General features: G+C 45.4%; 1 protein-coding gene across 1 annotated transcript; it reads right to left on the bottom strand.

The window, feature by feature from the left end:
• Nucleotides 1-25,761: 25,761 nt before the first annotated feature.
• KLHL42 (kelch like family member 42) lies at nt 25,762-74,893 on the bottom strand. Its single transcript, XM_086952804.1, has 3 exons — nt 73,711-74,893; nt 64,787-64,980; nt 25,762-26,284 (listed from the first exon to the last, which is right to left on the bottom strand). The coding sequence occupies exons 1-3, from the start codon at nt 74,577-74,579 to the stop codon at nt 25,839-25,841; spliced, it is 1,509 nt and encodes a 502-aa protein (XP_086808930.1). The 5' UTR covers nt 74,580-74,893; the 3' UTR covers nt 25,762-25,838.
• Nucleotides 74,894-144,179: the final 69,286 nt, after the last annotated feature.

Consider the following 144,179-nt stretch of genomic DNA (forward strand, 5'->3'; position numbering starts at 1 on the left):
TGGACGGCTGGCGTCCTGCCTCCCAATCTCGCCGCCCTGGACGGACTAAAAAGGGCCAACATTCGAACGACCGGGACGACGCTGGAGACGCTGATATGAACAGTGGCAGAAGCTCGCCAGTCAGAGACAATGTCGATGCACAACAGGAGGTAGACATATGAACACTCGACAGGTATGAGGCATTCTTGTTTGGGACTGTGGCCGGAACCGCCATGGACACTGGGCCGAGGGCCTCTGCAGAGGGTATGAGGGGTCGCTAATTTCGGAGTACTCCTCACCCCCAACGAGCAAGTAACTGTGTTTTTCTTGGGGTGGGTCTAAGCACTCTGCTAAATTGGGGTGGCGGGCAGTTTTGAGTCCGTGTAGCAGGGAAGCAGGGCGGTTGGGAGTTCGGGGAACGGGGGGGTTTCAATGGTTTGTTAGTTTGTGTTGTTTGGCTCTATTGATCATCTGGATGTTTCTCATAGTCACACATGGCCGCATTTCATACACCGGGTGTACCACTACTGATCTTCTAGCACTACAAAGACTCTAACGTGCGATTAGATACACATGGAGGGGGAGACCTCCATCGACCACAGTTCTGTCCTATCCCACGGAATCCCAACTTACATACACGTCCACACGATGGCGGATCAACCACGACCAAATAACATAATAACCGATACTGAGATAGGGCCTGTGCCGCCACTACAAATAATGTCATGGAATGTCCGGGGGTTGGGGGACAAAGTGAAGAGGGGACTGGTTCTTCAGTGTATCAGGAGATTAAACTGCGACATCGCCCTGCTTCAGGAAACACACTTAGTGGGTGCAACTACCAGAGCTTTAGACAGACGAGGTTACCACATGGTTGCACACTCGGATTTCACTTCAGGGTCCCGAGGGACGGGTATTTGGGTGAGAAAGACATCTCGCTTCATACAACAGTCTACCAAAACGGACAAACATGGCCGCTTTGCGGCAGTATGTGGGCAATGGGAAGGTGTGCCCATTAATGTGGTGTCTGTCTACATCCCACCAGCGCTACATTCATCGGCACTTCCGGACCTGGGCAAATTTCTTCTAGAACTCCCGGATGGGGACCTGTTGGTGGGCAGAGACTTTAATGCACTATCCAATACTGAACAGGATAGATTCCCGGTTCGCACACTCACCACAGGCCCAACAAAACTCTGGGACTTTTTGGAGGCACAGGGACTGGTCGATATATGGAGGCAGCTCCACCCCACAGATCGGCAGTATTCTTACTACTCAGCCACTCACGACTGCCTATCCCGTATTGACTACTTCCTTACACTGGGGGGTGGCAGACTCACGATTAACGACGTGCAGATTAGGCCCCGGGGTATATCGGATCATTCCCCCCTGACCGTCACATTGTCCTGCACAGCAACGGCGCGCAAGCGAATCTATCCCATCTACCCTGGCTATCTTAAACTCCCTCCGGTTCGAAAAACCCTGAAAGCGACTACTAAGCATTATTTCCAAGAAAACACCGGCACGGTATCTTCCCCGACGACACTGTGGGAAGCGTACAAGACGGTGTTGCGAGGCCAGGCGATCGCGGCCATTACCGACCATAAACGCAAGCAGAAACAGGAACTACTAGAGTTAGAACTGAAGTTGGAACAGGCGAATGCGGCCCATATGGCAGTACCGTCGGAGGACACTCGACACACACACTACACCTCTGCCAACAGCGGCATGACGACCTTCTTAAACGACGGACGTTGGAGAATATAGAGGCAACAGCGCATAGGGTTTACGATATAGGCGATAAGGCCAACAAACTGTTGGCCTGGCTGGACAGGAAAAAAGACGGCAGTAGGCACATTTTACAATTGCAGGACCCGGAAGGGACGTGCCACACACGCCCCTCCAAAATTGTTGACCTCTTAGCGGACCACTTTCAGGCAGTCTATACCCCGAGGGTGGTAGTCACGGCAGAGGCGGCAGAGCTAGCACTCCAAGATGTAGAAGTAGAGACGTTGTCGCCAGAGGCAGTGTCTGAACTGGAAGCGGACCTCACGGTGGAGGAGCTCCATGTGGCGATAAGCGCACTACATACAGGTAAGGCGCTGGGCCCTAACGGGATACCGATCGAGTGGTTCCAAGCAATGACAGATACCTTAGGCCTACCGTTGTTGGCTATGCTCGAGGACTGCCGAGAAACCGGGACACTGCCTTTGGACCAGCGTTTAGCGACTATAGTGGCCATCCCGAAACCGGGCAAGCCTCCCGCGGATTGCACGTCGTATCGCCCTATCTCGCTCCTCAATGCAGAGGCGAAGATTTTGGCGAAACTGATAGCGAATAGACTGACCCCGCACCTATCACAACTGATCCACCCGGACCAGTCGGGCTTCATGCCACATAGGAGCACTGCACTAAATCTCCGCAGAGTGCATGGAGCATTGGCTCGAGCACATTTGCTGAAGGGGCCGGAGGCCATTTTGTCGTTGGACCCCAGAATGGCTTTCGATATGGTGGAGTGGCAATACCTGTTTGCAGTTCTGACCCGGATGGGCTTTGGACCTAAATTTTTATCCTGAATTAGACTCCTCTACACGGACCCGGTTGCCCATGTGGCGGCCAATGGCCACATCTCTCGAGCGATTCCTCTGGCGCGTGGGACACGTCAGGGTTGCCCCTTGTCCCCGCTATTATTCGCGCTAGTCCTCGAACCGCTCGCTATTGTTATTAGAAGCACACCGCTGCTGAAAGGTATTAAGTGGGGTGATGCCTGGGAAGACAGAGTATCCCTGTATGCTGACGATATGTTGGTCTACTTATCTGACCCTGAGTCGAGTGTCCCGATATTATTGGCACTTTATGATAAACATGGCTCGACCTCCGGATATACCATTAACTGGTCAAAATCGGTCCTTTACGTCCTGTAAGGCCCTATACCAATCCTCCCTGAACAGTGTCCTCTAGTGTTGACTGATGTCTCTTTTAAATACTTGGGCATACATGTCACCGGTGACACGAACGTGTTCTATGATCGGAACCTGGCGCCCCCACTCCTTCGCCTGAAAGCGGATGTCCGACACTGGGCGGCCCTGCCTCTCACGCTGCTGGGGCGCGCTGCCTTATTTAAAATGATGGCACTACCGCGCCTCCTATATGCTCTGGAAAACACCCCAGATGTGATTCCGCCCTCCTACTTTCGTAAAGTCACCGCAGTGGTGACCACCCTGTTGTGGGGTGAACGTCCACCGAGAATTGCCCACGTTAAACTTAACCGCGGGTGGTATGATGGAGGAATAGCACTACCGAATATACAACTTTATTATTGGGCATCCCAACTTAAAGTAATTAATCAATGGATCCACGCACCACACGCTGACCCAGCATATTTGGCTGATAGGGCCCAACTGGGAACGCATAGTTTGTTGGCCCCGTTGTACAACCAGAGTCTCCTTAAGGGGCTGATTGGCCCAACCAAGCACACAGTTACTTTATGGTACAGGGCGCTCACACGGTTAAAGTGGAAGGGGGTCATTACAAAGCTGACTTCACTTTGGGACACTAAAAAGTTGGGCTGCCTTAGGTCCAGCAAGGGGTTTACCCAATGGGATAATATAGGCATTTCAACGGTGGGAGATCTTTGGACGTCCACAGGGGTACTTCCTTTTTCACAACTGCAACAACAATACGCATTGGGCCCCACTGAAACCTATAGGTACATCCAGATAAGGCACGCTTTGCTGGCAGTACTAGAACCGGGGTCCACCGTCCCAGAATCATCACCCCTAGAAGACCGGCTTCTTACAGACTTTATGCAAACACGTGCCACTTCAATTACATACAGCAAACTGTTGAACAACCTCCCGGACCCCTTACAGCGTTTACGAGAGACATGGGAAACTGAGTTAGGAGCTATGGACGAGACGGACTGGAATGCTGCTATGGCGTCACCAAGGGAGGCGGGGGTATCGGCCCGGTTTAGGCTCATACAACTAAAAATACTACATAGTGTATTACACAAGAACTACTCTCCATAAAATGCATAGGGCTGAAACCCCATACTGTCTCCGGGGATGTGGGGAGGAAGGAACATTATTGCATACACTATGGGATTGCCCGTCCATAAGGATGTATTGGCAACAGATCATGAGAACAATCTCCCAGGCTCTTGACACTTCCCTAACACCGGAGCCACGCCTATGCCTACTGAATATTTGGGAGGGAACTGACCTTAATCTTAGACAACAGCAGTGGGTTACTATCGGAACAATGGTGGCCAAGCGCGACGCAGCGCAGAGGTGGGGGGTAACGGAGGTGCCCACATTAGCGTTATGGTGCAGGACTATGGACAAATTGATGTTAACTGAACGAACTGTGTATAAAATGAGAGCTAACCCAAAGAAATGGAACAAGGTGTGGGAGGCATGGAATAGGTACAGGGGAGACATATGTGAACCGCTGCCGGAGGACGAAGACGACGACTCGGAGGATGAGGAGGAACTGGTCGATTGAATCGGGGGGGGGGAATTCTGGGGATGGACGGGGAATGTTCATTTTCCAACCGGGATTTAGGCTTTGTTCGGTGCTTGAGGGGGGAAGGGTATCTACCTGGGAAATTGGGATCGGCACACTTCACTGACATTGTTTCCTATTTTGTGACTATATATCACGGATGAGCCATCGAGTTTTGTTCTGTTCATTTTTTACATAACAACAAAAAAATTGGAAAAGAAAAAGTAAGATTTCATAAACTCATTTACTATATCCTGATTGCATTTCACATCATTTCGAACAATCGCTGCCGGACCGGAGGGTTGTCGGCTGAATAGCTGTGTGACAGTACGAACCATTGCATTATCATGTGAAGTATACGAATGACCTGATGTACTGATGTTATTTTGATGGCAACTGTCAATAAAAATCTTACAACAAAAAAAAAAAAAATGAACTAGGTGTGTTATTTCTACCTATTGTCTGCCAAGTTAAATGTCATTGAAAACCAGGTGGATAAACCATTGTGGAGAAATGTAATGAGCTATGTGGCTAATGCATATAAATCCCAAAAGGGAATGTTCAAAGAATTAATTATTTAAGCAAGATGTTTTCTCTCATTTTTCCTTTATTCTTTTACCATATATAGAGATAAAGCTCATCTATTCTCTATTTAACAGCTTGTGTGGTGTCATTTTTGGTGGGTTTGCGCTGGGGTGTTGTAGTGTGTGTGATGCAAGCACGTCACGAATGCCTTCTAGATTTAGACTTCCAGCTAGGGCCATGCTACCCTAAGTGGGCTGGCAGCCCCGGTTCCAACAATGCCGACTTAGGATGGGAGGAGGACACCAAGTGCGATATCCCCCAGCTCTCAATCCCGCCAATAAAGAAATAGACGGATGCTGCTTGCACCTCAAGGGTCTTTGTTTAGCTAAAAGCCTCAGGGCTGTAAATGGGAGGGCAACATCAGATGGAATGGCCAGAAATACATTTAGTTCAGGCTTTAGAAGTAGTCGCATTGATTACATCATCCTAAGTATGCCCCTTTGGCCTACACTGATAGACATGGAGGTCCTTACAAGGTGCGAAAGCGATCATGACCCCTTAGTCTTGAATCTTAAACTCCAGCCCATGACCACAACCTCTCACTGCCCCATCAAAACTAGTACAGGGGAACTTGTTCTCTCTAACAACATGAGAAGAGTTCGATGGCAGCATATTAATAATAATGAAGAGACCAGTAACTTAATGAAACTTCTGGTCGGTGACGCTCTTTCCTCTCTCCATGCCTGCAATTTCAGGAGCATATTAACAGTGCGATCACTGGGATACACAAAACTTTATTTGGGGATCTAAAGTTATATTTTACCAAACCCCAGACGCAGAGCAAGGGACCCCAACCCTGAAGAACTTCCTGGTACAATGGCATCTGCAGGAAGGCGTATAAGACCCTGGCCAGAGCAATTACAGACTATCAGACTGGCTTGGGAGGACAAATACTGGCTGGACTTGCTGGAGGCAAGTATAGACAGGGACATGATGAGATTTTTGCACACTCTAAAATGGAGTAAGGGCAATACTTCTACTGCTCCTGAAAACAGTGTTCCCCCAGAGGTATGGTTCTCTTACTTCAAAACTCAATTTAGAGGCCCCTCCCAGTGATTCCACTGTTCTAATGGAATCAACTCCAGAACCTAATGTCTCATTTACAAAAACTGAAGTCCCAAAAGTCCTGAAACGCATCCCTGTGGGAAAGCTCCAGGTCCAGACTGCGTCCCGGCAGACCTTTTAACATCGGATCCAGATACTTGGGCTTCTTACATACTGTTTTTGGCCAATGCTGTAGCTAGTGGAGCACCCCCGCCAAAAACATGGGCCGTAGCAAGATTAATCCCAATATTTAAAAAAGGGGATCACTCTCTTCCCAACAATTATAAGCCCATTAGCCTGATCAACAGTATCCAGAAAGTGGTGGCAAGACTGGTCTTGGGCAGACTCCAATATTGGATTGAGGACAACACTATTCTGACACCCTTGCAGGACGGTTTTTGCTCCCACACTGGTACAGTTGATCAGGCCATCAGGTTTGCGGCTATTCATTGAATGGCTGTAACCCTGGGAGGAGGGTCGCTCTATGCCGCCTTCATGGACTTAAAAACAGCCGTTGACCTGGTCCTCCTGGCCAAAATATGGCAGGCCCTCCGCTTGCTGGGACTTTCACCAGCATTATTGAACATCATTGTTAGGCTCCACCATGCTAACTATGCTCAGGTACGATGGGGGAAGCAGGGCAATGTGACAAGCAAGTTTAAGGTCGGAACAGGAGTCCGGCAGGGGTGGTTCCTGGCCCCTAATCTATTCTCTTTGTGTATCAACATAGTAACTCAATATTTTGATAAACAACCAACAGATGCACCAAGAATTGTGGGGTTGCATATTCCCCTTCTGATGTTCACAGACAACACTTTGTTGTTGTCGAGAACTCAAAGGGGATTGATTGCAAGACGCTCTAAATTGTTTTGAGGCTTTTTGTCGTGATCAGGACTTAGTAATCAATGTATTCAAAACTAAATTCATGGTCTTCCATAAGAACAAACCGTGAAGGGGAGAGTTAGTTTGGACCAAGCCCCCCTAGAGCAAATAGATACATTTTCGTACTTAGGCCTAACAATAGGGAAGAACTTTTCCTGGAAACCCCACATAGATACGATGAATTCGAAGCACTCGCAATTGGCTGGCGTTCTGCTCAGAGAGCACAAACAATCTAAATCCAAGCCTATTGCCCCCGTATTACACATTTATAATAATAGGGTGGGGGTTTCAATTCTATATGGAGCAGAATTATGGGGCTTCAGTGATTTATCACCTCTAGCTGTGGCACACAACAACTTCCTCCGAGCGCTCCTGGGGCTTCCCAAATCCAAACCCTTGCCCCCCTCTTATCTCGATACAGGCAGCAGGAATATTAGGGATCAGGCTCGATTTTGCCCTATAGCCTACTGGCGCCGTCTTTGGACGACTCCGGAGCTGTCACTGTATGCACAGGCTTTGAGTGAAGTCAAGTCTATGACTACCTCGGACCAGATTCCGTGGTTTAAAGAGCTCAAACTATCCTTAGTAGCTATGGGCATGAGGTCCTTATCGGACTCCCCATCCTCTGTGGTCTTCCCCTCAAAGAAGTCATTAAAAGAAGCCTACTGGAACCACATAGAGCAGCGGAGATTGTCCCTGAGAAACAACACCTTAACATTAGGATTCTTAGAGCTCATAACAACCCGACCTTCGAGCTATATTGGGATTTAATCACAAGCACCCTGGAAAGAAAATTATACCATCAGTTCAGGGTGGGTTCCCTACCCCTGGGATTTTATATGGCTACTTGGAAACGCGGATGTGGAGGCCATTGCCCGTTCTGCCCTGAAGTGATGGAGACAACTGCGCACTTCCTTTTTGTATGCCCGTCCTATAGAAATCCAAGACTAAAGTGGTTGAGCCCCATCTGTAAAAACTTGGGGTTCATGGTAGCTATGGCAGCCTTGAGGGGTCTTAGGACGGACATGGAACAAGCTATAGGGGTAGCCGTGGCAAAGTATTTGGGATGGACTTGGGTGATTAGAGCCAACACGATGAAACTCTCTTAATAGCTCTCCCCCGTGAATGCTCGCCTTATCCCTTCTATAGGAAAGCTGCTGTCTTGTATGTATATTTTTTTAAACCTTGTCTCCTGTTTCAATGGTCTTAACTGTTTTTTATCTTGTTTTAAATACTGCTGCTCACTTTTAAATATCGCTTTTTAACTTTGTTATAAATCTTTTATGGTGATGTCTTTTATGATTTTTCTAAAAATCGAAATAACGACTTTGAAATTGAACCGAGGCTTAGAGTGTCCAAGTGGGTCATCGCTAGCAAGTGAGGGGGCTCCAGCTTACCCATCATCACATAATGGGAACGCAATATGGAATGCTGCATGGCTGTTGAGAAGGTGGTTTGCCAAGGACAAGGTTGCCTCAAACAATTCAGTGATATGGTCATAAGAAATTGGAATTGGCTAGAGGGTACAATGTGGACGTGGCTTTATGCGTATAAACAGTCTCTTGGATGCAATAACACAGATGTAAGTGATATACGAGACTATGAGTGAAGTCAAGTCTTGTTACTGATATGTTGATGATGATGGAAGGAAGGCGATAAGACTGATACTACTTGCTCGAAGTATTTTAGCTGGTATTACATAGAGGAGGCTAATATCACGGACTTGCTGTCATGTTAACCCCTTCCGTGCTCATGAAATGGTGGGACGGAATCTGCATGTGCTAATAGCTTTTCACACTACATGTGGCCAGGGAAGGCTACATTCCACAGAACAAAGGGCAGTAGCCAGACCTCTGGAGCAAGTCACAGGAGGAGATGCCCTTTGACGATTTGTAGGGAAGGAACAAGGCAACTGTGGAATTGAGCTTCTGGGCTTAGGCTCTCAAAGAAGGTCTTTCAACAGACCACTTGATGGTACTGATAGAGCGCAGAGGGACCAACTATCTCAGTTTTACCATACTCACCTGGGCCCATAAAACATTCACACTTTGAACTAGTAGTCCTGCCTAGTTGATTACTAATTTTAATCACCCTATCAGTACTTAGAGTCCTTTTAGGACTTATACCTGTAAACCATGACTTACCAATCCTTCTCACCTTTGCTATAAGTCCTATGGATTGAAAAGGGAGTGGAGTTTAAATAGGCAGTATTTTAAACACATTTACCTTTCCTGTAATAACCACAGACTCAGAGAACGTTTTAAAACCTTTATGAAAGATTTTCTGAGTCAAGTTAATAAACCACAATCTCCTGACTATGAATTTACAAGCAAGAATATAACCAGTAGGACATAAAGTTTGTAAGAAATCACAGTAACACCTTTACACATTGGTACCTGGGAAGGGTGAGAAAGGGAAATAGCACAAGGACATACCACATAGATTATATTTACCTAGAATGTTGCAATGACCAATCCTGGTCACGGGTGGGGCAAAAAGACGAGGGCCAGGCTCCCGACTAATCCGGTGCCCACGGGACAAGACAGGTGCAGATCAGGACAGATGACCTCCTCTAAGTGCAACACCAGCGTCACACCCATCTCTCTAGAAAAAGCCAATTAGTACCCCGATTGGGTAATCGATTCTTCTGATAGAGTGCTCCGCCAGCACCTCTGCTCTCGATCACCTATTGAGTGCGTTGGGTCAGTGACAGGTCAGCTATTCGTACAAGTCGGACATTTTCTCTATCTAAACCTACCTTAGTTATACCATTTCGAGGGCAATGTACCACCCCTAAATGTTGCAAATCTGTGTTCCCCTTCAGTGATTGGTTGGTAAGACGAGGAAAGGTTATCACACCATACTAAGATGAGGTAATTTAAATATTGGTTTCAATTGATTCCGGTTACCTCCCATAATTTATTTTCCCTTCGCACTTTTATTCCACCCAGCAATATTGGTATACATTTAGAATACAATGTAGTCTGTGGCTTCCTCTCTAGAGGTCAGATGAGCAGGTTCCCAGGAACATCGTGGGTAAGAAGAATGCTGGCTCCAGTTCAATGCCAATGCTTCAGCAAATTCGGAGCCAGAGTGCACATGTGGGGCATATCCCATAAGATGGAGGATGTGACAGTATTCAGGCCCAAAGTACGAGCTATCAGCAAAAGCAAAGAGAACCATATTAGAATACAATAGCAAAGATACGTCACACCATGTAGATGTGGCAGACGCATGTGTAGTACAGTTCTTGGGTTTTTGTCGGCCATTTTAAGACGTTTGAGTTAATGTTAGTAAAAGTACATATAAAAGCTTCCCCTAGATACTAGAAATCTCGTGAAATGCTAATTTTTAATAAACGTAACATGTTGGTTTATTTGTTATAACTTATTTCGAGAGGGTTGAGTACAAGCAAGTTTCTGTGCGTATGAAACCTTGCTCCATCAGTACCTTCTTGGAAATTCCAAAAATACTGTGCAGGGTGTTGGGGCAGAGCTGAAGTGATGATGTGCCTCCATAGGATTGGGCAAAGGTGCCTACTTTCTGGAGCATTCCACTCCCACTTACAAACAGCTGCACAAGGAAGAGACATTTTAGAACAGTCTAGGCCTGAAGGAAGTGAGGCCGTGGGAAGAGATGCAGAGATGGACTCCAAGACTTTTGGACTTCAGCTGGCACCAAGCGACTAGGATCTTTTCTCCAGGGTCAGTGCCTCAGACCCTGCCCCTCTACATCCTCTTGGGGTCAGTAGAGTGACAGACTTGCTGAGGGGGACCCCTGTTGGGTTCCCGTGGATTTTCTATGGACTGGTCCTCCATGGGTGTGACCTCCAAAAGGAGGGGGTCCCTGACCAGTTAATATAGATGCACTTGGAGTGGACAAAGGAGGCTGTGGGGCGTGGATGGTGTGGGAAGAATGAGCTTTCTGCTTTGGGGTCAAGGGAGTGCTGCTAGGAATGTTCCTGGCCCAGGGGAAGTGGCAGGCACTCACAGAGGAGATGGGGGTGTTTGAAAAGGGAGAACAGCAAAAATCAGATTCCTCAACAATAACACAATTTAGAGACTAGGACGACTGAATAAACCAATCCTGAGGGCTGCAGCTCGCCAAGGGGAGCAAAATGTATTTGTCTCCATGCAGTGAATCATTACATGTTTTAATGAAGGTTCAAGTTCAAGTTCAGAAATTTGTATAGCTCACTACTCACCCAGAGGGTCTCAAGGCGCTGGAGGGAGGGGGCGGCCTTACTTATCGAATATCCAAGTTTTTAGTTGCTTTCTGAAGGAGAGGTGGTTCTGTGTAAGGCGGAGGTGGGTGGGGAGAGAGTTCCAGGTTTTGGCAGCTAAGTAGGAGAAGGATCTTCCCCCCATGGTGGATCTATGGAAGCGCGGAATTGCGGCGAGGGCTTGATTGGACGATCGTAGTTGGCGGGTGGGGGTGTAAAAGGACAGGCGTGAGTTGAGGCATTCGGGTCCTAGATCGTAGAGGGCTTTGTGTGCGTGGGTGAGGAGATGGAACGTTATTCTCTTGTTGACAGGGAGCCAGTGGAGATCTTTCAGGCGATTAGAAATGTGAACTTGGCGGGGGATGTCTAGTATGAGTCTGGCTGAGGCGTTTTGGATGCGTTGGAGTTTTTTCTGTAGTTTGGCTGTGGTTCCGGCGTACAGGGTGTTTCCGTAATCCAGTCGGCTTGTGACCAGTGCGTAGGTGATAGTCTTTCTTGTTTCGGTGGGAATCCAACGGAAGATTTTCTTGAGCATGCGTAGGATGTTGAAGCATGAAGATGAGACGGCGTTGACTTGTCTGGTCATCGAGAGGGAGGAGTCCAGGATGAAGCCCAGGTTATGTGCATGGTCCGTAGGTATGGGTGCGGTTCCCAGGGCCGGTGGCCACCATGAGTCATCCCAGGCAGAGGGGGAAGATCCTAAGAGGAGGACTTCCGTTTTATCAGAGTTCAGTTTTAAACGGCTGTTCTTCATCCACTCGGCTACTTCTTTCATCCCTTCGTGTAGGTTGGTTTTGTCGGTGTTTGGGTCTTTGGTGAGGGAGAGGATCAGCTGGGTGTCATCTGCGTAGGAGATGATGTTGAGATTGTGTTGGCGAGCGATGGATGCGAAGGGACTCATGTATACGTTGAAGAGGGTGGGACTGAGTGAAGATCCTTGTGGTACGCCGCAGATTACTTCGCTGGCCTCTGATCTAAAAGGGGGGAGGCGGACTCTCTGGGTTCTTCCGGCGAGGAACGAGATGATCCAGTCCAATGCTTTTCCTTGTATTCCGACGTTGCTGAGGCGTTGTATGAGGGTGCTATGACAGACTGTGTCGAAGGCTGCGGAGAGGTCAAGTAGGATGAGGGCAACTGTTTCTCCGTTGTCCAGTAGTGTTCGAATGTAGTCTGTTGCTGCGATGAGGGCGGTTTCGGTGCTGTGTTTGGCTCGGAAGCCGGACTCTGGGGGGGGGGGGGGGGGGGTCGAGGGATTTGTTGGATTCGAGGAAGGCGGCGAGCTGACTGTTGACGGCTTTCTCAATGACTTTGGCAGGGAATGGGAGGAGCGAGATGGGGAGGTAGTTCTTAAGTTCAGTGGGGTCTGCTGTAGGTTTCTTCAGGAGGGCGCCGAGTTCGGCATGTTTCCAGCTTTCTGGGAAGGTGGCGGAGTTGGGGGAGCAGTTGATGACGTCTCGGAGATGGGGTGCGATAATGGAGTCTGCTTTGTTGAAAATGTGGTGGGGACATGGGTCGGTTGGCGATCCTGAGTGGATGGAGTTCATCAGGTGGATGGTGTCTTCGGTGGTGATCGGGTTCCAGGCGCAAAGGTTGTTAGAGGGGGGTTTTGGTTTGGAGGTGGGTGAGGTGGACTGGTCTCCGGGCTGGTTTTCAAAGCTGTTATGTATGTCGGCGATTTTGTTGTGGAAGAATGAGGCTAGGGATTCGCAGAGGTCTTGAGAGGGGGTGATGTCGTTGGTGCTGGCGGTTGGGTTGGTAAATTCTTTGACGATGTTGAATAATTCCTTGCTGTTGTGGGCGTTGTTGTCAAGTCGATCCTTGAATGCTGATTTCTTGGTGGATCGGATCAGTTGGTGGTGTTTGCGGGAGGCGTTCTTGAAGGTGGCCAGGTATTCAGTGGTTGGGTTTTTTCCCCCGGGCTTTCTCGAGGGTGCGACAGAGCTTCTTGGATTTCTTAAAAAAGCCCCCTGGTTCAACGATGACCTTGATACCTTGCTTGATATGATGGTTTTTCAAGGGTGCTAGTTCGTCGGCGATGTGGGTGATCCATTGTGTGAGGTTGGTGGTTGCTTGGTTTGGGTCCGAAGATTTGGCGGGAGGGTTATGGTGAAGCGATGTGAAGAGCTGGTCGGTGGTGATTTTGTTCCAGTTTCTTCGAGGGATTGGTTGTGGGAGGTTGTGGGTCGTGGTCTTTTTGTAGTTGAAGTGAACGCAGCTGTGGTCCGTCCAATGGAGAGTTGTGGTGTGATTGAAGGAGATGTGCTTGCTGGAGGTGAAGATTGGGTCGAGCGTGTGCCAGGCATAGTGAGTGGAGGTATCAACAAGTTGTTAGAGTCCGAGGTTGGCCAGGTTGTCCAGAAGGGTGGTGGTGTTGCTGTCATTTTTCATTTCCAGGTGGAAGTTGAAGTCTCCCAATAGAATGTAGTCCTCAGAGGGGAGGGCATGTGGGCTGATGAAGTCAGTGATGTCTTCGCTGAATTGTGTGCGGGGTCCTGGTGGCCTGTAGATGAGGGTGCCTCTGAGTGTGGTCTTGGGGTCGGTGTGGATCTGGAAGTGAAGGTGTTCGGCGGATGTGAGGTTGTCATCGGAACTGGTCGTGATGCGGATGGTGTTCTTGTGGACGATGGCGATGCCTCCTCCAGTTTGGTTGATGCGGTCCTTTCGGATGATCCTGTAGCTTTCCGGCATGGCTATGGCGATGTCGGGCGATGATGAGGCGTTCATCCAGGTTTCAGTGAGGAAGGTGACGTCCGGCAATGTGGTGTCGAGTAGGTTCCAAAGTTCAATGGCGTGTTTGTGGACCGAGCGGGTGTTGAGCAGGATGCACTTCAGGTGGTTTCTATTGGAGTTGTGTGGAGTCTGTGGAATTGGTGTGGATCCTGATGCAGTTGAACTTGCAGGAGTGGCAGGTGAAGGGTCCATGGGTTTTACCTGGGGCAGCTTGGTTGCAGTTTGGGAGTCGGCCGGGATTAAGCACTGAGAGGGTTGCGGAGTCGTACGTTATGCGTGCGGAGTGGATTAAGCGGGGGCCAGGGGGTCTGGCGCTGGGCGCGGTCCGGGCGCGGTCCAGGCGCGGACGGGCGTAGACGGGCTTACCTTCGGCACGCATGGGGCGCGTCCGCTGCTCGTGGACACTGTGCGCAAAATCATCTGTCATAAGTGGATAGTGGAGGGGGGAGCGGCGAGGGAGTAGCAGCTGGAAGGCGGGAGGGGGTGGAGAGGACGGGCTTCGAGGCACAACAACAACAAAATGGCAGTAGAAGCGAAACCGGAACCGGTTGGGGCAACAAAAGTAATAACGCTGTGGGCAGAGGCACTAGCACAATTAGGCAGTATTTAATTTTAGTCTATCAGGCAATGCGAGCACTACGTAAGGCAAAGCGGGCAATATACGAAATGGCAGGGTTATTCAATGAGGCAATGCGAGCAATGCAGGTGCCAGTACAAATCAAGGCAGCAAAGCAATGCGAGCAGCACAACGATACCCAATGGAGGCACCAGTACAATTCAAGTCAGCAGAACAATGCGAGCAGCACAACGATACCCAGGAGAGACCAGGGGCCGTGGGGAGCGCTTTATGGGCAATCACAAAGTAGACAGTAAATAATTTCATGTCGTAATTAGTGTCACTGTAAGATGGTTCCATCCGTTGCAGTTTGTTTATTATAACCTAGTTCTACCTTTACTAAAGTGGTGACACTCCAACAAACCAGTAGGCCTGATTTGGATAACTTCACTCCATTGTATTGTATCTAGTATACGTGGGGTATCACGGATATAGGGTTTAGGGCTCACTAGCCATGTGAACTATCACTATAGGTATTTCCTCGTCCATCATGTATGCTTATTTAAATTTAAGTAACGAGGAGTTTGGGTGTTTTGTTTTTCACCTTCCTGCGAAGTAAGATGCTAGCCCACACAACCTCTTCTGAGTAGGTCCTGGGCTGTTCTGCCTTGCTATCTCGATATAGTCAAGTGCTACAAGAGGGCGCTTGGTTCGCAGTAGGTATTTGGTTTTGCAGCTATTACTTATGAAGGACTTACATCCTTTGCAACTAACATCCCAAAAACACAGAGAAAGGTCAAGGCACCCAAATCATGCACCTGTCAAAGCAGTAAAATGTAAATCGAAAAAATTGCAAACGTGGTGCAGCAAACAAAAGACGCGATCCTTCTACGTCTCCAAATACTAGGGAAAGGAAATCCCCTGGACAAAATTGGACACAAAGGGTTCTGCACTCAACTACAAAAGTGAGTGTATAGATGATGGATATTATTGTCCATAGTACATCAAAAGTGACTCATTTGGGAGATACTGTTTCACTCTATTTTGATGTACTATGGACAATAATATCCATCATCTATATACTCACTTTTGCAGTTGAGTGCAGTACCTTTGTGTACAACTAACAACCCACTTACTTACGGTTTAAAGTTGAATAGATTTTTCCTAAACTCGAGCAATACACAGAAGAGGCTGTCCATGGTTTACAGTAGTCGCTGCATTGGTCTTGGCTGAGTATTGTGTGTGCGTGTTAATATATGCTGCTGCTGCACCTGTCCTGCAACAGTTTTGTGTTAGGAAAGCTTGCAGTGCCCTTGCTGTAAGTGCGTAGATAATACGAAAGCTTGGAAAATCCATTTTCACTACACAAAATTAGGGGTGCAAAGTAAAAAAAGTGCGAGGATCACAGGTGCGAATGGGAATACAGGGTTGAAAAGGAGGAATCCAAGAGGGTGTAAGCTTCTTTGGCGCACAGTAGAGGTACATCAAAGTGCGCGGATTTAGTGCAGGCAGCAGCAGTGCACACTACACACATATACTTAGAAAAGCAGTACCAAATGGGCATCAACAATGCAAGTTTCACACACCAAGACAGTTGAGTTCCAGCGTTTTAGTTCATGTGTTTTCTGACTGCAGGGATGCCTGTGTTTATGTGAGTGTGCATATGGAAGCCTGAAACTGACTTACTCTTTCTGCAAGCATGCTTATATCTGTGCCCAGTCCCTGTGTGTAAATGTGGTATAAAAATCAGAATATACTGGATTGGCCAATGCATGTTTTGGCATGGCAGTAAAGAAAGTTCCTCTGGCACATTAGGTGATTTCCTGACAACCATTCTCGTTTGTAACAGTGAGTGTAAGTGGAGTGTGAAGTGTACCGTGTACTCAAAATGCCACTCACTATATCAGAGCTCTAGCAGCCATACGGCTTGTCAGAGGTGGGAAACATCCTAAACCACGATGATTTAACCACGACTCACATGAACAACGAGGGGAGAATAACGAAGAATAATGAACAACGTCGGACGGAACAACGAAAGGCTGAACAACGAGGTATAACGTGTCCTGTATAACGTCACTCCTCATAATTAAGGGAAGATTGGGGGGGCTGGGGGGTCTCCCCCCAAAAAAAGGATAAATTAAAAATAAATAAATAATGGTATGCGTTGTTAACATTTTAAAAAAATATAACATTTAGAACAGGTTTTTTTAAAAATTGGTTTATGCAAGAAGTAATACAAATACAATAGTGCCATCTAATGGCCAAACACGAGATGTTTAATTTCGTGGTTTAGGAAGTCGTGTTTAAAAAGGTAGTGGTTAAAAATAGATCGTGGTTAGGCTTACGTGGTTAAGGCAATCGTGGTTTAGGCAGTAGTTGTTTAGACATACAACCGTCAGAGGTGCATCTGGCATGTGACTGATTCTGCTTCAACCCTCTGCTTCTCAGAAACGTGCACTACATGGACTGTTATATTCCAGCCCTGCCAGCTTGTGATAGGTGCGCGTGGCATGACTCTGGTATTATCTCTGCCCCAGCCCTACTGAACTTCAACAGGTGTTCCTGATATATGGCTCATTCTGCCCCCATGCTGACCAGTAAGAGGTGCACCTGACGTGAATGACTCTGCCCCTTCCCTACAGACCTATCATAGATTCAACTAAATTAGGATTGTCACTTTCTCATGAGAGTGTAAGCTTCTTTGGCGCGCACAAAATGGACACGCTTCAGTCACTGGTGTGCCAGTCAAAGTCTACATCCGTTGACGGTACCCCCAGAAGGTATTCTGCCTTACCTGTTGTCGTAATCAAAAGCAGGTCTGTCACATGCCTCGTTGAAAGTGCATTTGGCGGCAATATCAAGATTCAGGAGAGTACCAGATGAGCAGTCTCTCTGGTCTCACAGACTGATAAAGGAGTTTGTCAAAGGGCTCTTTAGAGCTTTTCCACCCATTCAGCGGCCGCCAGTACCCTGGCACCGCAATACAGTTTTGGCGCAACTTATGAGGCCACCATTCGAGCCTATACACAAGACAGACTTACAATTCCTCTCATGGAAGACAGCCCTGCTGCTAGCCTATACATCGGCGAGGAGGGTTAGCAACATTCAAGCCTTTTCAGTGCAAGAGCCTTTTCTTCAATTTCGCCAGGACAGGGTTATATTACGGAAAAATCCTACATTTATACCCAAAGTCCCTACTTCTTTTCACCTTAACCAGTCAATTAGTTTGCCTACTTTCTTCAGAAATCCCTCATTTGAAGCAGAAAGAGCTTTGCATTCTTTGGACATAGCTAGATGTTTGAAATTCTACATTGAACGAACAAGAATATCCCGCAAATCCAAACAGTTATTTATTGCATTTGAAGGACAGAGGAAAGGGCTCCCTCTGCCAAGACTGAGTATCACCAGATGGATATCATCGGCTATCATGAAATGTCATGAAAAAGCTGGAAAGCCGCTTCATTCCAGAGTGAATGCTCATTCCACAAGAAAGATGGCGACATCGATGGCCTTGTTCGCAGGAGTGTCTCTGCCCGACATCTGCAGAGCGGCGAAGTGGAAGAGTGTGCATTCATTTACCAAGCACTACTGCCTGGAGACTGCGTAGAAAGAGGACATGGCAGTGGGACAAGCTGTTCATTAACGTCTATTTCAATAAGGTATTCTTTGGTTCTCTGTTAATATTCTATACAGTATATATATATATATATATATATATATATATATATATAAGCTCCAAAGTCCCTCACAGGCGAGGGAGCACACGAGCTGCAGCGAATCTCCAGTAGATCAGGCGCAAGGCAGGAGCAGCCTATAAATATATAAAATCTACTATCGTTATAGATGGTTTTAATAGGTTTTCTTTAGAGAACTTGCACAATATGTTATAAGGGGGAATTAGGTTTTTATTCCTATCTGCCCTGTGTATTTTTTTTTTCACAACCAATTTTATTGAGCATAAGAGTATCGAGAATGTGGTATCTTCACACACCAAGATCACCACAACAGTATCAATGTAATGATGACATATACAATAATGAGTGAAACAAGTGCCAATGAAGCTCAGCTTTAAAGATGCCCTAGCAGCCTACCCTAAACCCCAACTACCCCCCCGTACCCAACACCCCCCCCACCACACGTGTACAGAAAGCAACACAAAGAAGATGCACAAAGAAAAAGCAGGTATAGCGCAGCCAGGGCTTTGCCACTCGAGGCCGGAAGTGTCACTGCGATCAAATGTCCTCCTCCTGCTCCGCCGGGGGTTCCAAGGACAGGCCCCGGTAGTCGGCCCACCGCTTCCAGATCTTGAAGTGTTTGCGTGGGCAGCCCCGCGCCTCAAAGACCGGTTGTTCAAGGCACATGAAATAGTCCAGCCCAGCCTTCCATGCAGACAGGGGGGGGCCCTCACAGACTTCCATGCCCGAGCTAGGTCACGCTTGGCCACCACCAGACCCAGGAGCAACAGATGGCGCTTATACATGTTGCCCCCAACCCCCTCCATGATATGCAGCAGGCCCAGCCGGTGGGTACGAGGAAGATCCCAACCCAGGACCTCAGCCAGGTAACTCCACACACCCCTCCAGAATCCAGCCAGGCGACCACACGACCACACCGTATGCATCAGGGAGCCAGGCACTTCCCCACAGCGCAGGCACTCCGGTGACGCAATCAAGCCAGCCTTCCACAGACGCTCACGTGTATAATAGGCACGGTGCAAATATTTGAATTGTATCAGGCGGAGCCGAACCGCAACAGCGGTGCCGCGCGGGGACTCCAGCGCCTCCCTCCAATCGTCCTCATTGAGGGCGCCCACGTCCACCTCCCACGCCTCCCGAAGGGAGCGGAGAGTGGAGGAGCAGTGAATAACAAGTGACTGATAGATCCTAGAGACCTTCTTGTCTCCCAAGTCTCCCATAAACACTTTCGCCTCGAGTGGGCTGAACTCCGGCAGGGAGTCGAGGCCGGCAATGCTCGGGGCAAGGGCATGCCGCAGCTGGAGGTAGCGGAAGAACTGGGACTGAGGCATCTGGAACTCCGCGTGGAGTTCCTCAAAGGACTTGAGGGTGGTACCCGACATGACCTGGCCCAGTTGCGCGATTCCAATAGCCTCCCAACCCTCAAACCCGGCCAGGGCCGCAAGGTCCGGAAGCATGCCATTATGCCACAGCGGCGGTTCAGCTGTTAATTTGCCCCACCAACCCATGCGGCGCAGAGACTGCCGCCACACTGCAAATACCACTTTAGTGACCGACGGCAACCCACGGCGTATACGAGCCGAGTAGAGAATAGTGTGGAGCGTGCGATCTCCCATGAGAAGTCTCTCTAGGGCATAGGCCGGGTCACTCCTATCTCCATACCACCATTCATTGAGGACAAGTAGGTGCGACGCCTGGTAGTAGGAGAGGAGGTCGGATGTGGCCAAACCACCACAGTATGTGGACAGAAAGCACGTCCTCAAGGCCACCCTGGCTGCACCGCCATCCCACAGGAAGCGGCTCAGCACAGAGTTCACCTGGCGGAACCACTCCATGCCAATAGGGTGTGGGAAGTTTTGGAGTTGGTACAGCAGCCTCGGCAGTGCCACCATCTTAAAGATGGCCGACCTCCCAAAGATCGTGAGGGGCATCCTGGACCAAGTTTTAACATCTGTCTGGACCCGTTCCCACACCGGCAAGACACTGCGTGTCCAGGCCACGGCCCGCGAGGTCGAGAGGAAGACACCCAGATACTTCAGGCCATCCGTCGCCACACGCAATTCGGCGGCCCATGGGTCGGCAACCACTCCGCCACCCAAAAGCCACAGGGTCGATTTAGTCAAATTAAGGTGGAGCCCAGAGACCTCGCCAAACCCCCGCATAATCTCTAAAACCCGGGGACCCGAGCGCCGCAGATCAGTGAGGAACAGGAGGACGTCGTCCGCATACAGTGCAATCCTATCCGCCAAGTCATCGTTCCAGACAAAGCCACGTAATTGGGCATCTGTTCGTATCCGCGACGCCAGGGTCTTCATGGCCAGGGCGAACAGGTAGGGGGACAGCGGGCAACCCTGTCGAGTACCACGTCCGATTTGAAAGCGCCCAGAGACCGCGCCGGCCACGCGGACCGACGCCGTAACATTAGTGTAGAGGAGACGAATATACGACAGGAAGACAGGCCCTAGATTGAGGCGGGCCAGCAAAGCAAACAAATATGCCCAACTCACCGAATCAAAGGCTCGGTCCATGTCCGCAAGAAGGAGTGCGGCTTGTTCATCTCTAGCACCCATGGCGTCGACCGCCGCCTGTGCCCGCCGGATATTATGCCGGGTGGCCCTGCGCGGCATGAACCCGGCCTGGTCAGGGTGGACCAGGTCGGCAATGTGAGGCAAGAGGCGGTTCGCCAGGGCCTTCGCCAAGATCTTGGCCTCGATGTTAAGAAGGGAGATCGGCCTGTAAGAGTCGTGCCGGTCCGGCGCCCTGCCCGGCTTCAAAAATACCACTATGTCGGCATGGCGCCAGTCTGGTGGCAGCTCGCCCCTAGTCCGCGCCGCCTCCAGGGCACTGCGAAAGTGGGGTCCCAACTGGACGTGGAACTTTTTATAAAATTCGCTAGGATAGCCGCTCGGGCCGGGCGCCTTTCCAGTGTTCAATTGGCCAAGTGCCTCCCCAAGTTCCTCAGATGTAAGCGGGGCCTCCAAGGCGGTTCTAGTCTCATCAGGGACTGCCTGCGGGAGCAGGTCGTCTAGGTATGAGGCAATCTCGCCCTCCATCAAGGGGTCACGAGGAGCGTATTGTGCCTCGTAGTAGCGGGCAAAGCTAGCCGCCAGCAGACCCGGGTCGGTCATGACCGAGCCGTCATCCGCCGTGAGACCGGGCAGCTCCAGGGGCTGGAAAGTCGCTTGGCAAAGCCTATGCAACATGGTGCAGGACTTATCGCCCCACTGGTACACCCTGCTGCGCGTGGCGAGCCACGCCTGTCGGGCCTCCTCGTATAGGACCGAAGCATACGTCTGTTGGGCCTGCAGGAGCTGTCGCACGACGCCCTCGTCACCCCCGAGCCGACCACGTTGCTCCAGCTCCTCCACGCGGGCTGCGGCAGTCACAATGGCCTCCCGACGTTTCGGCCGAGCAGCCGCACACCAAGTTATATCAATGCCCCGGAGCGTAGGCTTCAGCGCCTCCCACACAACTATTGCATCGACACCCCCCACCAAGTTCTCGCGCCAAAAGTGATCAATCGCTTCGCGTAAGTGCGTCACGTACTCCGGCCTCTGCAGCTGCCAGGCGGACATACGCCAGCGAAAGGGTTGTCGCTTAGAGGGGAGGGTCACGGTGGCCAGGACAGGGGAATGATCTGAGAGGCCTCTGGGGAGTATTGCGGCGTCCCTGACACGACTCAGCCAGGCACCCAGTACAAACAAATAATCGAGCCTCGAGAAGGACCCATGCACCGCCGATACATACGTGAATGCCCGCTCTGCGGGATGAAAATGCCGCCACACATCAATCCAGCCCAGACCACGCACAGTCGCACACAATCTGGTGGGAGCAGCCGCGGGGGGTGGGGGGGGTCAGACACCACAGGAGTACGTCTCAGGCGGTCTAGGCCCACATCCATGACCTCGTTCCAGTCGCCCCCCACCATGGTCAGGACCTCTGGGATCTCGTCCCACAGCGCAAACAACCGCTCAGACAATGCCCACTGCAGGGGGGGAGGGGCGTACACACTTCCAAAGACCACCGGCTCAGATCCCAGCAGGCCCTTGATAAAGACAAACCTGCCCTGAGGATCAATCCATTGCTTCTCATGAACATACGTCACCCTACGGTGCACCAATATGGCCACCCCCGCGACCCCCTCGTAAAGCCAGCATGATAAACCTGTTGATAACCAAACCTCTGAAGGCTAAGGGCTTTGGAGCCCAACATGTGAGTCTCCTGGAGCAGAAGCACGTCCACCATTTCCCTCTTCCCCCACCGCAGCACAGCCCCACGCTTGATCTTGTCCAGAATACCCCGCACATTCCATGTCACCACCCGCAGCGTCTTTGGAGGAGACATAGCCTCAGTAACAGCCATTATCGACACACAGTCCAGAATCCGGCCCCCCTTCCCGCCCTGGCGCAACCCGCAAATCAACAAAAATCAAAACCTCAGACACGTGTGGTCCCACCCCCCCAACCCGCGAACTCAGCAACCCCCCCAACCCAAAACCCCCCCAACATTTGCAACACCAGAACTCTCCCCCACACCCACCACCCCAATACCTCAGAGAACGTTGAAGTATCTGTCGCGGCATGGAGAGACCCGGGCCCAAAACAGAGGACCCAGGGCCCGCCATACCAATGGATCCCAACAACCCCACCCTGACACACACACCACCCCCCCAACAACACTCACAACCGTGAGGGTCTGAGGCCCACAAACAGTACCCCCCGAGCACCACTGCGTCCCCATGGCAATAACTGGAGTCTTCACATGGGAACCGACTGGCACATCAAGGACAGAATGAAACAGTTTCACCAGCCAGAGCAGAGCAGTCCAATATTCAGCATACAGAGTGTGTTCAGTCCCGGCAATGTTCAGCTGCCCGCATCGGAGTGCTCCGAGTCCCTGGCACCACCCGACTGCGATGCACTGGCGGAAGCCGATCTCTTCTTGGAGCGAGACCTCCGATGGCGGCCCCTCCTGGTCTGGCGATCCGTCCGCTCCGGCGACGATCCCTGGGACCTGCCCGGGTCCAGCCCCGGCTGGGCGTGGGGCCTAAGTCGCACCGCTTCATCGGTCCAGCGGAACACCTCTTCCGGTGAATCGAAGAAATGGGTCCGGGACTGATATATCACCCGCAGGCGGGCCGGATACAGGAGAGAGTATTGGAGCCTGAGGCCCCGTAGCTTAGCCTTAGCGTCCATGAAGGATTGCCTCTGTTGCTGTACCATCTTCGTGTAGTCCGAGAAGATCATGATAGTATGATTCTCGAAGGCGAGTGAGCCCTTGTTCCTCGCCTCCCGCAGGATAACATCCCGGTCATGATAATTCAGCAGCCTGGCGATGACAGGTCGTGGGCGCTCGCCCTCCGGCGGCCGCTGGGTCAGAGCCCTGTGGGCCCTCTCAATCACGAAGCATGTAGACAATGCCCCTTCGGGGAGCCAGCTTTCCAGCCACTCGGTTAAGAACCGCTCCATACTGTCCTTCTCGCACCGCTCCGGAAAGCCAATGAAGCGGAGGTTGTTGCGCCGCGCGCGCCCTTCTGCATCCTCCACGCGGGCCGCCAGTGTCTTTTGGATGCTCTCCACCTCCGCCAATCGTTTCTTTAGGCCACCAATGTCCGCCTCGGTCGCTGTGATGCGGGTCTCAGCCCCAGTGATCCGTTCCACCGCGTTGCGGAGGTCCTGGCGCAGGAGCGTGACATCCGCCCCAACCGCCCCAATTTTGGCATCAAGCATGTCCCGGGATTGGGTGATGGCCGCCAGTATAGCTGCATTGTCCGGCCCAGAGCCACCGCTGCCACCGGCCGCCCCCGCGCCGCCACTCGGCCCAGTGAATTTATCGATGGGGCCATGTTTAGGCGGGCCACCTCCTCTGTCCCTGGTCATGGCACACGCCGGGCAGGGCAAACACCACCCCTGAACCGTCGGGCACCGTCACAAGTCCCGGATGAGACGGCCTAGACGAGTCCTCAGAGGAGAAAAGTGGGCCGGCCGCCCAAATCCGGTGTCGCGAAAATCGAGGTCCCGGCGCCACCCAGGTGGGACAGGCCTCACCCGCACTCGTCACCGCGAGCGGCCGTTCAAAGTACAGGAAGAAGCTACGGCTCCGTGGTCTGTGGGCAGCCGTATCCAGCGGGCTGGGCCAGGAGAGGCAGATCGGATGCCACCACCGTCCGCTAGTCCGTCACCGGTCGCCTCGGGGCGCAAGGATCCCAGTCTCCAGGCTGTCGCGGGGCTACGCCTTGCCGTCACTGCTCGCTGGTCACACAGGGGAAGAGCCGATGAGTAGGAGCCAGTGGCACCGTCCCAATCTCCAGGCGATCGCAGTCAGAAAGATGAGCCAAGGGCGGCGTAGCGGATGCCAGCCGCACCCGCCAGATCACAACCGCCACCAGGCGTCGCGAAACTCGAGGACCCCGGTCTCCGGCCGGTCACCAGGCCGCACTTCGCCGCCGCCTCCCTCCGATCTCAGGAAGGGAAGAAATGCAGGATCGACGCACCAAAGTGGACAGGAGACTTCGCCAGATCGAAATCAAACACTGGGCATCAACAGCGGGCTCGGGGGTCAGGATAAATGATCGGATGAAGTCCGGGCCGGCGGGAGCTCTACAAGGCTGCGACCGCCATCTTCGCCCGCCAAGCCACGCCCCCTGCCCTGTGTATTTTAAGATCATGTTCTAACGATGTTTCAGCTGCAGAACTTCCTTCTGGGTTCCATCCTGGAAACGCTGCAGGCTTTGTGGGCACTACTTACTACTCTGATACAAGCATGTGAATCTATGAAAGATGTAATACTGGAGAAGGAATTAGTTACTTACCTGTACACTATAGTTCTCCAGTATTATCTTTCATAGATTCAAATGCGCCCGCCCACCTCCCCGTTTCTCCGGCAGAACCGGTTATCTCGGTATTTATCCATGTCTCTCACTTGGGGCCGGAAATCTGAGGCAGGAAGGTTCTGCTGGGGAGTGTGAGGGCAGGGCAGCAATGCTGATTGGCTGACTTTTGGACCAAACAATGAGGAGGTCTGTTTACCAAATAGTACAGTCCCTAGGAGCTTTTCTAGGCAGTTTTCTTCTCTATGATACTGCTTTAGTCATTCTGTTACCGTGAGACTCCCACCATGACGACGGGGAAGATACAAGCAAGTGAATCTATGAAGGATAAATACTGGATAACTATAGTGTATAGGTAAGTAACTAATTCCATATATATATCTCCACATAAAACCATAGTTCTGGCTTAATTCAATGCGGTGGCTTACACAGTGACAAATTTGATGGTTTGAAATCACAGTACTTCTAAAACTGACCATTTCTGATACAGAAAACTAGGCATTCAAGAACCCCTTTTCAGTAAAACTTGAGCTCTAACAACTTACTTCACCAGCCCGGTTGGAGATTGGATAGGATTGCAAGAAGTAGGCAACGCATCGATGCTGTAGTTGCAATGGAACTGTCAAAATCACAAGCTCAGCTCTCATCAACTTCAGATAGATAAGCTGTTCTGTATATACGGAGTACATGAGCTAACGTAAATATATCTTACATTTTAAAAAAAGATACCTGCTCTTTATAAAGAATGGGATTTATTTTCAGAGTCAACAGCGCATTGCAGTCAGCACGTGGAAGAAATAAGTCATTCATTCACACACTTTTAGGTATATACAAAGAACAGAGCAGCATGTTCTGGCCAGTGGCTGGAAACCTCCTAAAGGGTTCCCAACTGTCATCAAAGAGATTATATTTTAGAAAAACCCGGTGCTCCTGGCTGGTGGCGAGTGTGACATCTCTGCTCATGATGTAAATCCCGTCATTGTGAAGGGAACAAGTCAAATTGAGGCCAGATTTGGAGGTGTTTCCCTTGAGGTAGAGCCATTCGCGTGTGGAGATGTTGTACGATTGAACGGTTAGCATGTCCTCGCTTTGGCAGGTCTTCTTGTTGGAATCAAGCTCGTGGATGCATCCACCAACAAGGTAGATCGTGTCCTCCACCGACAACATCTGCTGCTTGCGAACGTGGAGCGTGCAGTGTTCGAACACAGTCCAAGAGTCCGAGGTGGGACAATACTGCAAAATATTCAGATTCCTGTCTGTGGAAGAGAGAAAGATATATTCAGTTTTACTTGTTCTAATAAGACCTGCTGATACTGTATATCAGGCCAGTAACTTTCGTTTTGTTACACTCTATTAGGCCTATCTACTTTAATGTTAGATCTGGGATGGACTGTGGTTTTGGTGTTGGTTTGAAGGAGTGCTGTATCAAAAATGCAAGTCCAAGCTTGGCCCAAAAGTTACAAAAATTATCCAACTGGCCTTAGTGTGTATGCGGTTATATCTTGCATTATGAAGAAAAGCTCAGTTACCAAAGTTCAGAAGAGTATTTTAGAAGGCGGACTATGTGACGCACTCCATTTATACTGGACTAGCAGCCCGTCCAGACGTTGTCCGGGTATGAATTGCTGCCGGCCAGTAGTATATTTTTTTTTAGGATTTCGTATTGATAGCATTTCTTATCTGTGACAGGCCTGTGAAACGCTCCGATTCACAGTGCACTGCTGATGCACTTAAGAGTGCGCGTTCAGTAGTGTGTGAACTCGAGTTTGCCTACTTTATTTTTCCTTGCAATATTATATAGCGCGAACTCGACAACGTGGCATGAGCACAATTTACATTATAGAAGAACACATTCATTTGTGGTAGGCACGGGGAGACAAAGCGATTTGCCTGGAATCACAGGATGTTGAGCTGATGCCGAAATTCGAACGTAGTTCCCCAGCTCTAAAGTTCGCAATTCTAGAACTTGTGGTTGGAGGTGTGTGTAAAAGTGTATGTCTGTGCTGGCCATCAATGAGAGAGACCTGTGCTTTTTTCAAATGGGTGGTGAAAAAATATGGAGTATGTTGCTGGAGATGTGGGCCGCCGTGCCAACAATGTACTTACCGGGGGAGGGTAAACACCCATTATTCTGCAACTTTCTTTCCGCATACCATCACTCCGCATACTTTCATTACGTAAGTCCCATGACTCCGCAATGCCATTATAACGCATGGCATTACATTTTATATGCTTTTACCACGCATACATTTACAACGAAATTCGTTGTAAATGCATGAATGGTAAAAGCATGTTTTTTAAAAAATGTTTGGATAAGGTAAGTATGGGTATAGGGGTATATATTTTGGGGTACTGAGGTATATGTTTTGGGGTGTTTGTGTATTTTAAGGGTTCAGATATAGTTTTGGGTTATGGGGTAGTTTTATGGTTTATTAATAGGGATGGGTTTTTGGGGTACAGGGGTATTTTTAGGGTTCAGGGCTAGGTTTGGGTTTTGGGGTATAGGAGTATTTTTAGGGTTCAAGAGTAGGTTTGGGTTTTGGGGTACAGGGGTATTTTAGGATTCAGGGTAGGTTTGGGGTACAGGGGTATTTAGGGTTCAGGGGTATGTTTGTTTTTGGGGGTACAGGGGTATTTTAAGGGTTCAGGGCTAGGTTTGGGGTATTTTAGGGTTGAGGGGTAGGTTTGGGTTTTGGGGTATAGTGGTATTTTTAGGGTTCAGGGCTAGGTTTGGGTTTTGGGGTACGGGGTATTTAAAGGGTTCAGGGGTAGGTTTGGGTTTTGAGGTACAGGGGTATTTATAGGGTTCAGGGCTAGGTTTGGGTTTTGGGGTACAGGGGTATTTATAGGGTTCAGGGGTAAGTTTGGGTTTTGAGGTATAGGGGTATTTATAGGGTTCAGGGCTAGGTTTGGATTTTGGGGTACTTTTAGGGTTAAGGGATAGGTTTGGGTTTTGGGGTACAGGGTATATTTATAGGGTTAAGATGGGTTAGTGTTTAAGGGTGTTGGGGTATTTTAAGGAGTAAGGGTGGGTTATGATTATGGGGTGCAGGGGTATTTAAAGGGAGCAGGGTGGGATTAGCACACGATATGAGGCATGGCATGAAAGGCGGAACGTACCACATGCCCCCAGCGTTTGTCACGCTCCCAGCACACGCCCACAGCACAACGCAGACACGCCCACAAGGGACTACTTTGCTGGCACGGATCTTTTACCTTTTAAATGTATATGGTGGGCGTCTGCATAGCCTATGTCCTTCTGCTGCAACTGCCCTTTCCGCTGTATTGGGTGTTGTGATTGGTGCTGTGGTTCCTGAGATTACCCGCCTCAAAGGTTTGGGCTCTCTCTTTATTATATTAGTATGGATTTCTCTTCACCTTGAGCAGGACTACCCATACAATAAGGTTGTTAGGTTTTAGTTCGGGAGGCCGTCGTTTACTAGCACTAAGATGCGACAGGCTACCAATTATAGGATTAGACCTCCTGTGACCAGAAAGTGTGTACTTGTTGTTAGGAAGCTTAACCCGACTCCAAATGACTTAGGCGGTACCATGGAGTAACTAGACGTTGGCAAACTCGTGCCTAACTAGAATGTTCTCAGCACAATTTAACATATCCTCATTTTCCAAGCTACAAAAGCTACGAAACTTACAAAAACTGTATCTCACATAGGGGTTATCATGCATTCAGAAGCACTGTATATCCCTGCTCGGAGACAATCAGAGTAGAAATGTATTGCGTAGCTTTAAAAAGGGCTGTATGCAATAAGAAGTGTACATAACATTAACCACCAAATCATTCTGACTGTGACTGATGCTAAAGTTCAAAAATTAAAAACCTAAGTAGGAGAAGCTTCACTTAAACACATAATAAAACAGTTCAATCACATTGTGTTCCATTATGCACTATTAGGAAAAACCCTTGTTAAAATGCAATTACGGTGAAATGTATATATTAATTTATATATTTAAATACAGGAGGTTTCATAGAGGATCTGTTGAACCTGAAACTTACTGATCACTTGCAAGGTCTTCCAGACGGCATAGATTTAGCCACCCTAACACACACAATGTTAGTTTCCTACGGAAGGCAGAACGCCCGTGCAGGTTTGCCCAAAAAAATATTGGTCCTATTAAAGAAAAGGGTACAACATTTTCCTTCTTGGGTCAGGCTGGATTTAGGCAGATTGATGACTAAAGCAAAACGGCTCCCATGGCCAGTGACATAGATGGCTGAGCTGCTTGACATGACTTTCCAGCTAGTCTGGCGTGCACGATACAAATGTACAATTCATAAACTGGAGTCAGAGAAAGGTGGGGACCAGTGAGCTAACCAGGTACCTTAGGAGTGGCAAGTATTGGATGGAATCGAGACAGTTAACCTGTTTTGCTCTTAAAGGCCAAAACCATGTTGGCATGAAGTAACTGTTCAAAGGCTTGTGTCCTGATATTCCACTTTGGCAGTCTAAATATTTAGATCACCTGATTTCAGGGGTGTCCCTGATCACATGCAAGGAATCATTCGAGAGAATGCTACTTTGGCTGGGTAAGTCTAAACACATCATATGCACTTAAAAAACAGAAAGTGAAGGTTACCGCAATATTCCACTTATCTAGGCGGGATTGCCAGGTGAACACATACTTTAACGAAAATGGCACCAAAACAGAATATTCTTTCTAAAGCGGATGCAAAGGCGAGCCAAGAAAAAGTGTGGCTGGTTCCCCTAATACTGCAGTTTTTAGGCCTCACAACTGCAGCTGCAATGACACAAGCAAAATAAGGTGCAATTGAGCCATACAATAAAAGAAAAGAATTGTCAAAATGGCACAAACCGTAACAATACCTGAATAGGTAATTAGTTGCCAACTATTTTTATTTTAGGCTACCAGGGCTACAGGGTACTTATTATAGGTACAACACTGCAATTTAATATTACCCCCAAAAAACAAATATACTGGCCTTTACTTGTTTAGCAGAGAGTCCCTGTCAATACCGAATTACCCGTCCAACATTTTAAAAAAATGGTTGCTTGCTTAGCATGAAAACAGGAATAGAAGCCAACAGTATATGAAAATGCAATTAGTTTAAGTAGGAATCAAACACGCACGGCATTTCAGCACTTTACGACTTAGCAGCCAGTACATTTTGAAAATTATACATCAAATACACATATATTGCTATCACTAGCTGGGTCAACGCAGGCCCACAAAACCCCTACTTAATTTGTATACTCCAAGTTAAAATTAGAGCCTTGCGAGACGGAAAGGTCAGATGTCAGTAGGTCATGCAGATAAAATTCTGCTCACTCTGCAGGGATTTCAGAAAGCGGGCCTCACTCGCCAGTGACCCTCCTCCCAGGGAGTCTTGAGAGAAAATGAGACTGCTCTCGCCTCAGCCTTTTGTGGGTCTCGCCTAGCAACGCAACGCAGCGCATGCGCTGCACGCTTGCAAGATCTATGGTCGTCGCTTTTGCCTCGGAAGCGAGGTGAAGATCCACCCATGCTTTTCATTGGTCTGCGTCTAAAATTGTGTGCTATTGACTGGAAGGGAGGCCTGTTTGTTCCCTCCCTGTCTCCTGTTTGCCATGCCATCCCAGACAGGAGATTAGCACGCATACGGCTCACAGCTTTTCAGCACAACACGGGCATGGCGTGCTTTCACTTTCCCTCCCTCCCCATGTCAGGCCCCTCCTTCTTCCATGGTGTGCCAGTGCTGGTCAGAGCCCGAGGCGCCGTACCTCTCCGGACAGGAGATTGTGCATGCGCCCGTAGTCTTGCGTCCTTCTCACTTCCACATCACCTCAAAAGCTCCTGGGGACCCTGCATGGCGTCTCACGTAGAGGATTACTAGCACGCTTGACGCGAGCTGCTGACTTCAGAGCTGGGGGGAAGCAGGCAGCAGTCTCGGAGTGGGCCCACCGTTCTGTGATTCTGGGCAAGTCACTAATCCATCTCTCTTTGGCCTTTTTTATCCCACTTAAGGCCCTGGCTGAAATGATTACCAGCCACATGGGCAGCCCAACATACCTGAACCAGGGGCACTCAGTGCATAATCCCAACAACGGTTCAAGAAGCAGTTTGCTTAAATATACAATATCTACTCACTGGTAGTCCTACCAGGTTTGCGGTTCATCCATGCGGATACACAAACCCCATTTATTGAGCCGTGCACAAGCATGCCGAGACTTCCAGAATTTTGTTGCTGCAATTAGGACAGGCTCGGAAAGCGGACGCTTCGATATCCGTTGATGCTTGTTTTTTGTTCTATAAGCTGACGCAATTATATTTACTGAGTTCCGTCTGTTTTCTGTCTTATCTGCAAGGGAAATTGATGCAGGCACTATCGCAAGTTTTACAAGTTAAAGCTATTAAGGTGTGGGGTTCCCAACGGAAATCTTAACTGAGTTAATCCCTTCCGATTTAGATTTAGCTTTATACATAAACAATGGTTGGCCCCATCACTTTTCACTGCTAAGTGTTTATTATTGCAAACTCCATGTTACTTGAATTCTGAGTTTTGCTTGTGTTGGTTAGATAGTTGAGCTTCTTAATTTAGCACTGCTAAGGCTATTTTCTCATTTTTTAGCCTATTGTTTTGTGGAAGTATCTTGGCGATTCGCTCACCTGCCATTGGATTTTATCTTCCAATTCATAAGGATAGATGCAGCCAATTTAAAACCGAGGGGACTCTACTCGCCCTTTTTATAAGTAAGTGGTTGATCTTTTGGTCTACAGTTCCTAAAGGATATGTGGAATTGTTTCTTATTGTAGTTTTTCTTCTAGTAATCTTTGAATTTTCTTCTTTGACCAACTCAAGTAAAGAAGGTTGGAGTGCTCTTTTTACAGGTGAGGTTTCATGTCTTGGGTTTTTGACACTCTGGTGATGGCACCTTTTTATTACCTTGTGGTCCACTGGGTATGTAGAAGGGAGTTTTTAGTAAGCTTTCAATTGGGTATCTTTGGATGCTTTACTGCACATGTTTTCTTCTTTCTTTCTATTATGTATTCTGAGTAGGCCTTTTCTTTCATAGGAGTCCACATCTAATAATTGTGTCCCACATGCATTTTCCATATACAGAATTGTGTGTGACGCTCAATGGAAATCTTAGTACAGATGATGAATAATTCCACAGTGGTCAAAACCCCATTGACGCTTATGTGGCCAAAAATTAACGGAGGACACATTCATTTTGTACATGTTGTTCCTTTATTGTAACGTGTATTTTTTTTGTTTGCCACTTGTATGGTTTGTGATATGTATTGTTTGTATACCTGCATACCAGCATTTAGTCTTGAGCGTTATTGTCTTAATTGTTTTTATAATATGTACTAAATTTGCAATATTTTTTCAGAAATTGTTCTTTTGCATATGGGCTTCCTCTTGCTTGTGATCTGGATTTATGTGTAGATATTGTATATTTAAGCAAACTGCTTCTGGCTGAAATGATGTCACTAGGTGCACTGCCTCTCAGCAGCAGTCTACTTGTAAAGCTCGCGCACCATGGCCAGTCGCCTCCGATAGGTGCCTCCCCAGTCGCCGTTCCACTTTCATCGGTAATCTGCGCCCACTTCCCCGAGAGACGTGCAAGCAGCACTAATGGCACGTCAAGGTGGGGAGCGCACCCAATGTCATCAGCCCTACCTGTTTTTTGAGCGCCATTTAGTGGCATTCCAGTCTCCAGGCTGTGCGTCGCAATGAAAAACCTGTTCCCCACTGTGCACAATTTCATCTTCCACACAGCGAATAAACCACAGCACTCAATCTCCACCCGAATTCCTTTTTCAGTACAGTGAACAGTCCCTTTGCCCATGACACCTCACCCAGTGTTCAAAGGCCGATCACCCCTTCTCCACTGTGCACAATCTTCACACACACAGCACAACAGTTCTAAATAAACACCCCCACTAGCGCAGTACACAATATCTGCACGCACACCCCTCATTCCAGTGCTCAACCAATGCACAATATCCACCACAGCGCATGGTTTCCACTTCCACACTGGGTTCAAGTCAGCACCCACTCCTTCCACCATTTACTCCTCTCTAGATGTCTCTTCAATCTTTCAGTGCTATGAGCTCATCCCATCTTTTAATCCAGGAGCTCGCTGTGCATCACAGCCTGATGGGTGGGAACCTTCATAATATTATGGGGACCTTAAATGCCCTCCCACTGCGCTACACTGTCAGTGAACACTCAACAAAGCTACAATACGTACAGAGAGCCTGAGCCGACCACTTTGACGACCTACATACGAATGAAAGTGAGGCCCAAGCGTTTAGAGTACATTGTAGTGGCCATTTGGGCGATCCCTGCACCAACCTTTATTAGCCTTCTCGAATGCGCCGATTTTGTATTCAAGAGAGAACTGCTAAATATAATCCTTCATTAACACCAATACGGCTAATCTTCCATTCCGTCACATGAGTGGTCCTACCAGAAATCTTAATAGGCAGGTGATGATTTCTGTCTGCAGTGGATTAGGTTTCTAGATCTAATCTTGGGCTTACAGACATGAACAACTGAATAAATAAGGCTCATGGGCAAGCACAGTGGATGGAAAAACAAAGGGCAAACATTTTTTATATACCTTTAAATAAATTCAAATACGAGTTAGCACTAAAGGGTTTGGGGATGTGGCTGTTTGTCTTATAGTCAACAATAAAATAGAAGCATATTTTCTTGTAAGTGAGTTGGGTTGCTATGTGGCATTTTCCAGTTTCGAGATGCAGTGCTAAAAGAGAAAGAAAAATCTACAAGTGAGTTTTCTTCCACCTTAGAGAGAATGAAGGAGTAAATGCGGGCAGTGGAAGTTACTTTAGATTTAACATTTCCTTCAGAGATTGGAGGAGAATGTGTTACCACAATACCTTTTATTTATATTTTGGATTTTTCAAAACATAAATAGAAGGCATTGTTCTATACCATGCCAATAGCTCAACCTTGCATAAATGCGAGACCTATTGCATTGCAAATGCTTGTTAAAAGGATGGGACAGACGTCACGAGGAACATGCAGTCCTCTCCCAGTTCAGCACAATCATCCAAGTGAAGCACCCGCAGTACCGCTGCTTAGCAACAGGTTTCCATTATGTGCCCTTGTAAACCTCTAGGTTTGTACAGAGTCCTTAGAGGATGGAGCGGGCACTAGAACAGACAAATACATTTAAAAAAATCTCCGTCTATTCCAAAGTTGGGACTGTGTACTCATTTAGAACATGTGCATGGATTACAACGCATCAAATGCCAAGGGCCGCAGAAGTGTTTGGGCTCAAAGACATCAGAGGGGTTGACATCTTGCCATGCCCTTAATCAGAGCCCTTTTATGCTCAGGAAACAGAGAGCTTTAGCACAATGCAAGTTTCTATACTCAACACCAGAAGCTAGAAATGCCTTTCTCCATCGTCTACCAGACACCACATTGTTCCTCTGAGAGGCACTTCACAGGTAGTCCAGAACACGGCAGCGAGGATGCTGCTTTAGATACCCAAGTATCAATCTATATCTGTTTCACTGGCCGCTCTGCATTGGCCCCAGTCAAACAAATAAATCAACTGAAGTTCCTTATTGCTCATAGAGCATATCGTAAAAAAGGCCTTCAAATACTTAATTCCACGATTTGACCCCATACGCCTAGGAGATCGCTGGGATCAACCTCCATAAACTTAGCCAACATACCAAGAGTGCGAAAATTAAGATGTGAAGATAGATTTCTATGGCCATTTTACAATAAGTGCCCCGGGGGTGCAAGGGCATTTGCGCCCGCTTTGCGCACTCCGGGGCACTTTGGTATTATAGTAGGGTCGCAGACGCTTGTGCGTCCCCTTCACTAATACCTATAACGCTGGTGCACTTAAAGTGACAGCGCTACCTTCAGAGATAGCGCTGACCGATGCAAATGAGGGAATTCCTTTGAGTCTGTGGCCGCTCCATATTACAGACACGGGCGCAGAGACAAAGAAGCCCTCAGGAGGTGCACTGACGTGCGCCATTTAAAAGGTGGCACACTGTCAGTGCACCTCCTGACAGCAGCCCTCTACAGGGGGAAGTGGGGGTCCAATGCCCCCCCCAGACATCTCCTTGCAGACGTGTGCAGTCACTGACTGCACCAGCCTGTAAGGGGATCTCTATTCTCCTGAAATAGTGCAGGCGGGTACCCCCTGCACTGTGAAAACGCGGAGCAATGGCTCTGTGTTTTCACATGAATGCGCTGTCCTGGGGGCAGCGCGAGTTAGCCGCTGCCCTCGGGGCAGCGCATACATCCTAATAGGGCGCATTGTCATAGTTTTCGCCCGGTGCACCTTTTAAAAGGTGCGCCTGTTGCAAATAATGACAATACATAATATGGCCCCTAGTGACAAAACTGTGGAATGACAAGGCTATTAGGTTAAGGGAGATGGAGAATGAAATTTGTTTTAGGAAATTATTAAAAACATTGCCGTTTTGTTAATTCAGACTTAATAAGCATAGAGTTGGGCTTCAGCCGCTTGCGATTGGAGGGTAGCCAAGTGCTTGGACTCAAAGACATCAGAGGGGTTGACATCTTGCCATGCCTTAATCAGAGCCCTTTTACGCTCAGGAAATAGAGAGCTTTAGCACAATACAAGTTTCTATACTCAACACCAGAAGCTAGAAATGCATTTCTCCATGGCCTACCAGACACCACATTGTTCCTCTGAGAGGCACTTCACAGGTATAGGGCGCCTAGTCATAGTTTGCGCCCGGTGCATCTTTTAAAAGGTGCACCGGTTGCAAATAATGACAATACATAATATGGCCCCTAGTGACAAAACTGTGGAATGACATGGCCATTAGGTTAAGGGAGATGGAGAATGAAATTTGTTTTAGGAAATTATTAAAAAAACTTTGCCGTTTTGTTAATTCAGACTTAATAAGCATCGAGTTGGGCTTCAGCCGCTTGCGATTGGAGGGTAGCCAAGTGCTATATAAGCATGAATGAACTGAATATGCCATCCTACGCCTTAACAAGGAACTGAAGTTATTTCACAAACCACCACTAACTACCCTGATGGAACTCCATTTGCTTGCCCCTTCCATGAGCAAATCACCTTGCAGTCCAGCTGCATCATCCCAAAGACAAGCCCTATCTGGCTGACAAGCTACCTGTTAACTCTTTATCCAACTCTTTCAAAATCTCATACAGAAGTCCTCAAGACTTCCTGTTTATTTGTAATCTCCATTCTTGAACTAGCTGATGACATACATCTATATGTAACTATATAGAAATACAGTTATAGATATATAAGGAGATAGTCATAGATCTGAATTCTTACTTAACCTCAAGGTCGTAACCTCCTCCCCAGGAAGTTAAAGTGGATGATAAATACCCAAAAAATAGCTGAATACACAGAAACGTCTCCTGCTAACAAATACCAGGAATCACTCACAGACTGGAAAAAACAGATTACTCTCATTGGTTTCACCCCAGATAAACCCCTCAAGAATTCACATGGCAGGCTCGTATTTGTCTCAGAGCACGTTTGGATTTCTTGTTCATAAAATGCTTAGTTTTCCTTGGCAGATTACTGTAATTTGAAATTATTCTGTGCAAAACATTCTGTGCATCCCTAAACCCCATCTATGCACCAGTCCATCAACCCACAGTCCTCTGTCCATTCAGATTCTACTCGCTCATCTATTTATCCTCCCATCCACAGACACACATCACATCTCCATAACATTTACCCCCACCTATACATCCATCAGCCCATTACAATGCACCCATCATCCACCATCCCCCAAACACATATCCATGCCTATGAGTTTATCTGTCCGCCAACAAACAAATATTAATCAATCAATCCAGACTTGCACCCATCCATCTGCCCTCCCATCTCTAATGCAGTCACATCCAACCAATCACCTCTAGCCAACATCTATTCATTTGTGTCTGCATGTGCCTGTATATGTGTTTTTTGACCAATTAAGCGTTTCTAAATATAATGTCTGTGTATATTTGCATCAGGTGTGTTTTGTGTGCACAGGGGTCGCTGCAAGTGGGTTTTCGATCCGTGGATCCCAACACATGGCCGTAACAACAAAGAACATGTAGCCATAAATCAGGTCGAACCTACAGGCTTTGCCAAAATGTGTTACTTTTATTCCTGTAGCAGACTTTATGACTCCCGAGAACAGAGGTAGCAAAGGTCAGGAGGATGAAATAGCGAACGTAAGACAGCAGTTGCAATCTATAAAGAACGTTCATAAGAACAAGTTACTGACACCTCTTTAAAAAGGATTATCTACCTAACCACCGATTACCCACCTTTCAATTACCCGTCACTAGATTCGATCCTGAGACTCGTTTAGGTCTCGACTATTATATCCCGCAGGGATTAATAGGCGAGTGTATAGTAGTTGAAACTCTTTGATCAAGCGGACTACGTGCAGTTCATGTGACCCAGTCGTGTGAGACACGCGTCCACGTCAAACCCATAAGCCTCGCAGCACCAGACTTCAATGGAATGCCTCCCAAGCTGCTCCCCCGCCAGTGACGCTTCGCCAGCGCGCGCTTGGCCTCACTCACACCCCATTTGCTCGTTCCCTCCCACTCGCTCGCTCCCCTGCTCCAACCTCGCACACCACCATGCTCCTTCCCTCCAACTCGCTCGCTCCCCCGCGCCCCCCCCGCCTCCATCTAAGCACCCGCCCCCATCCGACTTGCATTACAATGAGTTTTGCTCTGGGCAAGCTGCTGCAATCAGCGGATTCTGACAGGAGCCCCTCTCTCTTGTTCCCCAGTACATACATGCATTATTTCTGCTGCTCCCAGGCGGGATTTATAGAATAGCCCGTGGCTAGGTGCTACCAGAATACCTTAGGAAGGGACAAAACCTGCTCCACCGCCCCCCCCAGCCCCATCCGCCTCGCACACCACCATGCTCCTTCCCTCCCACTTGCTCGCTCCCCCGCCTCCCTAGTCTGTGCCTCGCATCATCGCATCAGGCCCCATTCATTGTAGTCAAGATGTGATAACATAACAGACATCTATGACTCATGGGATGTACTTCTCCGTTAACTTAGCTGTGATTTCCAATACTTGACAGGGGGCAGCGATGAAAGGGTAGTGATAAATTTCAGGGCGTAGAGTTCTTTGTAAACAGGTGAAAGTGGTACCAGTGGATCACTGGGACCATCCCTGGGGGAACTCCATTTTTTCTCTTAGTGAAATAAGAGAATTCCACACAAATTTTTTTCCGTAGTGTAAGAAACAAATGATTTATTCTTTTTGTTTTTGTTCAACACAGTTCATAGTGAAGTAATCAATACTGTTCATTTAATAAGGCATCATAGTTTTGTCATAGTATCCAATGCATTTCGGGCCGTTATCTAGCCCTTCATCAGGGAAAAACACGTGTTGATCACTTCAGCGGCTCCTGCTGCGTTATTCTCCACTGCGGCTCCTGCCGCGATACACCCTGCTGCTGAGCCGCAATGCAGAGGGTTACTACGGAAAAAAAATGTGTGGAATTCTCTTATTTCACTAAGAGAAAAAACTGAGTTCCCCCAGGGATGGTCCCAGTGATCCACTGGTACCACTTTCACCTGTTTTCATAGGGCGTTTCTAGGGGCTACATCGCCACCTGCGGAGAACCCAAAAAATAACGAACATTGAATAAAAACAGCTGTGCATCCACCCACATAACTTTTTGTAGAGTTCTTTGTCACATATGAAATGGTGCATCTTATTTGCTAATTTAGCCTGGTAAGTTAATGTGAGGATTCTTTAGTTCATAGCCACAGATAACTGAACTATTTTTACATTCCAACTGGGTCAGATGTCATTGGCCCTGAGCATCACTGTCAGTATCAGACATAGTTGCACGTAACTCTCCCCGATACGCGTTCCATTTCCCCTATATTTTAGTGCATTTGTTCAGACAACTCTTACTCTTATAGATTACCACGCCACAGCATCACTCGGCACCACTGAAGGTCACAGCAACACACAGCAACACTCAGCGCCACAGCAACACTCAGCGCCACAGCAACACTCAGCGCCACAGCAACACTCAGCGCCACTCAACGCCACAGCACCACTGAACACAGCATCACTCAGCACCACACCATCACTCAGCACCACACCATCACTCAGCACCACACCATCACTCAGCACCACACCATCACTCAGCACCACTCAGCACCACTCAACGCCACAGCACCACTGAAGGCCACAGCATCACTCAGCACCACTGAAGGCCACAGCATCACTCAGCACCGCTGAAGGACCCACAGCATCACTAAGCAACGCTGAAGGACCCACAGCATCACTCACAGCATCACTCAGCACCGCTGAAGGACCCACAGCATCACTAAGCAACGCTGAAGGACCCACAGCATCACTCAGCACCGCTGAAGGACCCACAGCATCACTCAGCACCGCTGAAGGACCCACAGCATCAGCACCGCTGAAGGACCCACAGCATCACTCAGCACCGCTGAAGGACCCACAGCATCACTCCGCACCGCTGAAGGACCCACAGCATCACTCAGCACCGCTGAAGGACCCACAGCATCACTCAGCACCGCTGAAGGCCACAGCATCAGCACCGCTGAAGGCCACAGCATCAGCACCGCTGAAGGCCACAGCATCACTCAGCACCGCTGAAGGCCACAGCATCACTCAGCACCACTGAAGGCCACAGCATCACTTAGCACCACTGAAGGCCACAGCATCACTTAGCACCACTGAAGGCCACAGCATCACTCTGTGCAACCATTCAACAACAACTGGTTCTAATAAGTTCTCTCAATGTTTCAAGCTTTATTACAAATGTCACAAAAAAATGGTAATATTTCATTCGGTTCTTGGATTTATCACAATAAAATACACTGAACATAATCTTCCCAAAAGTTATTTACAAAAGTTTAAGCTATTGCCATTATAAATTACAATAACTTATTTAAGTATTAATTATTAAAAAAAATAAAAGCAATTGTTATTTGTAATATTATTACATCTAAGTCATGTGAATACAACACATATTGTATTACAACTGCTATAGGTGTCACGTTTGCGAAAGTTAAAACTATTGGCATTGTAAATGACAAAGCTATTAATTTCGCTATTTTCAAAACCAACACATAAATAAAACATTTGTCATTTACAATACTAATAGCTCAAACTTTCCTAATGCGAGACCGATTGCATTGCGAATGCTTGTTTAAGTAATTGCTTCCGCATGCCGATTGGTGGCCCCATTGGACTTCATGTTACCTTTATCTCACCTCTAGAAATGATGAGACAGACATATAAAAGGCATCAGCCGTGAGCACCGACATCCGTTTACAGAAAGCATGCCACACTCATAAACACAGAGCATCAGAACACTGTGCAGAGTTTTCAATGGAACCTTACTAACACATAGAAGTTCACTCGACAGAAAGGAGAGGTAGGGGGCACCTAGGAATCTGTGAGTTTGTTTATCATTCAAAACATACTCGTTTTAGTGGGGAAACATTTTCAAGAAGGCATTCAAGTTAACCCAATTAGCCTCATATCCCCTGTTTAAAGCAGGTTATAATTGTATTTTTCAGATAATAAAGACAGTTTAGAGTCAAAAAGGCCCGAGGATGCACACCTTTATTAACTGGAGCAAGCAAGACCCCCATGGAGCATAGCTAGCTGATAGGATAAATGATGGTACCGCACAACAGCAGCATATTCTCACTCGTGTTAAGGACAGAGATTGTTCTGGTGCATCCAGTCCTGCAAATGGGTCAAGCAGACAAAAACTTGTTAATGCCAGATCTTTCTTGGATACTGAGGAGGATCTGGGTTTTGATAGCTCAGGTGTAAAGATAGAAGTGGCCAGTACAAGGGGAGTATAAACAACAATGGAAAGTTGAACATATAAAGAATGAAGAAAATTGGCATGCGAGTGTAGGTGCGACTCCAGAGGTGGAATCGGTGTTCATGAAAAGGCAGAACAATCATTTTATAGGGTGGGCTTACCAATTCCAATTCAAAAATAGAATGCTTCCCTTAATAGTGCACTTTGTAGGTTTTCCCTTTCCCTGTGACATCAGCAGTGGTTTCCAGTCCAATTCCAGAATCAAATTTGAAATGTTATGTTATTTACATTTGTTAAGCACACATATCACCCAGAAGGGTCTCATGGCGTTGTAGCGGGTTCGATGGAGGGGGATCATTCACGGCTTAAGAGAAAAGAAACAATGTCTAAAAAAAGTCAGGCTTTAAGCTTCATTCTGAACAGTCTGTGATCTGTAATAGTTCGAAGTTGCATTGGTAGCACATTCCAGCAAAGAGGAGCTACGTAGGAAAAGGATCTGTCGTCATTTCTGGTGGTACGGATCCTGAGAGGAGTAAGTAAAAATGTTGTCCCCGACCGGAGATTCTTTTTTGGTACATACCAGTTGCGTTTTTTGGCCAGATACCTCGGGCATGTGTGTCATGAGATCTTAAAACGAACACGCTTCCTGATAGGGAGCCAATGCAGGGATTTCAAGCTGTGAGCTGATGGGGACCAGGATGGAAGATTTAACACCAGACTGGCAGCGGTATCCTGCAACACTTGGAGTCTGGTATACAATTCCTTATTAATAGAGGCCATCAACGCGTATCCATAGTCTAGACAACTAATTATTAAACCCTGGACGAGTGATTTCCTTGGTTCCAAGGGAATCAATTGGAAGATTTGACGCAGGGTTCGCATAATGCCATAGCAGGTGGACAGGCCATGATTTACTTTGTCCTTCATATACAATTTGTCGTCTATTTTTACACCAAGTTTTCGTACCATGGGCTTAAGAGATGGACAGAGGCCTAGACTCGCTGGCCACCAGTCATTTGATCAAAGTTAGTGTGCCTTTCCAAATATCTCGGCCTTACTTGTGTTTAGCTGAAGATGGTTAGTTTGCATCCAGGTGTTTATATGAATCAAATAGCTTTTAAAATCTGTTCTGGTGTCTACTGGATTAGGTCCAAGGGTGAATAACAGTTGCTTGTCATCTGCATACAAAACTACATCAAATCCATAAAATCGGATTATCCTTGCCAGAGGTGCAACATAAATATTAAAAAGAATGGGGCTGAGAATCGATTCCGGAGGGACTCCCTGATCTAGCATCAAACTGCAGCAAACTAGTGTGCCTAATTGAACACTAGTAGATCAGCCTTTTAAGTAGTTTTTCTGCCAGTTAAGGGTTTGGCCAGTCTTATGTTATCGACGACCTCTACCAGGGATGTTTTGGTGCTATGACCAGCCCTAAAACCTGACTGAGAAGGGTCTAGAAGTGATGGCTTTCTAGAAAGGTTGTAACTGTTTATTAACCAGGGACTCCAGTACTTTTCCAAAATAAGGAAGTAGAGATATTGGCCGATAGTTACTGGGCTCTTTTGGATCTGCGGTTTGTTTTTTTAAGGATGGGTTTGACCCTAATGATTTCCAATTAATTGGAACAGTCTCCTGATTTAAGGACATGTTAAGACGGTCGATGAGACCTTTGAGAAGAACAGGGCAGAGAACTGGATGGAACAAGGTCAACTTGAAAGCCTGATTTGATCCTGAAAAGAGCAGCTCCGACTTCCTCCTGAGAGAATTCAGTGAACTTTTCTAGGAGTACTGCACTAGGAGTCTGTAAGCCATCTGTCTCGATGTTTTGATTTTCAGTCCCAGATTTGGGAAAGTATTGTAAATATCATACATTTTTTCCTCAAAAAAGGTACACAGTGCATCGACCCAGTTTTGCGAAGATGGGCTGTCTATCCGCCTAGATAAGAGATTGGTAAATTCGTTCAGGATTCTGTACAATTCCCTGTGAGAATTTTTTGCCTTATGATTCTATTTATGATGTACGAATGATTTGAGTAATCGAAAATGACTGCTGGAGCTAAAAGATCCTTCAATAGTTTACCAAGAAGCTAGGTTCATGGAATAGGCGTAACACCATAAATCTTTGTATTTGGCACAAAGCATCTACCATTTAGCCCTGTATTCTGCTGGAAGCTCAGGATAAGGTATCCTTTTCATAGGCCAACACATTGAACCTATATAGAGCTACCTCAGTGGTCTACATAGGACAGACTGTGGTGAAATCTTGTTCCTTGGACAAAGGTGGTCCCTGAGATCCGGGCAAGAGGGCCGGACGGACATAGAACGTCTTGGCTCCCGGTTCGCCCGCTGTTCCTGCATTGATTACTGCTGCTAATTAACACCCAGCCAGCTGAAAAACACATTGCTGAGGAGCGGAAGATGCAGGGCACAAACCGGGTGCTCCAAATTGCCTCCCTTGCACTCTTGTGGCCGGCAAAGAAACATTGTAGCGGAGCTCCGGCATCCCTCAAAATGGTGCCTGCAACCTCGAGTGAATCAGAGCCCGCCTCAGCCCGGGAAGGCCTGCAGTGGGAGTGATGGTCACGCTGCCTGTACGGGGGGTGGTGAAGGCTTCCAGTGCCATCTCCAACAGTGACGGCCCCCAGGTGGGGAGTAGCAACGCCAGACGCATCGCTCTGACGGACCACGCGGTACTGCGGCGCCACGCGGATCGCCCGAGGCACAGGAGCAATGGGGGAGAAGCTCGCTGCGCGGCTCCCTGTCGGCCCACTGTATTGGGATTCCGGAGGCCTGTCAACACTGAGAGGGAGCATTACAAACACTGCATTGACACTTCCACGTGCCTCGCCTGACCTTAAGATGGAGGTCAGGTGGCGATTACAGAAGGTGGTTCGCCTTCGCCCCCCCCCCGAATGGCAGTTCACGGCCCCATCCACAGTGATACAGTCCTGGAGGCAGCACATCAGGGATCCGAGTGGCCCGAAGGTATCAGGGGCGCTAACCCACCGTCCGGCCCAGACCGCATGCAACCTGTGTCTTGTGGGGAGCGGTTCACTGCACAACTGATCTTTTTCCCACGTTGGGCTTTACAGAGCTGTGCCAAGGTGGTGTGATTTACTCTGGACTTCGTAGCTGCAAGGAAATGAGGGGCTGAGGCATTTGGGCATATGTTAGATCTGGGTGAATGCAGCACATGAGCCTCTAGAATAGTGCTCTATGGGAAGGCTGTGCTATCACCGCCAGGGAACCTTCTTTCCTTTACTGTCGTCAGAGATCTCTCCCTATGTCCTTTGGAAGCTGGGAGACCCCGGTTTCCTGGTTGAGGCTATAAGGCTCTATTCAGCGTCCTACCACTCTCCGAGCATCACTTTTAGACCCAGAGGTGCCCATGGACCCCCTATCTGTTCCTGGACAATTACCCAACACTCACTACTGCTTTGGGGAATAGCGAAGATCTGCAGATTTAGGAGCTGTCTTTTCCACCTCTCCTATCATGGTGGAAAGGCTGAAGTGATTTCTTGGCCCCCCTCCCCTCTGCCTTTCATAATGATTGCATCTCAGGCGGAGGTGCAGTTTGCTGCAGTGCCTGTCCCCAAGATGGCGACTGGGGCCAGTCCAGACTACCGTCGTGGGGGACTCCTGAGGTACCGGGGCATTCCCAAACTGAGCTGGTGGAACGTTCCACGGGATTAAGTATCTCTCCCGATCTAAAATCATTGGTCATTGTCCTGTATCAGCCCTCATCCGAGCCCGCATCTGCTCACCCTCCATGACACTTGACTAGGAGATTTTTCCATCGGCAGCTGAGACCTAGACATTTTGACGGACGCCCAGTGGAGCTAACGCACAAGCTAAAGGGAAGATGGGCTATGGATTTACCTCCTTGACTATCACCTACCCAGCCGGTCTTTGGGCAAACTCTCCTGCGTCTCTATACTGGACCTTTCTCCCTTCTACTCTTCATCATACCCCCTACCCACCTCCGCTCTACTCTTCTCCTCTTTCCTGCTATTGACTCTTGCCCTCACCCGTCCTTACTCATAGTTCCCACCCAGTCTATCCACTAGACTTTCTTCTGTGAACTTTCCCTTGTCAGTTGAGACCTAGCTATCTGACTGATGCCTCATGGAGCTACCCGTTTAGCTATTGGGGTGATGGGCTGTGGATTCTCTCCACGGACGTCAGCTTACCCAGTCGGTCTTTGAGCAGACTTCCTTTAGTCTCTCTTGCAGTCTTTTCGTCTCTCCTGCTGTCTTTTCCCTCATCCTCCCCCTTCCACCACCCCCTTCCCCCTCCTCTCTATTTGTCTCACCTTTCTTTCCTCTCCAAATTTGTTGCTTAATTTTTGACGTAATGTGTATTTGTTTTCATTCTCTGTAACATTGTGTAGCTTAATGTAAAGTGTTCTCATACCTACAGGTCTAGCCAGCACTACATAACTCATAAATAACGTTCCGCTGAACTTCTGTTGGACCTTTGACGCCGCACCATGGGCGTCAAAATAGTTTGTACTTACCTCGATGCAAGAGCAACCTTGGCCGATGCCCAGTGGAGCTGTCACATGCAGCTAAAGAGGAGTCTGGCCCTGGTTTCACCCCCTCAGCCGTCACCTACCCAGTCGGACATCTGGCATTGTTTTCCTCCTTTCTCTCGTTGTGTATTTCCTCCCTCCCCCTCCTTCTCCCCCTGTGACTGATTGAAGTGATGTAGCTATGTAACCTGTAACTCATGTAAAGCGCTCCGATACCTCCGGGTCTTGCCAGCGCTATATAAAACTTTTCAAATATATAAATAAATGGCATACTTTCGATGACTTCTATATGCCAACAGGATCTTCCTACTCCAAGTCAGTGTCCCTCCCACAACAAGGGTCACAGGCATGATAGAGGACCGGTGATAGTTATTGATTATTACATATCCCTAGTCAGAGGAGAAACAAAAAAAGGCTAGATCTCCAACGAGTCCAGCATGAGCATGTATATCATGTCCTATCTTGGGTTTCCCCAACATCCTAGATCTATTGCCGCTCAGAGAATCTCTACCACACCGATCTTCTTGCCTCGTACATCCTGGCTACACCCAGGTTTATGTTGGTACACCCATATTTCATTTCTTTCCGCATTGTTTGATATAGTGCTGAATCTGCAGGGTCTGTAACTATTCTGATGAGATATTGGTTCCTGTGAAATGGCTCCATCAATACTGCAGTTCTCTGTGCTCAGCGCAGTATTCTTATGAGAGTTTCTGGTGAAGCCAGCTTCCAATGTTCGTGTAAATGTGCATTTGTAGGTATGGAGGCTTTCATGGTTGGGTCATGGCAGGTTATCCAGCTTGGTAGCAGCATTTCAGCCTACAGTATACCAGGCATACTATATGGCCGAGTGAGCAGTTCAGTCCTGGTCATGCTTGATTCAAATGAATCCTGCATGTCTAGGAAAGGCTCATGAGTTTGGCAATGCTCAGAATGATCCAAGTAATCTGAGATGGCTTCCATAGACTCAACCATTCCTGAGAGAGATCACCACTAGGCATTCCTGTTACAATGAAGCTGGATGGCAATAGGATACAGGCTGCCGGAGCAACCCTACTCCAAGGTGCGAGAGGTTTATCCTAAAACAGTGCTTTATTCCTGCAGTATCAGAGGGCGATGGGGGACAGAAAGTTGGTGTTAGATAATCATGGTATGAGACTGCTGGTAGTGTCCCACTATGTTTCAGGCTCTGGATACTGTCAAGGTAGCACCCAATGACTCCAAGAAATGGGCAGAGACCAGTCATAATTTAATTCCAGAGAACTTAACTACTCTTCGATTCTCAAGAGAGGTGTCTTCTGGCAGAAAAAGGTAGACCATATTTGAATAGTATTACCCTAGATACAATCAAATACCCTACATGTTCTACTTCAGTGTGATGGGAGAGGCATAGAAGGAGCCAGGCGCTGCACCCGGTTTTACAGGGGGTGGGGAAATCAAGAGAGCATGGATCTGTGCCAAGATAATGCAAGAGGTTTAGAAGGCCCAGACGGTTTTTTTCGGGCAAGGTTGATACATTGAGTAGCATTAGGTGGAATAATAACTTCTGTTACTTACAGGGTATAAAGACAGCAGAAGAGTGGTAGGAAGTATCTTCTAATAATCAAGCTACTGTAACCCAGATCAGGTGTAATTCATTCCCCATCATTTTCTATTGTACACTATCGCAGTGCCATGAAAGGATAATCAATGTGAACAAATAGAACTTCTTTAGGCTTCCTTGAATGAAAAATCCAATCTTCAAACATTTCTTGTTTATATATGATGCTGAATTTTAGGCTTTGCTCAAGGAACACAAGCCAAAAGAAATTTCTGGCAGATAATTATGAGAAAGTGGATTATTATTTGATGTGGGCGACAGCCCAAGGCAACAAACAATAACTTGTTATCAGCGTGAACCTTCAAAGTCAACCGAGATGTCACAAAATCTTTATCTTGAAAGTTAAAGACATTCCTAAAAGTTCAAACCGATATTTTAAAAACTTTGCTAAACAGCTCAATTAAACAGGATTTCTAGAAAGTTGCTTATCACCTGTGAGGGTTTCCAGATGCTGGAGGGAGGTCAGAGCTATGGGGTGCTGCATCTGATGTCTAGTCAAAAAGCCAGGTTTTAAGGCCATTCCTGAATAGTGGAGCTGTTCTGAGCTTTTGAAGAGGAGGGGGATGCGGGGGACACGTTGCAGGTTTTTGCGGGCAAGTAGGAGTAGGTGCTGCCGCCTCTCCTGCTGCCGTGAATGCAGGGCATACAGTCTAGGATGAATGATGCAGAACGTAGCTGTCTGACTTGTTGGTGGAAGTTCACCCTATGGTTGTAGTATGGTGGTCCCTTGCTGTGCAGGGCTCTGTAAGCATGGGTGAGCAGTTTGAACAAGCACCTTTTGCTGAAGGGGAGCCAGAGCAGATATTTGAGGTGAGGGTGGATCCATCTCGGGAGGTTGAGGATGTACCTGGCTGCTGCGTTCTGAATGGTCTTGAGTCTGTTTAGTAGTTGTGAGGTGATCAGTTAGACAGCTAGAAAAGCATTGAATTGCAACAGTGAACAACTGATTTAAAAAAAAAAATGGAAAAACAGACAACTTAATCATTAAGCATCTGAAGAACGCACAAGGCCACTCAACTCAATTTAGAATTTCACAATAACTGTGCTGAAAAGCTCTTTGTAAAAAGGAAAGCAAAATGCAGCAAGGTCTAGTCTGAGACACCATCACAAAGGCATGAATTTGAATTTTGAGTTATTTGTAGAGCGCACATTCACTAAGCAGTTTCTTGGCACTATAGGATTTCAAACTGTGGGGAAGAGAGAGCTAGAGGCTAAAAGCTTGCTCAAACAGAAAAGTCTTTAGGGCTTTGTGGAACTCCATGTATGAAGGAGAGGATCTGAGAGGGAGGGGGAGGGAGTTCCAGAAGGGGGGTGCCAGTACCGAGAATTTCTGGCCACCAGATAGTTTTTTTCTGAACCGGGGGATAACTAGCAAAGATTTGGAGGAAGAACGTAAGTCTCTGGCAGGGCTGTAGTTAGTAATAGCAGAGTTGATAAAAGCGGGGGCAGTACCTGCCCGAGCTTGGAAAGTGAGGCAACCAAGTTTAAAGAGAGCTCTTTGTTTGATTGGAAGCCAATGGAGGGCTATCAGAAGAGGGGTGGAGTGATGGAATTTAGGTAGGCCATACACCAGTCGAGCGGCCTGGTTCTGCACCATCTGGAGGCGTTGAAGTGCATAGGCGGGGGCACCATTGTAGATGATGTTCCCGTAATCGATCTTAGATAAGATCATGGCCATGACGATCAGCTTAAGTGCGGAAAGAGAAAAGAACCGGGATACCTTTCTAATAATGCGTAAAGAAAAAAAACAAGAAGAGACAACATAACTTATATGGGTGTGAAGAGTCAAATGATGGTTGAGTGTGATACCAAGGGTCTTGACAGCATTGGAAGGGGAGGGAGGGGGGCCCAGGGAGTTAGGCCAAAAGGAGGACGACCAAGGATTACTACAGCCTCCAGTCAGGATCAGCTCTGTCTTATCCGGGTTGAGTTTAAGATGGTTTGCGTTCATCCAAGCCCGGATAAACAGTAGGACCGACTGGAAGCTGGAGACACCAAGTGAAGGGGAATGCCCAATTAGAGTTACTGTACTGCCCGAAAAGGAAGTATAATAAGATGTGAATGGTGCCGGACTTTAATATAAAAAGTAATGCCTTCTCCCACTAGCCCGGTAACAGCATCAAATAAGGCCAGTGCAGGTGTGTACAATAACATATTGTGTCACAGAAATCTTGTTGAATGCAGTCTCCTCCCTGTAGAGGCACATGTGTTCTAAAAATAATAATATATAACAGGTTCTCAAACAACGTCAAGCAGCCCACCTTATGTAAATTCACTTTAACATATGATAACCATGGAATTTTTAGGCCTCTCTCAGAAGTTAGATAATCATTAATGATTATCACTCACTTTCGGATTAGAACAAATAGAGAGCCACTGCATATTAAGGGGCAAAGTATGATAAGATCATCGCAGTACCTTATCAAATGAGGCTTAGTTCCTCATGACAAATATAGTGCAAGTTAGACTTGCTGGGTCCACAGAATAATATCTAAGACTTTAAGAAGTTGGTGTTGAGATTTAAACTGGTCATAAATTCCATCAAAGATACCACCAACTTCCTCAGTGCCCTGGAAGTACTGGCCAATGGAATTGCATCATCTACATCTAATAAAATGGGGAATGATTTGTCATGGACCACTGGAACATCAACAGTTATTCACCAGATATTTAAGTGATGTAACTATATAACCTGTAACTCGCTGTAACTCATGTAAAGTGCTCGGATACCTCCGGGTCTAGCCAGCGCTATATAAAACTTTTCAAATAAATAAACTGTATTAATTTATAAGTGAGGCAAGTATCTAGCCATTTTGTATGCCTCTTTCAAAAATAAAAAAATCAATAAACTCTTAGTTTGGTCTGAATCTCACTCTAGCGGGAAAATTATTGTGCAAATCTGTACAATACAAAATTCATTAATGCTGCATCAAAGCCCATCTCTTATAAAAGGAGCAATAATTTTGACCCTTTAACCTGTCAAAGGCACTGGACAGGTCCAAAAATGCTAAATACTGAGAGCTTTCTCAGGCAGTGGTGCATTTGCCTACTAATAAGTTAAGATTAAGGCTTTGCTATACATTGCCTGAATACTCTCTAATGCCATATTGACAGAGACTCAAGATATTAGTTGACTTAGCCCATTCCAGAATTGTATTAAAAATCACTGTACCTAAAATGCTAACACAAGAATTAGTCTGAGTAATTAGTCTATAGCATTGTGGTTCTAATCTATTACCTTTCGTAAAAATAGGAACCATAATAGATGCCGACTAAGACAGAGGTAATTTGGTGATAAAACAACTTATTAAAAAATAATAAATTAAAGAGATGCCCATAAATTAAGGTTATATTTTAATAGATCCATTGGCACCACACAAAGACTGCAGGCCTTGTCAAGGGAGCTCTGGCAAATTGCTAAAAAAAAAAATCATCAAGATTAAAACTTACTTTAAGATCTATCGCTGGGCTGCAAGGGGAAGCTTAAGCATTAGTAGAGTGAACATTAAGATGATAAATCTCCTGAAACTGCAATACCAATTGGGTATTTGTGATGTGAGTAATTAATGCAGTTAGGAAACTGTCACTGCTCCAAATTGAATTGACAGCTTTCACAGAAATGTTGGGTTGTGCTTTGGGGGGGCCTCTGTTCGTCATTCCCAATTCATGTCTACGTCAATGTCTCTCCTTTTTAAAGTGAACTTATAGTGCGCATGGCAGGCTATAACCAGGTCAGTAACTCTTGGTTTTGGAGTTATGGCTTCACGCAGGTGCCTATTGGCAAGACAGCAAGAAAAATCAAACTAGTGTGGGGGCAATGCTAAGGAATTATCTTAGGGTTTAAAAAGCGCATGGTTTATACAATGGTAAAATGGCCAAAGCAGGTTGGACTCATATTTAAAACAGAAAAAAAAACACCAGCACCGACCCTTTGCCAAAATAACAATCCAGGAATAAACTAACCCAGCCTCTCCATTTCTACCAACAAATTTCATCCAATGAATTTATGGACCTGGTCAAGGCAAGCAGGCCTGCCGGTAGCCCTTCTGACCCCTGTCCAGCACATACCTTCAAGACAATTCTTCTAACCACCTCTGCTGCCACACCAGTAAGAATCATCATCAGCAATTCCTTAACTATGGGAATATTTCCAGAAGAACTATAAAAAGTGTGCATACGCCCATTACTGAAGAAAACAAACCTGGAACTGTTGAACCCAAACAACTACAGACCAATTATAAATGGACCTTTCCTGGGCAAACTGATAGAAAGAGCAGCATTCACCCAAATGTCACTATTCATTGAAGATAATGTCATACTTTCAGACTTTAAAAAGGATTTCCATCCAGAAAGAGGCACAGAATCTGCCCTTGTAGCCATCTGGGATGACCTTAACACAGTTGACCGGAACAGGGTTGCTGCGCTACTTCTCTTGGACGTCTCAGCTGCCTTTGACACAGCCGACCATGACACTCTGATACAAGTACTCTACGAAGCTGGCATAGAGGGGACTGCTCTGGATTGGATCACATCCTACATTCACAACAGAACTAATATCATCCATAACCCCTTTCTCTTCCAAACTGTACTTAACAAAAGCAGGGGTCCCTCAAGGCTCTATGATCTCACCTATGCTTTTCAACATCTACATGAAGTCATTACCGGCTGTCTGTGGTGCGAGGAGATGACACGGAGCAATGGGTGTCCTCTCTTCAAGCGGCTTGATCAGAACAGGAGAGGCTACCCCCTCTTCTGGAGCTGCCGGTCCTGGGCAGGAGCTCGGTAAATACTTACAGCTGAGAACCGAGGTAAGTGGTTGATGTTCCGCCGCAGATATGCAATTGTGATCTTGCCGTTGACAGTGAGCATTGTTTGGCCGGCCTGACCCTAAGGTGACACCCATTTGTGAGGTATGAGGAGCGCCTCACCTTTCCCCTGCGGGCTGCACAAGGGAGTCTTGTAGCCTGGACAAGTGTTTCAGATGGGATGCCTGTTTTTTGGGATTGATATGTTGCTGGGTACTTCTTGCTAACACCGCTTTTTAGGTCTCGCCTACGCAGCGCACATGCACTGCATAGGAGACCTCTTGAAATCAATTTGCTTTTTCGCCCAAAAACTTGCACGCTTTGCATTGCTTTCAATGTGATTGATTAATTCAGGTAACACCATCAGTACAGTCGGTAGTGCAATGGAGTGCCTGGTAAAGGGCTCCTAGAATTGCGACAGTTTAATATTTGGGAAACTGTATTTAAGATTTTAAGGCACTTGTGCTCAATTACTTAATTATAGCTCTCACCTCATCTGTCTCGCTCCACACCCTGCGTGCTCCCCGATCCACCGCTGATTCTTCAGTTTGTGTGGAGGGATTAACACACACGCTGGAAGTCTTCCCCTAACACTTCCACTAAGAAAACTGAGGTTAGCAGACTAGCAGCTGTTGAACCGCACTATAAAATGTCACATACCTTTTGCTACGCGCAGCAGACGCGTGCCAGCCGCGCACCGAAGCTGCACCAAAGGCAAGCCCATCTGCAACTGTCCACGCCTGGACCGGGCCTAGGGCCATGCCCACTAGCTCTCCCAAATGAAATTAAATTAAATGAAATGAAAAATTATATTTGTATAGCGTGTAACTACCCGGAGGCCTCGCAGCGCTTTAACTGATTCGTGTGGCGAGGTATAGGGTGGGTTAACATGCCTTTGCAAATAGGTGGGTTTTCAAAGCTTTCCTGAATGCCATCCGGTTGTAATTCTCTCTCAGATCCAGGGGGAGAGAATTCCAGATTCTCGCAGCAGTGTGCGAGAATGAACGGCCGCTCCATCGGGCTTTGTTGATTTTAGTTGTGGTGGCTAAATGCAAAGCACTGGAGCGGAGGGCTCTGGAAGGAGTATAGGGCACCACTAGGGGGAACAAGATGGCAGGACCTGTTCGATTAAAGGATTTATGCACAATGCACATGGCCTTAAATGGTACTCTTGCAGCCACTGGGAGCCAGTGTAGTTCTTTTAGGGCCTTCTTGGCTGACTGCCAACGAGGAATGTTAAAAAGTAATCGAGCAGCGCAGTTTTGAGTGACCTGGAGTCTGTTGGTCACTGCTGCCGGGGCTCCTAGATATAAAGCATTTCCATAGTCCAGGCGGGAGAGTATCAGGGCCTGAACCATGATTCTCCTCGCCTGGAATGGAAGCAAGGGGAGCACTTTCCGGAGCATTCTCATTAGCCCGACACACGTGGATGCCGTTCTTTTGCTTGGACAGAGAAGTCTAGCGCTTTATCGAGCCAAATACCAAGGCTCTATATCTGAGGTCAGCACCACTTGGCAAGGTGTTAACTTCTCCTGTAACCAACTGAAAGACATCCTTCTTGCCAACAACACATACACCTGCCCACACCCAGACTTAGACCACCTGGTCGCCTGTACCTCATAATTGCTCTAACTGTTCATTTAAATTGGAAATTCTCAACAGACTACCATCCAATCGGCTGTATCCCTTGCCCATTATTCATGAATACATTCACTTAGCCTTAATAAATGCACGCTCCCTTCCAAAACACAAATACAAAATATCTGACCTTCTAAAAGACCGCAACTTCGACCTACTATTTGTTACGGAAACCTGGGCTAACCCCTCCTCTGGACCAGACTTCTGCACCGCGTCAGCTGATGCCTTCTGTGCACACAGACTCGATAAAACCATCAAAATAGGAGGAGGTCTGGCGATCATTAATCGAGACAAGTACTCAGTCAGGACAGAGACAATTCCCTCGCTGGTTTGTGAAGCACTCACCTTCTCGATAAAACTCTCTCAATCCCAATCCTTTAAAGGAACCCTCCTCTATCGCCCACCGGGCTCTCGGGCCAAATTCCTTTCAGCCTTGGGCAGCCTATTAGAACCCTTAGCAGGAGAACCCAATTTTACTATCCTGGGAGATTTTAACTTCCACCTGGAGAGTCATAAAGATAAAGACTCCTCATCCCTCATTGCAGAACTAGAGGCAGCAGGACTCTCTCAGTTGGTGACAGGCCCCACACACTCATCTGGTCACACACTGAATGGTCTGTTCCCTAACAACCAGCAAATTTCACTAAAGAATGTCCTTGCTCTAACCTGGGCTGACCACTGTGCAATTCTGTTCGACCTTCAGACAGTGAGTAACACCCTTTCGCACACTAGTTCCTCTTGCTATAAGCAGTTCAAAGCCTGGAGTAACCTCGATCAGCGCCTCCTCAAAACACATCTGCTATCCACTCAGCACGACACCAGACCAGACCCTAAACTTGCTTCCACCAACTCAGAATGGCTCAACAATGCCTTCAGTTCCTTGGTACCACTTAAAAACTCTTCCAAAAATAGGAATACCACTTCCGCCCCTTGGTTCTCTGAGATTTGAGAAACAACGTTGTAGAAACCTTAAAAGATGCTGGCGTAGAAATTATGAAAACGCTGAAAAAATCCATTACAAGGAAGCACTGACCAAGTACAAACCCCTCATTATCTCTGAGAAAAGCAAATTCTAACCCAAACAAATAAAAACCGCCCAAGACTCTGCTAAGCAGTTGTTACAGGTAGTGGCCAAGCTATCAGGGCCGGCGACAAACTCCCCTAACGATGCCACCCAAACTCTCTGCAACTCACTAGCCAGTTTTTTTCCAGGAGAAGGCTAACCAAATATACGCCAACTTCTCAGTCCAAACTAAAGTCGACTACCAGACCGATTACCCCAACGAGGAAGAAACTACTTGTACTTTCTCGGAATTCAACCAGGTCTCACCACAACAGATAATAGATTTAATTTCCACTATTAAGTCGGGATCTCCCAATGACCCTTGCCCCCCTTCTATCTTAAAACTGATCCCTGACCCAATAGCCCCCAATCTAGCAAGCATCTGCAATGCGACGTTGCTCACCGGTAATTATCTTGCCATCTGGATAAAGGCTATTAACAAGCCTCTACTAAAGAAGAAAAATCTTGAACCTGCAGAGACTAAAAACTACAGACCTATTACATGCCTTCCATTTCCAGCAGAAATCTTTGAAAAAATTATGAACACAGTTGGCCAAGTTCATTAACGATAACAACCTACTAGACAGCACACGATTTGGCTTCTGGAAGGGGCACGGTACAGAAACACCCCTCATCAAGGCATCTGATGAAATTAGGATGGTACTAGACCAAGGCAGGGCAGCAGTCCTAGTGCTGCTGGACCTATCGGCAGCCTTTGACATAGTCAATCAAGCCATCTTGATCGACCGGGTCTCAACCATCGGCATCAGACATAGGGCCAAAGCCCTCCTATCATCCTTCCTTTCCAATCGTACCCAGTTAGAGAGTCTTGGCGACTTCAACTCCCCACCATTTGCCTTCCCGTGCGGTGTGCCACAAGGTTCATCTCGGAGTCCGACCTTATTTATTATTTACGTGGAGGACCTGGCCAGGGTCATCAAAGCCCACGGAATGGGTCTAACATATGCAGATGAAACACAATTGGTGCATGCAGTACACAATGATGGAGGAGCAGTTGCTGCCAGATTTCAAGAAGGAATGCTGTCCATGAGTGCATGGATGGCTAACAACTGTCTAAAATTAAACTCTGACAAGACAGAGGTGATGATTTTCGGCAATCTCTCCCCTGGCTGAGCCCCACATGGTGGCCAGCCAAATTGGGATCACCTCCACCCCTGTCAAAAAGGTTAGAAACCTGGGTGTTATGTTTGATGACAAACTATCTTTCATACACCATGCTAATACAGTTGTCTCCTCATCCTTCTATGTCCTCAGGATGATGAAAAAACTCCTAACATTCCTCCCACCCAGTGCCGACAAAACCCTCATCAGCACACTGGTAATGTCAAAAGGTGACTATTGTAATAGTCTCCTAATCGACGCCCAGGAAAAGGTCCTTAGTGAGCTACAACTGGTGCAGAACGCAGCAGCCAGGATTCTGTAGGTACCGCCAAGTACAAGCCTATATTCAAGGTGGTACGACAGCTCCACTGGCTGCCCATAAGTAGCCGAATCAAATTCAAGGCGCTATGCATTGCATATAAGGCCACCCATAACACTGGACCCGCGTATCTGAAAAAACCTCTGTGCATACATGCCCAATAGACCCTTGCGCTCATCATAAGCCAACCTTTTGATGGTCCTTCGGACCAAGAAAGCCTCATGGGGGCGATAGACGATTCACTGTCGCTACCGCCAAACTGTGGAACACTCTCCCCCTCCCCCTCAAGTCGAGTCCCACCCTGTTAGCTTTTATGAAACAGGTAAAAATCTGGCTTTTTAACCAATAGTCACCCGCACCAGGTCTATTTCTTCCCACAGTCTGCAGCGCCGAGACACCCAAGGGTGTTTGCGCGCTTTATAAGTTGCTTAAAATAAATAAATAAATGTCAACCCGTGCACGTTTGGCGATTCCTTTGCGGGCGCGAGCTTTGGCGACATCTGTTCGTAATAAACTTGCAAACAGATGGTGCCCCTGCTCGCTCTTGCAAGGGAAACGCTTTGTGGGGCTGCGTGTGTCCGTTTAGGTTTGCCTGAGCCAGTGCGGTCGCGTTAATTTAAAACATATGGGCAAACGCGTATTTCGTTTGAAGCATATGGGCAAATGCATATTTCTTCATCCCGTCCCTGCTTACCCTATTTCTCTCATTGTGGTCTTGCTGCATCCTCTGTTTAACCAATGTCACTCCCTAATGTCCCACTTGTTCTTTCCCTTTGCACGCTATATATACAGCCATTATTTGCGGCGGTGTTCAAACTCCATGTTATTCCGATCTTCCCTGCTACTGTTCTTTACGACCAGAGTCTTTATTGTCCCCCTCCCAAACCCTTCCTCTCCTTTCTCTCTTCAGCACCACTGTCACAGTCCCTTAATTTTCCTTCTGGCAAGCTTTTCTCATTCTCTTTTTTTTATACTTTGAATTTCCATCCTCCGTTTTAATGATCAGTTTCGCCTTACTTATCGGCCCGGTGCCTTGGCCAACTTCTCCCCCTCTCCGTCCTTGGTACCAGACGTTCCGCTCACAGCCCCTGGCCAAGCAGCCACCCACCCTAGGGTATCAGACTTGAAGTTCCTCGAACCCAGCCCACACGGCCCTGCCCTCCTTCCGTTCGGTGCCATCGCCAGGTCTGTTGTTTGAACAATGGAGTGACGGAGTGACTGAGTGCTTGGGACACGGAGATGTGCTGTACACCGTGCCTGCTGATGCTGCCAGTACCCGTGGGTGCCCCTCACCTGCTGCCCCGGCAGTGCCCGTGAGGATTGCCTCTTCTGCACCCCGGAGGTCACCATGGTCCAGCCTCCGGAGGCGGCTGTCTAAGGTGAGTCTTGTCCCGTCCCCGCCCCTCCTATGTGTTTGCAAACTCGGCAGGCAGTGGCAGGGAGCGACAGCCTTCCCCTTTGTTCTCTTTAAGTGGCACATTTTAGGCTCATAAACAAAAAGGCTCTTGGGATCTGTGAAGGCGGCACCATCTCCTGCACGTATTAGGGTACCTTGCCAAGTCAACTTGGCAGCCCCAGGGTTGCAATGTTACAATCGCATCCTCTAAAATGTTCAAATTGATATTTGCTGATGGCCTGTGCTTTGTGCAACTTTGATGTCAGGTGGTGGTGGATGCTTTTAAGCAACACAGAGGAAGGACTGCGTTATATTGCTCAATGATGCCGAGGTGAAGCTGGAATAGCTGATTAGTGTTAGTTGTAGTCCGGTTTCATCTAAAAAAGCGCACAAATATACAGAAGTGTTTTCTGTTTAAAGCATCTGCACCTAATATGTCCTGGTAAAACCGTTTTTAGACCACTGAGAGCCCTTTTCTCCCCTCCCCCACCTCCAGTGGCCACTGTGACACGCTCCAACATAACTCAATATCTTCTGACGGGTACACCCAGTTGCACGAGGCCAAGATGGCTCCAAGCCCACTTCACTAATTTTAAAATATCCAGTATTATATCCTTCCATCTCTCCGTGAATGCATTGGATCAAACCTAAATGCAGCTGGCAGAACTGCCAAGTTATGCTTCAGAATTCTAATAAAATGTCTATTTACATCTCATTATGTATTGATGGAATGGTTTTAAAATTCACTATCTCTGGCCACAGCTGCCATTTCTATCTCAGTGTGTACTTATTAAAATATCCCGCTGAAATATTCCATGGCCGTTCCCAGCAGCTAGTTAAGCACCGAGCCTGGTCTCAGAATCTTTAGGTTTACCGGTTTTGTGACCTCCAGGCCACTGCCCAGCACTGTATCACTTTCAAATGTTTGTGACCTGACAGGATGGTTGCCAAGTTCATTTACTATATGCTTTCTTTTCACCGTTTAACTTGGTTAACCTAAAGAGCACAAGAGGCCGTGCTATGTCTCAGGTTTCAATAATTATTAGGAGTTTTGCTAGAAAACAGTTAACCATTTAAGTATTTGGTAGTAGCATAGCCAATAGGTCTCTCCTTTGGGACCTTATGAATATTTAGTTATGCAGCACAATATCCTTGGTGCAACAACATCAACTGTTGCATTGCTAAACCCTTATAAGGTCTCAAAGGCGAGACAGATTGACTATGCCGATGCTTATTCTCATGGGTGCTGAGCCTATCCCCAAGATAGCGCCTGTGCTTTAATAACTTGGTGTTTCACGAGTGATATGATCATCCGTAATTGTTTTGCGGCTGTCACTGGCCATTGCCGATGCTTTGACTGCTGATGGGGAGGTAAGAATAACTGATTTCTCCTCCATGGCAATCTTTGTGGGAGGGTTGCCGGTGCCCAAGATGGTGTACATGACTCTGTTCTTGTCACTTTCAATCAGGGCTGTGGCCATCTGGTGGTGCAGCGATATTGATACCAGGTGCTTTCACTTCTCTACTGCTCCAGGCTGGGAGTCTTTCATCTACACTGCCAGTTTCTTGGTGGACAAGCCTGCAGAGTTTTTGCCATACCCCTGAAATGGGAGCAGGAGTCTGCGTGCTCCTCGCGCCGAGCGAGCTTAGTCCAGCTGGGAAGAGACGAATACCGGATAGCTGGAGGTTGTGGCGAGCGGCGTTCCCCCATTGCCACCTGAGCCTGGTATGGCTGATGGAACTCTGATGATGCCCTCTGGCAGAAACTTTATATGTTATACTGACCGTGGTGCCCAAGCAGCATGGCCGATGCTCGGTAGAGCTGTATTGGAAGCTATAGAGGAGATTGACTTTGGTTTTATCCCCTTAGCTATCAGCTACCCAGTCGGACATTGGACATTGTTTTTCCTTGTCTCTCCACTGTGTCTCCTTTCCCTCCTCCGCCCTCTCCCTCTGTGATCCTGCGGATTACTCCCCTTCCCAGCCCTACATAACCTGGTTTGTTTTTCTCCTAAACCCTGTTGCAAACGCTCACCCCCCCACCCTCCCTCATGCTCCAGATAACTCGTATATGTTTTTATTTTATGCTATGGTAACAAATGTAACTTTCTGCAACTTGTTCTCATGTAAAGCGCTCTGATGCCTCCGGGTCTAGCCAGCACTCTATAAAACTTTTCAAATAAATAAAATAAATAAAAAAACTCACGTGCTATAACTATGTAGATGACAAGCAACTACTCCAACTGGAAAGTCCCAAAGACATTGGAAAGTCACCAATTTTCAGTTGTCTCAGAGCCGTGGATCAATGGATGACAAAGCCATCTCAAATTGAAGGTTTTCAAAACGGAAATACTCACGTGTGGAGATTGGAAAAATGATGACCCACTCGCCGCATGGCCTGATGATCTGGGAACACCGCCTTAAGTATCAAAGGAAGTAAGAATTCTTGGAATGACCATGGACTCCAAGCTATCAATGAATGCCCAAGTGAACAAACTAGCTAAATCAAGCTTGGTTACTATAAAAACTCAGCAATGCATCTTCCCCTACCTGGGATTCCCACACAAGGACCAGGCTAAAATTTCTCTTGCTCTGTCCAAATTCAATTACACCAATAGCCTCTACCACGGATCACCTTTAACAACTATAATAACAACTATAAGAAGACTCTGCTACCAGACTACTCTTACATATAAGACCGCAAGGCTACATCTCCCCTGCCTTGAGAGCCCTACATTGGTTACTGGTTGCCAGAAGATCCACATTCACGCTGCTATGCATCATCCACAGAGCAATACATGAAACAGGACCGTTCTTCCTCAGGAAAAAATTTAAATAAAATCACAAAATGCATTCAATAAAGGAACCTCTAGAGTGGCACCTCGCCTCAAAATCCCACTGTACAAGAAAAAAAACCTGGGTGGTATATCCTTCCCTGTTCAAGCAGCAAAACTATGAAACTCTTTAGCCGCAAACATAGGATCCATGGATAACCACCTTATCTTCAGAAGACAACTCAAGAATTGTCTCTTTCCCACATAACTACCATACTCAAACAAATATACAGCATATCCCTCTGTATATAAGCATTTATTTGGACTTTAGATCTGTACCTACACATACGTATTGCTTTGCATAAATAGGATTCATAATTATGTTTTTATATCCATACTAATATAATAAAGAGAGAGCCCAAACTTTTGAGGCGGGTAATCTCAGGAACCACAGCACCAATCACAACACCCAATACAGCGTTGGAAAGGGCAGTTGCAGCAGAAGGACATAGGCTAGGCAGACGCCCACCATATACATTTAAACGGTAAAGAACCGTGCCAGCAAAGTAGTCCCTTGTGGGGGTGTCTGCGTTGTGCTGTGGGCGTGTGCTGGGGACGTGACAAACGCTGGGGGCGTGTGGTACGTTCCGCCCTTCATGCCATGTCTCATTGTGTGCTAATCCCACCCTGCTCCCTTTAAATACCCCTGCATCCCATAATCATAACCCACCCTTACCCCTTAAAATACCCCAACACCCTTAAACAATAACCCATCTTAACCCTATAAATATACCCTGAACCCTATAAATACCCCTGTACCTCAAAACACAAACCTACCCCTGAACCCTAAAAAACCCCTGTACCCCAAAACCCAAACCCAGCCCTGAACCCTTAAAATACCCCTGTACCCCAAAACCCAAACCTACCCCAGAACCCTAAAAAAACCCTGTACCCCAAAACCCAAACCTAGCCCTGAACCCTAAAAATACCCCATACCCCAAAAACCCATACCTATCGCTAAACCCTAAAACTACCCCTGTACCCCATAACCCAAAACTATATCTGAACCCTTAAAATACCCAAACACCCCAAAACATATACCTCAGTACCCCAAAATATATACCCCTATACCCATACTTACCTTATCCAAACATTTTTTTAAAAACATGCTTTTACCATTCATGCATTTACAACGAATTTCGTTGTAAATGTATGCGTGGTAAAAGCATATAAAATGTAATGCCATGCGTTATAATGGCATTGCGGAGTCATGGGACTTTCGTAATGAAAGTATCCGGAGTGATGGTATGCGGAAAGAAAGTTGCGGAATAATGGGTGTTTACCCTCCCCCGGTAAGTACATTGGTGGCACGGCAGCCCACATCTCCAGCAACATACTCATATTTTTTTACCACCCATTTGAAAAATGCACAGGTCTCGCTCATTGATGGCCAGCACTGACATACACTTTGACACACCTCCAACCACAAGTTCTAGAATTGCGAAGTTTAGAGCTGGGGAGCTACGTTCGAATCTCGGCATCAGCTCAACATCCTGTGATTCCAGGCAAATCCCTTTGTCTCCCTGTGCCTACCACAAATTAATGTGTTCTTCTGTAATGTAAATTGTGCTCGTGCCACGTTGTCGAGTTCGCGCTATATAATATTGCAAGGAAAAATAAAGTAGGTAAACTCAGAGTTCACACACTACTGAACGCGCACTCTTAAGTGCATCAGCAGTGCACTGTGAATCGGAGCGTTTCACAGGCCTGTCACAGATAAGAAATGCTATCAATACGAAATCCTACAAAACAATATACTACTGGCCGGCAGCATTTCATACCCGGACAACGTCGGGACGGGCTGATATATATATATATATATATATATAGATAATCGTTAGTTCTGCTTAACAAATGTACATTACTTAGTTACATTATTCTATATTTACCATGTATATAAGTGATTGCATAAATAAGTAAATCTTTTATCATAACTATCTACAAATGCTTCACTATTGAATTACAAACCAAAAAATAATAATTTAAAGTACTGCAAGATTTGAAAGTCTGAGTTTATTAAATGCAACTTTACATATATTACCTTTGTTATGCATATATACCTTCTATGTACTTATGATACACTTTCCATGTACTTGTGTATCTTTATATTGACTACTTTACTTCCAATTCAGCATATCTAATGCACTACCCTATATCTCACCCTATAGCTCTCACAATATACCCTCTACCTCCACTCTGACTCATCTCAAACGTCTTTATACTACGCTTTCTAATGCACTACCCTACGTCTCACCCTATACCCATCTCAATATATCCTCTACCTCCACTCTCCCATTCATCCCAAACCCCACAACACTACTATGATCGCCAAAATAACCCTTTCACGATTCTTCCCTCCTCTACCCCTCCTTGCATCTTCTCATACCCTTTACTATTCAGATCTCCAAAATAAGCCTTTCTAAACCCTTCTCTCACTTTCCCCCCTCTACTGCCCCTTTACTCGTCCCAAACCCCCTCCTACTACTATGAACTCCAAATTATATATTACACATACATACAATTTTTCGACCCTTCCTTCTTCTATCCCTCCACTATTGCTTTTATAATTCAAATAACAAACTAACATGTCCACTGCTCAAATTACATCGATTTCATATTTTCCCTACACAAATTCACCACTAACCCTTTTTGGGTTCCAGAGTAGCCTGCTACTCGCCGAAAGATGCTACACCACCCCATTAGGGGAGCAAGAGCTATAGAAACCTTTCCCTCTTCCATCCCTCCACTATCCTTTTTAATCCAAATAACAGACTAACATGTCTACAACTCAAATTAATTTCATATTTCCCTATACTAATTCACCACTAATCCATTTCTGGTTCCGGAGTAGCGTGCTACTCGTTGAAAAGCACTCCAACACCTCAGCGGGGTAGCATGCGCTATATAAATGCAAAACATTTACTCTTCTAGCCCTCCACTATCCTTCTCAATCCAAATACCAGACTAACATATCCACTGCTCAAATGTATTTCATATTGGACTATACTAATTCACCATTTGAGGTTCCTGAGTAGCGTGCAACTTGCCGAAAAAGATTAGACGCCTTGTTAGGGGTAGTAGGCGCTATATAAATTTTATTACTATACAATACTTCAATCATCAAGGATTTAGAAGCTAGACACTCTTAAACTCCTAATTAGGATGTGGGACTAAGCTACATATTTAAAACGTAGAGCAATTCTGTAACACCAACGCAGCGGGTGGTAGCTTTGGGCATTGCATCTGCAAATGGGATAGTGGCCAGCTAAAATTGGTGCTGCACCTAAACTACTTCTCTTTCCTATGAGAAATACACTACTTCAAAAAGTTACATCACGATTGGTACAGTTCTTTTCAAATGTTATCCACATTATACTTTTTCACAGAAAGTTTGACTCCCTCAAGTAAAAAACAACAGTTGTGAATAAGGTTTGAGCTGAAAAGAACCACATTAATCTTGAAATGTATCTGCTGCAGTTTTGTAGATGCACTAAGTAGACTAAAGCAGCAAACCTGGTGGCATCCCACTTTGAACTCCAGCGAGACAAGACAATGCCTCTGATCAATTCTTGCAGGCTAGACACAGACCGTCTAATGCAGGTCAAATCTGATCCCCAAGAAACAAGGATTTTAAGGTTTACAGTAGCAGAGGTTCAGAAGTATCAATACGGTTTAGCCTCATGAAATCTTGGTATGTGGAAGGGCCCCACTAACTTGGCCGCAGAACTTGTAATACGCCTGCTAGACTGCTCAGCCTTAAAACAAGAACCTTATACTGTTTATGCAACTGGATTGAGATATTTCCTGCAGGCATAAGTAAGGCATATAGTTGAATAAAGTGAAACTAATATACCAAATAATGACAATTAGGAAGAGGAGCAAAGGATAAGGGCCACATGTATGAATTTTAGTGTTTGCGATAACCAAATAGCACAGTTTGCGATTTGCAATTTGGTATTTGTAAACGCTCATGTATGAAAGGGTGTTTTACACTTTCTGCGATCCCCAGTGGGTCGCAAATAAACCTACCTCTTAAATATAAATGGGTCAGGTCTCAGTTTGCGACCCATTGGGAATCGCAAAAATCACAGGGATAGCAGACCGCCAGGTCTATAACTACCTTTAAATGAATCAACTTTTTTTTTCAAATCTAAACACATCCCGTTTTTCTTCAAGGAAAACAGAATGAGTTTAAAAAGAAAAAAATATATATGTTGGACAACTGCCTGCTGTGTTTCTCATTCTCAAAAGGGAAAGTGGTCCAAAGGGGACCTCTTCCCATTTGCAATGGTTTACAACTAACTTTGACTTGGTGGTAAAGTGCGAATATTTTGCGACCACACTTCAGTAGCAAAACATTTGTATATACCAGTGCGAATCGGTATTTGGAAGAAATGCCTTAAACACACTCCTTTCAAATACAGATTCAAAAACCCAAATTTTTATTTGGTAATAGGTTACCGGAGCACAATTAGGGCTTTGGGCATTTGAAAATGCCGTTTTGTATTTGCAAACGGGCCAATTCTGTGAATTGTCCCGTTTGCAACCACAAAAAGGCTTTGTACATGTGGCCCATAGTTTCCTCATCTTCCTTGGCCAAACAAAGTATTAAGCCTTAAACGTTTTTTCACCTACCTTTGCTAGTGTAACCTCCAATGACATAAATCTTGCCTTTACACTCACAAGCGGAGAATTCTGCCAACGGGCTCGGCAGGGAGGAAACAAAACTCCACCAGTCATGTTCTGGGCTGTAGCATTCAACATTTGAAAGGGCCTGACCCCCTATAGCATATAGTTTCCCGTTGACAGCCAACAGCTTAAAATTTGACCTGAAAGTGAAAACAAAGGGTCGTTAAATACAGACATCTTAATATATTGCAGACAGTCATGGCAAACGAAGAGTTTTTATGACTGAAAATATGGAACATATACATGTCCAAAACCTGTGGTGACTTCTTGGGATCTTCATCATTGAAAAATGCCTTGCCTTCAACTCCAACGTTTCTCACATGTTCTTCCCCTTGAGATTACACATACAACACACAGATCTTGCATGGTAGCCCACAGGAGTCAACAGATACATCCACTAATGTTCCCGGCCTTGCAAATTGCAGAAACCCACAATTACCAACATACTGGACCTACTCAACCTGCCACTTCCCCATCTGCAACTCCAAAGAGGCTACCTTATCTATGCACTATCTGAAAGGGATCAAGTCACTGGATGTTTCCTCACTAAGAAAGCACCATTTTTAACTTCGGAAAAACCATGAACCTCAAACAAAACACTGAGCCTAATTAAAAACCCTAAACCTGGAATTCAGCTCCATGCTGTACCTCGAATACCATTGCTCAGCACCACTGGACTGGAAGCACCGCTTGTCTACACCAATTACTTTCCACAGTTCTATAAGAATTAGATGAAAATGACCAAGAGACCATGCTCTCGTGAAACATTTGATCGCACCTGAATCCTCAAATGCTTAAGTGTGAATGGCATTTGCTGCGCTGTTGAAGATTTTAACAAGGTAAATGCTGCTTAATACTATCGCCTTCACCAGTTTACTTTTCTAAGAAGGAAGAACCCAAAATTAACTCCGTTCTTCCCAGGCCACAGCTCCATATCACTTTTAACCTCATCTTAATTGTACCTTTTACTTTAGCCCTCTTACTTTGTTCTTCTGTCTGATTTTGGTTCCTCTTACCCGTCAGGGATTTCTTAGAATTAAAGAAAAACACCGGCCCTTTAAAAGCCTCTTCTTTTCAGTTTTACTTTTCTTAGAACTCCCTTAAACTTAGAATTTCTATTTTTTGTATGTTGTCCTAAAATAGCTCAAACTCATTCACCACAGAGCAATCGCTCATCCAAAGCAATCAAAGTTCACCAAGCCACTGCCTCTAAAAGGTCTTCCACATTAATAGGGTATCGTACCTCAGGTGTGGAATTCATCCAACAACCAAAGATACATTGTTGGGGTCAAGGACAAAAAGTCATCAGGTTTATCTTGTTCACAGGACAAGTAGGCTCAACCTCTGCGGCGCAAACACTTTGGATTTCATTTTACAGTACCACAGTATTGCTGTGGAAAATAGTGTTGTTTGACGCGGAGGCAAGAGTGCATGCCCATGCATAGTACATTCAGAATAGGCTGTATGGTCCAGAAACGCAAGACCTTTACTGTTACAGTGGGCGCTCCAGGAAAATAGTGAACTGTACGCTCGGCATGCATTAATAACAGAGGATCACATGTGAAAATGTGTGCAGTCTAAAACGTAACAATTTGTGGCTATTTATTATACTGTCAGAATGTTCCTAAGTTCGATGCAAATACACACGAAGAATGGAAGCAAGATTGTTTTTAAAAAAAAATAAAAATCACCAAGGTACCCAAAAATATTTTCTGCGAGAAACAAGCATTGGCAAAGTCAATAGGTCCCGCCTATGCAAAAGCTGTAGGCTTTGCCAATGTGTTTTGACTACGTTGCATACCAGCGTCACTGTTATTCAGCACGGTTAAAGGTTTGTGGCATACAATGGTGGAGAGTGGAAGGTTGCAGAGTGGCATACAGAGTAGTAGAGTGTTGTGCAATGGTGTAGAGTGGAGAGGCATAGAGTAGAGTGTCATTGTAGAATGTCTTCAAGTACAGTGGAATAGAGTGGCACAGAGTTGACTGTCAGAGTGGGGGGGTGCAGAGTGGCATAGCATAGAAAGAAGCAGAGTGGAATGCAGTAGAGTGCCGCAGAGTATAGTGACGTAGCTTAGCATTGAGTACAGTAAAGTATCGGAGTGGAGCCAGCTTGTCCTCATGCACTCAGCTGACTCCACTGCGAAGAAGACCAACTTACACAACTGTATGATGAACGTCTCAGCCTGGATGAAGAACAACTGCCTGAATCTCAACATGGACAAAACCGAAGTTCTGATCTTCGACAGACACTCACCCCTCTGGATTGACTCCTGGTGGCCAGCGGAACTCAGCTCCACTCTGAAAGACCACGCCTGCAACCTTAGCATCATCCTGAACAGAGAATTCTCAATGAAACGTGTTCAAGTGGCATCCCATCAGCATCAGGAAAACTGTGATTCAGGCCCTTATCACCAGCCACCTGGACTACAGTAACACACTCTTTGCAGGCACCACCACTGAACTCATGAAAAGACTCCATACAATTCAGAATGCTGCAGCCAGACTGGGCTTCAACCTGCCCAAGAAGACCCACATCACCCAACACCTGAAGAACCTCCACGGACTCTTTGTCCAGAAGACATGGCATTTCAAGCTTCTGACCCATGCCTACAAAGTCCTCCACAGCCAAGTACCTGCCTACATGAACCACCGCCTGCATTTCCGCCGACCTCCCAAAAACCTCCGCTCCGTACACCTCACCCTTGCACATATACCACATATCCACAGCGGCCGCTCCAGGGGACGCTCCTCCCACCTCGCAGCCAAATTCTGGAAAGCACTCCACCTCCATACCTTACCCTCGCTGACCCACTTCAGGAAGAGACTCAAGACCTGGCTCTTCAATTGATGCATGCTGCACAGTGCCTAGATACCCACTCTGGTGATAAGCCGCACTTTACAAGCAAGACTTGATTGATATTTACTGAATGTGTGAGTTTGGCAGTTTTACCACCAAACTCACAATCTGTGAATAAGTAGGAAACTGCTGTGATTTGTCCGTTTTCATTGTTACCAACTAGTCCGCATACACTTTCCAGATTTCTGTATACTACAAATTATACTCCAACAGCTTTCGTCTATGCATACATGCAACTTCAGAAGCAGTCTGTGCATATATAATTACTTTACTATAGGATGGATGAAAATATTACACACCTTCATATTTTTGGCAAGTGTCCTGTTCATGTGACAGAAACAGCTTGCAATACCAGAAGCTGTAGCTGGAACTGAACAGGGACCCTGACATAACTGTGCCATCCCGATATATTAAGAGCACATAAGTACCTCCTATGGTCATGAGGGCCATGGACTAATCCTGGCCATTCTTGATCTACTGGATGCATTTTGGGCATAACTGTGGCTATCATCAATGCCCTGGCATAGCTGCACCCTCTGCCTTAACCTCTGGCATGACAAGGCCCAGCTTGATATACTATCGGCACACCTGACATACCCTCATAACCATGCCCATCCTTGACATACATGGAAGTTTGAGTTGTAACTGTGGATATCCATTGTATAATGCCCTACCAAAGTGGTCAAGTGATATATTGTGGACTTGATTACTAATTTCTAGCTATCCTTGTCATAATGGTGCAGAAAATCACTGACAAGTGACGGGCCTTCCTAGTAGTTGATGATAAATGGGCATTAAAGTCAGAATCGGCCCGTATTTGTCAGCAGTACATAAGAGAAATTAGTTAAAAACAAGCATTAGAAATGCAATAGGTCTCGCAGCATTAGAGTTAGTGCTTTTAGAATTGTTTATGGGTTTTTTTGTAAATCTTTAGCATGAGGTTGAGGGTGAGTGAGGGTGAGTGAGGGTGAGGGGTTGAGGGTGAGTGAGGGTGAGGCTGAGGTGTTGAGGGTGAGGGTGAGTGAGGGTGAGGCTGAGGTGTTGAGGGTGAGGGTGAGTGAGGGTGAGGCTGAGGTGTTGAGGGTGAGGGTGAGTGAGGGTGAGGCTGAGGTGTTGAGGGTGAGGGTGAGTGAGGGTGAGGCTGAGGTGTTGAGGGTGAGGGTGAGTGAGGGTGAGGCTGAGGTGTTGAGGGTGAGGGTGAGTGAGGGTGAGGCTGAGGTGTTGAGGGTGAGGGTGAGTGAGGGTGAGAGGGGTTGAGGGTGAGTGAGGGGTTGAGGGTGGGTGAGGGGGAGAGGGGTTGAGGGTGAGTGAGGGTGAGGGGTTGAGGGTGGGTGAGGGGTTGAGGGTGAGTGAGGTGAGGGGTTGAGGGTGAGTGAGGGTGAGGGGTTGAGGGTGGGTGAGGGGTTGAGGGTGAGTGAGGTGAGGGGTTGAGGGTGAGTGAGGGTGAGGGGTTGAGGGTGGGTGAGGGGTTGAGGGTGAGTGAGGTGAGGGGTTGAGGGTGAGTGAGGGTGAGTGAGGGTGAGGGTGAGTGAGGGTGAGTGAGGTTGGGTGAGTGGGGGTGAGTGGGGGTGAGTGGGGGTGAGTGGGGGTGAGTGGGGGTGAGTGAGGGTGAGTGAGGGTGAGTGAGGGTGAGTGAGGGTGAGTGAGGGTGAGTGAGGGTGAGTGAGGGTGAGTGAGGGTGAGTGAGGGTAAGTGAGGGTGAGGGGTTGAGGGTGAGTTAGGGTGAGTTAGGGTGAGGGGTTGAGGGTGGGTGAGTGAGGGTGGGTGAGGGTGAGTGAGGATGAGTGAGAGTGAGGGTGAGTGAGGGTGAGTGAGGGTGAGTGAGGGTGAGTGAGGGTGAGTGAGGGTGAGTGAGGGTGAGTGAGGGTGAGTGAGGGTGAGTGAGGGTGAGTGAGGGTGAGTGAGGGTGAGGGTGAGGGTGAGGGTGAGGGTGAGGGTGAGGGTGAGGGTGAGGGTGAGGGTGAGGGTGAGGGTGAGGGTGAGGGTGAGGGTGAGTGAGGGTGAGGGTGAGGGTGAGGGTGAGGGTGAGTGAGGGTGAGTGAGGGTGAGTGAGGGTGAGGGTGAGGGTGAGGGTGAGGGTGAGGGTGAGGGTGAGGGTGAGGGTGAGGGTGAGGGTGAGGGTGAGGGTGAGGGTGAGGGTGAGGGTGAGTGAGGGTGAGTGAGGGTGAGGGTGAGTGAGGGTGAGGGTGAGTGAGGGTGAGGGTGAGGGTGAGTGAGGGTGAGGGTGAGTGAGGGTGAGTGAGGGTGAGTGGTTGAGGGTGAGTGAGGGTGGGTGAGGGTGAGAGTGAGTGAGGGTGAGTGCGGGTGAGTGAGGGTGAGGGTGAGTGAGGGTGAGTGAGGGTGAGTGAGGGTGAGTGAGGGTGAGGTGTTGAGGGTGAGGTGTTGAGGGTGAGTGAGGGTGAGCGTGAGGGTGAGTGAGGGTGACGTGGGTGAGGTGTTGAGGGTGAGTGAGGGTGAGTGAGGGTGAGGTGTTGAGGGTGAGTGAGGGTGAGGGTGAGTGAGGGTGAGTGAGGTTGGGTGAGTGGGGGTGAGGGTGAGTGAGGGTGTGTAATATCAATACATCTAAGTCACGTACATACAACACATATGGCATTACAAATGCTATAGGTGTCACATTTGCGAAAGCTAAAACTATTGGCATTGCAAATGACAAAGCTATTAATTTAGCTATTTTCAAAACCAATACATAAATACAACATTTTTCATTTACAATACCAATAGCTCAAACGTTCCTAATGCGAGACCTATTGCATTGCAAATGCTTGTTGTGATCCTTGTAATGTTAACACCGGACCAGTATTTTGGTGCAAGATTAAGTGAAACGTGTGAAATTTAAACATGAACTAAATCGCTGACTTGGATTACCTTAACGTCTTTTACATTCATTGTTCAAAAATCAATCAGTATTATGTGTCAGTAAAATTAAGGACATTAATATAGGAACTCGATTCAATGTCTGTTTTTAATTACTAATAGGTCTGAGACCCGGAGGAACCCAGCCCACTGACAGGGGAAGGTGATACTGGTATGGAAACATGGACGAGAGAAGGGGCACAAGATAAAACTGGGAAGGCGACAGTAACATGCACACTGGACCATGAAAAGTCTGTCACTGGGACAGGCCAGAGAGGGACACGTGTACTATGAGACACTGGACCGCACACAAACACCCCTGATACAAAACCTCAAAAATAGGGGAAACCCACGAGCAGCAGAGAAAAATCTGCAAAATAAATTACCAAACAGCACCAAGATGGCTTGCAAATGGCGAGCACTGTGCTACGATAAAAAAAAGTGCAACATTATAACTTTCTCTCCCAAACACACGAGCACTTGTAGTAAGTACAGCTGGAACATTGCTGGCTTGCACTAGAAATGGAACATGGCTCACTTGCAACAGAAGAGCTACCTTACTCACTGGCAGTCTGGCACCAGAAAGGATAAACTGATCGCTGGCACCAGAAATGTAACATTATTTACATACACCAGAAATTGTGTATGTGCTCATGTGCATCAGAAACTACACAATACAGTGCAGCCTTGATGATATATTCACCCGTGGGAAGCACGACTAGCTCAACTGCTCACACACAGCCACCAATAGGGGGACGTACAAAGATTACATATTTTACTCGCCCACACTCGCCTCCCCAATTGTGTAGGTCTTGCCAGAACCCGTTTGACCGTAAGCGATCACGGTGGCATTGTAGCCCTGAAAGAAAGACTGCACCAGTGGTTGCACGCAGGTCGAGTACACGGCCTCCTGGTTTGGGGTCTCAGCCCCAAAGACTTGGTGGAAACGGAAAGTGCGGTCCCGTCCCAGAGTGAGCTCCTGCGGTCCCACCCGCAGACAAGGCTGGTGTCCACGGAGCACCTCTACGGGCAGCAGCGGCCGCACACGCACAGACACCCGCACTGGACTGTCATCTGCTGGAAGCTTCAGACCCATGGCGGCGTAGTCAATAACCAAGAGGAAGAACTTTTAACATCCCCAACTAGAAAAGAGATGCCGGCCCTAGTCCCAAACAACACAGTCGATGAACTACCAATCCAGCCCCGTAGACATGGAAGACAGACTAAACCAAGAGGACGACAAACAAGGCGAACACAGTAGAAGAGAGACTATTTATGGCTTTCGAAGCTAGACTAACTAAGGCTCAGGACAGCTGATGAACCACGCCATCGCTGCAAAATACAGTTGCAAGTTTTGGCCATTTGAATTTTAAATAATTTAAATGTTGTACTTTAAATCTGTTGACACGTTTTGCGCAATATAAAGATGCTATCACATCACAGGAATAACGGATGCCTATTTCTATCAACATTCAGAGAAGTTTGTATTCATTCCCTGTGCTTAAATTGGAAACAAGCCTTTCACCGTAACACGGCGGGCAGGGGAGGGGGCGGAGAGGGGAGAGGTGCGACAAGGCAGGCAGGCAGGGGAGGAGAGTAGGAGGAGGAGGGGGGAGGAGAGTAGGGGAGGCACGGCCTAGCGGCAGGCAGGCAGGGGAGGAGAGGAGGAGGGGGGAGGAGAGTAGGGGAGGCACGGCCTAGCGGCCGTGCAATCAAGTAGTGAGGGGGCGGAGCTGGGGGAGGCTGTGAGAGAGAGTAGGCAAGGCAGGCGGCTGGGGGCATGTGCACGCGCATTTAAGCTCAATGCGCATGCGCATTGAGCTTAAATTTCTCGTGCACTGCAAGGAATCGCCACGATTCCTTGCAGTGTGGATAAAGAGCGGATAAGTGCCAATACTCTCGCCTTGCTCGATGCGCATCGACAGGCGAGACCTAAAAAGTTCAAGCTTAAGTATAGCGATCAAGCCTTTATTTAATAAAAGTTTTTAACGTAGTATTTCTGGAAATAAATAATTTTATTCAAGTAAATTATAAGCTTGCTTGATGAACAGGATGTTATTTATCCACATAGAAAATCCTGATTTAATAGAAACATATGTGCATTTAGAGAAACAGAGAAACTGGTGTGTTGGGAAAAAGTTTAAGTTCTGCCATATACTTAAAGCTCACGTTTGGGTTATAAGCCATCCTAATTTTGGAAGACCTATTGCTGATCTTTGTTAGAGGGCACTTGCTGGTGTGAATGTTCCTTTTTGCTCGTATATATTGATCAATTGTTTTATGATTTTGTCAGTAATGCCGTTAAGGTCTCAACGGGTAAGATTGCTGTATCCAGTCTGCTTTACGATCACACGCGGTCTATGTAAATAAGAGGAATCATTGCAGTATAAGCCTGTAAGAATAGTCTGGCGCTACAGTGTATGGCCGGTGACAGTGGTATTTGTCTAAGTTTTGATTCTTCCACCGTGCTCCTTCCAAGCAGATAATTAGGAATCTACCTGGAAGAAGCAGGCAGATAAAACTGAAGAATTTTGAATTTAAAACTGGAGAAAATTCTAAGTACATGTTGGAAAAAATATAAACCATCTGAAACCGCTTATCCAGTATTTTTTTAACTGCTAGTTGGATATGCCTAGAAGGTCTCTGGGGAGACTGAGTCCTCAATACCCTTATGAAGTATAGCACTTGGCAGACACCATAAAAGTATCGGAATACTTTATTAGTGCATCTTTTGTGACCCTGGATTTTAGTAATGTGTGTAATTTGAAAGGCAATCTGCACCATTTAGACCTTTAAAAAACGCTGGGGCATGCCTCCCCAACCTAACTCCGCATGAGGAACCCAAAACTATTCATACAGGAAGTTTCGCTTATTTGCTGCACCCATTACAACAGAAGTTATTTATGCTAAACTCTTTCAAAACCTACAAGTCCACCATGAAGAAAATCAAATAACGCAAGGGTTCAGTGGTAGAGAAAACACTGAATGTAACTAAGCACGCAGGAGTGTATTTTATTCTGGAGTCAAATCAATGACTTGAGTGTTAGTGTGCGAATGAGGTAGAATAGTATGCAAGGATAGCTTTGCTTTCATTTTCTTAACAAATACCAAAACAAGTACAAAATACACATGATTTGTTTGTAGTTGAACATCTAGTTACCTCTTCTGGTTCATTGAAGCTATTTGTGACCACTCATTTTTGCAAGGATTATAGCAATGGGCTGCAGAGATTTCTTGGCTGGTCATCCTAAAGCCTCCAACTATGAAGAGGTAATTGTCCATGACAGCTGAGCCGTATCCTCTCACATGCACCATGCTGGGTGGCAGATTGCTAGCCATGGACAGCCATCTCTGGGCAGCCTCATCAAACCTCATCATGGACCAGGGTCCCTCCTGTTGGAGACCTGTCAACGTGGAGCCGAAGAAGTCCCCCAGGGCTATGAGGGTGGCGTCCCCTTTCATCCTCAGCTCCCTAACCTGCTGCCGTAAAGCAGTAGGATAGAGATGAAACTCTGGCCTTTGGAGCAGCTGGTGGTAATTGCAGGCCATGAACTCCAAGCAGGCGTCCCTCAGGTCATGCGTGCCATAGATTTCCGCCAGATTGCAGAGCTCCACGCAGTTGTCCAGCTGGATCCGGGTCAGCAGGAGCTCCAGCATGGGGGTGACCTGCAGGAAGGAGGCGCTCTCCACCAGGTCCTCCAGCGTCTCCTGCTCCAGGGTCACCTGGGAGGTGTTGATGAACTCGATGACCAGCTCCAGCCCTGGGATGCTCAGCCCCTGCAGCTGCACCGACTGCCCCGGCTGGGACTCCCTCATGCCCGAGCTGTACAGTGCTCGGAAGTAGTCGCTCCGCTCGATCAGCCTGCTCTTGCACACCTCGTAGGATTTATCCCCCAGCAGGATCTTGATGGTCTCCTCGGAGGACATGGTAGCGGGTGGCTGGGCTCCTCCGGGCTCCGCTCTGCAGCGCAGCGGAGCTCCGTGTCCACACGGCGTCGCAGCCCTGCTCTGCACAGCATCACGCTCCATTCACGCCAAAAAAGGCAATGTTTAGCATCCCATGCCTTTTCCCAATTAGCAACCAACGCTCCGGTAAATACATGCCCTTAGCGTAGAGTGGGTCCAGATGGTTAGAGACTCTCCCCAGGTTTGTACTTCCAGAGCTCGGGGAGAGCCCTCCGCGCATCCTCACTATTTTAATTAGCCGTTAACGCTACTTCCTCCCTTACAAGTCCAGGACTCCGTTGTTTTCGGGGTGCGCGCAGAAAAGGCAAGTTCCTGGAGTAAATACGGCCGTGACGTAGCGTCACTTCTTCTTCCTGCTTTTTAAACCAATCCCTGCCGGCTGACCGTGGTCTGGCTCCTCCTATACCGGAAAAGAAAAGTAAACAGGATCACGGAGAGCGCACCTGCTTACGGTGGGGAATCCATTGTGGGACCAATGCTCTTTGAGTGACTCCCTACCTCGCTGCCAGCCGCGATCATGTGTGCGGAAGGGCAGTGCAACTCGGAAACACCTCTTCCAGTTAGCTGCACGTTACGAGGCTACTGCCAGTTAGTCCTGGCTATTTTTAGCTCTTCGGAAAAATGTGGTTTTCATATCCATACTTACAGTGGTAATCGTGAAACTCCAATTCGCAGAATGTTTCAATCTATTCACTGAAAAAATCAGGGATAAGTGACCGGATGACGGAAACAGCTGACAGTTATGTACAAAATACGTTTTAGTCATGTATAGCGACTGTCCGTTGTAGTGATGGACACTTTCAGCAACTGTAGCTCTTCTGAAAACGTCGTGTTGCATTTTGGGTTTTGTAGTTCACTTTTAGTTTTTAGCGCACATGCCCTGTTGTTTGGGGATCTTTTATGCTAAAACAAAAAAAAATTAAAGGGCTTTTAGCTTGTTGTTTATACAGGCCTTTAGTTATTTAGTTTATTCATGCTTTGTTTTTAGGAAAGAATTGGCAGTGTGATAATAGAATGCAAGAATCAAAAATTTGCTAGCATTCGCAACAAGAATTTTCAATTCTATTAAGGACGCGGAGGCGAGGATTATGCTTCTCAATCTTTACTGCATAAAACACAGCAGCCAATGAAAATGAATATTTTCACAAAAAACAGTAAATAAACTTCATTTCCCATGAACACACATGAATATTGGCACACCCCCATAGTCCATAAGAACCCCTCTCATCATCCTCTTTCTTTGAGGCGAAACAAGTCCAACGAACTTGAACAATCACAACTCCTCCAACGTGGAAGAACATCTGTAGATTAGCATCCTGACATCCGAGGTCGTTCAATCCGACTTCTTATCAGATCCTGAAATAAATAAATAACACCACCGTAATCACTGGATAATAGGGTGGGCAAGCTTATTACATACTGTACATTAAGCCGGGTGGGATAATCCTCGCCTCCGCGTCCTTAATAGAATTGAAAATTCTTGTCGCGAATGCTAGCAAATTTTTGATTCTATTACAGGACCGAAGGCTTCAGATTATGCTAGTTTAACGCTGATTAAATACCACTGAAGTAATATCTCCCACCGGCTTATACTAAAACGTTTTAAACGTTGATTCAGAAGACCAATCTGCACAACGCATTATATTTTGGATGGTAGAACCCAAACCATACGATTTCGACGCCATAGCGCCTCTTACTGAATGAGCACCAAAGATCTGTATATCAACACCGGCTTCTTTCATAACGAAGCGAAGCCATCTGGCAATAGTGGCAGCTACCACTGGCTTAAAAGGCTTTTGAATCGAAATCAATAACTGAGTACAGCCCTGCGGCCGCAAGGCCTTGGTACATTCTTCGTAAGCCTTCAAACAGTGGACCACACATAATTTCTCATTATCAGGAAAAGAATTGTAAGTAATATGCCGAGACAATGTTTTAGTGCGACCTGTAATATGGAAAGAAACCCTTTCCGGGGTAAACACTCTACCTGTTACGTCGAGTGCTCTCACATCCGAAGATCTTCTGCAGGACGATAAGCAAAGTAACATGGCCAACTTCGCCGAAAATTGCTTCCTAGATAGAAGCGCAGTGCTCGGCCATTTGTTAAATACCGATACCACTAAAGAAACGTCCCATAAACCCGTATGCTTGGGTTTAGGAGGGTTAGCCACCCTGATTCCCTTCAATAACTTGCAAACACCGGATGCATGCCTACCGGTTTCCCGTCTACCTGAGCATGCCTCGCCGAGATAGCGGAACAAAAATTATTGACCGAACGGTATGCTAGACCGTCGGCAGCCTTCTCCAACAGAAGGTTTAAAATTTGGGACAACTCTGCCCCCACGGGATCCACGTGTCGTCCCACGCACCAATCCACCCAGTTTTTCCAGGCTGCGGAGTAACGTTTTCTGGTGGAAGGTGCCCATGCCTGCCTGATTAATTCGGCAGTTTTGCTCGAAACTCCCGGCAAATGCCACTGTTCCCGGAAAGCCTCCATGCCATCAGCGACAGCCTGCCCTCCAACAGCAACGGATGTTGCTCCTGACGAGGGCCCATCAGCAACCACTTCGAGTCCGGTAGTAACCGTGGACGATCGCGACTCCACTGTAACAGTGTGGGAAACCACGCTTGTGACGTCCACCACGGAGTCACCATGACTATTTCCGCCCGTTGTCTGATCACTTGAGTCATCACTCTGGGAATCAATAAAAACGGCGGAAAGGCATATTGAATTCCTTGAGACCAATCCTGCAGAAAGGCATCGGTCGCCGCCGCCATCGGGTCCGGTCTCCAGCTGAAGAACCAGGGAAGTTGATAAGTCAATCTGGAGGCAAATAGGTCCGTCTGAAAAGGACCCCAAACCGCTTGTAGCCAGTAAAAAACTTGGGGAAGCAGCTTCCAGTCGCTGTAATCCCTCAAATGTCTCGAATTCCAGTCCGCCACCTGATTGGCTTGACCTGGGATGTATTCTGCTATTACTGAGATCTGATTCTGGAGGCAATAGTGCCAGAAGTCCTTGGCTATTTGAACAAGAAGAGACAACCTCGTGCCGCCCAACTTGTTGATATACCTCACCGCGGACACATTGTCCAGGCGTAGGAGAATGCAACAAGATGTCTTCTTCGGGTACAACATGCGAATCGCAAATGACCCCGCTAGTAGTTCCAAACAATTTATGTGAAGGTCTAGCTCTTGCGTTGACCATCTGCCGCCTGTGGAAACCTCTCCACAGCGCGCGCCCCAGCCCCACCTGCTGGCGTCTGACTCTATTACTAGCTCTGGTTGTGATCCGAAGATCGCCCTGCCATTCCAGGCATCCACGTGGCCTAGCCACCACTGGAGCTCGGTTCGGACTTCCTCCGAAAGAGGGACCGAGTCGTATATGAGAGTCCCCTCTGAAGGTGCCTGATCTTTAGACGTTGAAGGGCCCTGTAATGTAGGGGCCCCGGGAATATCGCTTGAATAGACGATGCCAATATCCCCACTACTCTGGCCAGCGCTCTTAGCGTGACCATTCGTTTGTCCAGTAATTTCACAATCTCCTTCTTCAAATCCCTCAATTTCGCTTGGGGCAGACATAGTTGCGCTGTCTGAGAATTGATTGTGAATCCCAGGAATTCTATCACCTGTGTCGGTACCATCACCGACTTCTTCAGATTTACCACGAACCCTAAGGCCTGCAGCAGCGTAGTAGTCATGATCAACTGCTGCTGAAGGACGGACTGATCCTCGCCATGATCAGAATATCGTCCAGATAAATGATCAGTCGCACTCCCCTTCCTCTGAGATAGGCTACCACCGGCTTCATCACCTTGGTGAAGCACCAGGGAGCTGAGGAGAGACCGAAAGGAAGGGCCAAATATTCGTAGCAACGGCCGTTCCAGAGAAACTGCAGGAACCTGCGATGTGGAGTAAAAATCGGAACAGAAAGATATGCATCTTTGAGGTCCAGACGGACCAACCAATCATTTTCTTGTAATAAATCTGCTAACAAATGAATACCTTCCATTTTGAAATGGTTGTACGTCAGGTATTGATTGAACTCTTTGAGGTTGAGCACTAGCCTGTTGCCACCCCCTTTCTTCTGAACAAGAAAGACATTGCTGAAGAAACTGCGATGGCCCGTCTGACACTGAGCAATCGCGCCTTTCTTCAGCATGTCCACCACCTCTTCGTTTATGAAATTGTGATATAGTTGGGAAAAATGGAGAGGTGGAGGGGGAAACGCTTGCGTTGGGCGAGAGTAGAACTCCAGCTGAAACCCTTGAATGGTCTGCAGCACCCAAGCGTCTTGAGTCAAAGCTTGCCACTGCGGCAGTCAATGCAGCGTGCGCCCCCATAATGGAAGTAGAGAAACATCTGTTACACTCACCGGTATTCTGGCTTGACTTGAAGCTCGCTCTGGTGTTTCCCGACTGGAAACGACCTTTGTTGAACCTTCGTCTGGATGGGTAAAAGGTGCCACCACGGGTGGAGTCCCACTCTCCACGACCGCGGCCAAAGTTTTCCCTTTGGGAGCCTTGCTGAAAACCTCGGCCTGACGAGCGACCCCCGCCTCACCCGGCCCTGTTGAAAACCCCTTGATTTAGGGCTCGCTTTATCCCGCTTTGTGCCTTATCCAAGGCGGTTAAGGTCCCCACGTATTTAGTGACCTCCTTGACGAAGCGGTCTCCAAATAGAAAACCTCTTGCCAGAGGACCTGGCTCAGCTTCGGCAAGTTCAGTCAGATTGCTATCCATTCGTAGGAGTAAGGACTTGCGCCTCTCGGAAGAGATTGCGCAGTTCGCATTGCCTATCAAGCAAATAGCGCGCTGAGCCCAGCCTGCCAATATGTCCGGATCCACCGAAGACGCCCCTTCTTTGGCCACCAGGGTCATCTCCAAGATTTTTGCCAGAGGCCCAACAACATCGAGCAGCTTGTCTTGGCAACCCCGCCAAGCCCGATCCAACCCCCCTTTTGGGGTCCTTCGAGAACCTCTTTAAGAAGGTTAGCATACTGGCGTCTATCTCTGGAGTGTCACCACCCCATCCGGGATATCTGGGCGAGGACACTCCGACCGCAACCTGTTACCGACTTCCCTATCGAAGCTCCTCCTGAGGTTCTCATGGAGATAATCAGAAACTTCTTGCGGCGGGACCCAGTCAACATCAAAACATGCAATATGATGAAATCTCAAAGACAACTGAAGCAAGAGCGAGCACTCTAGCCTTCTGATCTGAGGAAACTGAAAGAATATACACTCTCATAAATGAGGACCTGACTCCGCCCACCTCAAGCCGCACCAAGGAACAATGTGTGAAACAACAGATTTATCTCTCAAAACGCAAGATCAACCAAAGGCTTCCCGCAAACACGCTTATTAAATACCACAAGGCCCAGCGCATACCCAGAGGACTACGCATCGCATTAAAACCATCTCTATGCAAAAATTCAAAGGTATTCCAGGAGAAATGGAATGTGATCTTAAACAAATGTATCCTTGATTTAATTCTCCTGATTGTCGAAGAACTATCTACTATTCTGTTAGAATTAACAAAAGAAATCACTGATATTGAACAAGAATTAAAGGAAACGGCCTCTCCAGAGGATTTATCCAAAACGCTAGAAGAGATCAACCTACAATTGGACAAACATACAAAGGAAATAAACAAACGAAAGATCCGAAAATTTCGCCGGGACACCCTGGACTACAAACTAGGGGAGGTCTATACCTGGGCGGACGTGTACGCCCAGCGTCGCCGAAATAAACCTTTCAATCAAAACACTGACACTTCATCCTCTGGCAGCGACAGTACTAACCGTCCCCCAAGGAGAACAACAACGGAATACGCTAGATCAGGAGAACCACGTGAACCAAGGCAACACACTGCAACCACCGCGACTGGAACAACCCCCACAACATCTGAGCCGTTTTTAGAGGTAGTAACAGACGAAATAGAAGACCCCGGCGGGGAAAAAGAGCAGGAAAAGGATCAAGAAGACGCCCAAACAGCAAACAAAAAGAAAACCAAGACGAGGAAGAATCATTAGTAATAAACATATCAGACACACATCTAACCACTCATGAAACCAAGCTGCTCCAGAGAGGAACATCGTTCATTCCAACGAGTAACACAAACCTACTTGAGTTAGAAGTTAGTACTTTCAAGCTAACCAGAAAATTATGGTTAAGACATTTTTTTTAAAATATCGTACCACCAGCCACTGATACCAAAACGGACCTACTGCAAGGTCTACGTCCAACTAGCACCTTCATACCTCCTTGTACTCATAAAAGTATTGATACTTTTGAAACCCTTGTCAGACAGGACATCTCTAAAATAAATTTCAGAAAAAAGTCCAGACAAAACATCACCATGAAAGACAAAGACTTACTTAAGAACATTGCAGGCAACAAAACCATCAAATGCCTTAAAGCTGATAAAGGGGGTGCCCTTGTAATCCTCAACACCAGCATGTATGAAGAGAAAATCAAAGAACACATCTCCGATCTTGAAACATACATGCCACTTGGAGGTAATCCTACCTTCCAATACAAAATGGAACTAACTGAACTAGTCAACAAAGCACATGAAGATGGCATCATTGATGATCGCACTAAGAAATACCTTATAGTGGAACACCCTAAAAGCCCAACTATAACCATGTTGCCGAAAATTCATAAAAACCTAATGAATCCACCTTTCCGGCCCATTGTGTCCACAAGAGGGTCTCTTCATGAACCTATTGGAACATTTTTGGATCGGTATTTACAACCTTCCGTAATCAAACTCAAAAGTTACATCAAGGATACCACAGAATTCCTTAAAAAACTCTCTGAAATCAACATTATCAATTACAGCCAACTAATCCTATGCACCGCAGATGTCAAAAGCTTATACACCTCCATCCCTCACGGTGGGGGCATTGAAGCCATTGAGAATGCTCTACTGAATAGTGAAATTCCGGAATCCCTTCAAACCTTCCTCATGGAACTAATGATCTATACTCTCTATCACAGCTATTTCGTATACAACGAGCAATGGTATCTACAGATGTCGGGCATGTTAATGGGCAATTGCGCTACACCCACATATGCGAATGTGTACATGGGCGAATTCGAATATAAACATATCTACACTGACACTAACTGGACAGACAATCTTCTATTATACGTTTGTTATATTGACAACTTATTTTTCATTTGGAAGAACACCAGAAACACTCTTGAGCAAGCCTTGAACACCCTAAACACCCAGGATAATCGCATAATACTAACATGGAACATCAATGAGAAAGAAATCACATTCCTAGACGTTATGGTAAGACTCACAGAAACAGGAATAGAAACAGACTTGTTCCGCAAAGCAACTGACCGTAACAACACCCTCCATTATACCAGCTTCCACCAGGACTCCCTAAAGAGACACTTACCATACAGCCAAATGCTAAGAGTCAAACGAATAGTATCTGACCCAGATGAATGCTCCAACCAAATGACACAAATGGCCAAACGGTTCCAAAATAGAGGATATCCACAAGAAACTATTGATCTGGCCATCACCAAAGCATCCCAGACCACACGAGAGGAAGCCCTCAAAGGATCAAAACCCACAAAAGACAACAAAAGAACTGTTCTAGTGTCAAAATTCTCTACAGTCAGTAAAACTTTCAAGGCCATCATCTTGAAACATTGGCGCATTTTATCATCTGAACCAGACTTTGGCAATCTCTTCAAAGAAACTCCTATATTTGCTTACACAAGATCAGAAAACCTTAAAGAACTTCTATCGAAACCCCCAGATGAACAAAAGTCACATACCGGTACACAACCATGCCACAACTGTAACAGTTGTAATAACGTCATTCTTGGAAACTATATAAACCACCCTATGAAAGGTTTTAAAATCAAAGTCAACGTTGATGCTACATGCGATTCTTCGAATCTCATTTACCTCCTCAAATGTCCCTGTGGCATGATCTACGTGGGCAAGACCACTAGAAAAATTAAAGTTCGTCTCAACGAACACAAATCAAATATTCGCACAAAAAACCAAAAGTCCAGTGTTGCCACTCACTTTAATGACTTCAATCATAATGTAGCCCAAGTGAAGTACATGGTCCTAGAAATTATTAAAAAAAAAGAAGGAAAAGACAACAACAAATTGCTTCTTCAGAGAGAATTAGCCTGGATTTATAGACTGAAAGCCATGAAACCATACGGTCTTAATGACCGCTTTGAACTAAGTGTATTCCTGTAGTACCCCTGTGGTACCTGTCTTTTCTACACATTGACTGCCTGCCAGGTGCAGCTTGAGTGTTTATCATTTATTATTCTTTGTACATACATGATTCTTTAATGTATGATTCATCAGTCGCATGAGTACGTAATCCACTCAAACTACACATTGTCCCACCCGTCCCCAATCCTTTCCTCACCATCTACCCATTCCAACATGGCAACTCCCATTCCATAATCACCACTAGTCCTTTTTCGATGTCACCCACTGAGTCACGTGACTGAGTCACATGACTCACCGTAACTACGCTAAACCAGAACCACTTTACGCGGAATACTCCGCATCTAATTCCGGTTACCGCTTTGGATAATGGAGTTTACCAGAAGCGCTATGACAGCGCAATAACCTTTACAAGTAAGTTGGGGCCCCGACGGGTGAAAAGACGCCGTTCTCGCCATTTCGGCTTGAAACGCTCACCAATTTCTTTATTTTCCCAATAGGTATCCTACTTAACCGTCGACCGCAAGTGATGCAAGATACTTTTTCCTTTCCATTTCACTCATACCCTGATCCCCCGTTCCAACCCCACCCCCCTGGTTTATAAGGTGACTTTCCAATACACTCATGGGTTTCACGCTAGCATGTTTACTTATTTGAACGTAGTCAAAGAAAATGTTACGTATACTTATATGTGATTTTTTGATGTCATGGTTACTTTTTTACCAAAGCGTATATTATTTTTTTACAGCGCTCCTTGAGAAAGGGCTATTCCAGCCCGAAATGCATCGGAGCATTTGTGTTATATAACAAAGTGGAGTTTCAATCCCACTGAATTTATATGGTTAAACATGGATAAAAAAACGATGTGAACAACAATGAAAAACTTTAATCAAAAAAATTAAAAAGATTTTTTCTTCAAAAATCCACGGAGTCTGTCAGTGATTGACGAACCCAAAGGTGTGCCCTATTACAAGGATGCGTTTACGCACTCGGTAACGCACTTAACCAGTCTATCTCTGGAGTGTCAGCCACCCGATCCGGGATATCTGGGCGAGGACACTCCGACCGCAACCTGTTACAGACTTCCCTATCGAAGCTCCTCCTGAGGTTCTCATGGAGATAATCAGAAACTTCTTGCGGCGGGACCCAGTCTGAGGACCGCGGATGTACGATATCCGAAGGATCAAAGCTGAAGGTTTTGGCGACTTTGTCCTCCGTCGTTTTGGGGGCAACCTTGGCCTTTTTGTGTCGGTGTCCGTATCAGTATCGGTATTTGTGGTGGTGGTATAGGTGTCCATTGGTGCCGATCTTTTGGATCTCGCTTTACCACCCGCCTGGGGGTGGTCCGATGTCCCCTTCGCCGGCAGGGAAGCCAAAGACTGAGAATGTGGCCATTGCTGGTCGGCCGAACCCGCAGCGGTGGAAGTGGAGGCCGCCTGCTTCCCTTTTCTCTTCCTGGCGTATCCATGGCATTTCGCGAAGCCCTCTAGCTGTTTCCGTAGAGGGCGCAGGGCTACTGCGAGTGCCTGTTGCACTGTCTGAGGGACCTTCGTCTCCATCGCTCGATTCACTGAAGCTTGGACCGAGGCATCCAAGGCTTCCACAATATTGTCCTCCAAGACAGCGTCCTGCTGTCCTTCAACCATCACCTCCCCACCGGCATATTCCTCGTCCGGATACTGTACCCAATATTCCATGGTGCGGTAAAAACACCTTGCGGTACGCGGGAGAACACTCTGGAATATCTCACACTGGGAGGGTAATGGGGGGGGGTCAGCCCAAGCACACTAATACGAAACAATCCGGCAACGTTGCCCAAACCCCCTCAGCAAAGCTGTAGTCCAGTAGGTCAGTGACCTCGGCCCTCAAATCTCCTGAGCGTGTGCGCACCCTGGGCCTCTACTATTTTACAACCAAGTCTCTGGCGATCGAACAAGGAGCACATCGGTGTGTGGAACGTGTGAGCACTGCGTTCCAGTAAGCCAGGGTATCGCGTCGAGGCGCTCAGCCCAAAAGCGACCAAAATCTACCAAAAGCAGCCCAAGTTGGTCAGCTATTCGGACGCGCGCATCGAGCGAGAGCCACTCGGTCTAAACGTCAGGGCGTATCAGGGGAGCCCATGCGCGCCCTAAGGCAGCCGGTACCGGGCTACACTGAAAAGCGCGACGGCCCCTTGCCGGTCAAAGACCCCTGGAATAAGCGCCTGAAGCGAACACTCTACAGCGGAAAAAATAATAGCCGAAGCTGAAGGCTCAAAGCGAGATTATAAATGAGCTAAAGTCAGAAAGTGCGATAATCAAGAACAAATACATTAACAGCAATAATAAATGGCAACACAATTAGCCCCAATTATATGCGGAAGGTCCCGCAATAACATCAAATCATAGCAATATAAACCCCACACAGTATCCCAAACCACAAGTAGGTTGAGGGGACCCGAGGGGAGGTGCACTTAACTCTGACTTGTGAGCAGCAAAGAAAGAGGATGATGAGAGCACGGGAGGGGTTCTTATGGACTATGGGGGCGTGCCTATATTCATGTGTGTTCATGGGAAATGAAGTTTATTTACTGTTTTTTGTGAAAATATTCATTTTCATTGGCTGCTGTGTTTTATGCAGTAAAGATTGAGAAGCATAATCTGAAGCCTCCGGTCCTGTAATAGAATTCTATATAAAGTGGTTGAATTGAATGTTGGGTGGGGCATTGGGAAAGCAGATTTCATTGTGGGCACCCTTCGGTTATGTGTCTGCACTGTATTACTTTTGGCCCTATTGAATTTTACTTTCAAAATAAAAGAAGCATGATACCATTCAGGTTGTGATCATCTGATGTTTCTTTACAACAATATTGGCGATGAGTACATGTCTCAATTAACCCTTTAACTACTGAGCCCTTTTTTGGCAATCTGGAGTAGTTTGCGCTTAGGGCTCCATAACTTTTTTTCACATTAGGTAGCCACACCAAATTTGGTCCTTTTTTTCCAGAATCCTGGAAATTCTAAAAGTACCCACGGTCTGAGGATTTCCCTGGAGGGTACAGAGAAAATAGGCAAAATTAATCAAAAGTTTGAGTTTTAGGGTAAAATAGGAAAAACATGCTCTGGATAAAAGTGTCTGGGTTTATTTTCCTCCTAAAAATGTCATCAGGGAACAGTTTGCTATGCTAAGGTCGCCATATTCCCAGCTTTCAATCAATCAAACATTTGTAAAGCGTGCTGCTCACCCGTGAGGGTCTCAAGGCGCTAGAGGGAGAGGGGATGACGCAGCTAATGATCGAAAAGCCAGGTATTTAGGAGTCTCCTGAAGGTCAGCAGGTCCTGGACCTGCCGCAGGTGGATGGGGAGGGTGTCCCATGTCTTGGTGGCGAAGTGGGAGAATGATCTGCCGCTGGTGGTCGTTCGGCGGATGCATGAGACGGTGGCGAGGGCGAGGTCAGTGGAGCGAAGCTGGCTATTCGGGGTGTAGAAGGAAAGTCGTTCGTTGAGGTAGGCGGGTCCGGCGTTGTAGAGAGCCTTGTGAGCGTGGGTGAGGAGTTTGAAGGTGATCCTCTTGTTGACCGGGAGCCAGTGCAGGTCCCTCAGGTGGGTGGTGATGTGGCTGTGGTGAGAGATTCCGAGGATGAGGCGTGCAGAGCCGTTTTGTATGCATTGGAGTCGTTTCTGGATTTTGGCCGTGGTTACCGCGTAGAGGGCGTTGCCGTAGTCCAGTCTGCTGTTGATGAGGGTTTGGGTGACCGTTCTACTGGTTTCGGTGGGGATCCATCTGTAGATTTTGCAGAGCATGCAGAGGGTGTTGAAGCAGCATTCCAGAATTTTCAGAGCTGCATAGAAAAAAACACTTGTTTTTACCACAGTTTTGGCATTTTTCAAAGAGGTAGCACATTTTTCTTATTTTTTTGTGCTCTCAACCTACTTCCAGTTTGTAGTGAAAGCCAGTGTAAAACCCATGGGCGATCCAGAAAACTATAGATTTCTGAAAAGTAGACACAATTCCAAATTGAGCAAGTGGTCATATGTGTAGATCCCACAAGGTTTTCCCAAAGAAAATAACTGTTAAAATAAAGAAATGCTGAAAATGATTAGGAATAAACGGCCATCTGTGGCAGTTTTCATCCATAACCTTTCTTCCCAATGGCCAATTTGCAAAAGCAGTATACCATTACATCTGCAAGACCGTTCTGGTTACGGGGATGTATAGTGTTTGTAGGTTCTTCAAGAACCCAAGGTACCCAGAGTCAACAACTAAGATGCACCATACAATGGTTTTCAATGTGTACCAAATATAGACCAATTAATATGGTGAAAAATGTAGAGTGAAAAATGAGAATCAAAGAAAACGATGTATTTTTGAAATGGTCACAAAATAAGGAGTTTAGGAACAGTGGTTGTTTATACACCTGAATTTGTGGGTACCCGTACTCGCTTGTGATTTAGAGGATATTTTTCAAAATGTCTTCTTTCTTACACACTGGATTACACTTGGAAGGCGCGAGTGCAGCAAAGTCCAAATGGTAATAACAAATATCACACTATTCTATGCTTCCATATGTCTCCTGATAAAAGTGGTACCTCACTTGGCGGCCTCATGCCTGCAACAGGAAATAGCCCAGGATGCAACATCACATTTTTCCACTGAAAACTGACCTGTTTTTTGCCATGTGGGTAGCTGTGGAGTTTGGGCCCTAGCTCAGCCAGTGCCTTGGGAAACTTAGCAAACCTGACATTTTGGAAAACTAGAAACCTAGTGGAATCCAGGATAGGGTGACTTGCATTGGCTCTCACCAGGTTATTCTGCCCAGAATCCCTTGCAAACCTCAAACTTTGACACATAGCACATTTTCGTCTTAGTTCTGTGATGGAAAGTTCTGGAATCAGCAATGGAGCCACAAACTTCCTTCTACTCAGCATTCCCCTAAGTCTTCTGATAAAAACAGTGGCTCACTTGTATGGGTAGGTCTAGTGCCCATGACAGGAAACGGCCCAAAACGCAACATGGATACATCACATTTTTCCACTCAAAACTGACCCATTTATTGCAAAGTATGGAGCTGTGGATTTTGGGCCCTTACTCATGGGGCACTTGTGGAAACCTAGAATGCCTGCGCTTTAAAGAAAACTAGACACCTGCGGGAATCCGTGGTGGGCTGACTTGTGTGGCTCTCAGTAGGTTGTTTTACCCAGAATCCCTTGCAAACCTCAAATAACTAAAAAACACATTTTCTTCATATTATTATGATAGAATCTGTGACTAACAAAAGCTTCCTACCACCCAGCATTCCCTAAGTCTTATGATAAAAATGGTACCTCACTTATGTAAGTAGTCCCACTGCCCGTGACAGGAAACAGCCCAAAACGCAACTTGGATACATCACTTTTTCCACCAAAAGCTGACCTGTTTTTTGCAAAGTGGGTAGCTTGGAGTTTGGGTCCTAACCCAGGCAGCCCCTAGGGAAAACTAGCAAACCTGCACTTTTTTTTTTAAACTAGCCAACTAGGGGAGTCTAGGGATGTGTGCCCTGTATGGATCCCATGCCGGTCTTTTACCCCCAAGGGCATGCAATCGTCAAACTTTTTTATTGACCTCGTTTAATCCGTTCCTGTTGTGGGACGAGGCCCAACCACATAAATGGCACATTGTTTTTATCAGCATCAGTGGGGCAAAGCTAGTTGTTAGGAATTTTGTGGTTTGCTGCGGATTCCAGAAGTTTCCATCACAGAAATGTAAGGAAAATGCGTGATTTTAGCAAAGTTTGAGGTTTGCAGGGCATTGTGGGTAAGAAAAACTTGTGGGATTCACATAAGGCACACCACCCTGGAATCCCTTGTTTGTCTACTTTAGAAAATTGTCTGTGGTTGGTAGGTTTGCGTTTGGCGGCAGAGAGCTGCCCCAAATCCTGCAGCTATCCCTATTGCTGATCTCTCTATGTAGCACTTTGGGGCCTTTTATGTCAAGGTGTCTTGGCCCACTCTCACAAGTGAGGTAACATTTTTATCAGGAGACTAGGGAGAATGCTGTGTGGTAGGAGATGTGTACCTTCCCGCAGATTCCATAAGTTGTCCTCACAGAAATGTGAGGAAAATGTGTGTTTTTAGTCAATGTTTTAAGAATCAAATGTCCTCTTGCATACCAATGGGATGGGATGCTTAAGTCCAGAAGGGGGGGGGGGCAGAAAGACTATTGAGGCGTTAGGGGTGAGGGTGGGGCCTGATGTTAGGATGGGAAAGACCCACCCCATTATTTTATTAAAAATAGAAATTGTTGGCATACAATGTGCTTTCTCTCCCCAACAGGGGCAGATCGGTGGTAATTACTCCATCTGCCCCAGGGAAGGCAGAAAAACCATACCCATGGTTCTTGTGGATTTTCTGCCCCCCTCCGGTGGATGACAGATAAGGGTAATCACCCCCATTTGCCCTCCAGGGCAGAAGAAAGACTGATCATGTATGGGGTTAGGGGGTGCACAAGCCCTTGCCCAAGGGACCACTGCCCCAAAAATCCATGTTGTCTAGTGGGTGGATCCCTCCTTTGGGCTCACTCTCCTATGGCAATCCTCAAGCAAGAATCCACTGGAGAGAGCTATCATTGGAAAAGGAAGAGCTCTGCACACTGATCTTCATCTCACTAAAAAAATAAAGCCGCAGGCTGCCCGGGAAGCTCTTCCTGACCATCCTGAGTTAAAACAAATAATATAAAGGAATCGCTCTGGGGCTTGGGACCTTTACGTGCCTCCCCGGTGTCGGGTAATGGCCGACACCACTACTTAAAAATGTATTAGACCGACCGTAGTAATAAACAGCGGCATAACGGAACAAAGTACTGCAACGCAGTTCAGGACTTCTGATTATGAAGAGTGAAGTGAACTGAAGGAACCTTTGGCATTGCGTGGTTGCATAAAAATGCTTATACTGGTGTTTTTGAGCCTTTTAGAATGTAAGCACTGCTCATTAACTCTTTTAGTGTGTGAACTGGAAACTCACCACGTTCACCGATTGTGAAGGACACAAAACCTGTCGATTACTTACCATTCATTGGCATCACTATCACTTTTATCTGCTGCTTTCTAATTTGGCAGCTCACGTGACACGTCCCTTCCTGCATCACTTCCTGTTATTTGTGTGGAGCACGGACCGAGTACAGATGGATTTAGCTTAATTGGTGTTTTTCCGCTGCCCCCGCTGTGATTGAGGTATCATTTTTTTTTTACATTTATATAGCACAACCTCGACTCGACCCTAATGCATGCCTTCATGTCTTCACGTGCTCTCCAAGCTTACATGGCCTCACTGGGCCACTCGTTCACAGATGTGCGCTGGCGGTTTCTATTGGGTATATATTTCCTTTCAACTTGCCATTCTGGCACTATTTTTACAGAGACAAATATTGCCGAAAATGTTTGTCCGTGGAATGGAATGGTAACTAATAACTCCAGAGACATTCACTTTTATTGCAGATGGTGTTTATTTTTACACAGGTATGTGTAAATGCTGCAAAATGCTACTTTCAATTTTTACGGTGTTGGGTATGATAAGAAAGTTTGGAAAGGACTAGATGCCAGATGATATTGCTGCCTTTAAACAAATGAAAAGAATATGGGCTGAAGAGTAAGATTTTCTTACTATCCAATGCTTCGTTTTAACAGTAACTCCAGTATAGGCGAACATAGTCCTGCTTTCACATTCATTTGCCATCTTCTTTATATTCCTGTTCGGTCACCATCGTATACCGTCATTCAAATAGGAGAGTCACCAGAGAATTGAGGCCTTTGACTTGTTTTTTAGCATAAAAATATTGTTTCTTTTATTCACTTTTAATTCTGCCTAACCATCTTTTGTTGTACAGCTCTGACTCACCCGTTTATCTTGGCAAGCCTCTCCTGGCCCCTTTTCACCGCGGCTGGTGTTACAGTGGTGGTGAGGGTGGGCGGCCATCTTGAGAGGAGTCCCTCTCCCCAGCAGAACTGGTGGCAGCGTTCTAGCTGGGGGAGAGAGGACACGGCATAAAATTAGCATGCCTGCAACAGCGCGCAGCGGTCGCGCATGGCGGGCGTGCCTTAGGCGCGCTGAAGGTAAGCCAAAGGTCAGCCCGTCTGCGCCCGTCCGCGCCTCGGACGTGGCGGACGCTGGGCGGGCTGGCATGCAGGCCCAGACCTCGACTATAACTAATATTAGTTATACACGATCGTCTTTGATGTCCTTACGCCCATCACTAGATAAAGGTTTGCCATGTGTTACTATTGACCCTGTAAGGCTCAGCTCTTGCTCGGCCTGCGGTTTTGCATGTGGTATCAACAACGTCACTTCACTTAATTCCAGCTGCGATGTAGCTTCTATTTCAGCAGCCCTAATAAATGCGCGATCAATGTGCAAACATGCTTCAGAAACCTTTGCTTTGTTGGAAGATGGTACTTTGGACCTGCTATTTATTACGGAAACTTGGCTGGACGGTTCGAGTGCTCCTGACATCGAACTAGCCATTCCAAGAGGGTTTAAGATCCGAAGGAAGGATAGGGTTAGTGGTAGAGGTGGAGGGCTAGCAATTATTTTTAGAGAATCTTGGGTGCTTAATGTGGAAGATTCAGATAATCTCGCGGATGGCGAGATTGTGAATTTTTTGTTAATTTTGTCCCCACATTTCACATTGGGTGGCTCCCTCATTTATCGTCCCCCGGGCCCCTCGGGACGGTTTCTTAAAGCTCTTCTGGAGACTCTCGTTCCTAGAGCAGTAAGATTTTCTCATTTTTTACTGCTCGGTGACTTAAACATTCATGTAGATTGTCAGGAACGTCAGGAAAGTAAGCTCCTATCCGACTCCTTTGACCTGGCCTCTCTTACCCAATGGGTCTCCTCCCCTACTCATTCAGGCGGCCATATTTTAGACGTCATCTGTTCTAACTCTTCGCTGAAGGTGGAGGCCCCCCAAATACTAACTTGGACTGATCACCAGCTTATTAGATTTTCATGGTCGGCCTTGAAAGATTCACCTAAAGCCTCCATGAATACGCGCCCCCCAAAGATCAATGTAGGCAATTTTTCTACTTGGCTTGATCAGAATAGGCCCTTTTTGGGAGGAACATTAGTTTCCGCTGTGCAGCTCTTTGACAGGTGGATTCGAGCGGCCTTGTCTGTCTCATCGAAGGTGACTGACCCTGGTAGAAGTAGGACGACTCCCTCACAACCTTGGCTTTCGCCCTATCAACGCACTAGTAAACTAGTCTGCAAAAAACTGGAGCGAGCTTGGAGGGTGGCTTATTGCCCACAAGCAAAGGTAGCTTATCGCTCCGCTCAGCGAGAATACTATGCCAATATCAAACTGGCTAAAACTGAATATTTTGCCAGAAGAATTGAGAGGGCGAATAACAACAGCCGCGAAATTTTTTCTATAGTAAAAAGTTTCCTTTCTCCATGTGCCGAACAAATTTCGATCAAACCCTCTATTGAATGGTGCGAAAGTCTCTCCTCCTTTTTCTTGACAAAAATCGCTAAAATTCAGCAAAGTCTTAGAGCTATTGGTGGGGGGAGCTGGACTGCTGACAATGTTGGATCTAATGTTGAACCCACGCACACCATGGAGAGCTTTGCTCCACCCTCTGTGGATGATACCTTAGTGGCAATTAAATCGTTAAAATCTGGTGCCCCTGGTGATACCTGCCCGGCCAGGGTGTTGGCTGAAGTGGCAGAAGTAGTGGCACCTGAGGTTTCTCAAATAATGGGCCTATCTTTTACATCAGCCAGGGTTCCTAACGAATGGAAACAGGCTAAGCTGCTTCCTTTGTTAAAAAAGGCAGGTGCAGATCCAACAGTGCCTAGTAACTACAGACCCATATTCCTACTCCCAGCTATGGCAAAAATTGGGGAGAAACTTGCATTTGCCCAGCTAAATGCCTTTGTAGAATCCTCGGAGGTCTTACATCCTGCCCAGTCTGGCTTCCGTGCAGCTTATAGCACGGAGTCGGCGTTGGTGGAGATAACTGAGGCTATCGGGGAGTGTTTGGACAGTGGCGGCAGAGCGGCTCTGATTTTATTGGACCTCTCTGCCGCGTTTGATACTGTCCCACACTCACTCCTCCTGACTCGCTTGGCTGAGATTGGTGTATTGGGTTCAGCACTGGAATGGGTGAAATCTTTTTTATCGGACAGGTCTCAGCAGGTTTGGATCCCACCTTTTTCATCCTCAATTAGGCCCCTCACTACCGGGGTCCCTCAAGGTTCTACATTGAGTCCCCTGCTTTTTAATATATATCTTACCCCTCTTATTGTGCTGGCCGAACAAATGGGAGCAAAAATCATAGCGTATGCAAATGATACGCAGCTTTTATTTACCTGGCAGGATGCAGCAACTAATACAGAGGTTGTCCGCTCGTGCCTCTCCGCTGTGTTTAACTGGTTAGCAGTGGCACAGCTGAAGTGCAACGAAGACAAGACTGAAATTTTGCTGTATGGCCAATTCCCGCCCAATTTTAGAGAACTCTTGTGGCCGCCTGATTTTCCCCAGCCAGGCTCAGTTACTATCGCTGCCAAGAATTTGGGAGTCTGGTTCGGAGAGGATCTGAGATTCGAGGCACACATAAAAAAACTTACAGCGGTGTGCTTCGGATCTCTTAAAGCCATGAGAAAGTTCTTCCCTTATCTGCCATCATCAGCAAGAGAGTCGGTTGCGAGGGCTTTAATTTTATCTCGGCTCGATTACGCCAACTCTCTTTTTAGCGGTACTCCAGCCTTCTTAGTCGCCCGACTGCAGATTATCCAAAATGCGACAGCACGGTTGCTGTGTAAAATTCCAAGTAGAGAAAGCATGCGAGCACACTTAAAGGAACTTCATTGGCTGCCGATTGCCCAAAGGATAACTTTTAAGATCCTTACCTTAGCATTTAAGGCAGTCAATGATATGGGGCCATCATATCTGAGAAAAAGATTCAGCCGCTATGTCCCCAATCGGCCTCTACGTTCAGCTGACTGTAATTTCCTGAGTGTGCCCCGCTTTCAGCGAGTACGCCTGGGAGGCTACTCGCTTGCTGTTGTCGCAGCTCGGACTTGGAACTCTCTTCCCCTTTCCCTGAGATCGATTGAAAATTTTGTCTCTTTTAAGAAAGCACTAAAAACTCATCTTTTTAGAACTGCCTATTAGTTTAATTATTCCTTTCAGACGGCCACTTGCTTGTTTTTCTTTTTCGCGCCAGGATACTCTGGTAGTAATGGAGCGCGCTATAAAAAAGCTAAATAAATAAATAAATAAATAACTTGAATGATCTCCAACTAAAGCGAGAGCTTTCAAAACGTTCCTCATTCTGATAGTTACAGTCTTATGTACATTGTATAAAAACACAGACTATGGAAGTCTCAATAGGCCTACCTCAATGCCATTGTGTTTGTGGGATGGCTCTGTTTGTATCTCCATCATTGGGTCACAGATGTCCATCATTTGCTTAAATGATTTTGTGCATGTGGGATATTACAAGCTTATATTTCTTAGAAATGCAGATCTTTGCAGTGACCCTAAGTACATATGCCCTTAATGAGAGAAGGCACTGAGGTGCTGAACCTTTGTGGGAGCGGTGCGGTTCCGGAGCGAACAGGCCAGTTCGCAAAGAGCCCAAAAGCTTGATTTCAGGGGCCAAAAAACACTTCCAATGGCCCAGGACCTGAGAGGCTCTTCTCAAGGGTCAGGAGCTTGTTGAAGATGAGTCCAGTCACTGGTTGGAGCCTGGTATGTCCCTGAGGCTCAGATCAGGAGGCCAGAAGACTTGCGCTAGGAGTCACTCTGGGTTCCTGTGTTCAAGATGGCTACCAGGAGCAGTTCTTCCTCTCCAGGAAAGAGGGCAGCAGGTCAGCACAGCAAAACAGCAGCTCTTACAGAGAAGCAGTCCAACAGTGTGTCAGTTCTATACCCAGTGGTGCCTTTGCAGTGGGAGAGACTTGAAAGAAGGGCTTTGAAGTGAACATAGGTCCTCCCTTCCTGCCCTTGTTCCAGACTTACTACAGGGAGGAATGCATCCCTTTGTGTGCGGACAGGACACATCCTATTCAAGTGTAAGTATGAGGCTGTGCCCAGCTCCTTCCTCCCATCCTGCCAGGATGACCCATCAAGTCACACCTAAGCTCCTTTGTGTGTGGCTGTCCAGAAGGAATACACAAGCCCAGCTGTCACCCATCCCAGACATGCAATCCGAGACAGGCTGCAGGTGCACAGGGCTAAGAGAAAAAAAAAGCCAACTTTCTAAACTGCTCACTGGGGCACTGGATTCGAGCTAGCCTGGCTGATAAGGGGTGATGCCCCAAAACCGGTCCCAGGATGCTTGTTTCTATTCCAGGGAAGACCTGGCTTGGCAGTTCGGGCTGGACTATTGCCATGAGGCACAGGGTCAAGACTGATTTGCATATGGCTGGGTCTAAACTGTTGGGGTATGGTGAGCAAAAGAACAATAGATTTAACCCAGATCTCTTGGCTGGGGTAAATTTTTGATTTGCTCTACATTCCATAAATCATCTGCGTTTCATTTGCTTTCTTGCCCTAAGTGCACCGGGTATGCCCAGACGTTGGGCCCCGGGCTCACTGTGCCACTGGATTCAAGCTAGCCTGGCTGATGAGGGGTGATGCCCTAAAACCGGTCCCAGGAAGCTTGTTTCTGTTGCATGGAGGACCTGGCTTGGCAGTTCAGGCTGGACTGTTGTCATGAGTCACAGGCTCAAGACTGATTTACATATGGCTGGGTCTAAACTGGGGTGGAGTGGTGGGCAAAATAATGATAGATTTAACCCAGATCTCTTGACTGGGGGTGAATGTTTGATTTGCTCTACATTCCGTCCATCATCTGTGTGTCTTTAACTTTCTAAAAGTAGATTTTTCAAAATTGCAAGGATATATTCAACTTTTCCATTAAATAGGATTTATCATTACAATTCCAAACGTAGTAAACATGACAGATTTACCTCCTTCCAGTTTGGAATTACAGGTTGTTGGACCCGGCCCTTTAGGCAGGTTCACCCCTAGACTTTTTTGCTTTTTCCTAGCCTGTTGAGGGAACCTGGTGTTGGTGATTTTAGGCCTCTGCGCACTTTTTCACTGTGGTACAGTGTACAGTGCTTGAGATCTCTGTGTATGCGTGGTGAGTGACCTGCCCTCCCATAGGAATGAATGAGGAATATGTATGCCCATGGTAGTTCCTGATGTGTGGGGAGTGCAGGGTCGAGTTTGGTATGTACGAACTCGTGAGACTGAATGCTGCAAAATGGTATATGCGGCATGATTGTGTCTAGTCTAGAAGCGCCACTTTTAGAAGTTCCTGCACCTCTGAATGGGCAGCTGCCACGTTTAGGCCTTTTGTACTTTGAGACTGGCGCTGCATGGCAGCGCACCCTGACATTGAGACTCAGGGCGTCTGAGCCCCAACAAGGCCAGTTGGCCTAGGGACTGCCACAGGTAGTGGCTTATGTGAGTCTTTGCGCAATTATATGGTTATTGCACCTCTGAATGTGTTCTCTTGCATCAGGTGTTATTCCTGCACCTCTGAATGTTTTTAGGCATCATGTGTCTTCTTGCGCTTCACCCCTGAATGTATTTCATTGCATCATGTGCTCTGTTCTTAAACACCGCTGAATGTGTAGGTTTATGCGTCATGTGTTTCCCTTTACTACTCCTCTGAATGTATATTTATGCATCATGGGTAATGTGTTCTTTCCTAGACCCCTACATGCTGTGTGATACTTAGGTGGTTGTTCTTTTTTGTACAGGTGGTCCTAGTAAGGTCCTGGTTCCCTGCGTGACATGCTCCTAAGGTGTTTAGGGTTGCGTAGTGTGTACTTACCTGTTCCCAGTAGTTACTGGATGTGATTCATAACTGTTACTTTGTGCTACAGTGATTTGTGTAAGTTGGTTCTGGCGTGCGATTGGCTGGTGAGCCTGGCCCAGGAGTGCCTGGGCCTGCTGGGGGATGGACTGTCTGGTTTGAGTAGGACAGGGTCTGCAGGGCCCCGGAGGAGGGGGTCTGAGTCAGCCGTAGATGAAAGGCCCCATCTGCTGTCAGGGATGGGAGGAAAGAGCGTCTGGTGGTGCCGGGCCGTGCCTGCCTGCCCACCATGCTGGCTCTCCCTCCTGACGGCCCACTGTCACCTCTGACCTGAGGCTGACAGGAGAGGGAAACCAGATACACCCAGTGCTCAGGGCCCCCTTGCACCAAGACTTCAAAGGGCTTCAAAGGCTTTTCTGTGTATAAGAAGGGGCTGTGTCTTCTTCCAAAATGTTCTTGTTTTCAACTTGAATCTGCCAGGGGCTGCTGCTGCTTGGGCTCAGGGGAATCCCTGGGCTCTGCCCAGCCCCTGGGCACCTGATGGACCTTCCTGGACTCCTGGGGGACCCTCTTCCTTGCCTGGGCTGATGGGGGGGACTTTGCTTTGCCCCCTGGGACTCTCTGGGACCTTTGTGCAGCATGGTGGAGCTGCATTTCTGGAAGGACCTTTGTACTTTGTGTTCTAGGGCTTTGGGAGCGCATTATTGCCCCATAGCGCTTTAGAGCGCTTTCTTTTGATTATAGCGCTGAGGAGCGCTTTGCCCGCCCTGGAGAGTGCCCACCTCACTTATTTTTAATTTCATTTAACTTCGGCTGCCCACGCCGTGATTGCTGCTGCCCGGGGGCCTGAAGGTGACCAGAGGCTGCGGGGAGAATCACGAAGGGGCCGCGACCTGATTGGTTGCTGCCTGGAGGCTCATCGAAGAAGACGCGCTGTGATTGGCCAGTGCTGTAGGCCTGTTCTCGTGAGCTGCGCATCCATTGGAGGAAGTGCCGCCGCATCATCGAAAGCTGTCCCGGGAGCCGCGCCGTGAGTGGCTGACTCCCGGGTGCTGCTGGAGGCTCTTCACAGGGGCCGCGACGGGATTGGCTGGCTAGGCGGAAGATGAGGCCGGCCCGGGAAAGAAGGACGAGTGATGGCGGCTGGTCGGCAGGGCTCCGGTGAGCCGAGGGAGCCCTGCAGCGAGAGGAGTGGCCTGCAGACACGAGCGGAGGGGGCGCGAGGCACATTGCCGGTGCCTGCCCCCACCGCGAGGCTCCCCGACTGGAGGGAGAGTCCGAGGAGGAGAACCGGCGAGCGCCTGACCGACCGGTGAGTGGGGCCGGAGAAGGGGAGGGGTGCCGGGACACATTGTCGGTGTCCGCCCCCCCCCAGTAGCACGAGCTCGCGCTTCTTGTAGTAGGAAGCCACGAGGGCTTCAAGGGCGGCCCCAGTTGGCAGTGGGTCGCCCCAACGTGCGTGAGCCTAGAGAGGCTCAAAGGGGCCATATTATGTTTCCGAGCCTGTTTGGCCCCAGAGAGGGCCATATTCGATAGAGGGGGCTTTCGGCACATTGTCGGTGCCCGTCCCCTCCTGCCTCCGAGTGTGAGGGTTAGAGTCCGGTGAGGCTCATGGGGGCACCATTGTTTTTAGAGCCTGAGAGCTCCAACGTCTGGGGCATGTGCGATATGCCCAGAGCCTGTGTGGCTCCAGCAGTGGCACAGATGGCGCCTAAGGGCCAGTGAGGGCCCTGGCGCAGTTCTGTTGTTCCCCAGCTGCCCAGCACTTTGTGGGCAGCTGCCACGTTTAGGCCTTTTGTACTTTGAGACTGGCGCTGCATGGCAGCGCACCCTGACATTGAGACTCAGGGCGTCTGAGCCCCAACAAGGCCAGTTGGCCTAGGGACTGCCACAGGTAGTGGCTTATGTGAGTCTTTGCGCAATTATATGGTTATTGCACCTCTGAATGTGTTCTCTTGCATCAGGTGTTATTCCTGCACCTCTGAATGTTTTTAGGCATCATGTGTCTTCTTGCGCTTCACCCCTGAATGTATTTCATTGCATCATGTGCTCTGTTCTTAAACACCGCTGAATGTGTAGGTTTATGCGTCATGTGTTTCCCTTTACTACTCCTCTGAATGTATATTTATGCATCATGGGTAATGTGTTCTTTCCTAGACCCCTAAATGCTGTGTGATACTTAGGTGGTTGTTCTTTTTTGTACAGGTGGTCCTAGTAAGGTCCTGGTTCCCTGCGTGACATGCTCCTAAGGTGTTTAGGGTTGCGTAGTGTGTACTTACCTGTTCCCAGTAGTTACTGGATGTGATTCATAACTGTTACTTTGTGCTACAGTGATTTTATATTCTTTTATTCTAAGTTCTGACAGTATTTCATTTCTACTAAGTGCTGATTATGACAGTGGCCCATGTGGCCCTGTCTTGTGAATAATCCCATGTGAATATTGCCCGTGCCAGTTGGCACCATGTATATGTGTGATTTTATCTGATGTCCTTTTACAATACAAAAGGTATTTTTATAATAACCTTGTGTGGAGTCTCCTTTGTGGTGTGCCTAGTATGTTGTTGCTGTTGTGCGCTGACGCAAATGCTTTACACATTGCCTCCGAGTTTAGCCTGACTGCTTGTGCCAAGCTACCAAGGGGGTGAGCAGGGGTTATCTTGGCGTGTGACTTCCTTGCCCTGACTAGAATGCTGGTTTCTGCCTGGCTTTGGCATCAGCCTTAGCCTACCAGAAATAGCCAGTTCTAACATAGGTTATTAGATGTAACAAAGAATCCCCAATGTTAACCCATGGGAGGGGTAGGCCTCACGGTAGTGAAAAATGGATTTGGGAGTTTTTCACTACCAGGACATGTAAACTCAATAGTACATGTCCTACCTTTTAATTACAAAGCACCTTGCCCTATGGGCTACTTAGAGCCTAACTTAGGGGTGACGTATATGTAATAAAAAGGAGTGTAAGGCTTGGCAAGGGGTTTTAAATGCCAATTCGACATGGCAGTGTAACACTGCATTCAGGCTGCAATGCCAGGCCTGGGACATGTTTTAGGGTGCTACTTAAGTGTGTGGCACAATAAGTGCTCCAGGCCTACTGATCTTTGGACTGGGTAAGAGTGGTCTGCTTAATTCAGACACTCTGTTCATCACCACCCCCTTTTCTGAATCATTTTTGTCCACCATAAGCGTGGAAGGGTATACTCAGATGTGAGTCCCTAGCTCATTGCACCATCAGGATTCAAGCAAGCCGGGCCGAAGACGGCTGAAATGCCAGAAACCGGTCCCCGGTAGCTTGTTTCCTTCCCAGTATAAGAATTGGCTTGGTAGTTTGGTCTGCCCTGTTCCCATGATGCACTGGGCCAGGGTCAGACTAATTTGCATATAGCCAAGTTCTGAGCTGGGATGGTGCAGTGAGCTAAAAAACGGTGATGGATCAAGCCCTGATCTTTGGACTGGGTAAGAGTGGTCTGCTTAATTCAGACACTCTGTTCATCACCACCCCCTTTTCTGAATCATTTTTGTCCACCATAAGCGTGGAAGGGTATACTCAGATGTGAGTCCCTAGCTCATTGCACCATCAGGATTCAAGCAAGCCGGGCCGAAGACGGCTGAAATGCCAGAAACCGGTCCCCGGTAGCTTGTTTCCTTCCCAGTATAAGAATTGGCTTGGTAGTTTGGTCTGCCCTGTTCCCATGATGCACTGGGCCAGGGTCAGACTAATTTGCATATAGCCAAGTTCTGAGCTGGGATGGTGCAGTGAGCTAAAAAACGGTGATGGATCAAGCCCTGATCTTTGGACTGGGTAAGAGTGGTCTGCTTAATTCAGACACTCTGTTCATCACCACCCCCTTTTCTGAACCAGGCCTACTGATGGCATTTAATTTACAGGCTCTGGGTATATGATATACCACTCTAACATGGGACTTATAAGTAATTTAAATATGCCAAACAGGTGTGTGCCAATCATACTGTGTTTTAGGGAGCAAGACCAAGCACTTTAGCAAAAGTTAGCAGTGGTACAGAGTCCTATAGCCAACAAAAACAAATTGAGCAAAAAGGGGAGGAGGAAGGCTAAGTGTTTGGGGGCTACCCTACAGAAAGGGCCATTTCTAACACCCCCCCCAGCCTAAAGTCAGGGTAGACTAATCAATACCTTGATGGACTACCCTATTTAGGCAATAGAATGTGGACAATGGCCCTTTACTCCAGGTTCACTTGTCAGTTCTACGCCTCTCTGAACTCAGTTGGATCCTTCTGTCCAGGCTCTCAGGAGCCACTGAACTGACCCATGGGGAAACTTTCTCACCTGTGAACCCCATCTGCCCAGCACTTAACTTTCGTTTGGTCACAGATGCATCCCAGTAGGCACCTTGGCCTGCAAATTGATGTGGCCCATTCTACCTCTTGATTCTGACTTCTGTCCCCAACCCAGGGAAAACTATGTCCACAAGTACAACAACCAAGAGAGGTCACTGACAGCTGTCAGTATCCAGAGATAGACTCCATGCCATCCAAGGCTCTCTAACCTCTGAGGTTTCAGATGGTGGAGGGGAGTAGCCCTAAGTGCCTTGCACCCTTTTTGCACTCTACTGCCCACCAGTAGAGGTGGTGGTATCCCGAAACGGGTCACTCAGCCCTGGGTCTGTATCCTACCTGAGTCTGAACAGGGGTCAAGGGTGAGTCCTCCCTCACCTTGCCTCTACATCTGAGCTCCTGTATCCTCCGCATGGGAGTGGTACTCCCAGAAAAATGAACTGTCATGGTGCCCTGGGCGGCCACCTCTCTCAGTTCTCCTGACGCCGGGGTCAACTCATTCCCCAGAATGCAGTCTATGGACATCGGGGGATTAACTATGACCCTCCTCTGGATCACCTGTCCAAACCATTCCAGGGATACCAGGGCCATAGGGAGGAAAAAGTCCTGCCCATGGGCCTGAGTAACCCTGAGTAATTAATTAATTAATTAAACACCTGACTGGCGTACTGCTTTGGCGAAACTAGCTTTTTCACTATCATTGTTTGGCAGCAGGTCAGCACAGCAAGGCAGCAGTTCTTCCAGAGCAGCAGTACAGCAGAGTAACAGTCCTTCAGCAGCAAAACAGTCTTTCTGCATGGCAGAGTATCCACAGGTCCAGCAGTGTAAGAAGTTGGTGGGGTCTGAAGTCCTGTTCTTATACCCAGTGGTGCTTTTGAAGTGGGGGAGACTTCAAAGAAGGGCTTTGAAGTGCAGAGAGGTCCTCCCTTCCTTGCCTGTTCAAGACGCACTACACATGGGTATGCAGCCGTTTGTGTGGGACCAGAACCCCGCCTATTCAGGTGTACATGTGAGACTGTGCCCAGCTCCTCCCTCCCATCCTGCCAGGTTAACCCATAAAGTCACACCTCTTTTAATTAAATTTGTTATTAATAAACATTTATATAGTGCAAACATGACCCTTAAGGGTATCAGAGTACTTTACAGTATTTAATGAGATAGGGAGCATAAAGAACAACCTAATTATCAAGGACAGCTCACGTTATGATAGTAGACTCAAGAGAGATAAGCATGGGCGAATTTTGCGAATCTCGCGTTCGCGAATTTTGCGGATTTGCGAACTCGCAATCCGCAAAATCTGCGAATTCTCGCGAATTTGCGGATTTTTTTTTTTTTGTGTTCGCACGGGTTTCTGCCAGTTCGCGAGGGTTTTGTACAATTTCGCAAACGCGAACTTACCTGTCGGGTCGCAAGTTTTGCGAACTTGTTGTTTCTACGTGTCCAGCCTGTTTGGGACACTCTTCTTCATCACTGCCACTCTCTGTCACCACTGCCACTCTCTGACTACTCATGCCACCCTCTGGCCCACCCATGCCACCCTCTGTTTCATCACAGCACCCTCTGGTTGTCCAGTCAGTGTACATTATTGTGGCAAAGCAAAGCACACCTTCCCTGCCTCAAGTGACCTGAATTAATTTGGGGCTGATTAATGTGTCACAGAATATTTTTTTAGCTGGCACCTGCTTCCTTAGTGCTTCCTGATTAGTGATCTTTTGCACTTGCTAAGTGCTTTCATTGTTGCAAAATTAGTTACAACACCTGCCCCGCCCCAACTGACAATAATGAATTAGGGGCTGATTAATGGATTTGAACTTCCAGCCTGGCTCCTGCTTGTCTCCCTTAGCTGTAATTCAGGACCTTTGTGGCATATGTGTAACTATTCTGAGGTTCAGAGCAGGGTCACATAATAGTTGCAACTGGCAACTGAACTCTGGAGGGGCCCCTCAGGAAGCACTACAGGAAATGGCTACTAATGATGAGCCTGAACTTTTGAACCTGGTAAGTAGTTTCAGTTTTGCTAAGATCGTATTTCTGCAATTTAGCGCTTATTCGCGGGGCGCGAAGTTGTACTGGGAAGCCGCGAACTCACGCGAACAGTGCGAGCAAGCCATAAAATCCGCTGCTCGCGGATTTGCGGATTTTGCGGGAGATTCGCGAATCTCGCGGATTGCGAATTTACCGAAAATCCGCAAAATCCGCAATCGAAACGGATTTTCCGCCCATGCTTAAAGAGAGACCAACACAGAGTCCAAGACAAAAATCCAGAATCATGTTATAAAAATGCATGCAGGACTAAGGAGACACATAGTGTACAAAATTGGAGATCGTGGGTTCTATGGCAGAAATTTTTTCATCACTATCACTTTAACTTCTTTTTTGAATGTCGCAGTTGAGGAGTTCAGTCTGATTTCAGGGGGTTGGGCATTCCATAATTTTGGGGCAATACTTGAGATTGGTCGTTATAAGTTTCCTTTTTATGGAATTTCAGTGGTTCCAGCATTAGGGGGCTAGTGCATCTAAAAGCTCCTCAACCACCCGATAGTTCCAATTTTTTGTGCAAGGTATCTCGGGGTGTTAAAGCGTATGGCTTTTTGGGTCATGCAAGATATTTTTAAGTGAATCCCTGCCTTATATGGAAGCCAGTTTAAAGATTTCAGATCAGGAGTGATATGATTGTTTCTTTTGGAACTAGTGATGAGCCTGGCTGCAGACTTAAGAGAGGCCATTAGTGGCACCCGCTTACACCTGGGAAGACCGCAGAGGGTTGTACTTCTATAGTACAATAAAGGAATCACTTGGGCTTGTATAGCTGATTTGAAGTTCTCACGGGGAAGGAAGGGTTACATTTTACTTAGGATGTTCATGTGGTAGTTCGCTTTTTTAGTAATAGAGCTGATGTGTTCCTGAAATTTTCAGGTTCTTGTGCAGCGTTATTCCCAGAGATCTTGTTGAATCAATGATGTATTGTAAGCAGTTAAAAGCTGTTAGGTGTTCATCCATTCTGCGATGTCCGGTGAGTGTTTGGGTGGAGACATTCTGTTTTGAGAGCATTTAATTTGAGGTGGTTGACAGTCAGCCAATTTTGGGGTTTCTGTAAGGCTATGTTGAGATACTTAATATCTTCAGAGGGAGAAATTTTTAGGTAAATTTGGGTGTTGTCAGCATACAGATGAATTCCACAGTTCAGTTAAAGTTTCCATGAACAGGTTAAAGAGAATGGGTGCAAGCGAGGACCCCTGTGGGACCCTAGTGTTACCAGAGTAGGGTTGGATAGGGATGTATTGATCTTTATTCTTTGTGTTCTGTTGTGAAGAAAGGAAGTGAACCAGTTAAAAATGGACCCTAATAAACCCATCCTGGATTCAAGTGTATGTAAAAGGCTATCATGTTTGACTGTATCGAAGGCTGATGAGAGGTTGAGGCGGATGAGAAGGCAGGATTTGTTCTGATCCAACATTTTTAGGGCATCATCAACTATATGAGTGAGCGGTGATTTAGTACATAGGCCCTGGCAGACACCAAATTGGAATGGATCTAGGAGGCTGAACTGTTGGTTTGGCTGCATAATTGTTCGTGGACACATTCGTCAAGGAGCTTCGCCTGTGTTTTAATATTAGAGACTGGCCGGAAATTGTTTGCATCTTCGTGATCTGCTATGGGTTCTTCAGAATAGGGATAACCTGCCAAACTTTGAGGCTGTCAGGGATCGATCCTTGTAGTGAATCATTCATTATCTTGGTCCAGAGAGGGGGTAGGGACATTTTGACCTCCTTAAACACAGTCGCTGGTAGGAGGTGGCTAAAGTGGTTTGAGGGTTTAGTGCTGTTAGAATTCGGAGAATGGTGCTTACATCAGAGGTTTTAAATTTGTTCCATGATGCATTGTTTTTGGGGGTGTAAGCTGAGAGACATGGTGGTTCAGTGATCCTGACCGGGAGATGCTAATATGAGGTTTGAGAGGGAGGTGCTCCCTAACCATCTGCAGGTCACTTTAGATCTTACTTGTCTTTTCCATGAAGAAGCACGCAAAGTCCTCATGGTTTAGAGGTAGGGTTGGGTTGCACATTGGATTTTAGCCCGACAAGTTCAAATAATTTTCCTGGATAATTTCTAGCATTATCTAATTGGTTTCTAAAGTAATTTGCTTTCAAACTTCTGATGTGTTTGTTATAAGTGCTCCTCAATGATCTCAGGTGTTTAAGGTGTTCGAGGGAGGGTGAATGTGGTGTTGATACATTCCATGTTGGAATGTATCTTGCATCACCAAGTGGAATATAGAATGAATGCTGGTAGGGAATTCTATGTAGGACAGTTGGAGAAGTATTTTATGATGAAGAGCTGAAGACTTTACATGCAGAGTTGCCTATAAAGGTTTACTTTATACTCTCGACTGCGGAGTGTACTTTACGATTTGGCGACGGAGGACGGCAACTCTGTGAGGACCCACGGGGAAAAGAAAATCACAAATGAGGAATTAAGTGATATCGGGAAAAAAAAGTTAAGAAGAAGACTGGGTCGAAAGGAATTTAAGGTGTCCCAAGTGCGAGCGCAGCTGAAAACTGCAAGCGTGTGGTGGATAAAAGAAACATTATACAGAAATATGGAGGAAATTGTTTTACCGTTGACTGGAAGCACAAAAGGTCTGCATAGCAGAAGAGGTCTGCGCGAGTCAAGTGCAAGGAATCGAATGGCACGTGGCAACGAATGCAAGAGCAGTGACGTGAAGATCGATTGAAAGTGAAGAAGTTCAAGTCCACAGCGTGCCGCACAATGTGCTGACAAAGCACGTCAGCGGCCATATTGGATTGGGACATTTACGCATAGCGTGGAAGCATTTTAAAACAAAATCATTTGTCGTTCTTGAATTACAAAGAACGCATAAGAGAATCATCACACGGAGGAGGCACTGGCAATAAAGAATGGTGATGAGTCTAACACCATTGAAAAGTAATGAGGGTTTAAGAAGTAACGTGTGTGGTAATTTGAGCAAAATGAGAAACAAGCATTTAAGCAGGTGAACATAATAAGACTACAAGGAAAAGGGAAATTGTAAATATAAAGCAAGCTGAATAGGAACTGTTCTTAATAATTATCATCATAATTATATTTAATTATTATGAGTTTCATCTAGCATTTAAGGACATTGATGGAAAACAGTTGATGGAAACTGACAAGCATAGTGAAACAACTAGGAAAGGAAAGTAGGAAATGAAAAGGAGCAAAATGTGTGCAGCGCAAACGTTTACATTAACGCCACCTATACCATTTTTAGCAGAACCAGGTGAACCACGCATAAAGTGGCAAGAATGGAAAGCGTATTTCATAAATTACATGGCCACTATAAACAATGAGAATATGACACCAGAAATAAAGAAAGGGATACTATTACACTCCTTAGGACCAGAGGGTATTGGACAGTATCATCAAATGCAAAAGAAAGAAAGAGGTGAAGATGAAGTGGATGTCTACGCAAATGCATTAGAGGACTTAGAAGGATATTATGCACCCACTGTTTGCGTAGCTATTGATAGATACAAATTTTTCAGAAGGAAGCAAGAGCAAAACGAAAAAATAGATGATTATTTGAGTGTCTTAAAGAAGATGGCAGAGAAAGGCAGATTTGGTCAAATAGAAGAGGAATTGATAAGAGACCAAATCATTATGTTAACGAACAATAAAAGAGTACAAGAAAGATTATGGATTATGGGTGATGGCACATTGAACAAAATACTTGCTGTAGTAAGGAAAGCAGAAGTATCAGTAAGATGTGCAAAAGCAGCTCTTGATGAAAATAAGGAGAAAGAGAAAGAAGAAGTTTGCGTTGTAAAAAAAATGACTACGGGATACAATAAGAATACAGATAAGGATAAATCAAAGGAATGGAAAGGAGACAAGAAGACTAATTACCCAATAAAAACGGAATATAGAAGAGAAGGTAAAGGGAATTTGGCGTGTTACAGATGTGGAAGCTATACTCATTTGGCAAATAGTAAAACTTGTAGAGCCAGAGATCAAAAGTGCACTGTTTGTGGATTAGTTGCACACTATGCAAGAGTGTTATAGGAAGGATAAAACAACAAGAATAAAATATGTGACTGGTAAAGAAGGAAAGGGAAGTGAAGAAGTACATTCTGATGATGAAGATGGCATTTTTATTGTAGAAGATGTTGTCTTAGATATAAAGAGTGAAGGAAGGAACAAACCAAAATGTGAGATTGTTGTTGCTGGAGTGGAAGTAATGTTGGTAGCTGACTCAGGGTCGCCATATACTATTGTGAATTTGGACATGTGGAATGAGAAATTTTTAAATGAGATTGGAGGAGAGCTTACAAAGAGTGATATTAACCCTAAGAGTTTCACTGGTGAGAGCATTCCGATGGTAGGATGTAGAGATGTAACGTTTGAATTTAAAGGAAGATGGAAGGATGTATGTGACTGAGTATGGACCTAGTGTGTTGGGTTTGAGAGATCAAGGGAAACTTGATATCATTTTAAGTTCTAATAGCAAGTAGCAAGTATTAGTGTTAAATGATGATGATGAGTTAAGTAAAAAAATAAAAGAAGATTTTAAGGATGTTTTCTCTGGAAAAATTGGTATGTTAAAAGGATTTAAACATAAAATTAAGCTTAAGGACAATACTGTACCAGTAACTTTTAAAGTGAGGAATATTACTTTTGCAGTAATGAATTAGAGAAGGAATTGATTAGGTTGGAAACTGCAGGAGTGATTGAATGGATTGAATCGTCGGAATGGATGTCTCCGATTGTTGTAGCGCGGAAGTCGAATGGAAAAATCAGGTTGTGTGTGGATTTGAGATGTTGAATAAAGAGATTCAGGTAGATAGGTATCCTCTACCTAGAATTAATGAACTTTTGGCCAAAACAAAAGGGATGAAATGGTTCTCCACTGTGGATTTATCATCTGCATACCATCAGGTACATTTACATAAGGAGAGCAGAAAAATAACATCATTTATAACTCCTTTTGGATGTTCCCAGTATATTAGGATGCCGTTCGGTCTGGCCTCAGCGGCGTCAGTCTTTCAGAGATTAATGAGTGAAATCTTGAAGTAAGTACAGGGTGTTTTGTACTTCCAAGATGACATTTTAATAATGGGAAAAACAGGAGAGTACATGACCAGAGATTAGAAGAAGTGTTTAATGTTCTCCAAGAAAAAGGTTTGACAGCTGAGTATGCAAAATGCAAATTTGCAAAAATATTTGGGTCACAACATTGGAATGGATGGTATCTCTCCTAAGAAAGAATTGATTGAAGCGGTGAGAGATGCACCAGAACCACAAAACAAGAGGAACTGCGTTTATTTTTAGGACTTGAAGAGTATTATTTGAAATTTGTACGTAATGTTGCAGAAAAATCGTATGACTTAAGACAGCTGTTTAAAGAAAGGAGCAAGTTTGATTGGGATAGCAAATGTAAAGAAGGATTTGCAATTTTATAAAGAGATATTTGTAATGTAACACCTATTAAGGGTTTTGATTCAGATTTAAGAAGTACTTTGACTGTGAAGGCTAGTGGTAAAGGTTTGGGCGCGGTTTTAATACAGAATGAAAGAGGGAACAAGGAAGTTGTGATTGGTTTTGCATCAAGAAGTTTAACACCTACTAAAGAGTTGTATTCAGTGATTGAGAGAGAGATTCTTGGATGTCTGTGGGGAATGCAACACTTTAGAGCATTTATGTGGGGAAATGAATTTGATGTGAGGACAGATCATAAGCCTTTGGTGAATTTGTTAACAACAGGTGGGATGGTGAAAGCATCAGCAAGAATAGCTAGACTATCAATGAGCTTGCAAGATTACAATTATAGAATAAGGTACGTACCTGGTGTACAGAATAGGATTGCGGATTGTTTGAGTAGGATCCCATTAGCGATAAAAGAAGTTCCAAAGAGTAGTTGGGATGACTATCAAATTGCTTTGGTTGAGGATGAAAGTTTAAAATCTATAGGAAAAGAAGAATGGATTACTGAATATGGAAAAGATGAGTTTATGAAAATGATTAAAGGAAATGTTTTAGAAGGATGGGGAGAGAGGAAACCTGAAGTTGCAGAAGAAAGAAGTTATTGGGAAGTAAGAAGTGAGTTAAGCGTGGAATCAGGGTTTGTGAACAGAGGAGGGAAGATTATACCACCTAAAGGTTTGAGGAAAAGAGTGATAGATTTGTGTCATGAGGGACATTTTGGTATTGTGAGAACCAAGAAAAGAGTTAAATGTTCTTATTGGTGACCAGGAGTAGACATTGAGGTAGAAAGGGTTGTGAGGGAGTTCAGGGAGTGTGCAGACTCAGATAAGAATCTAAGAACAATGACACCACAATTTTCACCTGTGCAATGTCCAGAAATGGTTTGGAACTTCATTGCAATAGATTTTGTAGGTCCTGTGCAGACAAAGTATGGAGAAAGTAAATGTATCATTGTTTTGATTGATTATTTCAGTAAATGGGTTGAGTTGGAAATTGTTGAAAGGGCTGATGCAGACAGTGTAATCACATTTCGAAGTGATGTATTTTTATAGGAAGGATTGCCAAAGAGAATAATAAGTGACAATGGCACCCATATTACAGCGTTAAAAGTGGAGGAGTTTTTGAAGAGGAATGGTATTGTACATGCTAAGACATTGGTATATCATCCTTTGGGAAATGGTACAGTAGAGCGATTTAATCGTGTCATAAAGGGGACTATTGAAATTGCTTGTCAAAACAAAAAGAATTGAGAAGTAGAGATTAAAAAAAATTGTGGGGTTACCGTTTGACACCATCTCTCACTGGTAAAAGTCAGTTTGTGCTAATGAGGGGGAAGGGAACCTTTTACGAAGGATAACATAGGATGGATGAATAGCACGAAACATATTGAGTGGTCACCAGAGAAGGTAAAAGAAAACATTATCAAGTCACAAATGGTGTACAAAAAGAATTTTGACACAAAGAATGTGACCAAGATGGAAGAACTCAAAATGGGCGATTGGGTTAAAACTAAGAAATGGGGTAAAGTGGCTAAGGGAGAAAATGTATTTTCCAAACCATTTAAAGTGTTAGAATGTTTAAAGAATTCAGCACGATTGAGTGATGATCGCATATGGCATATGAGTCGTATTGCGAAATGTAAAAACATTCAAAAGGCGCAGGAGGAGGATATTGGGGAAACTACAATCATGTTTGATGATTGGTTGTGGGAGGATGAAATTGAGGGTGAAGTGGATGTAGAAGAAAGTGAAGGAGAAGGAGTATTGGGTGAGCACGATTTGGTTGAGAGATCTGCAGAAGTACGAGAACAGACAGGAGTGGATTCTAGAAGATAGGGGAAATTGGGAAGAGTCATTCATACTCCACACAGATTCAAAGATTATATGCTGTCATAAATTTTTAGTATTGTAATTGTGTATTTTGTTGTACATAGTTGTTTTGTGTTGTTATATTTTCTCATATGGGGGGAAGATGTGTGGTGCTGATACATTCCATGTTAGAATGTATCTTGCATCACCAAGTGGAATATAGAATGAATGCTGGTAGGGAATTCTATGTAGGACAGTTGGAGAAGTATTTTATGATGATGAGCTGGAGACTTTACATGCAGAGTTGCAAATAAAGGTTTACTTTACACTCTCGACTGCGGAGTGTACTTTACAGTGAAAATTTCCATGCTCATTCAGCTAGTCTAAGTTTATGTCTATCTGCATTTAGGCTGTCATTGAACCAAGGTTTGGATTATTTGGTGGACATTCTTTTTAGTTTTAAAAGTACCACTGTGTCTAGAATGTTCAGCATTGAGTTGTTGTAGTGTGCTGTGAGGTCATAGACATCTGCCATGTCCAAGGGAGGTGGCAGGATGTGCAGTGAGGTCATGGGATTAACTGCACACATTGCTGAGTTAACATTAGTTCGTATATGCTTGACAGCCATTTTGCCGTTTTTGCACATATTACTATATGGCTTTATTCTCGTGGATAGACTGCGGGTGCATTTTAGCATGAGAACTCGCTTCCTTTTACCCAATTTGCTGTACACTGTGCTTCTCGTCTGCACACTGTGTTCAAGGTCGAAAAACAATGTATGCTGTTGATTCACTTTGGTCAGTCCCATGCCCATAGACACAATATAGAACACATCTGCACTACTGAAAGTTGGGTGCTTTTAATATGGCATTGCATGCATGAAAAAGCACTTGGAGAGATTCATTCCAACGAAGAAGAGATGTGCTTGTCCTGAGATGTGATTCCTTGCATCTAAACTTGGAGATATGGGGTTCCCCTGACAAAACCTAGAGGTCTTCTATACTTATAAAAACTAGCTTATAGGACGGGAGGGTGATAAGGCGCTGTAGCCCCGTTTCCACTATCATTATAATATGATTTCCCCTTTTGTGCTTTAAGGCATTGTAACCATGCTGATTATGTTGTTGTTATGCATTTTTCTGCTAGTATTGGCTTGTGTACTGCATTATAAAGCACGTTAGTTAAAATAAACATTTTAAACTATACTGTGTTTCTGTTTACTCACGTTGTGGACAAGTATGAGTGTTTGAACGAAAGAGTTTTCTTCTTCCCGCGATTCCTGAGAGGGACGGAGTGACATGTTTTATGATGTCTAATCATTGGTAGCTCACTGTAGTATGGAGAACGAATGAGACACTATAGCTAGTCGGATTGGGGTTCTCGGCACCAAGGTGGGTTTTCTGGTCCACCACTACACACCAACGTCCTGGTTTCCTGCGCATAGTTCTGTGTATGTGCAGAATCCCTGCAACAGATGTTGTTGCTGAGGGGCGTCAGATTATTTATGTTGGTACTATGCATGCTTCTTTTCCAAAGTTTGGGTTTCTTTAGTTAAGCTTTTTTTGTCTTCACGGATTCAGTGATAAGTAAAGTGATGTAGTTGAAATATGTCCAATCGCAAGGGATGATGGATTATAGCTAGATATTATTACTCTTATAGAAATTATGAGGTCCTAGGTCACCCCCAAATTGTGGGTAGGACTATCACAGAATTGTGTCAAGTTAAGATCAGTTAGGAAGCATTTAAGGCTGTTGACTGCTGGGTCATTAGGGTTATTCTAGTGAGGTTGAAATCTCTGAGGAAGATCTGGGTGCAATGTTGCCCTGCGTTGGTGGAGATAGTTTCCATTATTTGTTCTATGAATGTGATGTTGTCTCATGGTGGGTGGTAGATCATATGCAGTTTGCACACTGGACTGGTGTTATTTAGAATATCAATGCATAAGTATTCACAAGAGGATAGCGCAGTGTTGTGTGACTGTTTCACTGAGAGATGGTTTCAGTGTATGCAAGCAATACCATGGCCTGGTGGGCTGGGTCTAGCTAATCTTATGATGTTGTGGTTAGGTGAAACTAGTAAGACAAGGGTAGGTGTGGCAGTCATTTAGCCAGATTGCGGTAAGGAGTAATAGAGCCAGATCATGTGCAAGGATGAGGTTTGCGATGTCTAACACATGTTTCACTGCAGATCTGCTATTGAGTAGCATACATTTAAAGTGTGGTTTGGTGTCCTCAACGGTTATCTGAGTAATGGGCACTTGCTTAAGGTTTGATTTGTTTGTGGTTCTGTGATTGGAGTAGATTTGTAAGAATTGTTTATATTAGGCCCAAATCTTCTCTGTTATCAGAGTCTGTAGCATTATATGAGAGGAGGGTGGAGATGTCACCATCAGGGAGAGGGTCTTTGCGTCTTATGGGCGGAGTGCAGGCATTGTGGTAGAGATTTGTTTTCCATCTTTGATGGGGGTGATGCTGAGAGAGTTGGGGGTCACATTAGTTGTGGGACGTGAATGAGGTCTTGAGCAGTATATTGTGTCTGGAACTGGACTGTGGCTATTCTTCACAGGAGTGTTGGTTTGCCTTAAGTAGTGGTAGGTCCAGTGTAATTTTCCCAAGTTTGGAATCTAGTGATGTGTGAGAAAAAGAGATTGAGGCGTGGGGCCAATGGCTTGGAGAGGGGTGGGGGGGTGGGGGGGGCTCAGGACTGTTGTGTTATAATGATGTTGGCCTGCGAGAACCATCTGGGTGGAGGTCGGTGTAAAAGGAATGGGGCGTGAGAAGGGGAAGTGGAGAGCAGGGCCAGTAGGCGCACTGGTGTATTGTGTTGTTGGGCATTGTTAGGAAGAGGGTTATCAGGCATCGTGGGTGAGATCATTTGGGCCAAAGGGAATGCCTTGAATGTAATTGATGTATCCATGAGGAGGTGTTCAGTCGTTAAGGGGATGGTCAAGGTGGTATGGTTATTCCTTTGGATGTGGGTCACTGTGCTTGCTACTTTTGTGGGGCTATAAGGGGGTAGACTAGTTTGATGCTTCATGGATAGTGCCTCATGTTCCTCAGAAGGTGGTAGAGAGTTTATAATAATTAATACTTTATTTCACCCAAGACCCCATAAATGTACAATTACAATAAATACATCATAATAAATAGAGCATGGAATAAAAAAACATTGTGATGAATGATAATCAGAGGGTTGGCCTTATAGAAGATCTTGGAAAAAGCAATTACCACCATCAACATAAACCTCCATAATAGCCCAGTACTGGGACAGAACGTGGTCCGCCATGTTGAAAAGTTCATCCTTCCCTGTCTAAAAGGAATAGTCCTATTCATAAGGTCCATCCTAAGATCAATTCATAGAAACAGTTTGGCTAATACCACTATTGGTGTGAGAAATGTAGCTTATACATACGTAGCAGCAAAAATGATTACAAGTTCTCAGGTGCCAAAACCCCCCATAAAAAGCATGATACTGCAAATACTAACTGGTCATTTGTGTTGGTTATCATAGACGCATTGCCTCCCAATAATGTCTTACACCCTTAAGTTAACACCATGAGATGATCCATTTTTATTCTTAAGTTACAGTATCTAGGACAAAAGAGCAGAAAGTGGGGCTCTGTTTCCTTTAGCGACAAGCGCAAGGGGCAACTCTCTAGGTGACATTCCATGTTGTTCCATCTCGAGGTAAGGGATCTTAGGGGTAAGGTACCAAGTCTAAACTGGATATACACTCGTTTAGCCCCAGCAGGATATATCCTATCCATACAGGGTTCAAAACTTGGTGAACATTTATTAAGCAAAAATTGCTCTCTATATTCAGCCCAGGTTCTGATCAGATCCAGTTACCAGTAGTTTCTATTTATTAGCAACTTATCGCCTTTGATGACTTTGTCAGGGATAGCCCACATATATTCCGCAAGTTAAGCAGTACAAACTGCTTTTTGACGTGTTTTAACCATGGGGTACGAACGATTTCACTGCAATTATTCAGATCCCTAAGTGCCTCTATGTAAATGGATAATTCTGGGGTAGACCATACTCTTACCCAGTATAACAGTGGTTCAGGAGAGATACCAAGTGGATGGGATTGAGGGCTAAACTAATTTCCAGCGGCATCAATTGGGCAATTTGCGGCAAATTGAGAATACCTTTGATGAATTTGTTCTCCTGAATGTTTTGAATAGATGCATCTGTAAAGCCCCAAATTTCTACCCCATAGAGGGCGGCGGGCACTGCAGTGGCTTGATGGATTTTTAGGGCCAGTAACACAGCCCCTCCAACAGTAGACCTGTGTTTCCTATTAACTAGGAGTGCACGCGGGTGTAGTCCGTCTTTACTTTTATCTATTTGCTTCCCCATCTTAAAGAGTCAGACTTCCTTATACCCAGATAATCAAATTGAGCTGTCTGCTCTATTAGTGCACCATCAATTCTCATTTTAACTCTGAAGGACCTATAGGGGTTAATCTCCATAAATGTGAACTTATCGGGATTTATTTCCAGGCCTCTGTTTTTACAAAAGGCTGCGACGAGTCTAGTTCTTTCTGGAGTCTCATCGGGTACTGGAAATAAGCACAGTAACGCCAGAGAACATTAGAATGGGGACTGGAATACCAGCAAGTTTTGGGACATCATGTTCAATTGTGGAATCCCAGTTCACTGCTCCATTGATAAACATACCAAATAAGGTTGAGGCAAGTACACTGCCCTTTTTGACACCCCTTCTAATAGGGATCTTGTCTGTGAGGTCACCAGTGATGTTCCACCTTACTTGTGCATAGTTGTCAGTATGCAATACTATGAGAATCCATAGAAAGTCCTCCAGAATCCCATAGTTACCCAGTACCCTCCATAGCCTACTCTAGGGACTAGATCAAAGGCTACCCGAAGCAATGAAGACAACATATAGATGTTCCTTCTTTAGAGTGACAAACTTCCAACACAAAACATTGAAACGGAAAGCTGATCTATAGTGCTTATTTTATTCTGAACCCTGCCTGGGCGTCTTCGAGGATATGATTGTCAGCAAGCCATGTTTGCAACCTGATTAATATCTGTCTGCAGAATATTTTCTGGCTGGCATCCAATAAGCTAATCAGCTTGTAGTTTGATGGTTTATCCCCCATTTTTATAAATAGGAATGATATTAGCGCCCTGCCATGAAGGTGGTATTTTGCTACATCCCATAATGGCGATACCTAGTTTTTTAAGGTAGGGGACCTAGTACTCTGGTTTAGATAGGAACATATCCCCTGGGATACCATCCAGTCCAGCACCATACCTTTGTTTGTAAGCCTGAGGGCATGCTCTGTTTCACTTAGGGTGAAGCAGGAAGAGGTACTTGATGGAGAGGCTTCACTTGTTAGATAGAAAGATAATTCAGTCGGAGTTGGATCAGCTACAGGCTCATGGGACCCCTCAGTCTGACCTCCTTGTTCCTTCTTATACAGTGACGTGAAGTGGGTTACCCATTTTTGGGCTGAACAAAAGCCTCCAAAAGTTCATCAACAATACCTGTACCTTCAGCCACTAGATTCTACATGACCTAAAGTTTTTGTTGTCAAGTGCTTTGGTCAGGTCTGCCCATTGTCCCCACTCCCAACTCCTTTTTGCTGCTAACAGCATAGTCTCATCTCATAGTTCTTCCTTTATGGTGTCTAGCAGGGACTTCTCCCTCCATTCACAGTCTTTGTCAAATCAGCTGGTTCGTTGCTTTGTGATGTTTCTCCTGGTTCTTTCCTTAAGAAAAAGGGGCTTTATATAATCCAGGAATAGGCAGTGCAAGATGACAAAATCACACTGGGTAAGAGCTGTACCAGGCACGTCATAGGACGAAAATATGCAGATAAGAACCTCATAAATCTGCCTTTGAAATAGTACAGTTGATGATATTTCTGCCTACTTTTCATTACTCTTGTTATTTACTTTATCAAGAGCACTAGAGAAAGTTATGGGCACCAGGTTTTCACTCATAAATAGAGCCTGGTTAAAGCTGGCATGTAGAGACTGGTGGTTACTATCCGGCCTCGGAATGATGACCATATCCACTAACACTGGCCAAGAGAGCTTGATCAACAAAATATTGGTCAATATGACTAGTTGAGGTACCTCTTTTAAAAGTTGGACTAGGGGGGGAGTCAGAATTTGTGCTACCATTGGCAATTATCAGGCCGAATTCAACAGCCAGATCTTCAGGTTGCAAGGCAACAGCCGTCTACTTTGGGACTACTTGAACCCCGACTCCCTAGGGCGCTACCATATTCTCTGTCTCTATAATCTTGCCATATTCGGTCCATTCCCAAAAAATCTAGTATTACAATCACCTGAAATTATTTTTAAGATACCTTAGTTGTATTTTGATACAGCATATCCTTGAGGAGGTCTACTGTTGGGGAAATCCAAATAGGAGCGATTAACCTAATGTATATGTTAGGTATGAAAAGTTGTTTCTCTTCCTGTGGCGTTTTTGCTATTATTTTCAGACCTAAAATATCCTTGCTATTTCATGGAACCAGTTTGTTTCTTGGAAAGGGGTCCAACCTGAGCCGGATTAATAAACCCCTGACGCTCTACCAGAAAGACATGGGACCGCTTTAACAGAGTAAGTACAAAACCTACTCCTGTGTAGTGGGTCCACTGCCCAGGTCTCCTGTTGGAGAACAATATGGTGCTGGTCTATATATACTCCCCATTCAGGGTCTGACAGTTTAGCTCTATTACCTGCAATGTTCCAAGATAGAAAATTGATAGGTACCTCCCTTTTCTCTTGGTCCCCTCTGGTCGTCCCCATTACAGTCAGGTGCCCAATGACCTCACCAGATCTACCTGTGAAGTGACCCCTAGGCCTCACATCCTCTCTGCTGGGGCTCTCCGTCCTGTTGGACCTGCCATTATGAGTAGCACTACAAGGGCTACCTGAGTCCACCATTCTCTGAACATGCCCCCCCTTGTTTTAATTGACATCAGTCTATCTGTGAGAGATTAGAGGAGTCTGTTATTGGTAGCCGGGAACGGGGGTTCTCTGATCTTTCATGGGGTATTGAAAGTGGGAGTACTGCTTGACTATGGGAAATATTAAATTTAAGAAATATTAGTGAGTTAATCTGCGCCCTAAACCTGAGCTCCAATGATATCAGTTTATCAGCTAAAGTGCTGGACTTCAATATGAGGCCTATACTGTCAGAAGTACTCTGTCTCGAGCTGATGCATGATGCCTGAAGAATTTATTCTGTAATTATTGATCTACAGCCCCTCACATGTCTCAACCAGTGGGGTTGTATGTTGGAACAACAAGTGTCTCAACAACGACTGCCTAAACCAAGCGGTCTGTACTACGACTGCGTCACAAATCCAGGAAGGACGTGGAAGTATACTGGACTAAGCACACCTCCACCCTTGGGTCTCCATCTAAGGGGGGGCCTCACATCAGCAGTCTCAGCAGGAGAGTTCCATCAAATGTAGGCCGCTCTTTGCCTCCATTGGCCTCAGCTTGCGCAGGCCACACCTACCTCCATTTTGATCAGGACCACTGCACGACTCCACGCCTCTTCCAGGGCACTGCAGCCCAGGCCCCAGCCCGGATTGGGAGGCAGGTCTCCTGAGAACGACCACACATGGCCGCGATGGCTTCTCAGGCACTCCGAGCATGGCCCCCACGGCAGCACACCTTATGCAGCGTGGTCTTCTGCGGGGGAGACAGCAGACACGGTCACACCATGTCACACATGCAGCCCGGTCTTGGATCAGCCAAGCCGCGAGTCTCTCAGCACCACAAGCACCTCCTCTGGCTACCCAAAGAGTAGAGAGTTTGTGTTGTGAGTGTTGCACACCATGGGAGAACAAGAGAGGGAGGAGGGACTGCTAAACGCAGCTAGGGCATGGGGGATATTGCAGTTGGTTCCTAAGTGAGGCCTGCAGAGTCAGGAACCCTTGTGAGGGGCATGTTCATTTCTAGTTATAGAGTTTTTGATGATAGGGAAGGTTTCATAAACAAATTCTAGATTTTGGTCTGAAGATTGGATGAGGATGATCCCATTGTTGTAGAGGGAGATGGTTCCTTCAGCTCTGCAGGCGACTGAGCCCATTAGAGTTTTCCAGGATGCTGCAATTTGGAGTTGAGAGAGCAAGGATTTCCTCCATTGTGCTACGCTTTTAGTGTAGGAAATAAGATCACTTATTATAGCTCCTTTTTTTAGCAGAAGTAAGGGTCAGAAATTAGAGTTTCTGGGTTAGATTTAAGGAATCTGTGTTTTAGGCCCTTGGTTGCATTTTTAGTTAGATTAGGAGGATACTTAATTCGAAAGGAATTGCAGCTTTCTTGCTACAATATATTGATGTGAGCTCTAGAGGTGTTAGTCTCCATGTTTATGGGATCAGATTAAAGACAGACTGAGTGGGAGGGGCGATCAGGCATACTAAAAATACAAATATCAGTCACAGTTGGTTTTCATGAGACGAGGTTCACATTCATATGTTCAAAGCCTGATATATAAGGTGTGGAGGGGGTGTGGACATTGTAGTTCCAGCTTGTAATAATTATGATTTGGCAGATTGTGCCTAGAAACGGTAAAAGGCAAATGTTTAGGTTATAGAGGGATCATACTTTGTCCATTCCAAAATGGCTTTTTCATTAGCTGTTGGGGTGGGGGAGGCAACCTTAAGTGTTGAGTCCGTCTTCACTTTCATAGAGAAGGCATCATGTCATCCAGTCCTATCTCACTTTCCATGAAAGTGACTGAAGAGCGCCATCTTAGGGAGAGCCCTTGAGTTTCAGAAATGAGCAATAACACAAAATGGATGATTTACAGGCCACAGAAGAAGCCACTATAGATCCAATTGCCCTGCTGCCAAGGAGCAACAATAGCATGCCCATGGGGTTTTGGGCGACATCAATCATCAAAACGAGCATGAGACCGAGGACCAAGCAGAGCACGCAAACTCCAGCTGACATCGATTGAGCAGATGCCTGCAAAATGCACCGCCTTGAAGGCTGCGTTCAGCTATGAGGATGGGGGCCAGCTGCTGGGCAAAAATGTGTCCAGTGCAGGCAGCAGCCCTAGCGTGCGGCAAGGTGGCTTAAGGTAGACAACTCCGCTGCATGAACCTAAGCTCCCTTCATGTGTCGCTGTCTAGAGGGAGCACACAAGTCCAACTGTTGCCTAATCCTGACATGCAATCAAAGACAGGCTGCAAGTATACAGGTCTAAGAACAGGAAAAATCCAACTTTCTAAAAGTAGCATTTTCAAAATTGTAAGGATAAATTCGACTTTTCCATTAAAGGAGATTTATCATTACAATTCCAAAGGTACTAAACATGATAGATCTACCTCCTTCCAGTTGGGAATTACAACATATTAGATGTAATAAGAAATCCCCAATGTTAACACAGGGAGGGGTAGGCCTCACAGTAGTGAAAACTGAATTTGGAAGTTTTTCTCTACCCGGACATATAAAACCTAAAAGTACATGTCCTTCCTTTTAATTACACACACCTTGCCCTATGGGCTACTTAGAACCTACCTTAGGGGTGACGTATATGTAATAAAAGGGGAGCTTAAGGCTTGGCAAGGGGTTTTAAATGGCATGTCACAGGGTAGTGTAACACTGCATTCAAGCTGCAATGGCAGCCTGGGACATGTTTCAGGGTGCTACTTAAAATGGGTGGCACAATAAGTGCTGGAGTCAAGCTATCCTGGCTGATGAGGGGTGAAACCCCGAAACCGGTCCTAGGATGCTTCTTTCCAGTTCAGGGAGGACCTGACCTGGCAGTTCGGGCTGGACTGTTCCCATTGGGTGCAGGGTCAAGACTCATTTGCATATGGCTGGGTTCAAACTAGAATGTCATGGGAGCAAAAAAACGATGGATTTAGGCCCAGTTCTCTGTAAAGGGGTGAATTTATGACATTGCTCTGCATTCTGTCCATCAATTGTTCTTTTTGCTTTTTGTCACCCGAGAGGGATGTGTATGCCCAGACGTGGATCCTGTGCTCTCCATGCCACTGGAGTCAAGCTATGCTGGCTGATGAGGGGTTAAAAACCGAAACCGGTCCTAGGATGCTTGTTTTCAGTTCAGGGAGGACCTGGCCTGGCAGTTCGGGCTGGACTGTTCCAATTGGGAGCAGGGTCAAGACTGATTTGCATATGGATGGGTTCAAACTGAAATGGCATGGGGAGCAACAAAACAATGGATTTTGGCCCAGATATCTATACTGGCATGAATGTATGACATTGTTCTGCATACTGTTCATCAATTGTTCTTTTTGCGTTTGTCACTCTGAGTGGGACAGGTATGACCAGACTTGGGTCCCATGCTCTCCACGCCACTGGAGTCAAGCTATCTTAGCTGATGAGGGGTGAAACCCCGAACCAGGTCCTAGGATGCTTATTTCCAGTCAATGGAAGACCTGACCTGGCAGTTCGGGCTGGACTGTTCCCATTGGACGCAGGGTCACGGCTAATTTGCAATGGCATGGGGAGCAAAAAAAACGATGTACTGGGGTGAATGTATGACATTGTTCTGCATTCTGTCCATCAGTTAAGGCTGGACTGTTCCCATTGGGCGCAGGTTCAAGACTGATTTGCATATGGCTGGGTTCAAACTGGAATGGCATGGGGAGCAAAACAACGATGGATTTAGACCCAGATCTCTGTACTGGGGTGAATGTATAACATTGTTCTGCATTACGTCCATCAATTGTTCTTTTTGCAGTCCTAATGGTAGCATTTAATTTACAGACCCTGGTTATGTGATATACCATTCTATAAGGGACTTACAAGTAAATTAAATATGCCTAAGAGGTGTATGCCAATCATTCCATGTTTTAGGAAGAAAGACCAAGCACTTTAGCACTGGTTAGCAGTAGTAAAGTGTGCAGGAGTCCTAAAGACAACAAAAATGAATTCAGCAAAAAAGAAAAGTTTGGGTGTGACCCTGCAGAAAGAGCCATTTCCAACTGGTGGTTTCTCTGTAGCACTCATGACAGCACATTTTTAGGTTGCTTACATTACGTCTGGCGACAGCTGTGCTGCCTAGTCAGTTCTAAATAGATCTAAATAGTTGACAGCATATGTCATTGCTTCTTGACTATTGATCTTTCGATCTCATTACAACAGCCAAGTCGACCTGACTTCAGGTAGTCTCCCAAATGCACTAGCAACATTTCCATACTGTCACCATAGAAATGTTCACTGCGAATGGGTGCAGGTGCTGATAATTACAACCACATTACCTATAAAGAATAGAGGCAACATAAAAAGACAAACGACTCCATCAAAGTCAATTCTGGTGTAAACTTATATGGGAGAGTAAAAACCAAAATGCAAGAAAATTCTGGGCTTTAATCAACCGCTACAACTCCAGCTCACTTAGCTCGGAATCAGCAAATAATCAAGAAGCCGACTGGTCCGCCTTTCTCATAGACCACTTTAGGTCCCCAGAGAGTACAGTGTCCCTAGAAAAATGCGCTCCTAATACGATGGAAATAAGTCAGAGTGCGAGCTGGTGTAGGTCCATTGGCTGTTTAGACTCCCACAGCAATGTCACGCAGATCACCCAAGAAACGGTCATTAAAGTTCTGTCAAAAGCAAGATCAGATGGAGCCCCGGGCCCAAACGGCCTACTACAGAACCTTTTTAAATCAAACATAGGTCTCTGGTCGGGTTACCTAACCAACCTTTTCAACTTTGTATTAAGAACTTCAAATATTCCGGATTCTTGGCGCGGTGCAATAATCCATCCAATCTACAAGTCAGGCTCCCATGCCTCCCCAAATAATTACAGACTAATTGCTCTCTTAGACATTGAGGCCAAGCATTACGCTGGCATTCTTTTGATGGAGCTGAGGTCATGGGCCGAACAGAACAACCTGATACCAATGAATCAAACCGGTTTTAAAGCCAAATCTGGCACTCTGACTAACTTATTGACATTGTCCATAATTTTTGAGAAAGCATGTTTTACATCCAGGGCTGTCTTCTGTTGTTTTGTTGCCTTTAAAGCCACTTTCGACCGGGTTCCCAGGGAAGTCCTATGGGAAAAGTTTAAAAAATGGGGGATCCCGGACAAACTTTTGGAGGCAATCATTCAATTACACTCAGGCACATGGGTTCAAGTGAAGTTGGGGTCCGGCACACAGGGTTGTGTGCTGGACCCTCTTCTTTTTAATCCGTTCATAGCAGACTTGTCGGCTGCTTTAAATGAAATAAACAGTCACCCACCCACGATGGGAGGTTTGCCAATAAGCAACCTCCTGTATGCCGACAACTTGGTTCTCTTTAGCCTCACACGGGTGGGTTTGCAAAGGTTCTTGGACAAACTATATAACTACACCACTGCGAACAAATTAGAGGTTAATCTAAAGAAAACCCAAGTGGTCATTTTTGGAAGAAAACGTAAGGTCGACACTGGTTGGTTGTATAACAACCCGAGCCTTGCGATAGGTGGCACCTACAAGTACTAAGGGGTTAACTTTGACTCTAGGGGTAACTTTGTCAAACAGCATAGCGAGATATCAGCAAAAGCCATGATCCTACAGGTGATCCTCTTTAAGCTCTCAAAATATCTGGCTGGTCCAAGTTTATCACCTTTATTGGAGGTCATGAGAGCAAAAATTGGTCCGTCCTTGTCTTATGGCATAGAGATTTTTAGGGGTAATTTAACTCCAACTTAAACCAGCATGTGCCTAAAATTTATACAAAAAGTCCTCCATCTGACAAAAAATGCATCTGCCGCCGAGATCAGACTAGAACTGGGCTTACTAAATTAAGTCTCCAACATCGGCTCGTATTTAAACCTCTGCCATAAACTTAGACAAGCTCACACAGGCTCATTAGAGTCACTGGTTTGGCTAGACATCTGCGAGAAAAACTCAGGGGGCTCATACGGTCGCCTTTTCAAGGACTCCATTCGCGAAATGTCAGCGGGCGACCTATGGGCCCTCAAACCCTAGCATAACAGCATTTAAAACCAGCATTAAGAGATGTGTTAGAACAAGCTCTCTTATCACTGACAAAGCTCATTTTGCCAAACGCAAACACGCATGGGCAGTTATGAAGTCTTATGGGCAGGTATCTCCTGCTTTCTACCTGTCCTGCACTTATTCCCTCTATTTAAAACTTAGCTTCATGGCTATTAGACTGGGTGACTGGCAATTTTTAAAAGACCTGCCCTCTTGGCGTTGTACGTCGGAAGTCTTACTGTGTAGAGAGTGCGGCAAGACGGCTGAAACCCTGGAGCACGTGGTCTGCCTCTGCCCCGCCCTTATACCTCAGCGTAGACGCAAAATGAAAACAGAGTGGAACAAGATGGGCATTCGGACATGTAGAAAGGCAATCATTGCAGCACAAAACCTTGAAAACACAGCTTTAAACATAGGCCTTACAACCTACATACGCTCTGAATACCGTATTTTATGCATGTTTCCTCCATTTAAGCAAGAGTCTAAATTACATTGCACTTTATTTCCTAGCTGCTGAACTCGTTTTTCTTTTGGATTGTATTTTACCACAACCTGCTGCTATTGACGTGTTGCTGCTGAGTTATACCTGACTTTACTTTGTCATAACTTGTATCTATTTGGGGGAAGATGGCGGCTGAGTAGGAAGGAGGAGACAAGGGGGGAAGATGGCGGCTGAGTAGGAAGCTCAGTCGGAGAGCTCCCGGAGCACCCGTGATTCTACGGCAGTAGCGGTTGGAAAAGCTTCCAAAAGCAGAAAAAAAAAAGAAAGAATGCACGGAGCATGATGATAATCAACAATCAGACACTTTAACCAGACACTATAGATCCTCTTACCTCCTGTGAAAACTCATCCTGGAATGGTGTGTTCCCTCGGTTCTCTCTCTCCCCCGTCTGGCTGTGGGGCAGCGAGTGAAGTTCGGTGGCCTCCGCGTGGTGGCTTGGAGGAAGGTGCAGCTTGCCGTCGGAGGTTCCAGAGATCGTCCACCGGTACAGGCGGGAACTGCAGACCGGGTAAGATTGAGCAGGGGCCAGAGAACCGCGCTGAGGCTGGGGAGCAGTTTCATAAGTGGAGCGCTGCAGTAAAAGCAAAGTCGCGCTGCCGCCGTGCCTCCGGAAGACTGAGCTATCAGTTCCGGGGCACGAGCGGTAGAGTCAGAGAGGAACGGTCACCGAAACTTGAGCCTGTCAGTGGAGCAAAGTCTGCCTCGACCATAGCCTCGACCATAGCGAGCGGGCACAGGGAAAACTTAGAGAGTAAAAGAGTCATAACGTGGCAAAAATACACATACGAGAAGACGACAGAGTGCCGAAAAATTGAAACAAAAGGACTTAAAATTGCTGTTTACCACAGAAGCGACGAAAGGGGAACTAATAACATTAATAAAACAGAGATGGTCTGGACATCGAGTAACGTACTTTGCATAACACAACAAATTAGCATATGCAATAATTTCAACAATTCCAACAGCCAGTTCACTGCTCAGCTTTGTCAGCCCTATCAGCTTTGTCAGTCTTGTCATTTTGCTTTTCCAAAAGAGAAAACTTCTACAAACTATCAGCCTATGAGTAAACTCATAAAACCAGTACAGGAGGATAAAGAGGAGGAGGTACTTCAAGATCTAGAGGAATCCCATGTAAAAAATCGAGGGGAAGTTAGAGAAGCATTAGAACCTCAGCATTCAGAAAATCAGATCAAACAAGTTAAATCTTTCTATAGCCTGCGCAATAGAAATTTCTTGAGCCAAGAGCAATTCCCTAAAGGCATTACTCCGAGAGTGAGTAGGAAAAGACAAAAAACCATATCCAAAGGTTACCTCAAGATCACCTCAGAGAAGGAGGAAAATAAATTGGAATCTGCACAAAGATCTAAAATAAAAATAAAAGTCACTCCCTCCCTAAGAACCTATTTTAAAATTCAGCAGCAAGGGCCAAAGCCAGAGCCTCTAGCTTCCTCGCAAACACAATCCGCTCCAGTAATTCTGAGGGGCGAGAAAGAGGAGGCTATTAAACTTGCAGACGCTTTCTCTTCAGAAAAAGAGAACCCACGGACGATCCCCCTCCGAGTCGGAAAAATAGGTTCAGGTAGCATAAGGAAAGGGAGAAAATCCAGAAACAAGAAAAAGAACTTGTTAGAAGCAAAGAGTTTGGAAGATATTTGGAAAACCAATAAGGGAAGCAGAACAGTAGAAGGAGCTGAAGCTCTGGAAATACACATGGCGGAGGGGGGTACTGAGCCCTCTGTTGCAGCAGCACATATAACTGCAGAAGACGAGGACAAAGAAGAAGACGATGCAAGTTCTCTAGGGAGCCACAAAGAATCCTCAAAAACCCATACAGACGAACTTCTTGAGAAGATATGGGCAGAAATGAAAGAGTAATTCTCCATTTCAGAAGCAAAGCAAAACAAAATTCAGGAAGTATGCAAGAAACTAGACAGCAAGTTAAACGCACTAGGAGACAGAGTTACGGCAGTGGAGAGCGAAGATGTTGTTCTAGATAAAAAGGTGGAAAAAAACAGGAAGGAAATAAACTCCTTAAGGTCAGAAAACAAAACCATGAACGAAAAATTGGAATCCTTGGAGAATCAAGCAAGGAAAAACAATATCAGGGTTCTAAATGTGCCGGAGAACCAAGAGGGCAAAGACATTAAAGCATTTGTAGTGGCACTTCTGGCAGAACATTTCCCATGGGCAGATAAAGGGGTACTGGAAGAAGACATACAGAGAGTACACAGAGACCCTTACGGAAAGAGCAAAGAAAGAAAAACCCCCAGGAAGATCTTAGTCAATTTCAAAACGTATATGCTGAAAGACAGGATCTTGGGAGAGGCTCTGAGAAAAGGAACTTACAACAAGGACAGTTGGACTTTTAAAATAAGATCTGACATGTCAAAAGCCTCTCAGACCAGGCAATGGGAACTGGGAAACTTAATGTCAGAACTGCAACAACTAGGTGCCACGGTGCAGATGAAATTTCCACCGTCATTACGCATCATATGGAGGAATAAAATGCGAAACATGAGAGAGCCAAAAGAGGTGAAAACCTTGATAGAGCAAATAAGAGATCAAGTGCGTTCAGAGGAACCCCTGAGGTAAACGACCTTATGTAAAGAAGATATATCACAAAAAACCTAAAAGGAAAATATATATAATTCAAATTCATTCAAGTGCAAAGTATGTAACAAAATATGAAGGAGCTTACAACCAACCAATTAACTCTTTTTTTTAACTGTATATAGGTAAGAATCACGGGAACGGGAAGCTAAAAGGGTTATGAAGATAACCGAAGGAAAAGAAGATGGAGGCTTCCCCGGGGAGGGTAACTTTAAAGCACAATCAAGAAAACATAAAATCACACGGAAAAGGGTGGGGAGCAAAATAGGGGAAAAAAAACAAAAAATTCCTCATCTGCGAAAACTTAGGAAACTAAAACAAATGGGAGTTATACATCATAATAAATTGCAACACGTGAATAAAACAAATGGGGAGTACAAGTAGGGACGTAAAAATCTTATCCTGGAATGTAAATGGCTTGAGGACAAAAAGTAGGAGGAACAAAATCTTGGAATACATCAGAACTGAAAAAAGTGAGATAATAATACTACAAGAGACTCATCTGTTAAAAGAAGAATGGGACCAAATAATTAAGAACTTATGGTGGGTAGATACTCATATATGCACTACACAACAATGCAACATCAAGGGAATCGCGATAATTTTTAAAAAATCCCTAAAAGCAACTGTAACCACCTCAGAAGTAGACAGCAAAGGTAGATGGGCCATAGCTAGCGTTAAAATAGGAAATTCTCCCCTCACCATTGCGGGTTACTATGGGCCCAACCTGGATGATGCCGATCCGTTGCGAAAATTATACTCGCAGTTACTACTAGCCACCTCTCCCATAATATTGGGAGGTGACTTCAACCTAGTGATGGATCTAAAATTAGACAGATCACCACCAGGGAGAAAGACTAATTTGAAAAAAATGAGAGAATGGATTGGGATCTACAAAAGAGATCTTGACCTAGTAGACATTTGAAAAAATAAAGGAGAAAATACGCACCCGTTCACCTTATATAACAAAAAACTGGGGCATAAATCAAGGATCGACTACTTTTTGATCAGCAATGAATTAACAAAGAAAGTGGAAAAAGTATCTCACCTACCAGCTCATTTGTCAGATCATTCGGCAGTACAACTAGCACTACAAGTCACAGAAAAAACAACGGAAAGAAGATTCACAGTCGAGAGAGCCTTGCTACAAGACGAACAGTTAATAAGGGAGCTGGAAATTAAAACAAATAACTTTTTTTAATTAAACGCCTCAGGTACCACAGAACAAACAACTTGGGATACCTTTAAAGCTGTTATAAGGGGCAAACTTCTGAGTTTAGGGGCTCACAAAAACAAGCAATTAAAACAAGAGATCTCAGATTTGGAAAGTGACATTAACTCCCTAGATATCACTATTTCTACGGAACAAGAGGAGGTAAGGAAACAAGAACTTTCTCAAAAAAACCAGATGCAAAAAGATAAAATCGACTACATCTTGGAAGAAAGATTGAAAAAAAATGGGATTCCAGCAAATTAGCAAGGCATGAGTATGGTGAAGGTTGTGAAAAATGGCTGGCATGGAAACTTAAAACAGATCTGGCCAGAAACAAAGTGAGAAGCATAATTCCGGATGATCAAACTATTCCTAACTCCGATGAAAATATCATCAGGCAAGAATTTTGGAAATTCTTTAAAGAGCTTTATACGGAAGATATAAACCCATCAGATCAAAAGATCAACTCCTACTTGGAAGATGCTGCGCTTCTAAAACTAACGGAAGATGAAAGAGAAGTCCTGGACAAAGAAGTCCTAGAAGATGAAGTGGCGGATGCCATTAAAAGCTTGAAAAAAGGAAAGGCAGCTGGGCCTGATGCTCTACCGAACGAACTATACATGATACTAAAACATTCCATACTTCCTCATATGACCAAATTAATTAATATAATTCTTACACAACGTAAACTTATACCAGACTCCTGGAACGACGCCATAATTACAATCGTCCTGAAACCCAGAAATAACCCTGCCAAATGCGAGTCGTATCGTCCGATATCTTTGCTGAACGCTGACTATAAAATATTTACAAAAATAATGGCAGCTCGGTTAGGGAAAGTATTATCAAAATTGCTGCATCAGGATCAAAAAGGATTCATCAAAGGGAGAAATCTACATGAAGTAACACAAGAATTACTAACTGCAATAGATATCGCAACACATGAGAAAACTCCTCTTACCATACTCACAGTTGATACCGCAAAGGCTTTCGATAGGGTCAACTGGGCCTTCCTTGAGAAAGTTATGGTCAAAAACAACATAGGATCAAACTTCATACATATGGTAAACCAAATATATAAGGATCCAAGATCTAAGGTTCTAATAAATGGTAGTCTTACAGAAAACATAAAGATAAGCAGAGGAACGAGGCAGGGTTGTCCCCTTTCTCCTCTACTATTCAATTTATACATTGAACCGCTAGCGAACAAGTTAAGAAAAAACAAAAAAATCACTCCATTTAAACACTGCACATGGGAGACGAAAATCGCACTATATGCGGATGACTTAATGATTTTTACGGATGACTACTTAAGAGCCAAGGATACAATCGGGAAAACTATAGAAACGTTTGGGAAAGTTTCAGGATACCTGGTAAATCAAACGAAAACGGAGATCATGACATGGAACACTTCCTTTCAAAGTAATTACATAAAAAATGAAATCAGATACCTAGGAATCCTAGTGAATCACGATATAGAGAAGATTTCACAACGCAATCTGAACAAGGTAGCCGGAGACGTAAGGAAACTGCTCGAGGCTTGGGCCTCTTTACCATTGAGTTTGATTGGGAGGTCAAACATAGTCAAGATGACCATCTTACCAAAGTTCACTTTCCTATTTAATGCAATACCATTGGAGTTTGGAAAAACGGAGCTAGCACGAGCACAGAGAGACATTACAAGCTTCATATGGGCAGCAAAAGGCACAAGGATTGCTTGGAAAAAGATTAGGAGGTGCAAGAAAGATGGAGGGCTGGCCAGCCCGGACTTGGTAGAGTACTGTAGAGCTTTCCAATTCAAGAACATCAAAGTACTACTAAAAAGTCACGACAATTACCCAACCTACTTGCAAGTAATTACAAAGTCAGATGACCATGCACTGTTTAAGTTTGGACACCCCAAGTACTTCAAAAAAATAAAACTTAAGACACTAAGGGATGCAGCAAAGATGCGGGCACAAATTAGAGGTATCCCAGAAATATCGTACTACAGCAAATGGGCCCCCATTTGGGACTCCCCTGGAACTCCAGAATGCTTCAAAGATATTCTTGCATTTTCACTAAAAAGAGCCAATGTAAAGTATTGGGGACAAATACTAAACGGACCGAACCTGAAAACATGGTCAGAGCTTCAAGAGTTGACAAACAACACACTATCCAAATTCAAATACTACCAAATTCTAAGTTGGTCCAAGGCTCTACCCAGTGTAAAAGGTAATGATAAAGTGGAAAACGATATGGTTAAAACAACACGAATACCAAAAGAAGTAGCGAAATGGTACTGGGCTCTGATAACGGCCAACGATATAAACCTTAACATAGAAACACAAATATGGGGGAAAGACATTTTAACAGCAGATCTAGACCTAATTTGGGAAAAATCTGTGGCAAAATGCTGGTCAACTTTGAAATCCGCGGCCTTGAAAAGGAGCCATCTGTATACAATTCATCGGGCTTATTGGACACCAAGAAAGCTCTCCAAATTTAAAAATGCAGGAATAAAGAAATGCCCAAAATGTGGAGAAGAAAGAGCAGACGACATCCACATGTTCAAAAGCTGCCCCCAACTGAAAGAATTCTGGGACCAAGTTGGTAAGACCCTGAGCACTATCCTGTCCAAGCAACTAACTGTAAGTACAATTCTTACCCTTTTTGGGATTGTAGACCCAGGAAATGAGGGTGGGTTCACCAAAGGGCAAGAAAATCTCCTCATTGTATTAATAGTTCTTGCAAGGAGGGAAATTTGTATTAAATGGATAGGATCTTCTAGCCCAACTCATGCAGACTGGCTGAACTCGGCCATAAGAATTAACAAACTTGATAGGATAGGAAATGTAAGTAAGATTTAAGTTCTGGGAAAGTTTCGAAAGTTTCTTAAACCCCAAATAAGACCTAAATATAAGTCCTTTGATTAACGCGATACATCTTCTGGTGGACAAGTATGATACTTGTCGAATAGGCAAGTTGACTAGCTCCCCTCGTTCCAAATCAGAAGCAATGGTATGTAACGGGTAAAGGAAACTCCTCAAAAACCAACAAGAGGAAGATAAGAACTCCCCAGACAAGAGAGACCAAGGGGCAGTGTCGGAAAAGAAACAGAGGCAGACACCTGACACTCCGTAATCATACAGATATCGCAAGATGAAAACAAAAAAAATAAAAAAATAATAATAACTTGTATCTATTTGCAGAACATGTGATTGCTTTTATAAGCCAAACAATGTTAATTGTCGGTATTTTACTCTTCTTCTGTCTTAACGTCTCTTTTAAATCTACGCCGACTGCGCTTTTAATCATCCATTTGTAATAAGAATCTGCTCAATGTTATTTGGAAGATTCTTTTTTTATAATTACTGTGGTTTTATTGCCTTGTTCTTTTTTTAATAATGTGTACTGTTGTTTGAATTATGGTTGCGCTCTTTTAAGGATATATCTTCTTTCCAAATAAAGATTATTATTATTATTATTTAAAAAAAAGAATAGAGGTGTGGCACCACGGCTAGGGCAACAGACTCCGGAATCTGGGGATCACCGTTCGATCCCCGGCACCGGCGGCAGATTAGCCCAGCACCATGTGACTCTGGCCAATACCTTGCTTAATCTTCCTGATGGCCTATTGACCCGGCTCAACTTGTGATCTCATTGAAGCTGTTTTGTGAAAACCAATTTGGATCAATATAAAATGTTCATATTATATTTCCCCATACTCTCTTCTTTCAAGCCAAATATATGGTGCTGAAAAGTAAAGGGTAACAATACCTGTTTTTAAACCTTCTATTGACAGGGTGTGTTTGCGCTATGAACTACCTTTACCTTGTAGTGAAAAACCGCAAAAACATACAGGCTTTTTTTACCTGTTTAAGGAAACCCCAGGAGCATAACACAGGTGTGGTATCTTGATGTGTCATCTGGAATCTAGAACATCCTGATGTTCGGGATTCCAGATGAGACAGTTATGACCCAGGCTTTCATTTAAGATGTATTTACTTTATATGCCCCAATAAACGTGCACTTACAATACCTTAAAGAAGAAGGTTTTGGCATCATTTCATTGGCGACGATCGGGAAACGGAGATAGAAAGCCTGGAGTCCTGCGCAGAGCAGATAGAGTTTTTTTTTTCCATTGAAGGAGATGATGTTCCAAGAAGCGCTATCTATGGCTGAAGCTGGCGATCTCCGGTGTATGTAAAGGAAAACTGCGCTGTCAGAAAGCGAACGGTGAGGAAGATAGTCAATTTTGTTTAATTTCCTCAATATCGGCACTACGTTAAGCGCGTTCACTTGACAAAGACAGCGCATGACCTCATAGCGCAAAAACGTGGGGGCCATTTTGAATTGGGTCAAGGATACGTAACCTCGCGGCCATTTTGATGGTCAAACAAGGCCGGGTTTATTGCACAATCTGTGTAAACGAGCGAATTAACAAGTGATCGCATGAACTGTTGACATTGTCAAGTTCATTGCGCAACGTGTGTAAACAAAAGACTGCATGTACCATTTTAATGGCAATGAACAAGACTGCATGTACCATTTTAATTGGGAATGAACAAAAGACTACACGTACCATTTTAATGGCAATGTGGATGCTATGAACTGATGTCACTTCACAGGTTTGGTGTCACGTACCATATGGTATAAATTATATTGGAGTGGATATAACAAACTTAAAAAAAATATTTTTTAAAAGATTCTGGCATATTATATTTTTTATTAGCATATTCATTTTCAGTTGGATTGTCAATATTACCAATAAAAGGCAATGGAGAATTGTTCTGCGCCTGCGCCATTTTTAACATCACCTGGAGAACCTGTTTTGGAAAGGAAACGTTGGAAGGACGGGTTTTTAGCTTACATGAAAGCCATTGGTGGAGAGGATTATACTGACAAACGGAAATTGGCTATTTTAAAACATTGTCTTGGTGCAGAAGGAAGAGATGTTTTAAGTCATCTTCCGCATATTGGTAATCAAACTGATGATGACACGGATGTATTTCTAGAGGCCATCAAGCAACTGGATAAACGTCGCATAAAAAAAATGAATGAGGTTGTATCTCAACACAAATTTCTCAGCAGGGGTCAACTAGTTAATGAATCGATAGATTCATTTATGAATGACTTGAGGATTTTAGCATCGAAATGTAACTATTCAACATTCCATGATCAAATGTTGCGAGATCAAATGGTACATAAAGTGGCTGATGTCAAACTTCAGGCAAAATTACTGGATGCGGAGGATCTAACGTTGGACAAAGCTTTAGATATTGCCCATAAGTTTGAGGATATGAAAATGGGTTTGAAGGAACTTGCTGACCAAAAAGTCTCTGAAGTTAATGCAGTTAAAAAAGTCTATTCTGAAGAATCAAATTTTAACAAAGCAAAGTACAAGGGTCTAGGTGCTCAAGATAAAAAAGACTACATATGTTTTAAATGTAAAATTCCTGGCGATTTAGCTAACGACAAGAAGTGTCCTGCTGTACATATTGTAAATTGAAAGGACATTATACCAGAATGTGTAGGAACAAAAACAAATTCAAAAATGGAAATTTTGATCGAAGATGTGAAAATGATTTGATTCTCAAAAAGGTTGTTGAATATGTAAAGTCTTCCTGGCCTAGGAAGGCTGATCCAACAGAAGATTTACTTCCTTTCTTTCAAGTTGCCCATGAGTTGTCTGTGAAAGATGAGATATTAGTTAGAGGTTTACAATTGGTAGTACCATGAGATTTACAACAAAATATTTTAAATATGGCCCATGAAGGTCATCCTGGAATGACATGCATGAAGAGAAAGGTTAGGAGTGAATTTTGGTGGCCAGCAATGGATAAGGCTATAGAGCGCAAAGTCAGAGATTGCATGGAATGCTGTTTAAGTGATAAATCCCAGAAAACTTTTACTTATGAGCATTCACCAGTGTCAAGGCCTAGTCGTGCATGGCAATCAGTTTCCATGGACATTGCGGGTCCCATGTGCTTTAATAAGAATTCAACGTATGCTATCATACTTATTGATCAAATGTCACAATGGCCTGAGGTAAAAATGGTATCTAATATTACGTCCAAGGTGGTAATACAATTCTTGAATGACAGTTTTGAGAAAGAAGGCTTTCCTGAGTCTATTACAATGGATAATGGTGTACAGTTTATTTCCTTAGAGATGAAGGATTTTTTAGAATGTCATGGGATTATTCATAGACATGCTTCAGTTTATTATCCACAAAGTAATGGTATTGTGGAAAGGTGGATCAAAGTGTTTAAGGAAGGTTTGCAATTAGCTAAGTATAATGGAAAGGATTGCAAACAAACTTTGAGTGAAATTCTTTGGTGTTATAGGAATACCCCTAGAAGCATGGGTGATTCAACTCCTTTAGAAAAAATGAGAGGTAGAAAGTGTGTGTCTAATATGAGTCAAACATGGATGAGAGATTTGTTTGTTGTAAAAAATGAGTATAGGGGAAGAGCAGTTCAGAGTGAAAATGTTAGATTTGCGGTTGTCAATGTGAATGATTGGGTTAGTGTGAAGAAGGGAAGGTTTGTTAAATCTGGAGAATCTAGGTTTTCTGATCCATTGAAAGTTGTACGTGTGGGATGACAGGTTGTAGAATTATCGGATAGTAATGTGTGGAATTTGTCCAAAATTGTTAGAGTACCACAGTGGTTATGGCCTGATGAAAAGTTTAGTAAATCTGTTACATCTGAGTCTTCCAATTCTGCCAATAATTGTAGAAGTTGGAGGACGTTTTCTAACACTCCATCCAATCAACATGTACAAAGAGTACGTCAACGTCCTGCATGGTATAAAGATTACTATGTTAATAATTGATTATTTATTTCTTGTTTAATATCTTTTAGAAGCGACTAGTGTTTACAATTCTCATTTTGTTCTTTTTTCTTTACAGTGTTCTTGCGTGTGTCTTCATTAGTAGTTTCATACCATCATTTGCTGTTATGTGCTGATGTACCATTTGTAAGGAAAGATAATCTTTAGGTGTATATGTCATTAGTATTGTTAATTCTTTTTACTTGATTATTCTGTTGTTATCATTATTAATGTTTGTTGTATTACAAAAGAGGATGTGTGGTATCTTGATGTGTCATCTGGAATCTAGAACATCCTGATGTTCGGGATTCCAAATGAGACACTTATGACCCAGGCTTTCATTTAAGATGTATTTACTTTATGTGCTCCAATAAACGTGCACTTACAATACCTTAAAGAAGAAGGTTTTAACATAATTTCAACAGGCCCATTCAGTCCTTGTGGCACAGGGGAGCCCCCACCATTCAGGACCCCCATTCTGCTCAAGTTGTGAGACCATCTGAGGGATACCTGAGTTTCTGGGGCCTCTCACCATAGTAAGCGTGGGGCATCATTTTGCATCACGCCACTGAACACCCGTCCCTCCAAATGATGATATTTGACAACACGCTTAAAACACAAAGGGGCTTATATACAAGCCTTTTGCGCCGCGGCTGCGTCACATTTAACATGGGGGAAAGTAGCGCACCCGCGGCGCAAGGGGCTTGTAAATAAGACCCTAAGAGACATATAGGCCGTGTTTTTTTGTTAAACAGAAGTTTTCAACACTTTTTTGTAGGACCGACAAGTAAGAGTTAGTCTTCCTTGGAATTGTGGTCTTTAGTAATGCAAATGTAATAGTTGTACAAGCAATGAGAGAATTATTAGGTACTGTTAATATTTTATGTAGTGATGAATGTCACCCTGAGCAGGGTAGGAAAACATGAAAACCAATAGTCTCTGATTTATCACACACTGGCTGATTAGGTGTTGCAAAAATGTTTATTGTTTAATAATAAATTGAAAAACCTTTACATTTTCCTTGTGTCTCTCCTGTACAGGAAGATCAGATGGGAAAGAGGACCCAGATCATTCAATTATTTAATTAAGTAATCAGTATAATACAATGATGCATAGAATCAACAATTTAAGTAAAATATATTCAGGAATAATTCAGGGACAAATACAGAACCTAAAATAAAGGAAATGATTCAACATTCTTTTACTTGTTTAATTATTTTTGTTATAAAGAGTTAAAAATGTTATAATTTATAACAACTCCATAATCCCAATAACCAAAACCTGAAAGCACAATTCTATACATACTTTTGTGCTACCCCTCTAATGATAATTTTTCTAAAAATCGAATCCACAAAACTAGCACTAGATAATCTTTGCTTTTTCATTCCGATCAAAATATGTCCTTGCTTGATCTTGTGGCGTTAGCTTAGGCAGATCGAAAAACACTTTGTCACATACAAAGGTGTAAAAATACTGGGGGATAATGCTATGGATAGGAGCAAGTAACTACTCTCAGCTCTCTTTTGATCTTACATAACTGAATTATTCCAACATTTTCATAAGGTTTAATCAATTCCTGCACCTTGTTCTTAAACATATTCCTGCATGCTCTAATAGCCTTCCATTCCTCATTCAAATAATATTTTTTTAGACTATTTAAATACCCAGCATATGGATTCGAATCATTTCCTGATAATTCATCTTCTAGTAAGCTTTTCTGTGCATAAAGGTATGTTAGACCTTTTGCCTTCTGTTTTTTCTGATTCTTTTTGTTGGCCTTAGGACTCTTAGCACTTTAACACTGCTAACCAGTGCTGAAGTGCATGTGCTTCTTGCCTAAACATAAAGACATTGGTGTATACCTGATCTGCATTTTTGTTGTACTGGTAAGTACCTTGTAAAGTGGTATGCCATATGCCCAGGGCCTGTACTTCAAATGCTACTAGTGGGCTGCAGCACCAATTGTATCACCCACAGAAGTAACCTTTCAAACCTGTCTCAGGCCTACCACTGCAGTGAATGTGTGAGCAGTTTACTGCCTATTAGACTTTCCATTTAAAATTACTTCTGTTCCCACACCAAGACCTGATTACCCCTCACAGGTAACCTAGCAGACAGAACTGGGCTGGAAAGGATCCATGTGCATTTCAGAGGGCTGCTTTGAAGTCACCCCCCACATCAAAGGCACTTTTGGGTACTGGGTCTCTGACTCCCCTAAAATGAAACGCTACTGGACTTTTAACTGAAGCTGCGTGGTGAATCCGGCCCATCGCCTAACGCCTAACGCCGACTCCGGCATCCGGCTACAGAACTGATGCATCGCCTTCACTGGATGGAGAAGATCAACTGATCTCGTTGCTTGCGTCCAGGAAAGGTACTTTGTTCACCAGGGCCTGCGTGGGTCCTGTAGCCGCTCTATGTTTCTACATGGTCAGCCGGAACTTTGACTTTGTCCTGGTCCAGTGCGACCTGAAGTAACCTTTTAGCGCTATCTCAACTTCTTTATATTGGATTTTTGTCGTTTTGGTACAGTTTTCTTCATAATACAATCAATCAATCAATCAAGGCATTTATATAGCGCGCTACTCACCCGGAGGATCTCAAGGCGCTTGGGGAGGGGGGTCTGCTACTGCTCGAACAGCCAGGTCTTCTTATCTATACCTGTGTGGAGTCTTTATGTAGTGTATTCATAAAGTTACTGTGTGTGTGTGTTTTACAAATACTTAACTGATTACAAAATGTTGCTGCCACTTTGGACAGATCAACTGTGTATATATGTTCATAGATTTAAAGCATTATCCATAATAAGAAATGATGATGAGCTGGACCGAAGTTATGAAATCCATGTGTCTTTAATATCTTTTTATATTCTATGCCTTTTTAATCTATTTAAATCAAGTTTTTAGCGTAACGATTTCCTAACCGTACCCATGTTATCTGTAAAACCACTAGTTCGCTTATATGAATCCTGTATTGTGTATCTCATGTTTTATGTATCTTTTATGGCTCTATTGTGCCGAAATAAAGATTATAAATTAAATGAAATGAAATACTAAGCGCATTGCGTCTTTAGATATGTTTGACTGCTCTGTGCCAAGCTACCAGAGGGTGAGACAAAGTTATCTTTTAGTGTTCATCTGGCTTACCCTAACTAGAGTGGTGATTCCTGCCTGGCCTAGGTGCATACCTCAGCCGACAAGGAATCTCATTTCTAACAAGGTACTAGAGAGTTTTTTCTGACACTTTTGTAATAGTATGCAAATGTTAACACAGTATTGTGTGGAAACGAAAGAAGGGATGAAAATACTAGAAGAAAACATTAATTAATCTTTATCACTGTATGTCACTATACAGACCAACATTACTTTATAAGTCTGGTATCTCAAGCAAGTACCAATTCCAAGGATTGGGAGTGCTTTATCTGGTAAACAAACAATAGGTACATTCACAAAACAAAACATGTTATTACACATATCTAGTATGACACATATCAAAAACCTATAGCTGTACTTAATTCTCTTCCAACTGACACATCAGGTAACAGTAGTGTGTATTCTCAATATATGTACGTTATTTTGTTTTTCGGACTCCTCCTATCCAGAAAGTTGACACGTTTCGGCCCATCCATTCGGGCCTCTTCAGGACAGGGGAAGAAGAGAAAAGGACATGTGCCACCAAACGGTAGGGCTCTTTTAGCTCTTTGGGCTTATTGCGGTAACAACGCCTCCTTAACGAAGCGGGTGAAACTTTTAAAATGAGCTAGATCTCCTGGTCCTGACAGAATTTCCATTGATGTTATTTATCAACCTTTTTGCCCCTTTAATATTACATATATATAAGTCAGTCCTTCTAAGAAATTGGGTATTAAGTGTGTGGCCTGCACAAGTAATAGGACAACAATTCTCCTTACTGGGAACCAAGCATCCCATTGTAGCGCTTGACTCTCTCAGGGTAGCCAAGAAGACCAGTCCAAGGCCAACTCAGGGTTAGGTGGTTTGGGCTAGTAATCACCATTCACCTGCACGCAATTATAACGCTCAATGAATGATTGTCCAGTCAGTGCTTTTTCTTTTGAAAAATTGAAAAGTTAATTTATTATACACACACTACTAAATACTATGCAATAATTTACAAACATGTAGATGCAGATGAAAAATACTATAGATGATATTAGATAATCACCTCCGCCCCTCCTCCCCCAAGGGGTCATACAAACATATAAGGTACGTTTATTGGCTTGATCAGAGGCTCAAGATCCACAAATTACATGCTAAAGACATCATTTTGTATGTAAATGCAACCATCAGGTGTAACTGCACTTCTTAATGTCAAGCAAGCATATGCATTGTGATCAATATAGACACTGGAACCATTATTATGTGAATAAAGCATTTTAAAAATGAGCAAAACATGTCTGAGTGCTTTTTGCAGATTTTTAAATAGGCCCGGCCAGAATTATAATTCCACTCGCAGAGTTGGCGGAATTTGGTAACCCCGCATTAAGCATGTAACGTGGAGCTCCTGCTGAATTCCTACATCTAATGCTTGGTGGAATTATAGTCCCTTTACCGTACAAGGCTTGTGTTGGCGCACGCTGGTGAGGGCAATGAGATTTGCTGGGCGCTAGCGAGATGTTTACAAGAAACACACAGTACCAAAGCTAAATATATAAAACTGAAGTCTTTCAAGCGATCAAACTTTTTAAATGTTCTAGAGGTCCTGGTTCCGATAGAATTTCCATTAATCTTATTGATCATCCGTTTTGCTGGCTAAATAATAGCTTTATATATTTCATTCTTTGTAAACAATTGGCTTATTAGTTGTGTGGCCTGCACAAGTAATAGGTCAACAATTCTCCTTACTGGGAACCAAGCATCCCATTGTAGCGCTTGACTCTCTCAAGGTAGCCAAGAAGACCAGTCCAAGGCCAACTCAAGGGAGGTGGTGTGGGCTAGTAATCACCATTCACTGATATTCAATAATAACACTTAATAAATGATTGTTCAGTGAGTAAATTTATCGTACACACACTACTAAATGCTATACACTAATTTACAAATATGTACATAGGCAGATGGACAATACCATAGATGATATTACATAATCACCTTTCACCCCCCCCCCCCAAGGAGTCATACAAACATATAAGATAAGTCTATTGGCTTAGTAAGAGGTTCAAAATCAACAATCCACATGCTAAAGACATCATTTTGTATGTAAATACAATCATCAGGTAAAACTCCACTTATTAATGTCAAGAAAGCATATGAATTGTGATCAGTAAACAATGTCAGTATAAAAATGTCAATAAAGCATTTTAAAATGAGCAAAACGTGTCTGTGTGCTTTTTGTAGATTTTTAAATAGACACAGGTTGAATTATAATTCTGCTCGCAGAGTTGGTGTGTTCGGTAACTCCACACTATGGGCCTGATTACGATTGGCGGTTTTCCCGCATCCTCCGGGCCGGCGGAAGCCACCGCCGGCCCGGAGGATGCGGGAAAACCGCTGCGGACTGAAAAAGACCCCCCGCCAGATTAGGATGGCTGGGGGATCGTTTTTCAGTCCGCAGCTTTTCCGCCGCGGTCGCCTTCCGACCGCGGCGGAAAAGCTTTAACATGGCTGGCGGTGTGTATCAGACACCGCCAGCCACATTAGGATGTCTGCGGAAAGATGCCTTTACACGGCGGCATTTCCGCCGTGGAAAGGCATACGGATTTGTGTTTGGGGGCCCGTTGTGGGCCCCCAGGGGTGAAGGGGGGGTGCACATTGGGGGTACCTATGGTACCCCCCTGCATTTGCCTGCACAAAGCGGCAGGCACCGTGAGGTGCCTGCCGCTTTGTGCATGCAAATGCACAACTCACATTTTTATCATTGCGGCGGGTGCTGCTTCAAGCAGCACCCGCCGCAATGATAAAAATACAGGATGTGACCGCCAGGGTGGCGGTCACATCCTAATTTGCACGGCGGGACCGCCGCTGCCCCTGCGGACGGTCCCTCCTACTCTATGGTGGCGGACGGACTCAGGTCCGTCCGCCATCATAATCGACCCCTATATGTGTGTAACATGGAGCTTCTGCTGAATTCCGTCATCCAGCACTTGGTGGTATTATAATTCCATTAGCGCACGAGGCTTGTCTTAGCGCACGCTAGAGAGAGTCACGAGATTTGCTGGACGCTAGTGAGATTTGCCAGGCACTAGCGCATCTTCCGGTCACCACAGAACTTTCTGGTGCTATTTTCATGACGCTGGCGAGTGTGAGGGACCATGGTTACTTCTCGAGGAGATTCTCTACTCAAGAAGCAGCTAAATCAACTATGAAATACCTTTGTGAGTGAATATTCTGCTCAAATGGACCGTTCAGGTTTTTTTTGTGTGGAAAGCATTTTTTTTACTTTACTTTTTTTCCAACAAGAAGGAAGTGCCCCAGACACTCCAAATTCCTCTTCCTGTTCAGCAGTCTCCACCCAGTGCTTTCTCCATTTCCTGGTCACTTTTCATTTGGATTTCGAGGTGGAATGATCACTCGCTTTGTCTGCAATCCCTTCTGCATATACACCATTGAATTTTAAGGAGTTTGTTTTTGTGACATCACAAGTAAGTTCAAAAACATTTGTATAAGGTTGTTGTTTGTTTGATAGAGGGAATGTACCTGTATTTATTTTTACTTTTCTACGATTTTTAAATAGATTGTGGTTGTGGTGTGTGGCCAGAAGTTGCAGTAAGGCCCCAGTATCTTTTTGCATTTAATTTTGTTTGTTTGGAAGGCAAAAGGTTGCAATTCAGTACATTTTCTCCATGTTTGTTAAATATTAATTGGGTACATAAAACAAGTGTTTCTGTAGTTATGTTGTTTTAAAACATAATTTTGGCAGGGTATAGTATTGGATTAAATGAAAAATGTAGATGTTGCTTTTTTTTCACATTGTTTTCTGCAAAAAGTGTATTTCGGTTTTGTAATATTTGATGGCGTGGGAGGTTGTGTGTTGTTGTAACATTTTTATAGTTTGCTAATTTTGTTATTGGCATAGCTCAATTAATGGCAGTGTTTTCTTCATTGTTTATCATGCCTCCTTTGTCTGGACAGTGTGTGTGTGTTTTTACCATAAACCCCCAGTTGTCTTTGTCTTCCGTTCCACGTGGCCCGTGGGACATTTTCTGTAGTCAGTGTCCATACGCCTGCATGTGGTCTCTGTTGTCCATGCCTCCTAGCTTCTTGTTTGAACATGTGGTGGGTGGCCGTTTTGTGAAGTCAGCCAGTCTGCTTTTGCCATAGGCCTGCATGTATTCTTTGTTGTGTCCATGCCTCCTTGCTTGTTGTTGTTTGACAATGTGGCCGGTGAGCATTTTGTGCAGCCAGCAAGTGCGCTTTAGCCATAGGCCTGCATATGTTCTTTTTTGTATCCATGCCTCCTTGCTTGTTGTTTTTTGACCATGTGGCCGGTAGCCATTTTGTGTTCCCGGCCAGTATGTTTTTGCCATAGGCCTGCATGTATTCTTTTGTGTCCACATCACCTGGCTTGTTGTTTGACCATGTGGCAGGTGGCCATTTTGTGCAGCCAGCCAGGGTGTTAAATTATTTGTTTCCAGTTTTCCCAGCCATTTTCTAGAGAGATTGATAGAGGAGAGTGCTGGGTCTTTGCTCTCGCTTTCTTCTGCCTTAGAATGATGTAAAGGTTGTGCTCTGTGAGACATGTATTGTGTGGGGAATCAATACCAGTACAGGGCATGGGAAGGTAGTTGAACCGGGTAATCTTCCTGTCTCCAGCACCCAGAGGATTTCTGCTGGCACCGCAGAGGTCAAGATAACTTCTCATTTAAATGTTGGCACCCCACTAGCATTTTGCCATTAAGGTACTATAACTGTATTCAAAAATCCCTCTTGGCGCTTCCGTCTTGAGCTCCTGAGCATGAGGCGCACTAGCTGATCCCCAACCTGTGTTTCCTAGCGCTGTGCATGCATGCACACATGACAAGCCACGCCCATTTTTAGGGCAGGCTGGCTACTGTGGTCGTGCTACATTCCACAGAGTCTTTGCGCGTCACAAGCCACGGCCATCTTCTTGTCAGGCGTTCGAGCAGGTATTCTTCAACTGTGACAAGCTTCATCCCTTAGTATGAGCTCAAGTGGATTTGGAGCCTCTTCGATGCGTCTATCTGTCGGTTTCTATTGCACTAAAACCCAGTTATATAACAGTGTAGTAGCCCACTAATACAATCTAAGGTTGGGTAAAGCCCACCCTCCTCTCTCCCACAGGAGTGTAAAAATGTGAAGGCCCTTCTTGGCTAGGTGTAAGACCATATAAATCGGGAGAACATATCTTCCATTTTATTCAGACATTCGTTTGAAAATTCTAGTGGAATTGCTTGCAAAAAATATAACATGTCAGGGAAAAAAGCATTTTATACCATTGCATCTCCTAATTATGGATAAATGAAAGTTATTTAGCCTATACAAGTCTTGCTTGATTTTAATTAATAGAGGTTCTATGTTGTCTTTGACGATATCATCTATTTTTGTGGATATATCTATCCCTAGATACATAGCTTTTTTTGTAATTCTGTGATCAATGATTGTTGTAATTTTATTAATCACTAGCTGCATTTAAGAGCAATTAAGAGCATATCCCGAAAGCTACCCAAATCTATCTGCTTCCTTTTCAATTTCCTAAAGAGTCTTAATAAGATCTGGGGTTACAAGGGCGATATCGTCAGCATACACCAACACTTTAGTTTCCTAGCCATGAGTCACCATAGGTTTGTGTAGCAGGTTAAAGGAAAGCACGAGGCAGGTAGGTAGATTGCAAGGGAGTTTATTCTGCCAACAGAGTTCGGGGTAATGAAAATGTCATTCAAATAGTACTGTCCACAGTCTCTTGGATGGGGAATCAGCTCTTTGCTCCTCTGAGGTAACGTCTACTTCACAGACTTCCCAATTGGCGGTATGAAAAAAACGAAAAAAAACAATCCTTTACTATCAGGTGGTTTTGCAGCGATGAGGGGAGGGTTAGTAAGGGAGCACCAGTAGGCCGGGGACGTGAAAAGGGTAGGGGAACCAACACCGAGACACGGGACTCAACCCTGGTAAACAAGGCTATGGATGCCACCCGCCTTAAGTTCCACCCGGGTACAAGGTAACCACCCTTCTTCCAGACCCCTGGAGTCTGTCATGACCCTGTTGGAGGTTTGGCGTCCAGCCCTGTGGCTTTACCATTACGCAGGCCGTAATGCTTAATAATATCTTGATCCAATCCGTGGGAGATTCTAGTTGTTGTTGATCCTCCACCAAAAATTGTTCTCCCGGAATTGAGTTCAGATATTCCTTAATTTTTATAGGGTCTCCAGAGAGGTCGTCCTGCTATAACTTTTGATAGTATAATAAAAACGTATTTCGGATACTGTCTGGATCCGAGACTAGTCCTCGTGTAGGGTCCCTAATCTCCTGTATTGTATTTTGAGTCGTTTTTTGTGTGGCACTTACGGCCAAGTCATGCCCCACCTGCTCACTACTGTCATATGCTACCTCTTTCCACACAGAAAGTTTGTTGGCTGCATCTTTAGCAATGTTTTCCGTAATGTGTGATTTTTGCTACTATCACCTTGGCCTGTGCCTCCTCAATCCCCGCTCTGACCAGATCCTCTTCTGCTTGACCTAACGCAACGTGTAAATCGTATGTTTGTTGCTGTTTACTTTTATTAAGATTCAGGGAGAATCTAAGGGCTTCCCCCCGAATACTTGCTTTCAGTGCGTTCCAGACATTGTCAATTCCTGCACTACCTACATTTTCCCTTAAGAACAATTGTATCCTGTTCCTCATATGTTTGCAATACTCTTCGTTCAAGAGTAGGGCTCGCTCAAAGGTCCAAGAGCTGTGCTGGGATCTAGATTCTTTCCCCTTGATTTCTATTACTAGAGGGTTATGATCAGAGAGTATGCGTGGGGCTTTTTCTATCTTACA

This window comes from Lissotriton vulgaris, chromosome 1_2 (genome assembly GCF_964263255.1).
Source record: "Lissotriton vulgaris chromosome 1_2, aLisVul1.2, whole genome shotgun sequence".
NCBI lineage: Eukaryota > Metazoa > Chordata > Amphibia > Caudata > Salamandridae > Lissotriton > Lissotriton vulgaris.

What these genes read in the sequence shown, in the direction of transcription:
- KLHL42 (XM_086952804.1), bottom strand. Translation starts at nt 74,579, where the DNA reads ATGGAGCGTGATGCTGTGCAGAGCAGGGCTGCGACGCCGTGTGGACAC. An exon ending in GCTTCAATGAACCAGAAGAG is followed by an intron (nt 64,981 to 73,710) that starts GTAACTAGATGT and finishes TTTCACTTTCAG; the next exon opens with GTCAAATTTTAAGCTGTTGG. An exon ending in TGGAGGTTACACTAGCAAAG is followed by an intron (nt 26,285 to 64,786) that starts GTAGGTGAAAAA and finishes TCTCTTCCACAG; the next exon opens with ACAGGAATCTGAATATTTTG.